At 31.6% G+C, this 114,316-nt stretch overlaps 6 protein-coding genes across 9 annotated transcripts; 2 read left to right on the forward strand and 4 right to left on the reverse strand.

Moving 5' to 3' along the window:
• The first annotated feature begins 12,307 nt into the window (after positions 1–12,307).
• On the forward strand, positions 12,308–14,424 carry LOC113512911 (gastrula zinc finger protein XlCGF57.1-like). Its single transcript, XM_026896871.3, has one exon. It carries the CDS (start codon positions 12,420–12,422, stop codon positions 13,839–13,841), a length of 1,422 nt encoding a protein of 473 aa, XP_026752672.2. The 5' UTR covers positions 12,308–12,419; the 3' UTR covers positions 13,842–14,424.
• Positions 14,425–14,981: 557 nt separating this feature from the next.
• On the reverse strand, positions 14,982–26,025 carry LOC113512838 (protein Smaug). Its single transcript, XM_026896772.3, has 7 exons — positions 25,485–26,025; positions 24,099–24,306; positions 22,934–23,574; positions 22,229–22,444; positions 18,608–18,732; positions 17,932–18,065; positions 14,982–17,154 (listed from the first exon to the last, which is right to left on the reverse strand). Exons 1-7 carry the CDS (start codon positions 25,735–25,737, stop codon positions 16,911–16,913), a joined length of 1,821 nt encoding a protein of 606 aa, XP_026752573.1. The 5' UTR covers positions 25,738–26,025; the 3' UTR covers positions 14,982–16,910.
• A 1,665-nt stretch (positions 26,026–27,690) lies between these two features.
• Positions 27,691–31,093, reverse strand: LOC113512910 (methylenetetrahydrofolate reductase). The gene is made up of 3 exons (XM_026896870.3): positions 30,943–31,093; positions 30,138–30,462; positions 27,691–28,846 (listed from the first exon to the last, which is right to left on the reverse strand). Exons 2-3 carry the CDS (start codon positions 30,451–30,453, stop codon positions 28,353–28,355), a joined length of 810 nt encoding a protein of 269 aa, XP_026752671.1. The 5' UTR covers positions 30,454–30,462; positions 30,943–31,093; the 3' UTR covers positions 27,691–28,352.
• Positions 31,094–32,665: 1,572 nt separating this feature from the next.
• On the reverse strand, positions 32,666–103,269 carry LOC113512877 (serine/threonine-protein kinase SIK2). Of its 3 annotated transcripts, none has more exons than XM_052894729.1 (10): positions 102,540–103,269; positions 80,721–80,837; positions 70,239–70,302; positions 65,859–65,974; positions 64,462–64,632; positions 64,017–64,140; positions 43,174–43,400; positions 42,131–42,327; positions 39,225–41,730; positions 32,666–36,054 (listed from the first exon to the last, which is right to left on the reverse strand). In XM_052894729.1, the coding sequence occupies exons 1-10, from the start codon at positions 102,693–102,695 to the stop codon at positions 35,956–35,958; spliced, it is 3,777 nt and encodes a 1,258-aa protein (XP_052750689.1). In that variant the 5' UTR covers positions 102,696–103,269; the 3' UTR covers positions 32,666–35,955. The 3 variants fall into 3 exon arrangements, with proteins under 3 accessions (XP_052750689.1, XP_052750691.1, XP_052750690.1); XM_052894731.1 differs by lacking the exon at positions 102,540–103,269 and adding an exon at positions 93,382–93,443; XM_052894730.1 differs by lacking the exon at positions 32,666–36,054 and having other exon boundaries at positions 38,310–41,730; positions 102,540–103,268.
• Positions 103,270–107,386: 4,117 nt separating this feature from the next.
• Positions 107,387–111,666, forward strand: LOC113513020 (N-alpha-acetyltransferase 30-like). Of its 2 annotated transcripts, none has more exons than XM_052894762.1 (3): positions 107,387–107,515; positions 107,745–108,651; positions 110,535–111,121. In XM_052894762.1, exons 2-3 carry the CDS (start codon positions 107,905–107,907, stop codon positions 110,697–110,699), a joined length of 912 nt encoding a protein of 303 aa, XP_052750722.1. In that variant the 5' UTR covers positions 107,387–107,515; positions 107,745–107,904; the 3' UTR covers positions 110,700–111,121. The 2 variants fall into 2 exon arrangements, with proteins under 2 accessions (XP_052750722.1, XP_026752807.2); XM_026897006.3 differs by lacking the exon at positions 107,387–107,515 and adding an exon at positions 111,358–111,666 and having other exon boundaries at positions 107,542–108,651; positions 110,535–110,704.
• On the reverse strand, positions 111,570–113,352 carry LOC113520973 (NEDD8-activating enzyme E1 regulatory subunit). Its single transcript, XM_026906404.3, has one exon. The coding sequence runs from the start codon at positions 113,207–113,209 to the stop codon at positions 111,602–111,604; it is 1,608 nt and encodes a 535-aa protein (XP_026762205.2). The 5' UTR covers positions 113,210–113,352; the 3' UTR covers positions 111,570–111,601.
• Positions 113,353–114,316: the final 964 nt, after the last annotated feature.

Raw genomic sequence — 114,316 nt, forward strand, 5'->3', positions numbered from 1 at the left:
CATACACACTAGACAGAAATATTCCACTGATAAAGTTGTGTATTCTACGATATTTTAGTTTTACACAAATATGATTTGTGACATTTCTAAGGACGACCACAATGCTCCCGTAGCTCAACTCTTGCCTATTGTCGTTGTGTGTAAAACTTTTTTTATATTCCTTTGCGTCCTTGAGGACAAAAAAAAATTAAGCTGTATGTCCGTCATTTTACAACAACGTCTACTATTAACGGATTTATAATTTGAAAAAGAGCAGGTAAGTACGGTGTTCTGTCCGTATCGTAAAACATAAGCGATTAAATATGCTCGAATATTTAATAAATATAGTGATTCAAGTGTCATATATTTATCCTAAACTAACATAATTTAATAACTTTTAATCTTATTCACATGAACATATCCGTGATTTACAGCTATTAATCTGTATGAGAAGGAGATTTGTTTCAACAATTGAGATGGATCAATAGCGATATCAAAAAAATATTTATACTTAGGTACATATAACTGTGAAAAGATTGATAGTATTTATTTTCTTAATTACAAACTTGAAACATATTTTAAATTTACATCTATTGTATTGTCTAAATGTTACATTTTATTTACTGTGATACTGTTGTTTTTTATTATTATTTTTATTTAAGTACATGCATATGTATATCTACATCTAGAGTTTTCCGAGCCTGATAAATATAAAAAAAATGTGTATGGTTTTAGATAATTAAAGTGTATACAGAAAACATTTATAGTGTATACAAAAAAGCTTGCACTCCTTACTTGTACCACAGCTGAATATTTGCTTACGTTATGGCAGATGCATGTTTGCCAACGGAACATTACAGCATCGATGGTCACAGATTATGCGAAAGGATAACATTGAGCCGGACAGCAGGCGTTATGAACGTGATATTTTCTAGTATTCAAAGAATTGGAAACCGAATTGTGTTTGTTATTATAAATGTGGCACATAATATGTAAAATATTATAATGAAATGAACACTTGATTTATAGATTTGAAAACTTTATATCGCTACACAAATATTTTTCCCTTAAAATTAATTTGTAATAGATAATAATCATATTTAAGGATCCTGGAATATTCTCACTCCAGAATTGTCTAGTGCCTATCTCCATAATTTGAGTGAAACTTCATTTAAAAGGAAACAGGCCCACCCTGAAAAATAATCTTAAATACTGCTCACCGCTGAACATAGGCCTCCTCTCTACTGGGAGATTTTGCCTGTAGTTACCATGCTTGCGTTAGGATTTAGTGATGTTTTAAAAGAGACGCTACTGTCCATCCCTCGACCATTAAACTTCCGTAGTCGCATTTGACAACACTCACGACAAAAGATGGGTTGGCCCATTCTATGCCGAGACCACACATACATCATCAAAAAATCCCTCAATCACTTCGCAACGGGGAATTGTCAATCACCCATTCATTCCCGTTACATGGCGCAAAGCAAACGCCTCTAGTTACGTGAACCTAATCGCAAGCTCTTCACAATCAATACAATTGACATAATCCCGTACAGCGGGAACACCTAACCATAGAAAAACGAATAGCTGTATTCTTTTAGCCCTTTTGTAAATAATTCGTCCAGCTTCACGGCATATTTTTGCTCCATGTTACATTTTTCTACTCTATTACTAATTCGGTAAGGTATATTCTCATTTGTTTTGATTAGAGCAGTGGTAAATGCGGTGTTTGCTCGAATTTCCTGTAGATAAGCCCGTAAGGTAACAATATTGTACTTACACCTGCTTTATTTTTCAACCACATATTACAGCAATAATGGTATTTTTAATGATTTCCTATATTTATGCCATATATATTACCAGTATATACCCACGACTTCTCCGCGCGACTGAAATATTTTTACTATATGGGATAAAAAGTAGCCTATATCCTTCTCCTTCCCATATACTCATAGTACGTGTAAACCATATTTCATAGTCACTGATTAATCCATTAAGGTGCTATAAGATAATGAACAAAGAAACAAACTCACTTTCACATTTATAATATTAGTGATCTATTATAAAAATTAATAAGTATAAAGTATCTATAAAATACTTATTATAATAAAAATCATTATAATTAACTGGATATGTTTACTATTCAATAATTTAATATAATTATTTGTTTCTAATTATCTCCCGCGACTACGTTCAATTAATATTAAGTATACAAGTTGAGAGAGACCCAAGGAAGTATTTTCTCACATTTTTAATGGTTAAAAACTGATACAATCAGTGTGATTACTTTAAATATTGAACACGATAGAACGGGCATGGCATGGAAAGTAACGTCGCTCGTGATTACCTCGACGCAGTCCTATTGTTGTTTCGACAAATGGGTGGAAGATGAAAAAAAAACCGTTTCTTTTATTACAAATAGAGATAAAATTAATGAAGCGAATGTCCAGACGAGGCTTTCAAAGACGTCAATAACGCAACTGTCGCTAGTCGCCATCAGGGATGACGATTTCATTCCACTCATTGTACGGACCCGAAACTTCCGGATGTCCACAACTCTTTACTTTTTGTAGTAATCATAATGTCACGGTGGTCTACAATGTCTCAAATAAATTATCGTATTTCAATACAATCTGCCTTATTCATATCTCTATCTATTGATAATCGATATTTCGGTCCAACTTATTGATACTCGGAAACGGAAAACATATCAACTCTATCTAATAATGACATAGCACCATGTATAGATACATTTAAGGACAATTATGAGGCGCCAATTATTTCTAAAATTAAAATTTCTATTTGATATCACCGCGAAATCTTTATTCTAAGTACCAATATAAACTAAACTTTTATGATCTAAGCCAAAAATATTATAAATTTAATTTGTGATGGGCTATAAAACAGTAATCTTGCGAAACTACAAAATTAATATATTAATTTAAGAAATAGTTTTAGAGAAATAGCGCCTTCAAAATCGGGTCTTTGTCCTTTGATGTCTTTGATATTTATTCTTTATTATACACAAAAGGTTATTGAAATAGAATAATAAACAATAGTGCACAAAGGCTTAATTGCTAAAAGAGATTTCTTTTAGCAAACCCAATATGAAAAAATTACAGTTTATTAGTAGTTACAATTTATTTAGTTATTATTCTGTTTACAATTATTTTGAATTAGTTGCACCGACAAAGGGAAACTCTTAAATAAAAAGATAAAGAGAAGTATTTTGTGTACCTATACCTACATGTTTTTACAGTAACTCGAAAAACCATAACCATAATGCAAATGCGATGTTTTCAACAACTAGACACCGTTTCTGGGGATTCTTTATACAAATACAATCCCTATGGATTCTACTCCCGTATTAATCACATCACATGCTATTTTGGTTTCAATTAAAATCGATCAATATTAATTTTCGAGCATATTAAATACTTATCCTTTATTATTTAACTAATATGCAGAACTAAACTGATAAATATATAATTTTAAAGAACAACAGTTCAAAATAATAAGTAAAAGTAAGATAAAAACAGCTCAATATTGATCTCGCCATCTAAATTTCTTTCTTATTCAATTTAAATACGGTTAAACATCATAAAAAGACGACCAGAAAAAAAACATTGTCTGTAAGTTGTTCCCTTTTTAATAGATATGTACTCCTATATGTATAATATGCAACGTTTGAACGTCCAATGAAATTGCGTAACTACACAATGGAATATGTAAGGGGATCATGGGACCAATAGCAACATTGCGCAATAAATATCCGTCCATACCCCTCCATACATCCACCAGTCCTTCCAACATAATTTACACAAAGCATTTACAAAGCAATAAAAAATCTTTTTTATCAATAGTCCCATAACTCTGTAAGTAGACTTCAATTGAATATTTAAATTACAAGTACCTAATAAAAAGTGAACTAAAAGTGATATGTGTATTTAAATTTAAACAGTATTAATTTATACATTTAAATTTAATATTTTTATAAAGCCATGCCAAAAGAGGTACTTGTATCTACGTGTTCTTAATATTTATTTCTCTCGATAACAAATACCTTGATGAGAAATTACTGCAGGAAGCGAAACCAAAATTGCAAAGCCCACGCTAGTTGCGCGGGTTGCACCCTTTCTGAATTAAGAGTTAGGGTTAGCTTGGCAATCTAATTGAGTCGACGAAGGGGTTGATCCCCTAAAGTGCATACCTCATAGAATGCTGTTGCCCACATTATGTAATACCGATCCGTTTGCAAATGGAATTAAATCAACGCTATATAAAAGTGTTTGCCACTTTCCAGTAATATCATAGACATTGTATAAATTACTCACAATAATATAATAGCGAAAGACTAACTAACTAGTACAGAATTAACACAATAGTCCCTTGAATTTGATGAATTGATTTCGGCTACAACAAAAAACATCTGATCTATCTACTTATTTACTTATTAAATTTTAACCGCGACTTTGTCCGCGTGTTTAGGATATATTAATTACTCATGGGATACCATGTACTAAATGGAACACATACCTAACTAAATATAAGAACTATTTTCTCATGTAATCAACATACCTCACTGTGACATCTTCATTCCAAATCTATACTAAAGTAGTACCAGAGGGAGACTTTGTACAAAAGTCGATTGCTTGTGTACCTCTGTCCCATTCGTGTTTCAACCGTGAAGCAGCTGTTTGCATGGCTGTGTTTCGGTTTGAAGGGTGGGATATGGCGTGAATTTACTGGGTACAGAGAAATAACACCTGAGTCCTCAGGAATGGCAACGCATGGGGGGTATCATGGGCGAAACAGTATACTCTGTAATGTCCATGATACTGCTCGTGTCTATAGGCGACGGTTACCACTTTCCATCAGGTAGACCGTCAGCTTGTTTGCCATTCTAAGTTGTATATAAAAAAAAAAGTAAATTTTATAATTTATAGTAACACGCTACATATTGTTTGGGAGAATTCTATCTGCCCGTGCGAAGCCTGACCGGATCACTAACACTAAATACCTAATTATAAATATAAAAATTTCATGCCCATCGATTGAACCGTGAAAGTGCTAATAGGTAATAAACAAACTCATTTTTAAATATTAGTAAGGATGTATCTGTGTTGGTAAAACTATAACTCCCAAATTTTATGAATCAATTCGGCAGTCAAGTGATAGGTAACAAAAGAACTAACTTTCAATAATAACACCATTTCCACAATCAAAAGCTTATAACTCTTTGGGCGTCTGTCGGACTAAATCAAATACTTTGTGCAGATGCAATATTGTGCATGGTTATCTGATGGTGGCGATAATATCTTTGAGCGTTTTGTCGAGAGGCTGCGTGTGCGCAGTCACAATAATCCTTTGGCAGCTTAAGGGCTGTCACACACAATAACATTCACTGTTATTTTAAGCGCCGCGTGCCAAATGTTTTTTCAGTAAGATTAGAAACATGAGATACCTTCAAATGATCGCTACATTCATACATAAATATTAAGTAATATTTTTATGTTAGACTATGGTTTATGCGTGGTGTAGTCTTTGACATTGTTTTAACTTGGGTAGACATACATATTAATAAGCAAAGTAAGAATGAATGAAAGAAAGAGTATATAACCAAGGGATAAAAGAGCGCACTTCATACGAGTTACGTAAAACGCCTCGGTCAGGAATATCTCACCAATCTACACAAAAATCCTCTTTTTCTCGTTATGTTAGCCAGCCTGATATTCAAAATGGAAACGAATATGGTTATACTTATACTATAGTTTGATAGTAGAAAGGCGAATCTTATAATAAAAGAAATATATATATTTTATGTTAAATTTCATGTTCCAATAAACATTTTGTTTAGCAAAAATAAAACAAAAGATAACATTCTTACATATATTTATTATTTTATACAATATTACCTTGAGATCTCAATTTCTTTATATTATTGATAGTAAAAATACAAGTTTTCAGCACTTCCCGTAATATCTGGTCAATGTCTAGGGTAGGCCTCAATGATATTTATATAATCACAATTCCCACGTCAAAATAAAAAGAAATATGAATTATAAAGCTAAAACTGTTTCACAATTAGTTAAGATGGAGAGGGAAAGGGATTGTTAACAATGGAGTTCGACATTGCTAGCAATATGCCCTATCAGGTCGACCTCCACGTGGTTCCCCCTGGAAACCGTCGTGAACAATTCTTGTTGAATTCGTCACGATAGGCTAACTGACCTGCTTCATCCTCATCTATCATCCCTCACTGGTGCCCTTCCAGTGTATACCTACCGATAGCGCGGGTGGGGTTACCATTCCATTATCACCCATTAAAAAAAAATTTGTTAAGATGATATCCATTTCACATTTGACAGTATTTTTGTTAGTTACGTTAGCACTATTGTAATTTCCTCATTTAACTAAAGGTTAACATAAAGTTTCCTGGCCATACATTACAGTACTTAATTTTTAGTGCTACATTTATATGCAACTTTATGATTAACGTTTTAATTCAAAAGCAGAGAAAAGCACTTCAGAACATGCAATCGTAAATGAAGTATTTTTCAAATTTTTCTAAAAATTGACAGATAATAACGACGTTGACATATTATTATTTTTTTTTATGGATGATAATAAAATGGTAACCCCACCCGCGCTATCGGTATACACAGGCGGGGCACCAGTGAAGGATGATAGGTGAGGATGAAGTAGGTCAGTTAGCCCATCGTGACGAATTCAACAAGAATTGTTCACGATGATTTCCAGGGGGAACCACGTGGAGGTCGACCTAATAAAGCATATTGCTAGCAATGGGGCTGTCAAACTCTATTGCTAACAATCCCTTTCCCCCCGACATATTATATTATAAACAACCAATTGTCTTAATTTTAACCTCCGGGATAGGAGAAATTATTAGGAATGGGGATTAATAGCTCGATTATTAGAAATAAACCGACATGGATCTGGTTTTTTTTTACGCGACTTAGAATGGCTACCCAGCGACGGCCCACGTGATGAAAAGTGGTAACCATCGCCTATAAACATGAGCAGGTTCCAATTGACCTAGCTTTACTTTCACCTATTATAAGCATGGTATCCCGCCAGCGTATACCGTCAGTGACCACTTTCTTTCAAGGGAAGGGAGAGAAATTGTCAATAGTAGAGTATAACAAAGTTATTGCTAGCACTAACCTCATCAGGAAAGGAAAATATGGACTTTGCTTCTTAAATTAATTATAATGAGCCAACTGAACTGCTTTCGTCATCACCTATAATCTCTGATGCTCCACTAGTATATACCGATAGAGCAGATCTTATAAAACCCTAATGATAAATATAGTGATGACAAATCTTATTCAAATTTTCTTTCATATAGTACCTATACTACCTGTACTTATTACAGTGTGGAAAGTATCTATTTTTGTTTCAAAAATTTGATGGTATCATTTACGGCTTGCATTTAATGGTAATAGGATGATTAAATGATATTTAGTACTATGGTTATACTTATGCTATATATATATATATATATATATATATATAATGATTTATTTTTAAATAACATTTTTTTAAAATGATTTTTGTCGAAGTGATTTTTTTCCTTTTTTGAAATATTAAAAAAAAACTTTGTTGTTACCAGGAATATTAATTAATATTTGTGTATCCACATCTTTCCATTTTTTTTTTTGATAAGACCGGTATAGCATTAGGAAAGTTGACAACTTTCTTTTTTATCTTCTATTTCACTAATGATTTTATGCGCCTTGTGGTCCTGGCATAGAATGGGCTAAACCTTCCTTTCCCGTGGGTGTTGTAAGAGGCGACTAAAAGAACCTAATGGTCAAGGAATGGGCAGCAGCATCCCTTTCAAAACATCTCCAGCAACTCCAAACCTTAACTATGGTCGCCAACCTGCCTGCCAAGGTATTATTACACGTGACAGAAAAAAGAGCAACATTTATTTAACTGTAGGCGCAAGCAAAAGAAGAAAGCAAAAAATATCTAACTCATGCTTACAGTTTATGCTTTGTCAGCTTTATTAATATATATATCTGTGTTTGGGTACTACAACATATACCTATTTTCTTTTTAGAATTAATAATTATGGACTACCTACGTAAATTTTATAGCTTATTTTTATGTTCTATATATTCTTGATTGTTGTTTTTGTTAATTATAAATGTTTTAGACTGATACATTAGACTAAAGTCTATTTTTTATTAAAAAAAAATCAATAAACTGCTTTGTACTCATTACTATGTTTTTTTTTTATGGGTGAAAATGGAATGGTAACCCCGCCCGTACCAACGGGATACGCCAGCGGAGCACCAGTAAAGGATGATTGATGAGAATGAAAACAGGTCAGTTAACCCATCATGACGAATTCATCAGGAATTAGCCATGATAGTTTCCAGAGGGAACCGCGAGGAGGTTGACCTGGTTAGTATATTGCTAGCAATGGAATTCGTAGTCTCCATTACTAATAATCCCTTTCCCTCCTCATTACTATGTTAGGTATATCCATTAGTAAATATTCTTTTAATTTTATTCATAGTGGTGCCACCTATGTAATGAGTTAAGAAACTTTATATATCAACTATAATCGAACAGACTATCTCAAAGTTTAAGTTCATAGATCATAGATGTCGCTAACTCTTATTGATAAACCGAATTTTGATAATATTCATTTTTCATTAATAAATATACTCGTAGTATTGACTATAATATAGTTATATACCAGAAAAAATAAATAAATAAATAACAAAATCGCATATTGGATTATCAAATTTATTTGTTACTGCAATGAGGATCGAACCCGACGCAGTGCAGCCGGGCAGCTTTATAATAATCAATAAGTTATCGGATAGCTAGCTAGGTAAGTATTATAATAGACAATAAATTAAATTGGAAAGATCATATAGATGATTTATGCAAGAAATTGAGTTCTTTGGCTTATGCTTTAAATAAATTTTCTCCTATAATAAATAAATCTGCACTAATTACAGCATATCGTGGTATTTCTGCTTCAAATTTACGGTACGGCATAATATTTTGGGGAAATTCAACGAAGAAAGAATTTGTATTTAAAGCTCAAAGAAGGTACATAGCCAATTTCATTTTTTTTTTTACAACTTAGAATGGCAATCAAGATGACGGCCCACCTGATGGAAAGTGGTAACCGTCATCTATAGACATGAGCAGTACCATGGACATAACAGAGTATACTGTTTCGCCCATGATACCCCCCCCCCCATGCGTTGCCATTCCTGAGGACTAATGTTATTCTTCTGTACCCTGTAAATTCGCGTCATATCCCACCCTTCAAACCGATACACAGCCATGCAAACACAACTGCTTTACGGTTGAAACACGAATGCAACAGAGGTACCCAAGCTAACGAGTTTTGTATATATATTACAAATATGTACAATGAATATATGTAATAAGAATTTATTTCCACGATTTTCAGAAATTGTTAAACGCAATCAACGCGATAATGATAAGTTACATCCAAAAATCTATAATAAAATACCAAAATCTATAAAATATTCACCAACTAATGTATTTCATTTAAGTATAAATTAAAAAAAAAATCTATTTATTTATATTTATTAACAACGTTGTGACATCGTTCTTTTATCCTTTATATTTAACCTGATAATTGTTATTATTATTATTTATTTTTTAACGATTAATTGTGTTTGTAATATGTGCTGGTTCTTAGTATTTAATTATATTATTTATATTATTTATTATATTAGTTGTAAAATAAAATCACCGTCTGTTGACTTGAAGTATATTCTGTATTTTGTTCTATTTCAATTGTTTATCAATTTTCTTTTTTATAAAAATCTACAATTGTCATTGTACGTAAAAAGGTTAATTTTGAACATATTCCACCTAGGAAAAGGTGTGAGAGAATTTAACAAATCATAAAAATACTTAAAATAAATTATTATCTTCTAGTAGAAATAAAAGTAAAGAATAATATTTGTATATATAAAATTAACTTCCATGTGATGATGTCAGGTACATCAGCTTATTGTTTTGTATAATATATGAAGAAGTCGATAGTTGTGACGTCTTCTTAATATGAGAATGAGGCATCGTATTATGTGAATATATATCTTTGAGATTTTCGAACGCAACTGATCTGTAGTTTGTCTGCTTAACGATTTTCAGAACTCTCCATCTTGCGAGTAATTAAATATATCAATATTATCTCAATTGTATCAACTTGCATCGCATTCAATGAATCTACAAATTGTTGTAATTTGTTGAGAAAATCCATGATATTATTTCTCGTAATCGTATTGTACTTTAAAATTTTTTGATTGTGATTGATATTTAACATTTTATTTTCATAACGTTTCTCGAGTGTTATCCAAGCAATTTCATAATTATCTTCCTTGATTGGTAACGATGAAATTAAGCTTGCAGCTTCTCCATTTAGATAAGGTTTCAAATAGTAGAATTTCTCTATTTTTGATACAGTCCTACTCTTGTCAATCACGGAGAGGGATACATTTTTGAAATCATTTTGCTCTTTTACCTCACCACCATAACTTGGGATGATGGGTTTTGGTATGGCTACTTGTTTTACTAGATTTATTGAAGGAATGTCGGGATTCATCCGGCTCGAAGGACCACTTATTATGTTTGTAATATGTGCTGGTTCTTAGTATTTAATTATATTATTTATATTATTTATTATATTAGTTGTAAAATAAAATCACCGTCTGTTGACTTGAAGTATATTCTGTATTTTGTTCTATTTCAATTGTTTATCAATTTTCTTTTTTATAAAAATCTACAATTGTCATTGTACGTAAAAAGGTTAATTTTGAACAAATTGTATAAAATTGACTTGATGTATAATTTTGAACTGGCTGTGTAACTGCATATTTTTGTATGCCATACAGGCTAAACATGTCGAATGAGATTGTATTTTTAACATCTGCATGTATTTATACGCATGTTTTACAAATAATCATAAATCTAGCATACGCTATCGTTATTGCCAGCCACGATAGCTACCACGGCTATTGGTAGCCGATAGCCGCAGTAGCTACCGTGGCTGCTGTAGCAGACGGGTAAAAGTAGTTATTGCTCTAACGGTTAATCGGCTATAACCAATCTAAGAACAAGAAATTACATAGAAGGAAGGATAAAATAAAAACTGTAAATCATATAATTGCCTTCTTTCTTTTTATGCAAATATAATTAGTAAAAAGAGGACGAAAGATACACCATCAGTTGCTATTTTTCTCAATTTATAGCAGGGTAATGTATAGAAAATGTTTAATATGTCAATTATATGTCAATGACAAATTTTACATTACTAGATTATATATTCGACACAGTTTATTCAGATAGTATACAAGCAGGTTGTATCTGAATTTGGTAGGGATATACGGCCTTATAACATTTTCTATATACTAGCCTGCTATGAATTGTCAATTTTATCACTCCTATGTAATTCCTTATTCTTAATAACCAATAGCTGTCTATGTCGACGACAGATAACCCAACCGCGGGGGGAGGAAAGGGATTGTTAGTGATGGAGACTGAGAATCCCATTGCTAGCAATATACCCAACCAGGTCGACCTCCTCGCGGTTCCCCCTGGAAACTATCATGGTTGATTCCTGATGAATTCATCATGATGGGCTAACTGACCTGTTTTCATTCTCATCTATCACCCTTCACTGGTGCTCTGCCAGAGTATCCTGTTAGCGCAGGCGGAGTTACCATTCCATTTTCACCCATAAAAAAAACTCAACCGCAGGGGGGGGGATAAGGGATTATTAGTAATGGAGACTAAAAATCCCATTGCTAGCAATGTACCCAACCAGGTCGACCTCCTCGCGGTTCCCCCTGGAAACTATCATGGTTAATTCCTGATGAATTTATCATGATGGGCTAACTGACCTATTTTCATTCTCATTGATCACCCTTCACTGGTGCTCCGCCAGCGTATTCCGTTAGCGCAGGCGGGCTACCATTCCATTTTCACCCATCAAAAAACCCAGCCGAGGCGGGAGGAAAGGGATTGTTAATAATGGGTCTAACTGACCCATTGTCAGCAATACACCCTATCAGATCGACCTCCACGTGGTTCCCCTGAAAACCATCGTGGTTAATTCTAGTGGAATTCGTCACGATGGACTAACTGATCTTCTTTCATCGTCACCCATCATCCCACTACAGGTACCCCGCCAGCGTATACCGATAGCACAGGAAAGGTTTAATATAACATTATCACCCATTAAAATAAAAAAAAAACCAGTCGCGGCTATTCTTTGCGTTGCTATATAGCTGGGTATTGGTATCGCTACATCCCTAACTACTAGTGTGTCAAATTTTGTTGTGGTTTTTTGAATTGTTGTTTACTATGATAGATAACACTAATATGATAATCTAATAATTTCTTTTTTTATAGAAATAATGGATTTAAAAATATGTAGAATATGTTGCGAGAATAAGGGAAATTCATATATATATGACAAAATTAATGATGAACTTGTTTTAAGTGCCAAAATAATGTATTGCTGTGCTAACATCAGCATCTATGAAGGCGATGGACTTCCAGCGTACATCTGCAACAATTGTGAATTAGAACTGTCCACAGCTTATCATTTTATTAAAAAATGTGAAACCACGGATAAAGCATTACGTTCTCAAGATTTTAGTCAATGTTCTCTAAATATAAACAAACATGATAATGAAGACACTGTTCAGGTAAAAATTGAAGAAAATATTGGTAGCGACCAAGATCTGGTTTATGGTGATATTGATGGTAACTTTGATATCACTTGTGAAGTTCTCAGTCAAGAAAGAGAAATAAAAAATGAATCAAAATGTAAAGAAAGAATAAAAAGAAAAGTGTACAAAAAGAGGACAAAATTCAAGTCACCTGCTTCCAAAAAATGCACTGTTTGCAATCGTAAGTGCCCTAATCCATCCACATTGATGATACATATGAGATCACATTCTGATGAAAAACCTTATCCTTGTTCATCATGTGATAAAAAATATAAAGACTCTGGAACCTTAAAAAGACATGTGGAAAGAAATCATTCAGAAAATAGAGAACGCAATTTTACTTGTGAAAACTGTGGTAAATGTTTTTATTCAAAAAGTGATGTTAAAATACATATGAGAATCCATACAGGTGAAACACCTTATGCATGCTCAGAATGCCCAATGAAATTCACACAGATAAGTGCTTTGCTTCGACACATCAAAAGGCATACAGGAGAAAAGCCCTACATGTGTGCAACTTGCAGTAAAGCATTCTGTTCTAAGGAGGAACTAAAGAATCATCATAAAGTTCATTCAAACAATAAACAATTTTCATGTGCGATTTGTAATGTCATGTTTAAATATAGAAACAATTTAAAAAAGCATTTGAAATTACACTCAGAACCTGACCATTTTATTTGCAGTTACTGTGGGCGTAATTTTAATTTAAAAGGCAATTTAAAGAGTCATATTGAAAGGCAACATTCAGAGAAATCTGGGTACTGTAATATATGTTCTAAGAATGTACCAAATATAGAAGTTCATACATGGAAACACACAGGAGAGAAACCACTAAAGTGTGAACTTTGTACTAGTAGTTTTGGAGAATCTAGAGCTTTAGCTCACCATATGAACTTCCGTCATAAAAAAACAGATAAACATAAATGTTTAGTAGAGGGCTGCTTGATGGCATTTCCATCCAGACCCATGCTCGACTTCCACACAGCCAAACTACATGACACACGGATCCCATTTCCATGTGACCAATGTTCAAGAGGCTTTTATAGAAAAAGTGATCTTGCAAGACACAAAATGGGCACACATAAAGAAAGACTTGTCTCATAAAGATAATATTAATTAGAAAATACTCTTGTAACACTTGTGATCTTGAATCTGTTTCTTGCATAAAATTATAATCACACTAAAGTTGTAAGAAAATAGTGGCTTCAGTGTAAAAATCTACCAATTTATTCACATTTTTAGTATCAATTCTGTTTGATATGAGTGTGCATAGTTGGTATATGTAGAAATAAATTCTACAGGTGCAAAGGTTCCAATTAGTATTAATTTTGAGTTGATTATCTTGATTATACCTTCAGTTGTTCCATATATTATTGAAAGGTGAAGGCCAAATCATTTAAAAAACTATGTACTTACCTAAGCATTTGTTCTTTAGATATACAACAGTCTAACAAAAAATAAATCAAAAGTAGCAAAAGGAGTTTGAATCTAAACATTTGGTATCCCATTCTTTCTGTCTACCCTAATGGAAGACTGGTATGACAGATATGTATTTATTAAATAACATCCTAAGCTAATATAATTGTAGCTGAACTGTGCGACTGTAATTCATCTCTTAGCCAAAGAACTCTGCATACAAGACTTATTGACATGGCAGTCATTACTCTCTTAAGTACTCACTGAATGTTACTCAAGACTACAGTTGAGAAATCCTTACTAATATTATACATGTGAAAGTGAGTTTAATTATAAACTTGGTGCCTTAACAGCTCAGTCACTATGAAATTTGGTATACAGGTACTATATGGAATGGAGGAGAACATAGGTTATTATTCTGGTCAGAGAAAATATCACAGTCATACAAAATCAAATGTAAAAGCTAGTTTTTAATAATTAAAAAACATTTGGTGTTTTCATTTTACTTAAAAGCTGAATAAATTGAAATGAAATTTGGTACATGAAGTAAAATCCTATCCTATTAACACATACTTTTGATAGATAATCACATAAGTAAAACTGAATATTACATCAGATGCCTACAACAATCTTTGCATTTAATTTTATACTTTTCAATTGTTTACTCAAATCTAATTGTAAAGCAAAATGTAAATAACTGTGATATATAAAATGAACAAAATAACCAGTTTATTTTTTTTGTCATAGCTAGTCATGTTGTTTTTGTTGAATTTTAACAATTTGTGATATAATTTAAAAGATTATTTTTAAGGTAATAAAATAAATATCCACATTACAATTTACTTTTATTTTCGTGCTGATAAATATTGTAATAAAAAAATAAACCATATCACAGTCCAGACATGTAAAACAGAAGTGTTAATTAAATACTAGAACAACAAGTTCTAGGCATCAGTTATTTCCTAAAATATTTTGTTAAAAGAATAATAAATATTATTCCAGACAGTATTTTAAAAGTACAATTTTAGAATATATTACATTATATAAATTCATTATATTTCATAAATAAATCAACATACTATTGTGGACTGTGTCATATATTAATTAACCAATTAATAATTAAAACAATTATTTCATATCAATTATTACTTTCATTGCACTAATAAAGTCTGCCGTCAACACAACTTCCAAAGTTTGTACAAAGCCATTATCTTATTGCGTAATATTCAATATTTTAAATACATTGTAACCCAGTCAATTATTTACAAAACTTGATAACATTTATTATAAACATTTATATAATAAATAAAAAAAAATTGCACATCTTACAATCAGATTTTTGATCCAGTCAAAATGGTCAATACAAATAATTAAACTAAATAAATAAACAGCACACAAACATTATAAATAAATCTTCAGTCAACAAGTTACATCTAAATTTATATTATAACATTAATAATTGTTTAAGAACAGACAATAGTGTGCAAGTGTAACAAGTCAACAATAATCACAATTAATACACTGAACAACAACTATATTGTTTACAATTAAGTTGACATTAAGTAGGTACCTGCAGTTTTATTAGGCCGTGCTGTCTGAACTCTGTAGACGCCTACGTGACTGCATGGACGTGCTACTTGCACCACAACCAAGTCCACCTTTCCATTAAATAACTATACATTTTACTGTACCTTCCAATGTTTTACATTATCATAAAATAAATAATTACTAATCCTAATTAAATAACAAACTACACTGGAATTTAAAAGTTGCAAAATTAGCACCAGATAAATTTAGGATAAAGTTTATTTTGTATACATATTACAATTGGACGAACCAAATCAAGTCGATGTCATCGATTACTATATAGGAAATAAATATTTTTTACAGATGCTTTATTTACATTATGCTTCATTGGTGGACAATGATATATCTTATATTAAAAAAATGCAAATATCGAAACCTACAAAAAGCATTGGGACCCATGGCGAGACATTAGAAATGTACCCTAATAATGTTAAACGTCAATATTTGTATTTTCGTTAAATTAAGGCATCATTTCACCAGCTCTTCATTTATTTAATATAAATAAATATTAATTCACTATGCTAGATAAATTTGTGTACTCCTTACCTAAAGCGTGATCAAATTTCTATAATGCATTATGGCTACTAAATAAGTTATATTTAGACTTATAATATCCAGGATTAAATAAACATCAGGGCTTTCATCAATAGAAAAACCTCGTCAAATAAATATAAATACGATTTGTATTATATCATCTCTATTATAAAAGTAGTAAGTTCTTTACATATGTATATATTATATTTCTTAAAAGTACCATGACCTTCCTGCATTATTTAAATTGGGAATCGTTACGTATCCAATTAATTAATATTACGATTTTGCATCAATTAATCAGATAATGTTCTGGAACATTGAGAAATGTCCCAGCAGCAAACAAGACGTTTGTTTTAGCATGGAGTACACTATTCACAAGAGTCAATAGAGCATAATCACAGAGGATACTATCCTATATTACAGAGTGTAAGCTTTCAGTCAGTACTTAAACTTTAAAGTGATAGTTGTTACATAGAAAAATATTTAATATGAGTGGGAGCAACACGAAATAAATGAATGGCATGGTTGTTATGTTTCTATGCGACTACTATCATATTACCATTTTTCATATTAAGCTGTGACTTGCATTTTTTGTAAGTCCTCTGTGACATCACCCGTCAACATGTGGGCGTCTGCTCAGTTGATCGCCTGCTCGGTCATTTGTAGACAGAGCGCATCAAGGCTCGAGTAATCATCTGCAGCGGGAACGGCAGGGGTTGAAGGCGTAGGGGGTAAACGGGGTGCAGCGGCGGGAGGAAAAGGTGGGTACGAGTTCGACTTTCCGCGCGGCAACGGCGGTCCACCCTTAGACTGCGAGTTCGGTGTCCACATGCGCCTATGTAAAGGCTTTTGATACCCGTTTTGCGATCCGAAACGCCATCTGTAACAAGTCAGTACACTCAGAAGAATTTATAGAGGGACTATTAACATTCAAATAGATACTAATAATGCAGATTTACAGTAATAAAATTAAATAAATATCTATGAATTTGGAAAGAATTTTAATAAAACTATATATTTACAAAGAATTTTACATATATAAATAATTTTTAAAATTGCTCTTATATGATAAAAAAGTATTTAAATCTTCAAACGCAAAATACGTAATTACATTTTTGATCATAAATTTATGTGCACTTGGTTTTGTGGTTGTTTTTAGGCCAAAAGAAATACAATAATTATTGAAAAATATTTGATCTCTTTTAAAATGACCCAAAATGCAGACGTCATAACTTTGATGTGTAGACTCTTACATTATTTTGTACTAGCGGCCCGTCCCGGCGTCGCACTGGTGGACATTTTTACATTTTAAAAAGTGACCATTAAGGCTGCACATGCGACGGAAGCTTAAAAATGGAGTAACTTCTCCCGTTTTCCCAACATTTCCCTTCACTGCTCTGCTCCTATTGATGGTAGCGTGATGAAAAATATACTATAACCTGCCCAGGAGTATGAAGAATAATTATACCAAGTTTCATTAAAATCCGTCGAGTAATTTTTGTTTCTATAACGAACATACAGACAGACAAAAATTTTACTGATTGCATTTTTGGCATCAGTATCGATCACTAATCACCCCCTGATAGTTATTTTGGATATATATTTCATGTACAGAATTGACCTCTCTATAGATTTATTATAAGTATAGACAACTTACCGGAGCTTTGGACACCGCCTGTTGAGTGGCATATCGCTTACATGATGGAAGAACTGTCTTGGAGGTAATCTATGCCGTAACCGTTTTAACTCCTCCAATAAGTCCGGCCTATTAAATGCCTCGTGATGAAGTGCCTAAAATGACCATAAACAATACCTTATAGTTCATATCATTATAAATTTTTTCATATCATAGTTGCTTGGGTACCTCTGTCCCACTCGTATTTCTACCGAGAAGCAGTCGTTTGCATGATTGTGTTTCAGGTTAAAGGGTGGAATATGGCAGTTAATTTACAAGGAACAGAGGAATAACACTTTAGTCCTCAGGAATGGCAACGCATGGGGGGTATCATGGACGAAACAGTGTAATCTGTTTATGTCCATGGTACTGCTCATGTCTATAAGTGCCGGTTACCACTTTTCATACTAACGGTTACTACTTTCTATTAGGTGGACCATCAGCTTGTTTGCCATTCTAAGTTACATAAAAAAGAAGTATCAATGGGATGGATAGTAACTATCACTACTTCCTGGTTATCCCCAGAATATCGTAAATGTGATATAATTAAAAGTTGTTAAAAAATGATAATGACAGTCACAAAAAACCCAGCTTTAAAAATTTTATGTGTAGATTATAGTTTGAGCTAAAAACCTCAAATAACAACATATCTCCCTACCTTTTCAACAAGCCAGCAGTGTAAGGATAAAGGGTCGATGGGTAGGTCGTGATCAGTCTCTTCGTGAGAGACATGTTGGGGTACACGCGAACCCGTCCCACAACTATTACATAAAGTAGTAGAAGCTGAAAAATAAAAAAAATATTACATTGTAAATAAAAGTTATGTATACATAATATTAGTAAATGGAACATTTATAGAATTGACATTTAGTTGTTAATTAGATCTTCATTTAAATATGTGGTTTATATTAAAAATTTAGAAGGCAAGCAATAGCAAATCTCAATGAAAAACAATGCAATACGAGACTAAATATTTATTATAAGAAGGTGGTACAATAACGTTTAAAATATCAATGTACCCTCAATATGGAATGGCAAACATTACAACCCACTTAAAGGAAAGTGGTAACCATTTCTTATAGACATGTCGAACATATCATAAGATAAAGCTTGACATACCAATGCACAAATGCCATAGATGCATCATTTATATGACAATTATATATACCGGATTTTTTTAAATTTTTATCACTAGAGAATTTTTATTGAGCCAAGACCATGATAATGCATACACAATTTGATAAACATATACTTTATATTGGCTATGTGGTCCCGGCATAGAATAGGCCACTTTTTCCTTTCCCGTTAGTGTAATGTAATGTAATGTAAGAAAGACTCTGTTTTCCGCACTTAGCCTCCCATTTGGGCCGTTGTGCGTGTGAGTCGTGGCTAGTTATCCGCCCAGAAGCGCAGAAGCTTCCTGGGTTCTTCACAGGCCTCACCGTTCCGAGGATTTCTAAACGTTGATGGGCCACAGCCTCACATTCCAGGATTACGTGAGCAGCCGTTTCTTCAGCGTCGAAACAGCCTCGACATAGAGGGCTGTCTGTGGCTCCTATTGTGTATAAATGTTTGTTTAATGGACAATGACCCGTTATTGTCCCTATCATTATTTTGAGGTTTTTTCTATCTAGATGTAATAAACGTTTTGATAGTCGTTGATTCAACGTAGGTACGGCCAATTTTGATTGTCTGCAATCAGTAGCCTGTATCCATCTTTGGTTTTGTATGTCAGCGGATCTTTGACGGATCCACATTTGAAATTGCGAGAACGGAAGAGGAAGAAGTGGATATACACCCTCGTTCCTGATAGCCAGTTCGTCTATCGTTACCATAAGATCCACTGTGCCCTCTTATCCATTGGAGGATAACTCGGTTATTGGAAGATATCCTATCCAGTGAATGGTGGCATTCAATTATCAATTTGTTGTTTGTCTTGTTGTTTCGTAATGCTTTTAGTACTGCTGCGCTGTCAGATAAGAATCTAATGCTAAAACCATTTATTCCTAGCTTATGTACAGCTGCAGCAGCCTCGGTTATTGCAACACATTCGCATTGGAATATTGAGCTGTGTACGCCAAGCGGTATGTGCACGTTTATATTCAGGTCTAAGGAAAGACTCCGGCTCCTGAACCGTTCTCGGTTTTGGAGCCATCGGTGTATATGCGTAATTCATGTACACCGGATTGGTCCTTTTCCTCTTCTTGAATTTGTATTTGGTATTTTTTGTTAAATATATAATGATTACTGTCACACGGAGCCGCAATCAAAGGTTCAATAAGTTCAGAATAGAAGTGTGGGGATGTAGTGATTTTTACCCCATAGATCAATTAGTCGGAAGCGGCTAACGCTTCCTGCTGTATGTGCAGGTCTAGGGGTGTTATGTTGAGGGCCAACTCTATTGCTGTTGTAGGAGCTGTTTTCATGCAGCCGCTGACAGAAGAGCAAAACAGTCTCTGAAAGCTTTTTAGTTTGGCGGCGGTGGTCGATAGTTTTGTCCTCGGTCACCAAACCAGTGCACCATAGACCAACATTGGCCTGATTACAGCTCTGTACAGCCATAGAGTTATTTTTGGCGAAAGACCCCATTTGTTTCCTAGCATCTTTTTGCACTGGTAGAATGCAATTGTGCTTTTGTTAAGTTTGTAGTCAAGATGTTTATTCCAAAGCAATACTGTCTAGTATTATGCCAAGGTACTTGACTTCTTCCTTAAGTTTCAGTTCCGTATTGAAGAGTTTTGGTAGTCTGTAAGGACATGTAACTCTTCTATTTGTGAACATGATTAATTCTGTTTTTGTAGGATTAATATCATGCTGTGCGCAATTATGCGATCACACAGAGTACCTTCGAAGCTTCCTGTTAAAAGTACAGCTATATCATCTGCTGTTATCGTTAAGCTCTATTATGAGCTCATTTACGACTATATTCCACAATAGTGGTGACAGTACACCGCCTTGTGGACAGCCCCTACCGACGATTCCTCGTGTGGTAGTATTTACAGTAAATTGTATAGCTCGTTGTTTAAGCATGTTATGTATCCATTCTCTAAGTGTTATTTCTACTCCATGTGTAGCTAGTGCCCGACCTATACTGGCAAAGTTTGTTTTGTCGAATGCCCCTTCGATGTCTATAAATGCATCGATTGCAATGCATTGCCTATTTATACGTTATGAAGTGCTGAAGTTGACTTCATATGCACAGGGAGACTTGACATCTAATCTCTTTGTCACATAGTCTCTCCAAAGTTTTCAAAAAGAACGAGGTGAGACTGATTCGAAAGGATTTGGCCACAGTGTAATCTCCTCTACCTGGTTTAGGAATAAATATTACCTCACGCCAATGTAACGGTGAGCTATGCACGCTTAGTCACTATACGCTCCCGCTCCATTTCAGAAGGGCTGGAAATATTCCACAGGCCTGCCGCTTTTTAGAAAGGTACTGATTGCCCATAGTAGTTTTTCTTTATCTATAAACTTTAACTGGTTTCCCTTTCCTTGTATGGTTCCCATGTACTCCGCAGTAGTCTGGAATCCTGGAAAATAGTAGCAATGTGTCGTTCTTTGTATAATTATTATCAGGTTTCTTGAGGCAATATTGTATGATCTTTCTCATTAGAGAGACATGCTTTTACTTTAATCGCCTGGTTATTGTTTTCTATATACAAAAACGCCTCCAGCATTCTTGCTTTCTCTGGCGTATGAGTTTCTTATATTGTTTTTTGGATGTTGTGTATTTATTCCAGTCTTCTTGTGACCGTTTGTTCATGGCTATGTTAAACAATTTCCTTAACTTACGACGGTGTCTTTCCAATTTTGGACACCACCAGTGTTGCCTCCCCCCATACTGTGGTGTGGTTAGGGCACAGGACTGTTCATAAGGTTAAAATGGACGTGATGTAGTTTGCACTATCGTCCAATCTGTTACCGCTAAATCGTCTAGTAGTGGCAGTTGATTGTCAAATTTTTCCCTGACCAGTGTAAGAAATTTATGTTGGTCAGTCCTTCGAGGTATACGTCTAGGCTGTGGTTTGGGTAACTCCATATTAATGGAGAATCGAATCCATCCGTTAGTGTAGTAAGAGGTGACAAAGGAAACTTAATAGTAGATGAATAGGCAGCAGCATCCCTCTTAAATTCTCTCTAAAATCTAACTGCGGTTGCCAATCTGCCTGCAAAGCATGACAACTACTGACATAACTCCCCTTCCCTTATAGGGAATACTTATGTTCAAAAGTTTAAAAGTGGATTGCCCAAGTACAAAGTAAAAATATCTACATACCTAAATTTAAAGCTCGTACAATAGCAACAGGTAAATCAGAAGCAGGTGGCATAGGACTCAGTAGCACGCCGCGCAAACGTTCCAAAGCTCGTGCGGCCGAAGATGGTGATATCATGGATATTTTCAACTCTGCTTCGACACTTTCAATAATAGCTGCTCGTTCATTTAATTTCTTTATAGATAATAATAATTTGTGACGAGCCCCTTTAGTCACACCTGTTAAAAATTTATACATATATGTTACATTTTAAATACAAATTAATTCTGTAAATAATAAAAATAAATAACTCTAAAACAATTTTATATAAAACTTATTACAGATAGTATATTTAAAAAAAAATAGAATTTAAAAATGCCAAGCTTCCCAACAAAATTTTTCATTTCAATGTCTATGGAAGCACCTAATCTATTTAATTATCGATCAAAATTTATAATGACTATATCTATATTAGAAAATTTTCATTTATATAATAATTATAATAAATTGGCAATTGCAAGGCACCATAGTTATAAAAGAATAAGCTAATACAAATCTACTATTTTAATTAAGAAATAAATCTCAAAAAATAAAAGTATTTTAACTATTCATTATATTGTTGTCTGAGCAATATAATAAATACATACATATCTGTCACACCTGTATAATATATATGTATTAACATATGTTATGTAAAAATGTCATGCAGTAGTTTACAATATACTCACCAAGTTTCTCGAGGTATTTATCATCCATAGCCATCATTTGATCATAAGTAACATTAGTGAATAGCCACACGTATTTATGAAGACGTAAGCTCTTTAACCACTGTGTCACTGTTGACATTCCAGGATGTTCAGTAAAATTATTTGATCTTAAATCATCTAGGCGTGTCTCGCTTCCAGTTGTTCCATACATTATACTAATAGGCCTAATCTGAGCTAGGCTATGTTCACTGGAAAGAGAAAAACTGCGTGGCTTCTGTACAAATGGCTCATCACTCAAATTCTCAGCTGATGATGACATGTGTATAAAATTACTTGAAGGTGGAGTCAAACTATTGGACCTCTGTGATTTTGGTTGTGATACTGCTGCATCAAAATTGAGTTTATCCCCGTCTAAGCTGATATCGACATCTCTGCCATTTTTCGAGAATGATTCCTGGAGTAAATCTGGATAACATATGTCTAATGTATCCATGCCCCTGAATTCTACATTTTTGCCAATTGTCCGTCTAAAAGTATTGTTTGTGCTCCAAATGTTAACATCAGGTAACAAGCAATGATCTAGCCTATGCTGCCAAACAGTTTCAGTATTTCTGTTTCCAGACATATGATTTTCTAAATGTCGCAGCCATTGCGTCAGAGTTCTGAAATACACAAAACAATAAATGATAACATTGTTGTTAAATAAAGGAAATATTGTTTTTTGAATATATTTATTCTGGCATATGGATTAGTGTTTGTTTATTAATTAGTTATAACAGTCATCATTATACATCATTATATTGGTGTCAGTATTAAAATAAATCATCATTTTATTTTTCTAAATACACTATGAACATCAGTTCACAGTGTATTTAAAGCTATATAACTATTGGGTAAATTGTTCCTAATATTATAAATATAAAAGTAAGTTTCTTCATTTATTATCTTGTAGCACCTTAACAGCTTAACCAATTACTATGAAATCTTGTGTACACATACTATATGAGATGGAAAAGAATATAGGCTGCTTTTTATCCGAGCCAGTGACACAGATAAAGTTGCCAGTAAAAGATAATATTAAATATTTTCTCTTAAAGAAAATTATCCTCATGATGATACATAATCAATAAAATTTATATCTTTATATAGTTAACTATACAAATATAAAAATAATAACAATATTCACTTTTGATCTGTGTGTGTAAGAGCAGGATGCAGTAGTAAATAGGATAACAATTGTCGACAAAGATCAGATGAAACTGAGGAGCGCCGTGGTGAATCAACACATCGCTGCACAAGTGTCTGTGCTGCAGTCACATAAACATCCTTGGCACGCTCATTATCTGTCCTAAGTAGAGGTAGGAGTGTCAATAATCTTCGAAGTTGTTCCCCTCCTATTAATAATCAAAAATCACATATCATAATCACAACTTATAAATATTTTTTTATAACAAACTAGCGTGGTAAATATAATTTTGCCCCATAACAAATATTAAAGGTTAGAATGACTACTATTCTATCTCTCAAATTGGAGCAAATAATGCATATTTACAAAATTTAAAAGTGTGTAATAAATATTGTAAGATGGGATTAAGCAAAAACTTTAAGTTTTAGTGTACACTAACTAGCAGGCAAAACAAAATATAGGTAGTATTTTTCATTAATCATTATTCTATGAATTTTATAAAATTTCTATGAATTTATAAACAGACACACATTACCTTATTACCCCATTGCTAGCAATGCCCTATTAGGTCAACCTCCACGTAGTTCCCCCCAAAAACCATCATGAACAATTCTTGTTGAATTCGTCACGATTGGCTAACTGGCCTGCTTCATTCTCTCCTATCATCCTTCACTGGTGCCCTGCCGGTGTATACCGATAGTGCGGATTGGGTTACCATTCCATTATCACCCATAAAAAAAAAAACTTTACCTAATGCACAATTCATATTGATATTTTTAGAACTTATTTTACACTTATAATCACTTAATACTGGGCAGAGCTAGGTTGGCTGTACTAGCCATGACTCATACACACAAAGGCCCAAATGAGAGGCTTAGTGCGGAAAATGGAGTACTACTTACATTTACATTACAATCACTTAATACTTATATTAAGATGTAATCATTACAATATTAATATAACGAATAGGAAAATGTAAATACAAGTGTCTTTATTTAAAAAAAATTGATTCCAAATTCCGCCAAGCGTAAACAGCAAAGGACCCCATTAAATTCTTTATCCATTTTAAATACATTTAATCTATATTCCTTGGTGATATTATGATTATTATTTATAATGGATGTCAACCTTTTTAAAAAATCACATTGCTATTTGATCCTTTAAAAATTCTTGCAAATCTCATAGTAATTGCTGTAGAAAGATACTACCCACATTTTACTACACCTAAATGATTTTCAATATTGAACTACTAACAATACATATTACAAATTAAACCAAATTTATTTTTTTGCGTTTAAAATTGATACTGAATTACAATTTACAGTAATTCTTTGATATGATAAAATTTTTTGAGGAGACATATAAAACAGCATAATTCAATCTTACCCTCATTGTCATCATCATCTATCCTAATGTTGAACAGACTGGCAAGCAAAGTCTCGTCATTAGCTTCATGTTCCAATATCTCGTCGTCTACATGGTTTTGTAAGGCAGCCTCCACAGCCCGCTGTACCAGCTTCAGACCCGGCCAAGGCACGCGCCGCGCGAGCGCGCAAGCTACCATCGTACGCTCGCAAGCGCCCCATTGCTCGAAAAGCCCAGTTACGCCTGATAACTGATCATAAAAAGTGCCGTTCATTGCGGCAACAGCATAGCAAACCGATATTTAGGATTTGTTTGTGTTCTACACGTCAAAGGTCCCTGACAGCTGATCGTTGAAACTATCTGTAGCGCAGCAGAACACTTGCAGCGGTGGCGGTCCCGCAGGTAAAATGAACTAAATAAACCGCCTTGCACAAATATCAATTATATTAGAAAATTACATGTAGGTAGAACAAAAAATATTTACGGTTACGACTATTTATAATTTTGTAAGAATCAAATATATATAGGTATCTATACAACGAACGATAATCAAAATCAAAATGGCTAACCACAGATTAAAAAATAAGTTCAGAAATTAGATTAGATATAAATTCTTTGTCTTCGTACATGATCATCAACTTACAATACAATAGAATCTTAAAAATACCTGCATACGTACTCGACTCGAGTTATTAGTTTGCGGATCCCAGAATTTATAGTTACTGGGGTTCATTCTGAGGTGCCATTTCTCTAAACCATTACAAACTAAATTTTTAATAGATTTAAGTCAAAATTATTCTAAGTTTGTAATGATCCACAATACAGTAATTTCGAGAAACTATCAAAATAAAATTATTATTACATTAAAATTATATATTATTAAAAATAAATGTATATATTAATCACGTTAAATAAAAGTTAAATATTTATATTTTAATATTGTTACTATCTTAGGAGATTGGCAATGTACGAGACAGAAAATATAGTAACTTGTATGTTAGAGTGAGAGAGACGAAAGGATAAAAATTTGCACAACATAAGCTCGAAGCTGTTGTGGCGGAAGTATGAACAAATATATATAATAACTTAAAATTATTTTTACGGAATTAAGTGGATTTAGTTTTAAGTGAATGTAATTAGTTATAATTAAGTTTGATTTACTTGGATGTAAAATAAATAACAAAGGAAACAATAAAAATTTCATGTTTTACGTGTATATATGCTTGAAACTTAAAAAAAATCACTTATCTAAATACAATATTTAGAATCATAACAAATATTACTTATACATTTAAACTAATTAATATTCTATAGAATTCAAATTAAAATAATAACAAATACGTGAATACCAATAAAATTTAACTTCAATTCCTGAGAGATTGTCAATAATTTTGAATCCTAGTAATATACAAGGTGTCCGTAAGTAGTGGGCCAACGGGTTATGGAGAGTAGTGAGACCTATTATCTAACAAAAATACTAAAATTTATAGTCCTAGATCTTGTAATTATTAAGTTATGCTTTGTTTTCAAAATGTGGTAAAAATATCATCTATGTAAGCTAAATATTAAATTTTACTATATTTGTTTTTTTTTTTATTTTATTGTTGTTTTATGTTCAAGGTACTTAAGAATAGTACATAAGTCTTCCTAATTAAAATGATATTCAAGCATATTGAACAATAACAAGAAAATTAGAACATAAACTAAATGCAAACTTTACGTTTAAAAGTTTTCTAATTGAAATTTGAACAAACTGGTGTAAAAAAAAATGTATCGTAATGTTTAATACTTTAAATACATCTACATCTCATACTAATTCTAAAAAGATATAATTCTAAGGTATAAAGTAAGATTTTTCTTATTTCATTCAATATCATGGGATATTTTCAGAATAAAATAAAAATACGATTTTTGTAAAACCCCTTTTATTAAACTTTTATGTTACAGTAAATTCTCAAAATGTCTTCCTCTTGCCCTTATGCATAACCAACACCTTCTTATAAAGTTTCTGCGTAAACTTCTACAAGCCCGTTCATTGTTTTTTACTATTTCATCTACATTATTTAATTTTTCTCGTAACTCTCTTTCATTGGAAATATTTTTCTCATAAACTGCTTCTTTGAAGTAACTCCATAAAAATAATCCAAAGATTTCAAATCTGGAGATCGTGGAGGCCATACATACATACAATTTATTATATGTGTGCTGAAGTTAAATGAATAGATAATTATAGACTTTTAAAATTTTTATTTGTTAAATAAAATTGAAAGTTTGGAGTTTCGATTTACAATTGTACACATAATCGATACGATTTACATAACGTGTAACGATAGAATGTGAATGGTGCAATACTGTTCCAAGCCCACATTTACATTTCATGCAAATAAATGTAATTAAATGTTCATCTCGTTTTTGTGATTACATTGCTAGTCTGCTAGTACGTAATACGTTATATTAAGTATACGGTTACTATATATATCATCTTAGGTTTTTTTTTAATAAATCATGGTAAATTTTACGAAAATTTTAAAGGTGACTCCCTCGTCGCTCTATATCCGACTATCGGGGTCTAAAATATACTTTACTAATATTTAAAATCTTAATTCTAATTTTTGAAAGCGCTTTAAAACTGTTTTTTTTATTTATTTTTATGCTGCGTACTCTTTTAGTCATGATCGAAAATATGAGATTTATGCAGAAAATATGAGAAAAACATTTTCCCTCCCCTTCCCCCCTTATCTTCGAAGTTCTAAAGCAATAAATCTTAAATAATTACACTTCATAAAATATATATGTGTTCATAAGATATACATATGTGATCATCAACTTATCCAATAATTTTGTGAATAAATTATACTAAAATACCTACAATATACAGTTGTAGGTATTTTAGTACAGTTTATTTACAAAATCAGAAATAACGCGTAACTTGTTCATAGTGAAAAAATGGACGTGATAAATTTTTTCATCATTTATATCGCGTATTAATTGTTTTATAATATCTCCACCAGTTATTTTATTTGATTGATCATTTTTAACATATTCTAATATATTATCCGACACCTTGATCTGACACATATTTATAAAACCCGATAATTGTGTGTAAGTCTCGAAGTAAAATATACCAGGTATAATTGGTACATTGATGTCAATTTTTTTACATCTGTGCACGAAAGTTTTATAAATATTCGCTTCAAAAAATGCTTGGGTCAAAACGAAATCAGCGCCCAGGTTTATCTTTCGTTTCAGTGCTATGAGCTTGTCGTCGTTACAATCAGGCAGTCCAGCAACTCCTATACAAAAGTAGGGCCCAGAATGATCTCTTATACATTTTATTAATTCTGAACTGTCTTTAAAATCCGACGTCTCTGGATCAAAACCTTCTGTAAGTAAAAAAAATAATCACATTAGTAATAACAAAATAAGATTAAGTGAATACCATAATAATAGCTGATAATGGCTTATTTGATGAAAAGTGCAAACATATTGTGATGTCCATGATTGCCAATACTGATCACTAAGATGTTTTGCTGTACCTTGTAATTTTACTACCATCATAACCCACCACACAGAAGCAGATTGTTAGTAACGGGGTCGACTTGCCCCATTGCTAGCAATACACCCTATTAGGTCGACCTCTACGCGGTTCCCCTTGGAAACCATCGTGGTTAATTCTAGTGGAATTCGTCATGATGGGCTAACTGACCTGCTTTCATCGTCACCTATCATCCCTCACTGGTGCTCCATCAGCGTATACCGATAGCGCGGGCGGGGTCACCATTCCATCATCACCCATTAAAAAGCAGACGATTTTTGTAGTGTACTTAAGTCTATAAATTTCTTCCCACGCGAAGACCGGAATCAGATAGATACGTAATATGTGTCGGTAAAAATTAAAAGGAAAGATTTGATATTTATCGAATATCTACTGTAAGATTAGGAGTAGGTGCCCAAAATCCAAACAAACTTTTCGAAGATAGAGAATATTGTGAATTAATGTTTTATTAACCGACTCCAAAGAAGGAGAGGTTCTCAATTCAATTGTATATTTGTTGTTGGTTTTTTTATCAAAATAACTGATTTTACTACAATTAAAATTGAAAATGTTTTTATAAAGCAAAATCCATTTGGATTTGTTATATTATTATTTAATATTGTATATGATTAGATACAGTTCGACACATGCGAAGTAACAAAATTATCTAATCTATTAATGTCAATTTATTTATGCTTAAATGTTCACATTGAAAATTTTAGTAATCAATCTGAAATAGGTACCTAGATATTAAAATAAGTAAATTTTTGGTAAATACATATGTATTCATGTTTAAACATACTTTTTTATCAACATAAAAAAATATTTAAAGTTGTATAAAATGAATTGGTTAAATAAGTTAGAATTAACTTATCATCATCTAGAATCATTTAACTAATACATGATATATAATACATCCGACCCTAGGGTACCTACGAGACTAAATTAGATGAAGCGTAAAAATATACGAAGAAGTAAACGCATACAGCTTTTGTTTTACCACTTAATAATACCGTTTCATATATATAGACGTAAATTAAAAACATGCTTCAAGATTGTAATTAAGAAAGTAAATACTATCAATCTTTACACAATTATGTGTATAATTTTTAAATAGGGGCATAATTTTTTATACATACCTCCCAGAATAATGAATAAATTACGAATATTTATCTCTTGAAGTAGTAACAATACTCGAAATAAAAAATTCCGTTTCATAAAATCGCAGGATAAATGCAGTAGGACTTCTTTCTCTTTGCTCCTTAAAAACTTAGCTATCTTCAAAGGAGCTATGTCTAAATCTTTGTTTTGATGAGTTTTTGCGTGCCATGTGATCGAAAAGAAAGAAGGATCGACTCTCAAATTATCTATCTCTTCCTCCGATATGTCGGGAGTCACCTCGAAGGAAAACGAAAATTGTTTATTCCTTTTTATAATATCTATTATCTTTGCCATAATCCGAAACTGTAAAAGAAATATTCGTAAGGTTTTTTTATACAACTTAGAATGGCAAACAAGCTGACGGCCCACCTGATGGAAAGTGGTAACCGTCGCCTATAGACATGAGCAATACCATGGACATAACAGAGTATACTGTTTCGCCCATAATACCCCCATGCGTTGCCATACCTGAAGTCTCAGGTATTATTCAAACCGAAACACAGCCATGCAAACACAACTGCTTCACGGTTGAAACACGAATGGAACAGAGGTACCCAAGCAATTGACTTTTGTACAAAGTCTCCTTCTCATAAGTACTTAAATACAGTAATATTTAGTATTACCAAACTTGTAATTACATATATTGTTTCTAATACATTCATGATAAGATAGTTTTACAGTTCTGATAGTAAATTAACGCTTCCAAAATAATTTAAATAAATGAAAACATTCACAATAATTAGGAAAATTAAACACATATAAAATAGAAATTAAAATACATACCTAAATAGATACCTATATAATGAAATATAATTATTTTGTACTTTATATTAGTATAGTCAACTTCTTAAAATATTGGCGTTTTGAATGTCAACACAACAACACTTACGTATGTCCACTTCAGTATGTTCAAGTAATTTTATAAACCAATATAGTATTGACTGATAAGAACTGGTTTGTTGATATACTCATAGACATAGGTACCTAATTTCTTTTGTTCGTTAAATACATTGTGTTTACATTATTAATAACTAAGTGCTAGTATATATTGGTACCAAAAAATTAATTAATTAACTCTTGCCTGCAGTCCAGGGATCGAAAAGTAGAATCCCGGTCTAAACCTAATCTACGTCAGAGTCCTTTGTGTGTAGTAAAGGCGGCCTAGTAACAGATGACACCAGATCACCAACAACAACACCCTTACGTAAACAGTAGTAGGTAGTCTAAACATCTGAATTTTCAAATCTATTTTCGTTGGATTTTAAAGTGATTGTTACTTATATCATCTGAAGAAGATAATACGAAACAACATCTAACTTAATCCTCAAAATTGTCAACTTATCAGCATCAGAAGTATCATGATATCCAATATATTTTGTTACATATACATACATGTTTATATATGTTGTGTATAACATCTAACTGCAACGTAATTCTTACTGATGCAGTTAAATACGATTTAAATTGTTGTTTCTATTTTTTCTTAGTTTTAAATAAATTCTTTAACTATTTTCTTAAAATAATGATACATTTACGATTTATTTACCAGAGGTAGACTTTGTACAAAAGTCGTTTGCTTGGGCACATCTGTCCCATTCGCGTTTCTACCATGAAGCAGTTGTTTGCATGGCTGTGTTTCGGTTTAAAGGGTGGGATATGGCAGTAAATATACAGGGCACAGAGGAATAATACCTCGGGAATGGCAACGCATAGAGGGTATCATGGACAAAACAGTATACTCTGTTATGTCCATGGTACAGCTCATGTCTATAGGCGACGGTTACCTCTTTCCATCAGGTGGACCGTCAGCTTGTTTGCCATTCTAAGTTGCATTAGATCTATATTTAGATTAATATATTTTCTATGTATTTATGTACCTATATTTTTAGTGATGGCCATGGTATTGTGCATACTTTCCTTACCTAGCACCAAATGGTCATAATAATGTTTGACGATAGTTATCTGAGACGTAAAGGATGCCAGTTGTAAGATTGCACGTGCCAATCCGTAGAAAAAGCTTATACTTACTAGGTGACGTAGTCTGCATATATTATAAACTTGTTTGCTGATCCTGGTAGTGAAATTAAAATGTATTTTACAAAAAAAAATCCGACTTCAATTGTGGTATAGCTAGTCATTATGGTTTAAAAACTAAACGGTTCAGTAAAATCGATTTTCATAAAATTACTATACCAATCTATAAGCATATGTTTTTAGATATAACTGTAATTTTCGAAAATATCATAAAATCCGTTTACAACTGACGAAATTATGAGGTAACAAACATAAAAAATACAACCAAATTGAGAACTCCCTTTCTGAAGTCGGTTGAAAAACCCCACCATTTCCGTAAGTCTATATAAAGTGAAGCTACCAATATATGTTTTTGTTATTAAAAGGCTAACTAAGCTCTAATACACTAAAAAGGTAGTAGGTGTACCATAAATAATAGAAATTACTTTTTAAATATAATATTTTGTAATATTTGACTGTTCTATACATTGATTAACAATCAGCCATTATACATATTATCACAACCAAAACTAAATTAAACATAACAAAAAACACTATTATAGTACCACTACTTACACCGTAAAGCTGATTTGAAGCTGTGAAATGTTGAATAGGTACATTCATAATATTGCTCGTCACTACATTATTTATTACTCGTCCCGTTTTATATAAAATTGACTACTTAATTAATTGCATAAGTTAGGTACTGCGATTATCATGAGCTAACATCCCGACAAGGATTATTTTATACAATGACAATTTACTTATAATTGTAAAAGCCTCCAAACACCTATTCTACGATTGTCTAAACTTATATGTATAGTAATAGTAATACGGTCTACTTAATAATATAGATACTTACGTATGTAAGTTATTGTTACAGTTTTGATAAAGCTTTTGCGATCAGCATATTGATCGTTCGTAGATTTAGTTACTAAGTATTCTACTAAACTACATACTTTTGCTTCACAATAATCCAAAACAGCAAAAAATATGAATATGTGTTTAATAAACGAATGTTTTAAATAATAATATAACGACTGTCAATTTCTTAAAAGTAATACATAATGAATTATACAATACCTATGAAAATATTGTAACAATTCGTTTGCTTTATTATATATCGAGTTAGTCATAACATAAATGATGGATATACTTAAATATTAAGACGAAATCCTGTCATAGTATCCATTAAATAAATCAGCTTTACCTAAAGAACATCTTAGTCATAACATAAAAATTTTCCAAATAGGGTAATATATAAAATTAATTAGATAAATACGTTTTAGGTACCAGATCCTATTATATAGGTACTAATAAAACTAAAACATCACAAAAAAATAAAACCTATATTTTTATGCATTTCAAGATTAAACATACACAATTGTAGATACGTGTTCGTAACTGCACGTATGACTTCGTACCTATCACGCCAATTTTAGCGTAGGGCATGGCGTAAAGATGACTTTAAAACTTTGCTCATTTTTTATTTATTTATATACAAGTATAATTGACTAAGGTGGATAAAAAACTGTACTCACGTAACTCGAAATAATTGTCAGAAACAACAAATGCAGAAAATTCATTAAAATTCCATTTATAAATAATATATAAATGAATTTTAAAATAAATGGCCATAAAATGACGCAGGCACATCACATCGCCTATTCATCGACGTCATTAAGAAAGAAAATAATTAACTAAGTCAATACTAAGTAGCTGCAGCAGTTAGATACGGTGGTATCTATGCTTAGTTTTAACCTTAAAACAACTTTTTCTCGTAATTACTTACTCATACACTAAATGAATTAAAATAAAATACAGATATAATAAATTTAGACTTATGATTCCTAACGTATTATTTTTTTAGATAAATACCTTTACAGATACTTATCTACACAGTCATTTTTCACCCATTAATCAGAGGAAATAGGTATTTTTATCCAAATTTATTAAAGCCATAAGTATTTTACCATATGATAAAATTAAATAAATGCGAGTACGCAAATGTTCCATAAAGATATCTAATTGCGTCTTTAACAAATCGCATTTGTTTTAAAAGCCATCAACAAAATTCCTTTAAAAGTAGTATAAGTAATAGTGTCACAATATGTATCCACACACTGATATGTCTAATTAATTCTTACATTAACTTTCTTTTCAACGCAATAAAAGCTATCCCAGTTAACGCCACACATGTCACACTAATTTGTTCATGAAAGAATTTATTCGTTGTAGAGCAACGAAAAGTTTGCTCAAAATGGACTCCGCGGAATATCACCGCGATTGTCGATAAGGTGTTACTATGAGAAACATAGGCGACTACCATTTATAAGCGTGTCTCTTACTCATGTAGTTACTGACATATTCATGGCGCTGTTTACAACATACCGTTTGTCTGAATTGACACCGAATTCAGTCTTCTTTCAAAGATAATTAGAGGTAGTTTATATACAAGGAGCTATCCTAAACCCAATACTAGGTTCTTGATTTTAAAATTAAAAGAATAAACGTGTATAATAAAGTGGAACTCTATATGTAGTTATTGTATTACCATAACGGTACAACAATCTTAATCTTTTACGTCTTATCTAAACAATTAAATACTTATGATCGTATTGTGTACCCTTCCCTTATCCTAAATGACTAAAGTAATTTAACAAAAACAGGCATTACAAGGACAATAAAGAAGTACCTAGACAAGTAATAAAACTTGACATCCTGACTTTGTTCTCTCAAAGAGTCGAAGATAATTAACAAGTACTCTTATATAATTGCAAAATAAAATATTTTACTGATCAGACCTTTTTAAAATAATTCTTTGATAGTATAGATATTTTTTTATTTTTTTAACAAAACATTAAAATGGTTTTACGATAGGTAAATTTTAAATAAAAAATCTAATTGCAAATTGCAACAGCTTATACTAAGTTGATATTGTCACATCGTTTATAGCTAAGTACATACTTATTACTTATTAATACCAAATGCACCTATTAAACCTAAGTATTGACTTATTTGTAGTGTGATAATTTAGATTAATTTGTAACTAGATATATTGGTACATGAAATGATAATATCAGATTGGTGCTAATCTACGTACATGTTTAGAAAACTGTTGTTGCTCAAAATTTTCTACAAATGCCTCTAACAACAATGGACATATTAATAGCCACAAAATGTTACAGCCCACAGTTACAGCACAGCATTATTATTTCTAATAGTAACACTGTGGTTACAGTATGTATTTAAAAAGTAAAAGCATGAAAGATTGCATAAATAAAAATATAAATAAACAATGTAATATTCCAGCACAATTTACATCGAGTACTTAAACTAATGATGTAGTTAGGTACGTACCATATCTATTATGATAGGTACAAATGAGTAATTGAAATATTTCCACTAAAACATGGACTATTTCGATTCTATATTTAGAATCTTGTTCCAATATTCCCAATGTTAAAACACTGATATTGCAGATGTTCATAGGCTACAGTAACTCTTAGCATCTGGCGGGTCGTATGCTTATTTGCTACTTTATTGTTTAATTTTTAGCAATAATTAAAATGTGCTGATTAAAGGCGCTGTCTAATAACGCCAATGTATCAAAAGTGGAATCAATCAGATTTAAAGTTTTACATAAGTGAATTTTAAGAAAAAAAACCGTTTGCAAATAATTTACATCTAAAAACATTTTCTACTAGTAGTTATTGGATAGTATAGATAGGTATTTCATTGAATATACTGCAATTACCAACTTAATATAATACTCTAAATGATTTAAATGGACTCCATCTGCTCAGTCAGCTCCAATATGGGACTTTCACTAAGTGGTAACATCCCAGCGGTAGGAGGCAGGCTGTGCCCTTGCCAGTTCTGCTGTAATAAACAATGTTCTCTTATTAATAACGTCCTAATTAAGTCATAACTTATGGTCGAGAGATAGGCAGCAGCGTCCCTCTTAAAACATTACCAAAGGCCTGACTGCGATTGCCAACCTGCCTGTCAAGGGGAAGGCTTGTTTAGCAGTGGACAGTTAAAATCTAATATGATGATGTTGATCTCATCTATGTATGTACCATAAGAATAAGAAATTTATTCTTTGGCTTGTACCCTACTATTGTTTTAGTATCCCCTAATATAGAAGGCCTATGTTCAGCAATAGACAATTAACGGCTGATATAATAATAATAAAAAATAATTAAGTCATAGTTTCCCTGGATAATATTCCCTAATCAAGACTATTAAAACTTTTATGTGTTGTGTAATCAGGATGCGTATTGAATTCGTAATTACCGATGTATTAATTACACGATTTCTAAAGAAAAACAAAAAAACGAATACGAAAAACGATAGCACCGTTCACAAAAAAGCAACTCGAATCATTACAGTTCGGATGATAGGAGTAAGCTTTTTGACCCACATTGTAGACACTATTGATCGCGTGCATGATCTTTTAATTCAAATTTATTTTATTTCAGACTATAGAATCCATTTTATTTCTAACAAACATAAAATTTGTAATTGTAATAATAAATACCCGAAGGTTTCCAATAGACTATGTACTTGATAGGTGTCCCATCAAGACAACCGAACAAGGCAATTACATATTATTCTTGTGTTTCGGTCATCGTCGCCGCGAATTGTTTCAATACAGGAATTTATACATCTTCAGCTGTCATTTTTAGCTATGTTATTACATACATTTTAGCTCTTTGATCCAAATATAGTAATAATTTCTATGAGGATGGTATATTGTTGGTTGGATATTAATAACTTATCTACCTGATTGACGATCGGCATATTTTGATCAGAATATGTATATAAACATCTGGAATGCGCTGCAACCTACAAATGAATTTCAGATGACTGCAGATTTTTAAATTGAACATCGCACTGCAATTATTTTTTTACCAATAATTATCCAAACTTTCAATGATATTTTATTTTTTTTAATTTTATTACATGACTGATGTTCTTGTTCTGTATAAGCCAACTTTTGAATTTATAAGTGTCATTCAGAAACAATAACAGTATTCCATATTTCTGAATATAAAGTTGCTGAAAATTAACATCCACACATCTTGTTCGGATTGATACGGTCGTCTATTCGCTCTTATAATTTTGCCATAACACGATACGATCGTACGATTTCATCATCATGATATAATAAGAGAGCAAAATATATGCAACTATATACAAACGCTCTAAGATATGCATACATTATCACTTCATCATCGTAAGTTTTACTCTGTTATTAAATCGTGACGGTATAATCGGATAATATCGTAGTAATGGCTGGAATGAAGCCATATAGTATATTTGAAAAAATATTTTTTATACCATTCTTGTATCTCTTGATGTAATGTTTAATAGCTATTATTTTAATATGTAAAGAAATATAAAAAACACTAGTGGAACTATAGAAGTGATATCATTTTGGAGTACGTCGTCTAGGTATTTTACTCTGTTCGTGCCCTGCTGTGGGAAATTATATAAAAAACTTATACCTATTTACCTACTCTTGGGATCCATCCAGTGATTCGACTGATGACATATTCATATACGTATTATTCACTTCACCGAGTGCAGATTCATATAAACTGTTATAATAATATTGTATCTACTACGATATTATTATAGTAGTTTTCTGTATTCAGCAAAGGCCTTTGCTGAATTTTCCGCAACATCTTTTATGATTGAACATAAAACGCTATATGTAATGCATCTACACATCTGATCCTATTTAACTTGAAATCAATTCAGTTACACTATGGCAATATAGAATCTTCTCTGGTTTGTGACTTTTTTAAATATGATTTTTATGTTAGTTACTTACCTAAACCATCTCTTTTACTTCCTCTTTATTAAGGAATAGAAAGTACCGTAGATATCCTATCCTATCTGTATAGCTAACGAAGTATCGGCTCAAAAGCTAATGTTTAGTCACATTTTTATTTGCCCAGAATATTTGAAGAATAAAACAATACAATTAGTTAATTCTGTAGATAATTCGTCTTGTTTTACAGTTATACGCACTAATTATGATCTAGAATACTAGAAGGCATTTATAAACGGCATGCATTCAGTGTAGTCTACATAAATACTCACAGCGAAATCATAAGGTGACGAAATAAAACAAAGTACGATTAAAATTTTTACATTTACTTGTATTTTAAATAAAACTTCTTTCTAAATAAAGCTATCACATCTCACATATATATAACTTTGATAACGTAGCAAATAATAAATCAAATCAATACTATACAGACAGACTTTCAGAAAGAAATCATAACTTATGATAATATTATAAATAAATAGATACCCAACTTAAATAAAATTAATGTTTCATGGATTAGAATAATACAATTACATAGGAACATTATTAAATGATGTCTGCAGTTCATGTAAAATGCATCTTATCAAGTATTATAAAGTTTATATAAATAATACATTGGCAAGTTTAATCTAACAAATGGAATAGTATAATAAAGATGAAGTTTTACTATACGCACTTAATATTAGGAATGAACGTTCTAAAATTATTTTGAGTAATTCATTTGGTATACTTTATTGAGTGCAATTTACTATTAGTATTATTTTACTAAATATTGTTACATTTTAATACAGTATTAACGTATTTTTAATTAGTATATTGTTAAATGACATTTGGAAGTTTTTATTTTTTGCCATTTATAACATGATGATTATGATATTGATATAAATAATAAAATATTTTTGCATTTCTAAATGTGTCGTTGGTACATAATTTGAAAACATTAATTATTGTCATGCACTCTACAAAAATTTGATAATAGCGAAAAGTATGCATCATCTACATATGCTCACATAGTACAATGCCTTACGATTACGAGTACAAAATTTAATGAGACCAATTATTGATGTAGCATATTATGCTTCAGAGGACGTAACGACTAAAACTTTTAAAGCTATGTCACGACCTTACGCTGCGTGCACACAATTGACACTACTACATCTACTGTTCTACGCTCAACGTGTAGATCTACTTAGTTGATCTGTTGGAATACCTGGAAACATGGTTGAGGCTGGAAGAGTCCAGGGTTCCACTGGGCTGGCCAAAGGGGCGCGTCCACGGCCCCATGGCTTGCTGCTTCCGTCTCCCCTTCACGAGCCTCCTTTCCATCCCGGCGTCCTGCTAGCTCGGAAATTTGACAAGCGGTTTGTAGACTGGACGGTAAATTTGACCAATTTTCGTTCCCTAATCTATCTTTATTCATAATGCTTATTTCCATTGAGCCTTGATATGCAAACTTCGAAACTTCTTCTTGGTTTTCTTCTGGTTTTTGCTTGGACACCCGATTTGGTCCTTCAACTATTGCTTGAAATGCAAGTAAATCTCTATTCTCCGTTTCTGTCAGCGGTAATGGAGGTAGAATTTGTTGTTGCTGAGCAATTTTGTAACTCTGTTGTCGAAGCATTTGCCGCCGACTGAGCCCAACTTGTAATGTATGCAATGTACCAATTTCATGAGCAGCCATATTAGGAGGTGTCATTTGCTTCTGCAGCAGTTGCCTTTTTTGTTGAAACAGTCTATGTTGCATTAATTGCTGTTGAAGCGGAGGTTTACTAACTTGTGATGACACGGAAGTGCTGTGTTGTAAATCTGGCGTTTCTTGTAATTGTGCAACCATTTTCGGACTAGCTGGCATCGGTGGCGATGTACTTGAATAATTAAATGATTCTGGAAGACTAATACGTTTAGAGGGAGGGTTTTTAGAATCTAAATAATGTGGAGTAAAACTTGCTGCAAATTGATTATGTTGCAATTGTCTTTGTGTCATTTCTTCAGCAGGAATTGTGGACTGATATTGAGTTTTAAGTTTCTGTGCTTCTTTTTGCACCAAATGTAATTCTAGTACGCCTTTAGCTTTACAATTTTCATTTAATCTCTGACTATTAAAAGCCAGTGTATTCTTTTGGGATTCATTAGATTGTGCCACTTGTTGTGCCACAAGACCGTCACTTGCTCGACGACCTTCCCTAAAGTCCACAGGACTCCTCGTAATGGCTCGAGTACAATTCTTATTTGCTGACTGATAATTAAGAGGATTATGTCGTGCAATAAATCCTGTACCTGAGGTTTTATTATTATATGATGATATATAAACACATGGATGCATTGGACTGGTATTCACTAAAGCACTGTTCTCGTAAGCTAATTTATCGTCATTTGATGTACAACTTGGTAAACTGCTAGCCAACTCACTGGAACAATCCGATAACTGATAATCCAAACTTTCAAATGTTGAGAAATTGCTTTGAGATGAATCACAGCTAAGATTTTGACTGAGACTTTTGTTATTAAAAAAAGTAACGACTCCGCTACTGGAACTCGAGCTCGCATACGAACTTAACCTGTTTTGTACACCACTTGGGACGCTTGCTACGTCTTCCATGTCAGTTTCACAACCTTCATCTGTCGATGATGAATACTGTTGTTGAAATTTTGTCCCTTCAGTAGTAGTACTTTGCAGTCCTTGAGTATAAGTCTGACCGGTAGAATACCTGTTTAATGAAAATTTACTGTCCGGTCTGTACAGCGAATTTTGAAATAAATCACCAGTAGCTGTTGACGTCGAAGAAAGATTTGTTTCAGCTGTATTTGTAATTGGCGGTAAAACTGTATTTTGTAGATAAGAACTAAAAGCTGGAGAATGGTGATTCATGTAGTCTTTGAATGGTGGTGTGCTAGTTTGTAGCCGATTTAAATCTTGCTGTTGTGCCTGAGAGACCAATCTACTAGATTCTAGCGGTTTTGGTTGCTCTAGGACACTACTTAGTTTCGTATCTGTCAATTGCGTTGGTATTGGACTACTACTTAAGTTTACCGTGCCTTTTAAAGGTAAAGGTGATTGTTGCAATGTATTCATGAGTTTTGCTGCTTCAGAACACATTGTGAATGTTGTAGAACTTGGTAATTTTACAGATTCCACATTAAAATTAGTCGCAGATGCAGAATTTTGAAGAAAATTTGCAATAACATTATGATCTGTAGCTGAAGAACTTCTTCCACCATCAATAGCACATTTTGAATCAAAACTAGAGGATGTCAATAGCCTAGTACCATCTCCTGAGCTTTTATTTGTTTCAGGTCCAACGGTTGTTGATTGCTGGAGCAGTCTCCGGCAATCTTCACTGGATTGCTTCAGTATATTTTGTTGTTGTTCATATGTAGAAGTGAGAAGTCGATGAGTTGGGACGGTGTTTTCATTTAACTTTGTGCCTATCCGTTGATTTGATTGTGATACATCAATATTTCTCATAGAAAGTAGTCTAGTTGATTCTGCTTCATGATTTCTACTAGATGAAACGTCAAGGTTTCCGACTAGAAAGCTCCTATGCGTGTCCGAGGGGTCGGAATTTCGCTGGAGCAGTCTTTGCTCAGTCATATTTACGCCGGCAAGGGATAGCAATCGCTGCGTTTCAGCAGACGAGGAGTCGGCTGGTGCAGCGCTGATTGTAGGTGTCGCCCTACTGTAGTCCCTTGATTGAGAATCACCAGAATGAAGTAATCTGAAAAGAAAGAAAGTTACTATTATTATTACTAGCATATTTCTTAATTATCATTTTAATAACTTGAAATTTCACAAGGAGCTTTAGAATGACCACTCTCAGTATACGTAATTAAACATGCTCGGATGAAAAATTATTGTTATAGAAGAGATAATTGAAGTTTTTAATGAAGTGTCCATTTTACGATATATTCATACAATGTACCCTCAAACTTGAAGCAACTGTCAACATCAGAGTTTGTTTCGTCCTCCATTAATTACAACACATTATTTTCACCAATTCTCAACTATTTCTGATGATTCCTTTGATATAATAAATAACACTAGTAGGGTTTATTATCTTGTTCGTTTCATACTAATTTTGTCTTTTTTTAAATCTACTTATATATTTTCGTAATTACCTAGTGTGATGTTCCCGTCTGTTTTCATGCACCTCTCTGGCAAGCGCTTGGTCCGCAACAGACGAGGGACGCCGGGATGGCCGATTTCGCGCTTCTGCGGTACTCACAGTAGCTCCACCTGCTGCTCGCGCCCGAAGACGTTCTAACAGGAGCAAATATATAGCTGCATGATGATCATAACTGTTTGATCTTAGGCTCTGAAATAAAAAAAAAAATAAGAATTTAAAAATACTTATACATGCAGAATCTCAAACCAACAAAGTAAGTGCTGTGTAATTGCAAACTTACTGAAGTATTTTTAGGAATATTTGAGTTAGGAAATGTTATCGATTTTTTATTAGTAGGCACAGTATTATATTATCTGGAGAAGAATTAAGTTAATTACTCTAATATAACTTTCATTTGGAAGAGATCAATTTTACGCAATGAATTGGGATCGAATCATGAAATCACATCGCATAGACTTCTAACATAAAGTAAGACATTTGTCATAGATTAGATGTGATTTCAATTAAGTCCCAATTTAATGATGCAATAGAAATGGAACCATACTGAAAGACACTTCGCTGCTCCTTATTCATAGTACATTCGTTAAAAAAGAAAAGAAAGCATAATTAAATAATAATGTGACAGTCCGTCGTACCATCAATAGTTGATCGCTGCGAGACTGTCACAAAGAATAGTCTTAAGTCTTAAGCATCTGTACTATCTTGGGATACATTTGAGATCTTAGTGGACGATAATGGAATAGTAACCCCACATGCGCTATATATTCGCTGGAGGAACACCAGGGGGGAGGATAGTAGAGGCTGAATGCAGGTTAGTAAGACCATTGTAAAGAATTTAACAAGAATGAATCACAATGGTTTCCAGGAGGAACCGCGTGAAGATCGACCTGAAAGGGTATATTAATAGCAATTGGTATTATAACGTTCTCATTACTAACGACCCCTTTCGCCACACACTTGAGGTCATTATTCCATGTTTAGTACAAATTATCTCTTCTAATACTAGTTAAAAATTAGATAATGAGTCTCACTCACCTCTTTGGTCTTAACTGGATCAATACCCAAACTCTGCATTAGCCTTAACACCTGTTCGTTGGGCTCATTATGTGCCGGCGCATGGGCCGGACTCCGAGCCGGGTCTGTGGTCGCAGATGATACCGCATAAGGCTCTACCGCCATCCACCGGTGCTTCTTAATTTGCTCAATTGTATACCTCTTCATAGGTTCCAAAACTAACATCTTGCGAATTAAAGATTCACAGTCTGGAACAAAAAATACAATTCTAGTAAATTAGAAGTTTTAAAAATGAAAGGAAATTACCTAAAGAACAAATAGTAACAACATATAAACGAATTTAAATTAATATATTATACTGATACATCTGAGATCAACGAAACATCTACAATATTCTTTCTATTAAATCTATTATATTGTTATATGTTTATTCCAGCCTCGTGCAGAAAACTACTGCATCAAATTAGATGGATTTTCATAGTTGTATTCCTAAAGGTAGAATTTAAAATCTGGTGAATATTTTGATACACCGCATCTATAAGTCATTTATTTTATTAGTTTTCCTCGTTTCAACCACGCGTATGAAAATGCGGACAAAAGCTAGGTACTCGTATAAAATAAAAAATATAGATACATTATAAAGGCGCCCAAAAAAGGTACCTTAAGGTTGTTGCGTTATCTTCTTTTAAAAATAATGTCTGAACAAAGAACCACAAAGTGTTATCTATGCGAAGCACGTTTCTTTCTATTCCCAGGTGAATTCCAAAAACAGTTTCTTAGTGTTTATATAGGTATATGTAAAATGAGAAAAGTCAGCTGAAAATTATGAATTGGTAGTACATTGTGGATAGTAGTATTTTATAAAAGCGATAATAGCGATAATAATTCTATTAATTAGTCCGGACTATACGCCAATTGTTTGTTTGATTAAGGATATAGAATTTGGCTTCGCAAAAAAACAGTTACTTCACAAGTTACTCTGTTATAAAAAGAATTATTTGTTGCAAAAAGAGTTAACAAATTAGTTAATACAAAACAAAAATATGTAAACATACACCTCTTTCTAATGCATGTATACCTATACATATTTATACTATCGTCTCATCGATATTTATAAGAATCAATTTCGCATAAAATATTAAATTATTGTTACGTGTATTATTATTATTAAATCACAATATTTTTGTAGGCTCTAGCTCCGGTTACATAATAACTATTATATAATTTGTATAGATAGGTACTTTAGGCATAATGGAACGTCTGCTAATGAAACTTCCTATTACATATGCTGTAAAGGAATTATTCGATTAAGGTAATATTCTTTAAATCTATATACCGTTTTTGTCTGCTCTAGTTTCCAGACTTTATACCTAAAGCAATTTAGTAGAAATCAATTAAGCACGTGACAAGGCAGAATGTTAGTTTTGAATGATTTTATTCATTAATCTCATTGGAAAAGAATGCACCGAATGCGCATTAAATTAATTACACAACATGTTCCATATTGCATTGAGTTATATTTATACGTTTTCCTCAGAAGCTTCTATTATTTAGAATAATAATAATAATTAAATGTAGTTTCTGTCCACTAATTTAACATTAGTTCAGTTAAAATTATAATTATGGTGAAAAATATACGGCAACATTGGAGAATTGCTCTTGATCTTGATGACTAAACCCCATCTTTTGTCGATTATTCTCTGATATTTATATTAGTGTCTTTAATATAGGAGTAGATATCTAAGTATGATTTACAAATTTACAAACTCTATATGTTATTATTAATTTCTGTTTTATCAAAATAGATTTTCGGCCTCCTTAAAAGCTTTTCGTAGACGTAGAAAGGGGTAAAAGGTCAATGCAGAGACGGCTGACGTACATACATGACGCATGACGTCGTTGTATTCTACTGCCGCCCTTGTATGAGGAAATATATAAAACTCTCATATTGTCAATAAAAAACTGTCTGAATTTATAGGGTTCCATGTCTCAGAATGGACAATTATTTTAAACAGATCACTTGTACAGGTCAATTGAAGGTTACCATATAAAATATTCTTATGTAAATATTTATGTTAAAGCCATGAATTTGAAATAAACATTTGATTTTAAACATAGAAATAAATGCAAAATGAAGTAACTAAAACACTTTAGGGTGCTGATTATTTGGTCTAAATAGGGAAGAGCGTCGATACGAACTCCGGTTATATTTCGATTCAAACTTCTCACACGGTATTGACGTCAAAAAAAGTTTTAACGATTGACAAAAATAGGAACCCGTGTGCTATCTTCGTATTGATTTGATTCTGATGGGGTTGGATAATAGTAAATAACTCATATAATATCGCAACAAATAGAATATGGCACACTTAGTATTCAGACGGATATAGATATTTGCGATATCTAATATTTAAAACTCTCTATGAATATACGTAATTGAAATCATTTATAATTTATATATCTCCGGGATATATATATACATATACATAACCTACCCAAAGAACTAGTACATGCGTAGATAGATCAATCAAGGACATTTATTTTTATTACAGACTAGCTATGATGACTAAAGATAGTTATCGACCACTAATTATACGGTTAGGTAACATATAATGATGTTACCATTACTATCACAGAATGTACTTATTTTGTATAAAATACCTACGCAAATAAGAATACGTGGGTAAAGTCACATATTTAGATAGAGAAAGACAACGCTAGTGCTATATATGAATATAAAAATGAATAATCTGATATATGAAAACCAAGCGTTCCATTATTGCTATATTAATTACTTAGGTATTTAAGTTATTTACGGATATAGTAAAGCCACATTTTTTTTTATACAACTTAAAATGGCAAACAAGCTGACGGCCCACTTGATGAAAAGTGGTAACAGTCGCCTATAGACATGAGCAGTACCATGGACATAACAGAGTATACTATTTCGCCCACGATACCCCCCATGCGTTGCCATTCCTGAGGACTCAGGTGTTATTCCTCTGTACCCAGTAAATTCACGCCATATCCCACCCTTTAAGCCGAAACACAGCCATGCAAACACAACGGCTTCACAGTAAAAACACGAATGGGACAGAGGTACCCGAGCAATCGACTTTTGTACAAAGTCTCCCTCTGGTAACATCCGCACCAATCCCTCCCAAAAAATACACCCTCTAATGTTCTTTTTGTTAATCCTATAATTTTGTCAGCTTGTTTGCCATTCTAAGTAGTATAAAAAAAAATTTCATTTTTTTATTAATATATGACATATAGACAGCCATAACCATATACAAGTATATTGAGTTACCTATTTGAAAACAAAAAGTATTATGTAGTACAATACAATACATATACAATTTTTTGCAAATAGTATAGTATGCAAATCAGAACAACAAACTCAGATACCTATTCAACTATTTGTGCTGATTCTTATACATAAAGTAGTAAAATTATTATTATAATAAAACAATATATAATTATATATGAATTGATTTTACAACTTTACAATCATTTCCGGGACGCTTTTATAGTCTCTAAACGAGGACTAATCCGGAGAAGTCAAAATAGATAGCCACCCCACTAGCAGCCGCATTTTAATCCGTTCACGTGAAATTCTTTTATTTTTGTAAATAAAGTTCAATATTTGAGCAATTAAGGCGCATAAAAACATACATTAAAATTTTATTTCAATTTTTCTTACTATTTTACTTAAAATTTTACTTACTTTTTAGTTATTACAGATCACAAACATTAGAATTCTGCATAACTACCGATAGATATATTTTTAAATATATGCCTTAAAAATTAACCATCAATCATATAGCAACATTTATACATTTATGAGGTTATGTATAATTTGCTGAAATTTTGTGTAACTAAACTTACATTACATACGTCTTTTGCAATATTTTAATTAGGTCATCGCATTCGTCATATTTATACAATTTAATTGTTAGGATAATTTTAATATATTTATACAGTTGCGGTTGATACTGTGACGTAAGATTAATTACGCTAAAATTTAAATTAATATATAGGCAAATTTACATAAAATCAATTACAGACGTCAGGAACGTCAGTGGCGACGTCGGAAACTGACTCGTATTGTACTGTTTATATACTCGTATAGACAGGCGTCATGATTATTTCTTCTTGATATTCTGTATACTATGAACCATGACGACTTTAATAATGTGTGTACAGTGTATACCCGTGCACACACGTCATAAAATTTGGTAGAGATAAAAATTTTCAAAAACCTAATAAGTTTTCGCTAATTTATTTGTAGGAAAATTGATGAGATATTTATCATTAAATAATAACATCTGAGTTTGTGATGTGGAATGAAATATATCTCAAAAATAAATAAAATCTTTTATAGATATTTTTCTAACATATCTGTCAACTCCCTGAACAGTAGACAGTGTTTATTTTTTAACAAATAATTCAATCGTATTAAATTCTGCCAACATTCTTTTATCCCCTTTTATCTCTACTGTATTCGCATCATAAAGAAATAGCCACGACGATTGACATTATGTAAATAGTACGGGTCAATTTTCAGCGTCGACTACGACATTTATAATTCATTAAATATAAAAGACAGAGACGTATGTAACTGCTAAAATACTGATTTACTTTTAAACGACTTTTATAACTTAAAAAAGATTATGTAAATAGAAGAACAGTCAAGTCAAGATTAAAAGTTCTTAAGTGTAGCTAGCTCCCTAACATTCCTGGATATTTACCTACTTTTAATCTATAGTATATAATATATTTTATCCTCACTAAAAATAGATTGAAAACTGTTACATAGGATAACACTTCAAAACTAAATATGGAATAATCAATATTCATTAATATGTGGTAGGTACCTACCTAATCGATTACACCTAATTAATTATACTTAATAGATTTGTATGCATTTTATACATACATTAAGTAAAAATAGTTTTATGTTAAATATAAAACTAATCAATAAATCTTTGAGGTCTATTTTATTTTATGAAAAAATATCAGGTCGTGCGTCATTTCATCGAAAATACAAATAAATTGCTTTCACATGCCGATGCTGAAAACGAGTGACGCCCGTCGAATATACCGAAAATAATCTTTTAAGTAAATATCTCATTCGCAACACTGGCTCCTTTACTTGGCTTTAACAAAACATAGCTCCAATTCGAGTGACGAATCCGATTATAAATATTCGTATAACCTCAGTGCGCTCTGAAAATAGACCGCGCGTTTTCAAATCCGTACTTTGCCGCGCAAACAAAACATAAAGCGCATCAACTCAGAGTAATTCTCGCAGAATACTATTTTATTTACCTTCGTTTAGTTCTTTCTAAAATACAGCGGATGAGTATTCCGCCAGGCGGTTCTATTAATAGCTGCTCGAACGCAAATATCGTGTGCTTCGTTTGACCATTGACGCAATCATGTGAAAAATGCGCGGATATTATTATAAAACGTGGAAAGTCGGGTGGGCGCCCCAGTGGCGGTCATACTGAAGCTCCGTGAACTTGATTCAGTTTACGAGCGGCGAACGACGGTCGACGGCGCTCGTCGGCATTGGCCGTCATCTCGCACGTCCCGGCTGCCACCGCCGACGACTAATTACAGCCATAAAACTCATGTAAACACGCTACACACTGGCTGACGCATTTGCGACGTCGTTACATATACTGGCATGAATTTTATTGGAAAAAAGCAATAACAAATCTATCAATCATCCCTACGTTGTATTATTCCATTTTCCGTTGATCTATCATCAAACTCGTCAACTGCATTTTTACTAGTAATATCCATGTATAAACAATAGATTAACTACGTAAAAAATAAAAATTTTATAAAAGTTACTATTTTCCGGTGATGGAACATCATGAAAAAAACAAACTTAAATCGAGAGACAACGTGAGCATAAAATGTATATTCCCCAAATTATCAAATATATTTAAATTGTAATCCTTCTCATATTACTTTAAAATTAATTAAAGTTAAAAGTCATGATAAATAAAAATATCTGCACTTGTTTCATTTTTTGATACAGTAAACATGCCAGATGTTATAAAGCACGGGGCGGATCCACAAATAATGAGACAATTTCCTTGGTTTAGCATTAATATGAAACGCTAATATTTCGAGCGTCGTGATTTGAGAATGCATGACGTCAAAGCCGCCCGAGCGATCGCCTCTGAAAGAAAATACATTTTTCATATTGTCCTTAGTTATATGCGGCCGACGCCAGTTCGTGCGTAATAAATGCCGTGCTGCCTTTTTCGGTAGGTATTTACAGATTTTTTTAAATAAAAAAATAAAAAATAAAAATGTTTATTTGGGATCCTTAGCTTAATTTACAGTTTTTTGTAGGTTCGATAATAACTGCATTAGTCACAAAGAGACTGTGTCGCAGCTATTAACGCCCGCTCCATAACATGCGGTACAAAATTTAAATAACAATAACACAGGAGAAAATTAATAAAATTACTAAAAATAAAACTAATCAATGGATTTTGTACGAGTGTGTGTGTGTGTGTGTGTGTGTGTGTTTGTGCGCGTGCGTGCGTGCGTGCGTGTGCGAGCATGTGTGTGTGTGTGTGTGTGTGTGTGTATGTGCATGTTTAATTTTAATAATTAAACCTTGATCAATGATTCGACATCATCATATTCAAGAGTCATTAGCCAATTAATCAATTTTATTTTGCAATCACGTAAAGAAAGTGGATATATTGTTAATAACATATTTATTTTATTATATAACTTGTTACTCATGTACTTATATTGACGGTTCACTACATCTAAACGACATTTATCAATTTTACAAACTTTATAAGTAATTCTTTTGTCTATAAGTAATAAGGGATCATATGGAAGGGACTTATGTTTACGCAGTATGGACATCAGTAAAAAATAACTTTCTTACACTATTTACTTTCCATAGTGCGAACAGATCTTTTGTTGGATACCTGATGGGTTTAAAAGCCATAACTTTTAATACTGCTCGCTGAGATCTTTCCAATCTTAGCATTTGCGTTTTATTAAAAGCTCCCCATGCAGTTATACAATAACCAATAATGGATTGTGCAAGTGCAAAATAGGCAGTTTTCAAAATTTTGAAATCAGCACCATTTCTCAATTTTTTAAAAACGTAAATTAGCTTTCTAACACGTGTGATTACAGATTCAATATGTCTATTCCAAGACAGCATACTATCTACAATTACACCAAGGTATTTGAAATTGTCTGTTCGTGATATAGAGAGGCAATCACAATCAGAATTACCTATGGTATTACATTTGTGTGCTAGTATTTTAAAAGATGTGTCTGGTTGGGAGATCTTGTTGGGAGAAAATGTTACTAATTTGGTTTTATTTAAGTTTAGCGTTAGAAGGTTTTGTGCCAACCAGTTTGAAACAATAAACAAAGCAGATTCAGCATGAGATCGGGCCTCCGCCCAATCATGCCCATGAATTATCAAAGCTGTGTCATCGGCATATGTTATTATGTTACAATTTGGAAGGGACATTTTGCATAAATCATTGATATATATCAAAAACAAGGTAGGCCCAAGAACACTACCCTGTGGTACGCCGTAACTGACAGATTCCTCATGACTCAGGATATTATCAATAATAACACTTTGATGTCTATCACTAAGGTAACTTTGAAACAATTTTAGGGCTATACCTCGAACACCCAAGTATTGAAGTTTGGAAAGAAGGATAGGGACTGAGACAGTGTCGAATGCTTTAGATAGATCAAGGAAGATACAAAGAGACTTAAGTTTATTGTTAAAATCATCGGCAATTAAACTAGTTAGCTCAAGAACCGCGTCCTCTGTTGATCTTCCAGATCTAAAACCAAACTGATTAGGAGCAAGTATGTTTTTAACATCAAGATATTGAAGCAAACGTTTATTTAGTATCTTTTCAAAGATTTTTGAAAGGGCAGACAAAACTGAAATGGGTCTATAATTATTAATGCTATCTTTATCTCCACCCTTGAAGATTGGGTGTACGATTGCTTTTTTGAAAACTTTTGGGAAGACACCACTAGAAATACATAAATTGAGAACATAATTAAGAACAGGGATTAATACATGCTTAGCAGCTTTTATTAAAGACGAGGGAATATCATCCCAACCTGTAGCAACATTATCTTTTAATCCTATTATTACTCCTTCAATTTCTTCCTTATCAGTATTTAACAAAACCATCGAGTTTGGCTCAGTTAATTCAGGCTTGTGGCTTTGGCACACACTGTTTAAACTATTGTTACATTGTATTTTTGTTGCTAGATTCTCACCAATTTGTACAAAGTATTTATTAACTGAGTTCACAGCATCAATAGGGTCTTTATGAAGCGATAGAAGTTCTTTATGACACGACAAAATTTTATTGTTTATATTAGCAAGTCTTTTAATAAGATTCCAAGTCTCCTTTGGATTCTTTTTATGTTTTTGAAATTCGACTCGTTCGTAACTACGTTTAACCTTTTTTAGCAAAGAGTTACAATATTGTTTATACCGTTTGTATATAACAATTAAAGTTTCATTATTCGGTTGATTTTTAGTTTTACGATACAAGTTATCCCTGTGTCTAATACATCTCAATAAACCTGGAGTAATCCATGGCTTGAGATTCTTGTATTTATTAGAAACTTTTTTGTAGAGAGTATGTTTTTTAACGGCAGAAGATACAATATTGACTAATAAGTTAGATGCAGTCTCAGGATCAGAGCAATATAGTATATTAGAGAAGTCGAAATGTTCTAGTTCATTAACACAAGCCATTATATTAAATTTTCTATCTGTATGAGCATAAGTAACATTCAAAATGTCATGACCTAATTCGCAGCAATAAATTACGGGTGCATGATCAGTAACAAGAGAGTCTAAAACCAGTGTAATTGATTTTTTATTGGATTTAAGTACGACAGGTTCAGATAGCCATATGGCCCGATCCAAGCAGCTTTGGATTCTAGTGGGAAAAAGATGCGCAGGCAACATACCGTGGGATAAAGTTAGATTTTGGTAAATATCTGAATGAGGGTCCAAGTTATTGGGTATAATATTAATGTTTAAATCGCCAATTAGAGCCACCGTAGTATGTGATCGTAGTGACAGTAGCAGTGCATCAAGAGAGTTGATAAAGTTCTCAATTTTTTTATATGCAGGCGATCTGTAAACTGCTAAGATTACTATACTCTTGGGAATTTTAATAACCAAACAATTAGCGTCTATTAAGTTTGGTTTTTCAACTGTAGCTTCAATATTGATCCGTATATACACAACGACGCCATCGTTTTGATTATTACAGTTTGTAGAGAAAGACCTAAATCCTCTCATCTGCGGAATATTAGGACATTTACTTAACCAACACTCAGATAGAATAAGTATGTCAAGATCAAAAGATAGTCTGTGCATTAAAATTGTAAGGTTTTCAAAATTATTAGTATTGCCGATACTCCTTATATTAACATGTAACACTTTTAAGAATCTATTTGCATTAATTAAATATTTTGCACAGTTTTCAGGGGAACAAACATATGCATTAGAAACTGCAATCAATTCTATATCCGAATTTATGCGTGATAGATCATCCATAATTTGAATTTAATATAATTACGATTGTACAAGAAACGAGAGAATTCCACAATTTGATGCAAATTATATATAGAGACCGTCTAACATGATGGGATATATTGTAATTAAATATGAGTACGGGTATTTTTACTATTTGACATAGTGCATCGTTTTTGCAAGTGATTGTTTTTGTAGATGTCTGTATTGATATACGATGGTGTATGTTAGTGTAATGTGTAGTATTATTATAAGTCATACTCCAAGACTTTGGAACAGTGAATGTATGCTTTGTGTGTGAATGTGTAAGTATGGAAGACGTATTATTTGTTGTAAAACTGTGTATTTTCTTAGTATTACAATGAGTGGTTAGGATGATAAACAAACTAAAGATTATATAAAAGAGGAAAAACATAAATGTATGCAACAAATTCCGATAACCATAACAAATTAGTCATTGTTTTTTATCCAACTTTTGTAGATCAACTTCATCATTTATTATGTGAAAAGCAGCCCCATCCGTTTCCCGAATAAATATCTTTCCTTTTGATGACCAACAATATTTGTAACCATTACTACTTGCGAATACACGTGCGAGGTAAAACAATCTTTTTTTCTTGGCTGTAAGATTTTCTGAAATAAAAACAGGCCTTGTGGGACAGCTTAGTCTTAGATTTTCAGTAGTGAGTCTGTTGCGTTCTTTATTAAATTTTTTATACATTACCATGACCTTCTCTTTCATGAGAACGCTAGTTAATTCGACTATAATGGTTTTGTTTTCCAAGTTTTTCTTGCCAATGCGAAAAACATCCTTTACATCTTGGGGTTTTATGTCCACATCTAAGATATTTCCAATATCAGTAAAAATTTTGAGTAAACTCGTCTTTGATTCAGAGTTCGCAACAGGAATATTCCTTATTTCCAGGCAAGTAGAGCGAGAGCCGCTTTCCAATTTCTCTATTTTGTCCTCTAAACTTTTAATATATTTTTGTTTCTCTATATTTTCAGATTTAAGTGTATCTATTTGAGCCAGTAATGAGATATTTTGTTGTGACAAAAACTCTATAGTATTTTGAATTTCACAATTTTGATCTTTAATTTCTTTGATTGCTTCATAAATTCTTTCATATTTTTGTTCTTGTTGTTCACGGAAATCATCAAATATTTTTTTTTTCATGTCTGACATAAAGGTGGATAATTGGGTGTCAACTGTATCAGACCGTTTACGTTTTGGACGTCGCAATGCCATATTATTCGTGTCAGTATTTGTGTCAGAAGACACATGTAAATCATGTTCCGACGAACTACGATGCAATTTTTGCAGAACCTCTAACTGAGGTTGCGATAATGCAGGCGACCGAGACGAGCGTGTAGATGTGGACGGTGGAGGCGAATGTCTTAGTGGCATATTGGTAGTATGGACGCAAACAAGTATTTGGTACAAACTTGCCCTCCCTCAATTATAAGTAGACCCTCAAGTAGCAAACTATAGTTAGAATACACTCACAGTTACTTCAACAGGTGTCATCCATTTATGTATGCGTCATCTCAAATAAGAACAGGCAGTTGTGTCAAGTTTATGCGTTCCTAGTATTTCTTCACAATTATATCTGATTGAATAAACGGTAATCTTATTTGGGTCCAAAGGTCAATTATTTGTTTTTTGATTAATGTGAGGGTATTCGTATTTAAACGGTTTTTGTTTTCAGATATTATAATTTTCCACTATTTCACTGATTAATCACTTATGATGTTTAAATACGAAATTTCGTATATCACTTTTTGCTGTATAATGCTCACTTAGTTGTTGTTTTCAATAATATTCTTATGATGATTCTATAGGGCAATTTAAAATTTCTTGATTTGTTTTTTACTATAAAATCATAACAATAGCAAAAAAATTGTCACAAAAATAATACCACTTATTGAATTCTATGTAATGAAGTTATTGTATACGTTTTTATTTATATGTAATATACTTTTATATTTTTTTTTTTAATAAAATGTACGGAGCTAATGTTTACCGTGACGTGCCCTCTCAAAATAGGAGGTTTTACAATTCTATTTCAGGATTTGCGTGTGGAGCTTGTTAAAGCTTTGACTGTACATAAGCTTTACAAACTTAGTATATTTTCGGAACACTTCCAATTAGTGATAAACGTCAAAAATATATGTATGTTTGTGTATAAAGGGAAATCAATATTAGCCAACATGATATGACATGACAAGGTGATAAGTATTCTCAAATATCCAATTAAAAGGAGTCTCGTATATAGACCTGTAAAATTTTAAAACAACATCCCACTCACTCCAATATTTTTATAATAAGTAGTACATATAAGTATATTCCGTGGGTGTTATACAAAACAAACACATCAATTAATTTTGCAACCCGAACTCAAATGGTCGACGTATGTGAGCACGAATTTAATAAATAAATTATTCGCACCTCAAAATTTCCAGGCGTAAATATAAGCACGTATTCATAATAAAAATAGACGTAATTGGACTTTGGATAGCGTCTTGCGCTAAATAAAGTATCAATTTCTCCTCAACAAATGTAGTAAATTTGAAACGCTAAAATAAGTATAATTAGTATGTAATATGTATAGAAGAGATGGTGTGGTCCCGGTATAGAATAGAGCACCCGTTCCTTTTCTGTAGGCGTCGCGTCGTAACAGTCGAATAGACGAATCTAATGAACGAGGAATAGGCAGCAGCGTCCCTCTTAAAACATTATCAACCCAACTGCGGTAGCCAACCCATCCGCCAAACGTAACAACTATTGGTAAAGGTTCAGTTCAGCAATAGACAGTAAACGGCTGATATGGATAGAAGAGATAACAACTTGTAAATAAATAGTAATTTACAAATGTGTTATTTTGTTTCAGATGAAAAAAAAAAGGTTTCCAGTGGGAACTAAGGGATGGAGGGAGACCTGCTGATAACGAATATTTCTAATAATTTAATCCATTACTAATAATTCCTTTCCCTCTTTATAACACGGGTTAGATTAGGTCAGATTAGCGTGAATATAAGGCAATTAGTGTGAGAATTATTTTTGCCAGCGACTTCGTTTGCATGACTGGTATATATTGATTGACCGCGATATAAAGTAACCTATATCCTTTTCCATCTTAAATATTATGTACGAGTATACATACAAAATTTTATGACGACTGATTGATGGATCAGCAATTAAGGTAAATCAAACACACTTTCACATTTAGAACATTAGTAAAATTAATAATAATTATTATAACTAGTCTGGCCATAAATACTGTTACATAAAATCATTCTCTTTTTCAACTTTTTAATTATTTAGAATTTGGAACACGTCTATTATTTTAAAAACTTCTTTCGATTTCGCGCCATTTCACATATTATTTCGTGTTCATTATCAAATTACAATATGGAATGGGGTGTTAAAGAAAATACGATTGCAGTGATCGCCTTACACAAAGTGGGTATGGAGCCGTCGGTCATATTCCAGACACTTCAAAAGATTGATATTAGCCGTATATTCGTATATCGTACTATCAACAGATACAACAACACTTCCATTGTCGAAGATCAGAAAAAATCGGGGCGGCCGTGTGCTGTTAGAACTACAAAGGCTGTTAATACTGTTAAAGCCAGAATTCGTTGAAACCCCATTAGGAAGCAAAAAACCTTATGACGAGAAATGAAAATTCCCGCTAGGACTCTGTCGCGTATTATAGAATAAGACCCGAAGCTCGATGCTTATCGTCGATATACAGGACATATCCTAAATCAATCTTAACAATTAAAGAGAGTGGATCGATCAAAACACCTTCTATCGCGATACACAGGTGAAAGGCACAAGAATATCCTCTTTACCGATGAAAAATTTTTCACAATTGAAGAACATTACAATAAGCAAAATGATAAAGCTTACGCTCACAGAAGAAGTAGCTCAAGTGATCGGAAAGGTACAAAGCGGTCATTCTCTTGCGTCAGTGGTGGTTCGGTGTGGCGTGTCTTATCAAGCAGTCACAAAACTACATTTTTGTGAAAACAGGAGTGAAATCTTTAGCCAAAGTGTATCAAGATATCGATAAATTTTAGTAATATTACATTACTTAAAAAAAAAATGCATTCTCATTTGTAACAGAACTCATGGCTCAACTAGGTATATTAACGAAATTAGAGGGTACAGAACCATAAGATTGTAGTCCTCAGTAATATACTCTACAGTATACTCTGTTATCTCCATATTTGTAAACAACGGTGACGGTGATAAAAAGCAAAATTGCTTTTCTTAAATTACTCTCAGTCTAGATCAGTGCACTCTATCCCTTTTATTAAGATGAACATATTCGTGTAATTAAAGCAGTTTCGTATCCATTGCGTGTTAGCCGCTTGCGATTAGATATCCGGAATGTGTAGGTATACACGAAGTGTTCATCGTTAATTAACATTTATCTTGTGTAACAAGTAGAAAGTATTTTGTAAACTATAGTCGAGCAAACGATCTGATGGAAATTAGGATCCGTTGCCATAAATATAAATACGATACTGAAGTGAACTTAGCTGATACATTGAGTTTTAACCCAAATTGTTGATTAACGATAACAATCAAAATAGGAATAGTTTATGATAGCGTGAGCTAGAAAAAATATTACCAACCCACTAGCCAAGCAACTTACAAAATTTTAAAGTTTCAATTGACATAAAGCGTTCTAGTAATTTTTTTAGTATTTTAGCCAGAGGATTAAGCTAATAGTATATTTTCTTATTAATATGAAAATTTGTAAATAAAATATTGGATGTTCGATACTCGATGCATATACTAAATGGATCTAAGCAAAATTAATACTATAGTCACAAATAGATCACGACCTATATTTACACAAGATATTTCTATTGTAAAAAAAAAAAAATTATAATTGTTACAAATATTTACTGCAATGGGTTACCATTGTTAATACTATTAGTTAGTTTGGTTAGTTTGCTAATTTTTAAATGGGCTCTAAATACCTGTATATATATATTTTTAATTATTTTAATTATTAATTTCAACATTTAGGATTCGATGCGAACAAAATAAGTTACAACAAAAATGCCACTAATACATCATAGGAAAAAGATTATAATTGACTGAATAATATCATTTTTTTTAGAGATATACAAATACACAGGTGTTTAATTCTTATGAAAGTTGGAGAAAAGTTTGGCGAGAAATTGAGTTACCAAAACTTGTTTGGATTCCAGCTAAGTTCAACGAGGATCCTTTTAAATTGTCGATATCCGTAAACTTGCAAAGACTCGACCGAATTTCCTACGACACGAACTTTCTATTAGGATTTTGAATTATTCATAAATCCCATAGCCAGATACATAAATATAGGTAGGTAAGCTTATTATAGGGTGCCAATGTGTTACGAGATAGAATAAAACTTATAAATTTTGTAGAATGCATTCATACATATAATAAATTAGTTCGAAATACTCATATAATGTACATATTCAAATTTACCATATCTCTGGCGACCTTACCTTACCGTACCTGAGGACCTACCATGAAGTATTTTCCGAAATTTCGGGGACGAATGAAACAGAAATTTGATGTTAAAAATACATAATACATGCTGTTTAAAATTATTAAAAATATTAAAATATCGTTCCTTTGGACTATTAAAATAGGATTTATGATGAACGAAATGTTAAACTCCATTTACTGGGTCGATTTTGATACGAACAAAAACACGAAATTGAGCCCGAAATTTCGGAATTTCATTTCATGGTAGACCACCTGGTTTCAGATTCAGAGCAAGTACCAGTAATTCCTCGTTGTTAGATTTCAAATAAAAAGAAAATATAAACATTGTACTCGTTAATATTAGTATAAAAGTAACCTCTGTAATAATCTAAGTAGGATATGGTCGATGTATGTACTAAAAATTAAATTCAAGTGTGATTAAGTAACGTCTAAATATAAAAAAAAAATACTGACTTTTACATTATAGTAATTCTTACTAGAAATATTGGTGGTAGGATAGTGATTAAAACAAACGATTATAGTTGAACGTTATCGTGAGTTAGATCCCAATTAACATGAATATAAAAGAAAAACACTGTCGGAGTCAAGTCGACAATGAAATTGAAATTTGAATCTTATGAAATTTAAAGAATACTGAATTGTTTACACGGTTGTTATATTTAAAAAACAAAAGTGTAAATTATTTCCTTTGTAAATGCAGCAATATTTATATATATCTTAATTATAACCCGTAATCCAAGTGGTTTATACTAAATCTATTGTAAGCAAACTAATTACAATAACACCAATATTCACAACAGACCGTGTACTCTTTTAGAGGAATATTATTTTATAATATCAGAAAAAATTACAGATAGTTTAAAGAGTGCATTGAGTACAGTAAGATAATTGAGGCCCAATTACAAGATTTCATAAATAGCTTTCATAATTAGCAAGGTATTCTTTACAAGATAACTACGGTACTTTATACCATAATATAAGAAATAATATTATTTGCTAAGCCTATTCGGTTATATCTAATATATTACTAAAAATATAGATAATATTTTTATATTTATTTTAGTACATCTTAAATGTTTTTATTTACTCTGTGCTATTATTAAGTTTCTTAATTTGTAGAATCAACTTAAAAAATCTCATTTGTATATTATTTATAGCTATTTAGACTAAATAAGTAGGTCACAGAATAAACGCAATTTTTTACCCCGTTTTGCTTGTTTGAAAGGAGAAGTATTATACAATGCATTCCTAGGCCCACATAGTTAACTAAAAAAGTAGTGTCATTTCAACAAGACCATAATAACAACCCCTTCCCATGGGTTACCAAGAGATGACTAAGGGAGCTTGCGTCTGTCTCTCTTGAAACATCACCAATGCCTAAGGTTGCCAACCCGTCTGCCAAGCATGGCAAGTACTAGTTAAGACCCCATCATACATTTTTCAAATTGCCAACCGGTGCAACACCTGAGCCCAAAAGTTCTTTTTGCATTTTTTAGAATAAAAACCTCCGTCCTCAAAATGCAAAAGGATCGTTACGGTAAAAACTAAAAGAAATTTCTATATACAACTGACTCACAGGCTAATGAACGTAAAGCCGCAATTAGTCTAGTAACATGAAATTTTACACAAAGGGTTCTTTCTAATTATACCTGTCGTAAGTGAGCAGTTGTGCACCTAGGGATTTTAGAAACTCTCGCGGGATTAAAACATGCAGAGTTTGTCCGGGAAGAGCTACCAAACTAATAGTAGGATTAAAATATTCAAAAACATAATGAAATGCAAGTATATAATATAATATTTTTTTGTATAAGAAAAAAACTGGTAACTTTTAATATTTACACATGAATTATTTCACTTACAAAATATCTGTCATTTTCATTACTTGAACGAAATAATCGACCCAACAAATTCTTTGAGGCTATATATTATATTTTAATTGCTTTAACATTTAGACCACGCTACTGTCTATACACAATGATATTTTATGTTGTACGTCCGCACATTTTAGTTAATTCAATAAGCACCTTGATGGTATGACGGTAGAGCCAGAAATAGGTATCCATTGACGCCCGCTAAGTGTTAAACTAACGTCGATACATTTCTTGTCGAAGCTTTGACGTAAGCAATATTAATGAGTACTACTCTACGTACTATAACAGTTTTAAAGTATCTATATTTGATGTTATTATTTATATAATACAATAAAAATATAGTATATACATATATGCTCACGAGTATAATCCATGAACTCTCGACATGCCTTTTCGCCGAGCAGATTAGAATAGTTATATTATTATTTAAATTTATTTAAAATAATAATATGTATACGTCGTATATGTCAATAATACTACAAATTTAATATTTTTGTATCTAAGGAAACTACGAAAATTTAAAATTCCTTTTTTAAATATTTACGGCTAAATGAGATGTTAACGTATTCAGTACAAAGTCTATCAAAAATTAGCTAGACACATATACAGTTCAGTAAATAAATTAAAAGGGATTTTCTACTATTGTCTGAGAGCGACTACGTGTTTGAACCAAACTACGTAAACAGTTCATGATATCATATCATAGTAGATCTTTTTAATCCCTTAATCACAATCTTACCTACCTATTTGCGTCAATGATACGCGTAATAATGTATTTAGAATAAAAAATAAACATTGTTATCAAGATTAAGCAATTAATTTTATAATTAGTAAGTTACACTCTTTAAATACACACGTAAATATTTCCTTAGTAATATAAAAGTGTACTTTTTTCATCGTTTCCACGATATTACTGTGGTAATACCGTAAGAAAAAATGTTCTTTTAATATTTGGCAATTCATATAAAACAATAAAACTGAAATATGAAGCTAACAAATGCAAAAAAATATATAATCATTATAATCATTAAAATTGATTAAGAAATGACGAAGGTATTACATAATATATAAATGTGTATTTCTATAAAAAGGTGTTGTAAACAACTTGTAAAAATATCAATCTTCCAGATCAATGGTTAAGCTATGTTTTCTACTATTCACTACTATTCATTTCAGTTTCTACTATTATGTTACTATATTGGTTTAAACACAATATAAACACTATATCATCTATACTCATATAATAAAGAGAAACGACTTGTTTGTTTTTTGTAATGAATAAAAAGTTTACAGCCGATTTTAAAAAATCTTTCACCTTTAGAAAGCTATTTTTTCTTAACATAAACAATAAAAAAGGGTCTATAGGTACTATTTACCTGCAATATTATATTGCGTTAAGTCACGATAGTGTATTTAATAGTAACATACACTATATATAATTTTCGAAAATTCTATCTACTCACGCGAAGCCGGGTCGAATCACTAGTAACTAAATATAGCTAGTAAGCTATTGAAAATAGCTGGGGTACTAGCTATATCGTTTCTACTCTACGGACAGAAGAATGCATGATTAAACATATGGGTGACGCAAGTGGCCGCCGCTTATCGATTTCATTATTTTTTTATCTTCCGCGTTCGCGCTTTCTAGCCTAGTTAAAGTAATTAATTATTAGCTATCTATTCAGTTCATTGACTATAATACGTACTAATAACATTTCCATGTTACAAACAAAAATGTTTTATAGTAAGTACTTGCCTACATTACTGTTGAAGCCGATAATAAAATACTTAAGCGACAACCGCGTAACATTGGAAAACGACACGAAACCGAGTTCTTCGCGAGTGTTTTTATTGAAACGAGTTAGTAATATTCAGGCAAAGACTTATATAATATGTACTTTTCTTTAATTTACCAAGAAACAACTATTTAAAAAATATAAATGTTTAAATCTATCAAAAAAGTAGGGTGACAGAGCCTATTTTTTTTTCTTTCTTTGCAACTTTTGAAAACAAATGTACCTTGCGCGTTTAAAAATACTAATAAGTGGATATATATTATGTACATGTATATGTAATTAAAAATTTGATAAGAAAAAAAACAGCGACGTGGACCGTAACAGAATTTATACAGGACAATTCGAACGTACAAAAAATCACAATTAGTTCAGAATTGGCATAAATGTCGTGTAACATACATACAAATCAATAAATATACGTACATATAACTATACCGGCGAATTAAGATCCGTCTCCTCTATGGAAAATAGTAAAAACACATATTTATTAAATAGTATTACTTATTTAAAAACCTAAACAAAACTCTCCATCAATTTTTTTATGTCTGTCATGATGAAAATTACTAGTATGTTTTCGTTAAAGTCGAAAGAGCCGATTGACGATCTTTTTGCATGAAACAATTTCCGTATAAATTAGTGAAAAATAGAGTGTATAAGTCCTAAAACAAGAATTCTTAATATGTGTGGCTAAATTATTACATGCGGATAGTGTTAGCCATAAATACAATATAAATACTTATTTATTATAATGCAAATTTCTATTCATTATTAAATAAAATTAACTGCGAATGTCGCCACATTTTAATAAATAAACAAGCTAAAATATATTTAACATTTTAAGGCTACTACATCGGACCCCAACCATAATCAATTTACGAGTAATATGGGTTAAAATAACACCCTAAAGGGCAACTACGATGGTAAACTAATTACTTCCATATATGCATATCGCCGTATTATATATTAATATATATTTCTTCTATATTTGTTAGTATTGCTTCGCATTAAATGTGTAAGTTATATTAGATTTAATAACATTATTTTTTAGGAAATTTAACGTACAGAACAAGAACAATATAGTTTAAATGCTTGAACTACGTTTTATTACATTTAAAAATGTTTAATTAGTACAGATTGATTACTCATATCTAAATTTCTTCTAACTATTGTAGTAAAAAGGAAATCTGCCTAATAGAGTGCAAATCTCGTTTGCCAAAAAAATCTTAAATGTGTAAAAAGAAATATAATATCAAACGAAGCATTCTACTCAGTACAATATTTTGTATTATGTAATGGAACCTAGAACCTATATACTACGTATCCAACACGTATTAGGTTTGCTTTTTATAACTTAATGTACACACGTTGTTATAAATATTTATGAATAAAATTTCCCAGCTACCTAATTTCGTTAATATAAAGTAATGTACGAACTTTTCTTTTGAACTCGTAAAAGAAAAATATTATATGCTACATAAACTCTAGGTGTCAGTAATATTAAATGAAGTTATAAAACATTCAGCGAAGGAAGTCCGTATCCTCCTGCACTCTAAGAAATTAAAGGATCCGACCAATCTCCGACGAATCTTAATTAGAAGGGAAATTGGTGAAGTTGAAAGAATCGTGTCGTGAACTCGACCTTCTAATAATCCCTGGCATTTAGGAAACTCTCGTAATAATGTTCCTACTTTTACTACATACATACAATTTGCAAATATATCCAACAATAATCCTGAAAGCATATTTAATTAATATGTTACAATCGATAATCGATCATGTATGTATAATTCTCACTTATTATAATTAATATACTATTTTAACAATATAATAAATAGAAAACTATAAATCTACAATAGATCATGGACACTAGATATTTAGTTGTCTGGAGTCAATATTACAGACACCGATTTCTAACTTCTAGGAAAATTCTGCTATTATATAAACTTGGCACTACACCAAGTATTTCTAAGCTTACATAATTGCATAATTATTTTCAATGAATGAAAACTATTGTATCAATGGCGCTTTTGAGTGAATTGCTTATTCTATGTACGAGTATTAATGTGGCATTAGAAATTTTCTGTACTTACCTTCACTCATAAAGTAAGGTATCCTAAATCTTCCTGATAATACTCGATCCCTTAACGACTGGAGAGTAGAACCGTCAAAGGGTAATGCACCACACACCAGCACGTATAATACCACACCGAGGCTCTGTAATAAGAAAATATAATTAATTATACGCTTAATTTATTATGGCATTCATCTTATTTTACTATTATATAAATGCAACGCAAAGTAGGTAAACGATTTCTATTTAAGGAAATTAAATTTGTCTTCATACTTTCCATTTAATTACATACTAAGTTACTTTAAAAAACATTTCCAACCTATTACATCATATGAATAATATGTAAACGATTAATGTAAATCATGCATCAAAGTATATTTTTATTAGCTTACATAAAGTACAGCTATTTAATATCTGTCTAATAACATTGGAACTGGATGGTATACAAAAGTTTAATATCGTACCCATATGTCAATTTCAGGACCGGTATATCGTTTGCCTTCGAAGACCTCAGGGGCGGCGTAGGGTGGGGAACCGCACCAGGTCGCTAGGAGTTCCCCCGTCGCATAGTAGTTACTGAAGCCGAAGTCTGCGATCTTGATGTTCATATTCGCGTCCAATAACAAGTTCTCCGCCTAAATAGCAAAAGTTTTCTTATACAAAAAGTCGACAAGTTGTGAAAGAGGGTCCAATGTTTCGAGATGGACTTACAAAAACTTGTTTTTGTATATAAACCATATTATAAAAGTGTAAAGGGCGAAACTCAGTAATCCTATTATATGTATGTCTGCAGTATAAAAATAAACAAATATAAGCGACAGAAATATAATTTCATAGTAAGAGTTTCACAGTTTACTATTACTATAATTAAAGCACTTTTATTACGTTAGAATTATGATTGTGTTCTCTGGCAAAAACCCCTCTTATGGAAGAGGCCTATATTAAGCAGTGGACAGGTAACGACTGATATAAATGAAAAAAATGGTATTTTTTATACAACCTAGAATGGCAAACAAGCTGACGGCCCACCTGATGGAAATTGGTTACCGTCGTCTATAGACATGAGCAGTACCATGGACATAACAGAGTATACTGTTTCGACCATGATATCCCCCATGCGTTGCCATTCCTGAGGACTCAGACGTTATTCCTCCGTACCCAGTAAATTCACGCCATACCCACCCTTTAAACCGAAACACAGCCATACAAACACAACTGCTTCACGGTTGAAACACGAATGGGACAGAGGTACCCAAGCAATCGACTTTTGTACAAAGTCTCCCTTTGGTGGTCTTGTGTTGCAGTCGTCTAACTACGTACGCCTAGCTTTTACTAATTTGTCTTTTTCTGATGTGAAGCGTCAATGCACGTGTTATTATGTTTGAGCCAATGAAATCTCTGACATACATAATTCCATTTACCTTAGTACATTCATTGTACTGTATATTGTTCATATCAGTTTGCAAACAATATGAATAAAGTTTAGGATTTAACAATATTGAAATAAAAAGTTTGCAATGAAATAACTAAATAAATTTAATTTGGTGCTTAGATAATTTGTATGGGCTCATTTAGAGAACATTTAGGGCACATAAAGAAATTAATTCTCGTAGACACGTTAGAATACAAAATTTTAAATTAAAAGTAACTAACGAAAATGTAGAATATGCTAACTATGCTAACCTTATTTATAAAATGGAATATAATATGAATTACATGTAAACTTAAAAAAATCATATTAGTACCATAGAATGCTGGATATAGTGACTGTATTTAAAAAGTTTATCTCGTTTTCCGAATGGTAACCATTATTTTAAAATATTGTAATGTAAAATTAAGAAAAGATGGTGGTGGATCAAACCTTGAGATCTCGGTGCACAATTCGCCTTTCGTGACAGTATTCAACTGCAGAGAGAATTTGCCAGAACTTTCTTCGAGCTGCCTGCTCCGCCATCCGGCCGTACCTCGCTATATAATCTGCAGGAAAAGATTAATTATGTATTAAATTAAGAAAGTGCCCTAAGTTCAGTTATATAATTTAGTTTGTTAATTCATTTAAAATTATAATGAACAATTTAACTAGTCGTACTCCAATAATATAGTCAATAATATAATAAATCCAATGAAACAAACCGATCATATTTAATATATCATTCCATGCCTTCCGTAGTAGCTAATAAAATTCGTAATAACAATTACTTTAAGTAAAAAAAAAAAGATAATAACTACATCAAATATCAATATAAAGGGTAATTAATAAATATCGACACAAAATATAAGTTTACCTAAATTACTCCACTGGTATTGATAACTAATAATGTTTAAAAAAAACACTTCCTTTTCGTTATCAGTTGTTTTCATTACAATAAAGCATATCTATTATAATTGTCATCGAGATTCGAGAAATTACTGGGTAACTATTATTCCAAAGCGATAGCACGCGATATTACATTTTGACAGTTCAGAAGTAGCAAACAGTCCTTTGATAAAATCGCATAACCCGTCGTGATAAAACGGCCAAGTTCACTACTAACACTCAATGCCCAATTCAAGGGCATCGGCAAATTTATTTATCCACACACAATTCCGCATTTACATCGTGAATACGGAACGAAAATTTAATGATTGGATGGCCTTAGTTGGCATAGTGTTAATTGCAACGTAGCGCGGTTATTTACGTAAGCAGACGCTCTTGACAATTCTGTGACTCAATATTTTTTAACATATTTGTAACATGTTGGTCCATTACTACATTAATATAGCTTAATACAAATTAAGTATAGCTTAATATAAATTAAACTATACCAATGATAATAATTGATATTATATAAAAGTATAAAATTTTGTTCCACAAAAAAAAACTGACTAATTGTGACAAAACCAGTTATTTTGATTTAAAAACTAAACTGCTGGATCGATTTCGATAAAATTTCATTGGGTCAAATCTGAAATTATATCTATTCAGATAAAAAAGAATTTTCCAACCCGATTTATAAACGACGGAGTTATGAGACAACAGACCTGTTTTTTGAAGTCGACTGATATAACACACTTTCAGTTCGATTAACATTTGCTCCTTTTCAGTTTTGCAACAATCAAACAGTTGCGAAATAACGAGATTTAAGATAAAATATCAATTTGGATGTTAATCAAATAGATACCTGCACAGCTACCGTAAAAGAGTCATTTAAAATCAATTGGGTGTTATCAGGTAATCTTTAAAGAGTATAATCATATTAAATGATAAGGCTCGAGTCTTTTTTATACTATTCAGAAGACTCTATATCTCTAAAATATTAGTAATTTTTTTTTATATTTATTTTAGCGAATGTTAACAACTTAGAAAGTTTTAACAACTTAGAAACATTCTTCGGAATAACGTGCATGATCAACTACGCTACACATAACAACTACAATAGATAATAATTAATAATTACACAGTATAAGGAGCAAAACTCTTTTCAAAAGTAAAAAAAAAAACAAACTATGATAATGTGACTCACATACGGTACCCTTCATGAAAAACACTGTCTTTTGTTTAAACTTCAAAAAGGAGGTTGTCAATTTGCCTGTATTTTAGTCTTTTGTGCGATATTTTCGTGAATTGTTAACCGATTCTAAAATTATTTTTGCAATCTCTTATATTATTTTGCCTCATTTCTTTTTTGTGAATTAAAATGTTTATTACTCTTAAAAGGGAAACAACAATACATACTCAATGTATTTGCATTTTTTATATCAGAACTCAGAAATAAATAAACAGTTCACTCTTAGATTATATAAAGTGTCTCCATACAAATTCTTCGAGAAAAGAGGATTAACTTTTTCATACAATTTTGCGTGATAAATAGTTATGAGTGTTTTCTTTATATCTTCTTTATTTATTTTTGTTCTATAATTTTTGCATATTTGCATGCATAAAAACTCATTTTATTTATTAAATAATTAAATATAAATACATCATTATGTGCATAAGTAAAATACTGATAAAAAAACGAGTCAGCTAATTTGACAAAAAGATGGCCCGTTTTTAGTCTTGATGCTCTATCTACATAAGAGTTCAACATACAAATCAAGTCGCTTCTCAATTCATGTCACGATATTTTAAAACACAAAAATCGATAAACGAAATGTTTTGTTCTTTTGTGGAATACCATAATTTGTCATATAAGTGAAAATCCAGCATTATCAGCTGCTAAATACAGATAATTAAATAACGCGGTAGATATTCACAAAAAATATCAACTTTCGGGGCGCACGAAGTCAGCTGCGCGCAAAATTGCTTTTCCCTGTCCCCCACTCAGTCCTTGCAACCCCTACAATACCCTTACTAGTGACGTCACTGCCAGCGTGCTTACGTCATAGACAAAGCGACCACGAACTTAGCGCCCTTAATCGATTTCGAGGTTACATTTATGCGCTTTTTTGTGGCGTCAATGTATAAGTACACCTGTATATTTAAAGCACGATTTAATATGTAGGTATGTCTGTATAGAAACATATAATAATAAAAGAAATGGCAAAATTATATGGGACTAACAAGAAAGTACATTTTATCAATCGTAAAAAAGTCATGTTCATTTCATTTTTAATGTAGTTCATTTTTTTAATGTAGCTTAAAACATGTTATTATTTTCCTATGGTAGACGCCCGTGGACTAAGAACTAAAATATAATTATTATTTTTTTTGGCTACTTTACAAAAATATACATTTACACAATTATACAAAATATAAGAATATCTTAATAAACCTGTTGTTATGTAATAAAAACTTTCGTCATCATCACTATCCTATTTTTTTTTTTAACAAATAAAAACATATGTATCATAATTTCTAATCTCAGATTCACCAAAAATTATTTAAAGGAAATATAAATAAATTTTATAACTAAATATAAGGTCTCGGTTTTATTTAATAAAATACAGCTTGTGTCATTTCTTGATAATGTTAACTAGTCTCCGATTGGGGATGACAAAACTTAGTCCAGTTTAACCCCGCTAAGACACAAGCTTGCAACGGATTGTGCTCAGAGGAATTGTTCAATATGATGCCCACATTCTACCATCGTACGGCTCGCCATCGACAGGGAGTTCATCCTCATGTCCTACAGCCTCAATGGTCGCGTACTGCGCGGTTTCAGAGATGTTTCCTCCCACTCAGGTTGTGGAATGATCTCCTTGCCGAGGTTTTTCCAAGAGCCTACAGCATGGGGTTCTTCAAAAGGGGGGTAAAGAGGTTTCTTCAGGGTCGGCAACGCACGTGTAATACCTCTGGTATTGCAGGTGTTCATAGGCTACGGTAATCACTTACCACCAGGTGGGCCATATGCTTGTTTGCCACCTCAGTGGTATAAAAAATATGTATCTTTCTACAGGTGAAAGAAGTTTTTAATTTTTTTAATTATTATTTGAGTTCATCCATTACAAACAAAAAATCTTTTCTCTTTATAATATAATATTATAGTTTACATTAAAATTAGAATCAGGTGACATTTTAATCCGAGGTAAAATTAAATACAATAAAGATGCATGATAAAATCTGACCTAAAATCAGGTGTTTAAATATATTCCACTCGCCATTTTTACCACTTGCTTCGGTACAAGGGTGCCTTGGCTTGGAACGGACGGCAAATTAATCATTGCTTTCATTTCAACCTTTTATAACCGTGATAGATCGCGTGCGCCCATAAAACATTATAAATCAATAAAAAAGGTAACATACAGGTTTTAATAGTACTTTACCTACATTTCTAATAAGTTAGTCGATGTAAGCATTTGCCGAGAATGACGTAGGTACATAATTATTATTTTTATATTATATTTCAATTTATTGTCAAGACTGAATTAATTTGACAAAATTAAAGTAATATGAGATTTATTATACTATGTTTTCTACAAATCTCTATCAGCCTCATACTTAGGCTCATCCTGCTTTATACATATTTCCTCCTTTTCAATCATTTCTTCCACAGTTCATCCACCTTTTCTTCGATCGTACCTTTCCTTTACATGTATCCCTTTATTAGCCTATATCCTTCTCCATCACTTATAGTATGCATATACCAAAATTTAGTAATTAGTTAGGCCGTTAAGGCGTTATACGCTAATAAACAAACAAACACACTCACTTTCACATTTATAATACATTTTTTTTATACGATTTATCAACATCTTGATCTCATATTCGGTAAATTTGTCATACGAAAAAAATATCATAAACATTATTAACCCAATTGCTTACCGAAAATTTCTCCTTTACTTGCATATTCTGATACGATGTAGATCATGTTTTTCGTCTCCATGACCTGAAACAAGAAATATTTTATGTAGAAATTCATTTATTGATTCAAAAATAGGTATGAGTTGCGGACATGTGCTTTCTTTGTACTTTGTAATAATACCAGAAGACTAGGGCTTTGTAAAAATATCAACGAAATAAAATAAAACTCCATTTACCCGATCTATACATGAAATATTATTACAAATATTAACTTTAGCATAACCTGATTATTTCTGTACCTATTGTAATTACAAATTAACACTGAAGTATAAATATTACATTGTCGCCTATCCGTAATAAGGACTTACATCATTGTTATTACATTAAGTCATTGATACCTAATTAGTAAATACTCCAATAAACTTATTTTCCATTTAACCGAACAATAAATTTCCCGTATTTCAGACATTATCAAGTATCTATAAATAATAATAATACAGTGCATAAATGGAGAGATCCAAACACCGGGAAACCTAGACTATTGTCAGATAATCCATGAATCAGATAATCAACAGAATAGGCCACCCCGTTCTTTCCCGTGGGTGTCGTAACAGGCGACTAGGAGCGAGGAATAGATGGCAGCGTCCCTGTTAAAATACTATCAAAGCGTAACTAAGTTTCCCAAGCCGCTTGCTAAGTGTGACGACTACTGGCAAACCCTAAAAGAGGCCTATGTTCAGCAGCAGATAGTTAACGGCTGATATGATGATAACGATGACTATATAGGATGTAGAAAGACATAGGCCACTATTTATTTCGGCCAATGAACGTATTCTGGCAATAATAATTTTGTCAAAAGGCTGTCTTTTTATTTATTTTTCGTAAAAGTTTAATGTTTGCGACTAATATTTTATTTTTCGAAGAAGGCGATAACATCAGTGAAAGTACAAATAGATATCTTTAAATATAAAATAGAATGTAAAATGTACTTGAGCAAATTTATATTATTATAAAAACAATTATATGTAATAAAAATTATAGGACCGGTATCGGATCATCCAATGTTAACTTCCGCAAAATCATGTTTACGATTTTAATTCCTACATAACCAAATGAAACTTATTATTATGCGGAAGTAATAAACTTATACTACTTGTAACTTATTTGTCTTGATCCTCAATCATATACCTATTTACTTAGCAACTTGACCGAAGGTCATGATTTACTACTTTTGGTCATGATATTTTAAAATAGATTGTTTATATACGAGTCTAAATTACACCTACTTATTATTATTATTATTTTAAAAGTAACAGTTACTTTTAAATTAATGGGAAAATTGAGAATTATTAACGCAAAAAAGAAAAATTAAAACTCTTCAGAATAACAATATAACAATAATGAAGCTGATATTCTTTCGGGAAATAATTTTAAAAGATACTTCTTTATTTCTTGGAAATTCTATCTCAAAAATTAGGAGTTGTGAGTAGTGACTCGTATTAAAAAAAAAGTCATATTAAAAACATAACGTATTTGAAATTCCAACCAGTATTAAAAAGAAACAAGACCGTATTTCCGTTGTAAATGTATCAATTACGCGATAACTTCGTCAATTCTGAACTACTCTTTTTATAACTTCCATATCTCTTCCACATTAATTTTAGCACAACTAAAAACAAATTTTAATGAAACATAATCTTCATTTGAATTAAAGTAAAAGAATGATTATGACATACACAAGAACATGCCTAATTTATTTTTAATATTTTTCAAGTTGACAGGTGGAAAAACACTCCTCATGAAGTCAAAAATGGATATCTGGAGATACCTATCAAAACCATCGATTTCTGTCCTAATCTTCTAACCTTGTTAATTCTAGAAAATTGCGCTATTTAAAAAAAAAATCCTATGTAAAATCAGTAAGTATTTGCATTTTTTATTTCCCCCATCTTTTTTTCTAAACTATAAATGTTTATATACGTTCCTAATAAAAATTTTATTGGTGTTATCGAGTAAGATTATGGAAGTTCACTGCATGTAAAGTTTTTGTTTAAATTCTGATATACATAATTATTTCTTATATCTAACGTTTTGTACCTACTCAGTCGTATTCATATTATGATGCTTCTTTGATAACATTATCTTATAAAATACTTGTTTGCTAAATAATTAAAAAAAGTCTCTACAATACTCTAACCTATGTAAAATAGCAAATGATATCACTGAACCTTTGGAACTTGGTTTTAAAAAGAAATTAAGCTGAAACTTTGAAACATGGTGGTAAAATAATCGTTTCAGTTTAAACCGCTGAAAACTTTAAAAGTTTTTAGCAATACAATTATTTATCTAATAGATTTATAACGATTAGATTATACTATAATATACCAGTTTAATTACAATTTAGACATAAGTACTTAAAATCTTTTCAATATTTAAAAGATAGACACACAATAATAAGTCTGATGTGAAATCTGATAAATTGATATTGTTACTATGAATTCTTACATTATATAGGCTATAAATATTGTAACTTAATTAATTCAATAAAATAAAATTTTTCAGATGAAAAGCGTAATGCGCATTGCCAGAGATGTGTGCGGTGGCGAAAAACGCTCGGCGGCGTGCCCGTGAACCGACCTCGGTCGTGGTAAAAATGTAAACCATCACTATAAATAAATATCTTTCAAATATGACTCATATCTGTCTGTCTGTCTGGAATTATAACAGCATCAAAACATACCGGGTTGCGGAAGAAAATAACAGATTTTTTTGCTCAGTCTTTGTTGTTTTATGTTATGGGCATGTAAAGTGAGAGCAGATATTTTGTATGTACTCGTACAACGGTATTATTACGATACGATAGCATTTTGTATGTTTTAATTGCACACACATTATATATACATACAAACGTATATAACGTATGACGTAGTTACTACAAGACAAAGTTTTGCTATTTGTCTTAATTTTATATGGAAGGAACGTTTTACGAGTTACAAGGAATATTAAATATCTATTTATAGCCAAAATATTACGAATACGCAATTAGGTTCGTATTAATTAGGAATGTAGTTTCAAACAACGGATATGAGCGTTATAATGTACAGAATGGACGGAAACGTCCTTCCCGTGGTATAAGGACAAACAGTAACCAGTCTCCATTCAAGACGAGAGAAAATGTTTGTATACAACTGGGTTGGCCTCCCATTGATCGAACAGAACTATAATATTGTCCGATGCATTGATACGATGTATACTGTTTACTGGACTTTACACAATACAAGTCCCATTGTTTCAATAACCATTGTAGTAGACATGGATAATATAGGTACCATTTGTATTGGTTTCTTCTGGACATTAATGCCAGAGAAAAGGTCATCACCCATTTCGATATTACCCATACCAGTCAGATATCTCTCTATCAGATTTATTTCGATTGGGTTCTTTGATATTATTTATTGAATAATAGATATTTAATATATCTGTCGTTGGGCCAATATATAGATATTGTACGTAAAATATATAGATATTGCTATTTATTACACATTGTAATAACGATTGAATTGTTTATTCACACATTTACATTTTGTATACATTTTTTCCAATTTATGAAAATAACTATCTAATAAACTTTTTTTATACGATTAATTATCAAAATGTTCTTTACTCATTATAATGGCAGGACCATAACGTAATAAGAACTGCACGAAGTAAAGTTCTTATTACGTTATGTTGCGATAAAGGCATAAAAAAGGAAAATAAACGATGTGTGTATGCGCGTCTAATTAACTTTTATTCTTCTTATTATTCGTGTAAAAAAAATTCACAAAAGTAAATTAGTATATTAAATTTTTCCGACCTATCCTCCTATTGTATTATAAGTATATTTTTATTGTTTTTTTTTTTTTGCTTTTTTTATATTCGAATGCTCTATACTTTTAGTATTATTTTTAATTTTATTTAATCTCATAGAGATTATTTATATAATACGAGTATCAGCATTATATTATAAAAGTAATAAATAGTACTTTTCACGTTTCCCCCTATATCCTACACACCTACTAGCAAATCCAACGTCTTAAAATTAGTGTAGTGTACTTGGATTTATTTAAACAAGCTTCACGAATGTAAAATTTATTTCGAGTATTTGCCAAGTATTCAGAGCAATTTTACTGTGTTAAATAAGATTCTCTGCTGATTAGTTATAACGCTGTCTGCTCTCTGGCTGACAATAAATAACAAATACTAAATCAAGTAAACATAAAACGTATGACTCAATCAAAACAACGCACATAATAATGTGACATGTGTATGCACGTAAGAAAATTTCCTGTTATAATTCTATTATACATATGTATTTATTAATTTTAATTGAACAACTAATTAAAAAGATTTAGATACCACTTATATAATTATTATTAGTATTAGATGTAATAAAATCAACAAGTAAATATAAGTGATTCTTCTTCACCCCATATATCACGTTCACACCAAATTTCATAGTGATTGGCTATAAGTTTTGGTAACAAACAAACTCAATTTTATATATTTATCTCTAATTATATATCTAGGTTATTTATAAATCAATGTAATTAACACGTATCAAAATTGTTATAATATATATTTGGTTAATTTTATATTTATCATATTAGTGAAGATTGTGCTTCGGTATAACGATTAAATTAATAAAGTACCTGGTTTGATCCTAAAATGTGTAACTTTAACATAACCGTATTGAAAATTACGCTATCAACAATGATTAAGTACTTAATATGATTAATTATTGAGATATAGAGATATAACAGTTTAATAGTAAATGTAATTAATTAAAACTATCTGAGATATAATATACATAATTAACGGGTTATTACTACGATTGTTTATTATTGATTATTTAATACATAAATAATCGTAGTAAGAACCCGTTCCTTATTTAGATACATTTATTTATTTATATATACATTTTTTGATGAGCTTTACAGATTTACCAATGCACTCACCAGAAACTAAAAAATCAAACATTATAATGATACTATAATGGAAAAATAATTAAATAATTTAGTGTAAACTTCTATATTCAGATCATTTCTTTGCAAGTTAATTAATAAATAATTCGTAAGGCAATTAATCTACACTAATAGTATAAAAAGGAAAGATTTTTTCGCATGTTTATTTATAATGGATAAACTCAAAAATCACTCGACCGATTTTAAAAATTCTGTCACTTATACAAAGTTACATTATCAGCTAATTATTTTTAGTAGATAAGTAATATAGAGCACATATTACTTTTAAAATAATTAAAATCCCTACGAAAATTAGAATAATATATCCTAAACTATAAAATTTTTGCCTATTGTAGTTAATATGAAATAGGAATTTTATTTATCTTTCTATTGGTTCGGGCAAAGTCTGGGCGGATTGCTAGTGTAGAATATAATATTATATAAATAATCATAAATGGACTCATAAATGAACATTTCCTTGTCCAAACGTCCATATATTGTACTGATAAACGGACAGAAATAGGTTAATAGACTATTATTCTGTTGTAAATAAATACTACTGAAATGTAGGTGAGGTGTGTACCGCATCGGAACAGAGGACTGTGACATCGGACCAAATTCAATTTCCGCAGATGTCGGATGTTTAATGTGAAAATAGGAAAATCACCTTAACAATTTGTCAAAGTGAGATACAAACATACATTGTGAGCACAGATTCGACTTATGTAGTAAATAATTTCCTGTTTATCTAGCTAGAACTTCATTTTGTATGGCAAACGGTATTCTTATATTATTCTATAGTGTTAATATACTCTTTCAAATATCATTTTGTCGCTCGTAGAAAAAGCAGATATTACTAGGTTTGGGTTGTTTCAACAGGACTTAATGAAAAAAGTAAACAAGTTTTATTAAAATTACCACAAAAACACTCTTTAAATGCAATAACTAATAAATAAATCAATTCATTTTTCGACTTTGATTTATACTATTATTGGACTTCGGCAAAGTATCTATTTTTAAGTAAAATTATTAGCTTGTTTACATCTTTATTATGTCTTTTTTTATGCAACTTAGAATGGCAAACAAGCTGACGGCCCACCTGATAGATAGTGGTAACCGTCATCTATAGATATTAACAGTAGTACAATGGACATCACAGAGTATGCTATGTCGCCCATTATACCGTGTATGCGTTGCCATACTTGAAAGGATTAGGTATTATGCCCCTGTATCCTGTAATTTCATTGCCATATCCCACCCTCCAAACCGAAACACAGCCGTTTCAATCAAATACATTCAAATACAACTGCTTCACGACATATAAATGTACTTTTGTACAGTTTCCCTCTGGTTAGAAGTTGTATTGGAATACAATATGCCTAATTATATTATTTCCCACTATTAGTTATAAAAATATTATATGTACATATAAATTACTATTACTACCATTGTAAATAATAATTATTTTAGTCACTAAACTAATTGCATTTTGTAAGTAGTAACTACTCTCCGTCGTCTGTCAGATGAAACGTAGTTAAAATAACTAGGTGCACTCAATTAACATAGTTCAGTTGATTGATGTTGTATATGTGCTATATTTATTTATATGAAATGTATAATATTATAAAATATTTGGAAAGTGGTGTTTATTATATAAGTGTTTATTAATGCAATAATATTCAGTGACATCTAATCTTTGACTAACAATATGAGCCAAAGTTAAATCTATCTTCACAGTAAGTCTTTTCTCAAATATTATTTAGACATAGGAATAAAGATTTTAAACTAGTTAAATATTATATGGAAAATGGTAATTTAAAAATATAAATATTCTTAATACATAATGATAAAGCAAAGTTTTAAACAATTATAAATAGGCACTTTCTCTGTAAGTGAGGCGTTATTCGCTCGGCAGTTTATAGAACTTGAATGGTAATCTAGTTATTATTATTGCTCGAAGTAAATAATTGTGGTTTAAAGAAAGTCGTTGGGTAGTAACTAACTGACTTTTTTGTACTAGTGGAAATAGTAAACAAGCTGTCGATCCGCTTGATAGAAAATGGTAGATAAATATCTTCTATAAACATGAACAAAGCCTTTGTTCTTAAGAGTGGAACGCATAAAATCTGCCATGAAAATCATCATCCATTGCTTGTTTTAATATACACTAAATTGTTATAACTATAAATTATCATCAACATTGAATTCCATAAAAACAATGCAACCACAGAATTAAGCCCATTTATTATTTACAATGATTGATTACACAAAGAAGTCATTACATAAAAATACCAGTCCTTCAATTATTGAGTAACTCAGTAAATTCTAGTTTACAATTTTATTTTACGAAACCGGGCGAACTGTAATAAATTTGCTTTGAATTTGAATTTGCTTTGCTTAATTACAATGTACATATAACACTTTACGTACACGTTATTGTACAGGAATGTACTAATTGTTTTAAAAACAAAAGACTAGTTGATATTGCTTTTCACAGAATGTGCCCTACTAACGTAACGATAATATAACGTGAATTTGAATAAATAATATAGAAGATACGTTTCCCAAGTAACACAATGATATTTGCAACTCTAATAACGTCATTCCTTAGTCAATTAATTGTCATGATGATGTCTCTACCGAGAGATCATTATGTTAAATAGGTATCCTATGTATAAAAGGAGACTTATGCCCAGTAGTGGAACAGGGACGATAATTGGCTGTGATATTATTGATCACATCTTTGCTAATAATCTGTAGCTTCTATAGATACCACGTCTTTGCTAATATTTTTTATTGAATTTGTCTCTAATTTTAAATATAGTAAACTTTCGATATCCCAAATCATTCTATGAGCAAGTTGACATTTAATAAAAATATAAATTAATTGAAAGTCACTTAATGGTTATCATTATAAGGACAAAGGTACTGCATAAACTATAAAAATATGATACTTATTATTTCTTTTACGACATAAAAACCATAATACTTCAACATCATTATGAAACCTATCTAAGTGACCAAATAATGTTGTGTCGACTACGTGTCCTATGGGACACATTACGACGTATAAACACGCGAATTGTATAGTTACAAAAAAGTGTTATCATAAGTAACCCTTATATCATAATAATGTATTGTAGACTACATTTTATTTATGTATGTATAATAAAAAATGTATTTATATTATATAAATAAAACATTATCTTAATGAACTAAAAAATATGGCACAAAATGCGATCTTGATAGAAGTATCATTTTCTACCAGTCACTTTTTGAAATGTCCAAAAATTTTCGAATATGCTTACGAATATATTCATTTGATATCTATATTCTTATTTGTATTTCAGAATTATGCAATGAAATAGACCACTTCTAGATGAGATATCAAGATAAAACATATTATACCAGATTTTAGGTTAAACATTCAGAAGCACAATCAATCAAAAACAAAATCAAAAGAAACACAATCTTTTTTGTGTGATGTCAAAACAAACATCCAAATAATCAGCCAAAATTTCTAAAAATTTTTGTTTTGCCATCTATTAATCGTATTAGGACTCTTATTATTATAACTAGACACTGTCTGTAGCCTATGTACATTTTTTTGTATAAAATGTACATAGGCTACAGACAGTGTCTAGTTTCAATATTATTTTATTTTTTATGTTTATAACATTAGCAAACATAGCGAGTATACAGTGACGTACTACTATGATAAAATGTAAATATTTAAATAATTCGTACAAAACATTATGATAGGTATAATAACTACACGAGATATTTTCAGGTATTCTATGGTCATTATTTCCCAATTTATGTCTGTACCTTATTATGGGTAAGTAGGTATAACTTAAATATGACATACATGACCACCCATACACATTATACGGGAAAGTACGGGTATATTGTACGCCAACGGTAAGTAACGACGTAGGATCGGGTATTACACTACGTTTGGGGTAACGAGGTAACATTACTGTATCATTATTGGGAGCAAGGCATGTGCACTCAGTAATACGCGTACACTGTACATACACTCCATTAACTGTACAACAATAACTGGGTGTACGTACGTAATTCGCACGAATTTGTTCCGCTAATAGTATAACTACTGTTGTTTCATTACGATTGCTCTTGACCTCTTAGTACTGTTGACTGATATAATGACTAGGTATACTCTTATACATGACAAAAAAAGTTACCTAGTTACCATCACCATTTTAAGCCTTCATCAACTAATTCTTTTATGGGCGAAGACGTTAAACGCCATATATGAATCGCATAAGCGCCGTAGTTTCTATCCTTTCCCATCTTGTCACTCCTACACACAAAAATTTTTAAAACATAATACGCTCTACTATTCAATATAAAAAAGAAAAATCTGAATCTATCTAAATTTTAATCGATTAATCTATCATCAACGGAGGTAAATAATAATAAATTCTTATCAAGGCACATTTGATGAACCATTTCATTCATTTCAACGCATATGCTGATGCACTAAAAACTGACACATATTGTCACAAGTTAGTTTTTGTTTAAAAAAACCTACAATCAATAACTAAATTAGTATATGATCAACACAAGATTAAACCTTATCAACTGCAAAAGGAATCTTCAAAATCGATTCAGAACTAGCGAAAGCCGAGTTAACAAAAAAAACACCGTTAAATTGAAAAATCGCTTAAAAAATAAAATAACAAAGAATAAATAATTGAAATCGCTTAAAAAAATAATAAACACGCAATTACAATTGAATAAACAAATGTTATTTCAAGAAATTACGTAGGTAGACACTGTTTTGATTTTTAGTGGCCTTCGTTAGTATAATCTAGTGCTCAGATACGACAAGTAGTAAAAATACCAATGACGTATATTCATTCCAATTGTAGTGCTAGACGGCGTTTGATGTCGGTACTGATTTTTTATAATTAAATAATATTATCTCCCTACTCCAAATGTAATTTACATAATTATCTATCTGTCAATGTTAAATATCTGCATGGTGATAGGTTGAGAACGTCACAATCAATGTTAATTTCCAGGATAAAGCACCGTAGACTGGTGCATAATATGATATTATATATTAAATCTTTTAATATGTCCAATATAAATTGTATACAATAAAGATAATAACAATGATTTTGGTGTAACTTCTGCGCAGATTTACGTATACTTTGTTGTGAATGTAGTTTTCATATAACAAGTTCAATATATTAAAAATTGATTGGTAGAATACAGACTACAGCCTAATTTCTAAAATTACACTTTGGCTATTTAAAGATCAAAACCAGAGGAAAAATAACAGAATGGTATAAATTAATTATTATTATAATAATAAATAAATATAATAAAATTATAATAATATACTGGTTTATGTATAGAAACCGAATATTTAAATACGCAAATGTGAAACAATGGCTCAACAGAAATGTAACTGAGCTGTGTATACCTAATTAATTAAACATTATATTCTCCGAAGAATAAATAAACTTACCTGGTATAGCTTAATAATATGAGGATGGTCCAGTCTCTTCATAATGTCCACTTCTCTGTAAACCTTCTGAAGATTACTGGCATCTAATTGCGATTTATCTATTATCTTAATTGCTACCTGCAACAATAAAACAAAAAAGAAAGTGAGCTTGTATAATTTTGTTCTCTAAAAAAAAAACAGTCTTGACAATATTATATAGTACGGAAATAGAATGTAGTAGTAATAGTACTGAGCGTGTTTGACCACAACTTAACCTAATGTAAGTGAGAATGAGGTCAAAGATCTGAGTAAATATGATGAAATTATTCTTAGTTTTACTATTACTTATACCATGATTCTACAAAGCTTTATTTTGCATAGTAAACTACTAGAGCTAGGCTGCGTTGCTCTCGTCTATACAATCCTGCCCTTTTTTTTTATCTCTGTCGTTCATAGACATACAAGCATTCATTAAGAAATGGAATACTACATACATATTCACGGCAACAATTTAGTTAGTAGGTATATTTTTTCAGCACTCATAACGGACAATGCCGTTAGTTTTCCAGCCAGACAAAGAGGGTATGACGTCAAGACGAGCGTCATTTCTGAACGATTGAGCCAATTGACGTGATTGGAACGACCGCTCGCTGACGGCCCGACTCTAACGAAAGGTCTTTAGAGGAAAGAAAATTAAATGTTGAAATGCACAAGTGACTCTATAAATAGCTTTATGTGAATATAAATACCACGGAAGCCAATAAAATTTTCTATAATTAGGTAAAGAGTAATAAAAATTTTGTTTTACAAAAAGAACTAAATATAAAATGCCTTGTTTCTTCCAGCTCCAAATTTAGTTAAGTGATACTTAGATGAAAAATTACATATCTAAAAATATATGCTGACCATAATCTTGTTCAAAATAATATTATCATATTTCTCGACTGACGTTAAAAAATAATTTCACAAAACAAATGCATTTTTTGTGTATGTCACGCAATATCTTCACCAATTTTTAAATAACAATTTTATTTTAAAGGACAATGTTTACATGGTGATCATATACAAATTTTAACTAAACTTTGTTCCACAAATAGGATACGTATTCTGAATGTTTTTTTTGTTTTGAAATAAATCTCATGATTATATTATTAGTGATAACAAAGCCGGAAAACTAAAACAAAAATACACATTGTTCACAATTTAAGAAACATTAGACATCAGTGTGTTCTATTTAACAATAAATGGTGTATTTGAAAACAATAGATACGTCCCTTGGTAACTAATAAGAAGTTATTAATACCTTTTGTTTTCGCAACACTCTAATGACAGTTACTGATCTTACGACATTCTGTAAATGAAAAGGATTGGTGGCAAGTGTACTCGTGCTCTAAGTATTTTTTTTTATGTCACTTAGAATGGCAAACAAACTGACGGCCCACCTGATGGACAGTAGTAACCGTCGCCTATAGACATGAGCAGTACCATGGACATAACAGAGTATACTGTTTCGCCCATGATACCTCCCATGCGTTGCCATTCCAGAGGACTCAGGTATTATTCCTTTATACCCTGTAAATTCACTATTATATCCCACCCTTCAAACTGAAACACAGCCATGCAAACACAACTGCTTCACGGTAGAAACATGAATGGGTCAAAGGTACCCAAACAAACGACTTTTGTACAAAGTCTCTCTCTGGTAAAGTTATTGATTTTATTTAGCATTATTAACATATTTAACATAAAATATAGATCTTAGATTTGTCATTTAATAGTCCATATAATGTACCTACATTTAATATTTAATAAAACATTTTAAATTAATTTCTTACTAATATTATAAATGTGACAATGAGTTTGTATTCTCTTAGGATCTTAACGGTTAAAGTAATCACTATGCAATTTGGTATACACTATATTGCATCCATCCCAGGACATAAGTTTTTTATCCCCGTCACGCGGACGAAATCACAGGTAAAAGCTAGTAAGTACAATATAACATTAAGTATCGTCTTATTGACCTACTACCATTATCTAAAGCGGCGAATTCAATGGTGACTCCAGTACCTATTACTTATCACATACATACCTAGTAAATATTGTGATAGCAATGTATATATTATCGCACTAGCGACCCGCCCCGGCTTCGCACGGGTGCACAATACATCACATCACATTAGAAACCTTTAAAATTTTCAGAGTTTCTATCTACTATAAAAATCCGCTTCAAAATCCGTTGTGTAGTTTTAAAGATTTAAGCATACATAGGGACGGACAGGCAGCGACAGCGAGTTTGTTTTTATACTCGTACTATACTTGTTTATTGTTAAATAACATTTATTCTTATGATAAAATTCTAAACTAACTCGAGTACCAAGTCAAACTCACAAGTTGCCTTTTTCTTGTCCAATATTGTTCTACCTAAATGAAACAGAAATAATTAAAACCTGAATGTACATTTAGTTGGTAAATGGGATTCAGGTATTTCGTAATTTTAGTCATAATATATGCTAATATTGTACCACATAATAACATAATTATATTTTATTTGTATTACCATATGTGATCGTGGCCATATGGTCCTAGTATAGAATAGGCTAGCCCTTCCTTTCTTGCAGATATCGTAAAAGAAGACTAAGGGAATTTAATAATCAAAGGATAAGTCCTGTTAAAACATGCTAAAGCCTAACTGCGGTACTTAACCCGTCTGCCAAGCGTGGCAACTAGTGGAAAACCCCCCAAGGGAAAGATCTATGCTCAGCAGTGGACAGACGGCTAATATGATAAAATGACTAAGTATAAAGATTGAAGATTGTCCCTTACTTATTTTTTGTGGCATTTTCATAAGTACTTAATTCTTAATAACAAAATATTAAACAATCGAGTTTGAAGTCCCTAGAATAATTGATTTAAATATAGAAAATTTAAACATTAGTATTTAGAGCTCATAATTCAAATCACTATTTATAGAGGGTTGTAGAACAGTATCAGTACAATTTACGTATCATGAACACGTAAATAAAATAAAACATTAATTTGGATTAAACTTGATTGTTTTTTGTTATTTATAAACATGTAGATATGTTTATAAAAAAATATCCATTATTTCTATATCTATAATAAGCTTAAGAAATAATAAAAGTTTTAGTTTCTGTTCGCTATACTAGCTTCCAAAACCCGGACGTAAACCCGGGCTTTAACATTATTAACATTACAAGCACATAAAATCTAAGCAATTACAGTTACGTCTCAAGTAGTTCACTTGAAAACAAAAGGTCAGTGCTCAAAATTGTTTTTGTTTTGATATATACCAGGATACTGATAATAGTACAATAACGGAGCAATGCAATAGATTTAAATACCGGTCATACGCCCCGACATTGACCCGTTTGTTGATAATAGACGCATTACGTATACATTTATTTTTACGTCACTCTTGCGTGCTCGGACCTCTCCAAGACCTCACAAAATTATTAAACAATCATATATTATTTACATATAACTTTCGAACATTGTTGCTGATCGAAATTAATATCGAGTTGTCTCATATAATACAATGACTAGTGGCTGGTAACTTGAGGATGTTGACGAATGTCCAACATATGGACGTTTTGTGTAAGCCGTGTACTAGTATAGCATGTTAGAGAATGTAATTTTAGATATATTATGACTAAACTAAAATTACGCTAACAATTATTTTCTCGTTGAACTTTTTAAGTTCAACCTAATAATAATAATAAGCTCGCAAATATGAGGAAAACATAAACGTATATTGATTTCCGCGTACAAAATATACTCCATCTGTGCAGATCATACCTTTGAAAAGGTACCAATGAAATTGAACTAAAATTGTGAATATTTAAAGCTTCAGGGATATAACACCTTACATCTTTCCGCACTATGACTAAATAGATATCGCAGTTTAGTTGTATTATCACTTCAGCATTTCGATGTAGCGATAAATAAATCCGCTGAAGGAACTGCAACACTGCTCATCTGCCCACCTATTTTGAATCAGATGCCTTTTCACAATTGGCTTAATCCACGATTATCAAAAACATAGAAAATTAATGCAAAACGAGTAATAAAGACTCGCTGTGTTTTTAATCACGAAGCTATAGCTAACCATGTGATTGCAACGGAATCACAATTGCTGCTAGGATACTTGCGACAGAAATTTAAATTCGAAGTAGGTAACTAACACGATGTTTTGTTGCAAATGCAATAAAAGCAACACAGCTTTTATTGCATGTGTGTCCTGAAAACGACTATCTAGTATGATCTCTGACATAAAAATACCAAAATTTTTAATGACTTTCATTACCACAAAAGTTGAGGTACGAATATAACTTTATACATTATAAGATTCAACGGAAAGTCATAACTGGCATCTAATGAAAAACATGAATTAACTAAAACACATGGATCTAAACTCAAGCTTTTATCAAATAACAATAGATTACAAAATTAAAAGACAAGTTTCATATCGGTTTTGTTACGATTTCACATGAATTTTGTTACGATAGAAGTCATTGATTTTCTATGTGGAGCAAAATTTCAATGTATCATCTTCCTTATCTTCAATAATACAAATAAGAAACAAAGCCACATATGTACCAAGTGTCAGGTAATTTATATGAACAATGCAACAGAAGCAATGAAGTGAAATTACGATTTTCACACTTTTTATACGCTTACACGACACGGTATCTGCAGAACAACAAGCTAAGTAATTCTGTTTGATTTCTACATACTTTCCTAACGGCTTAAAACCAGTTTAAGAGACACATACCGCGTCTAATATTGTTTAACACAATAACGTGTTGAGACAATAGATAATAATATTAGGTTTACATATTATCAAACAACACTACATTCAGGTAGTAAATTATGATAATAATTTTGAAAACGTTTTCTGTTGCCATAAAATTAGTGTGGTACTTTTTACTTAATTCTCTATAACCTCTTTTTTTAATAAACTGATTTCTTGTTTTAAAATATTTATTATTTTATATTTACACTTAGAAATATATATATATATATATATATATATATATATATATATATATATATATATATATATATATATATATATATATATATATATATATATATATATATATATATATATAATATATATATATATATATATATATATATATATATACCTACATATGTGTACGAAATATTCAAGGAAAAACGTAATGCCATATGCACAAAGACCGGAAGGAACGGCCTGTTAAACAGGTGATGAAAAACCGCCTTGTTATTCGAATTTGGTTTCACTGCTACCGTTTGTAATCAAAGGTCAGGCACATTATGTAGACATAAATATAAATTTATGCAAACCGGAGCTTGCACTCATAAGTATTTATATAGAAAATAAAAACATGACAAAATTTTTTTTTTTGTAACGATATGGTTCCATGCATTTATTATTGTGCAATTAATTTTTAGTTAGTGGTCGTGGGGTCCCAGTATAGAATAGGCCACCCCTTCCTTTCCTGTGGGTGTCGTAGGTCGCGACTAAAGGAATTTAATAGTAAAGAGATGGATAGCCCTTAAAATATCTTTAAAAGCCTAACTACGGTTGCCAACCCACCTACCAAGCTAGCTAACTACTGAAATATCTCTTATAACTAATTCCTCTTATGGATAGAAGGCTTACGTTCAGCAGTAAACAGTTACCAGCTAAAATATAGTGTACAAACTTAAAAATTATATAATTGTGTCTTGTATATAAAAGAATAGAATAGCTTCTTCTATCTTATTCCAATATATACAAGAGTTTGGTGACTCAGTAACAGATATACCAACTCGAAATTCCGGAACCATAAATTCATAAAACTAAACAATATCGATAATCTGTAACATTCAGGTACTAAATGATTACGGTACCGAGTAATACGAAAAGTTAAAAAAAAATATTTCATTTTATGAAACTTTTTTATCCAACTCGTAATAGCAAACAAGCTGAGATGACAGCCCCTCTGATACTCTTTTTATTCAAATTGGAATTTTGTCCTTCTGTTCATATCCTTCTAAATAATATTAAGTAAACTTTTTTACTTTCGCTTATTTATTCAGTTTGGTGAAAAGTATTAAATTGTATAGTATTTATTTTTATTTTTACCAAATTAATTTATAGAATAGATTGTGAGTGTTTTGACAAAAATAAAAGTTCATGATTCCTTCGTACAAAAATTATTATTTATGGTAAATAGTTAAATGAGCGCTATTTATGTATATGTAACATATACCAACATATCAATCAGGTTCATTAACCTAATGTTACTGAACCTTATGTATAATAATATGTCTGGTACACAAACACCTACATCCAATATTTGACTACCTCCGTGGTGTACAGTTATATATATAGTAATAATCAGAAGGTAAGTATTACATCATCTGTATCTAAGGTTCAATTCTCAGTTGGGCTAATTCAGAGTCAGTAATAGGGAATGTTTTAAATCTGATTATTAATATCTCTATTGTCTATTTCTCATAACATAGAAGAACAGGTAATTGTGTATTAGATACTTTTTAGAATAAGACGTTCTGTCTATTTTGTTTGTTTGTTTTGAGTAACTTTAAAATCGCAGTCATAGCTTCAGCTGTTAGAAGCACAAGCATACGAGATGTAAAATCAGTAGAAAATAAAGTTTAAATTAATCATACATAATTAGATATGGTCCAATATTTTACAGAAAACAACAGTCAGATTCAAATAAACAAAATCAAAAATTAATTAATTAAAAATAATGGATGATGAAATGTCAAGAAGATAAATGAAACTGGGTCACATTTGTGAAGTGACAATCTCGGTGCAACAGTTTTTAAAAAATGAGGTCACATAATATATCAGTATAATCAGTCGATGTTTACGTTCGTTTATCAGTCGTCACTGTGATGTTAATTTACCAATTTGAATGTCTTGATTGATCATTAAAGACAAAGTTTTAGAAATTTTAAAGGAGATATTTCTTATAAGCCAAAACAATTGTATACCAATCCAAAAACTAATATAATAATTAATAAAACTAATGTAATAAATTATAAAATAATTGTAAAAAAAAATAATTGTTGTCATTAATTATTTAATGATATAAAAATATTTTAATAAGATATTTTCTTTTGCAACCGACGTCATATGACATACTGTAATCTTTGTTCTATATAATGAGTAAATAATTGCTACTAAGTATATTTATAAGAAATTAGTAGCCAATATCGTTTTTGTATAACATTCCATTTTTATTAAACAAATTGTATAATATGAACGTAAAAAAAATATATTTAATCCTTATTATTGTAAAGATAAGTATTAAATCACATTATCTTCTTTACCGCAAAAAGAACACCTACCTAGAATTATTCTGTGTCTATCACGGTGATTGACGTCATTCTTATCGTACACGCACGACGTCAGGAAACAGAAAAAGCAGTTTGTGTATGTTTGAGTTTCAATATTTTAGAATTCCGTTGTCTAATGAGGAAAACCGAAACCGTATATATTGCCATGTCTATCTCTAAGTCTGTCTATCCGTAAATAGTTAACAAACATACCTAGTCTGTCAACATTATGATATATCTATACATATATCGAATATAATATAACTTATCATTTTACATTCGACATATATACATATATAACTCGACAAAATGTACAAATAACGATAGTAAGCGAGGTTATAACATATGATGATTAGTTAACACCTAATTGTGTTATTGTATTAAGATATGATTATGATGACTCCAAATAGAAAACAAGAAAATTCAAAAACTAATACAAATTAAAAAATCCGGATCTTGACCCAAACATTTCTTATTGTACAATAGTAAAATAACATAAAGCAGATTATAAAACTTTAAATTGCGAATTGTATATACGGAAACTCCTTCTGAAATGAAGACAAAAGCAGGAAAAGTCAGACTAATGGCAACCCTGCTCGCAAAGGTACTTATTACATATTTTAATATTTTTTTTAAATAACTGTAAAAACTACTACCACTACTATAGTAAATTACTTGTAATATTTTTTTTTCTTGACGGACATATATTTTTTGTAAAAACTACTGATTATAAACCTCCATCAAGTGTCATCAATCAACACCTTCAATACAATAAATAAGTTTACTTGTAATAAAAGTACAAAGGTACAAAATTTTGTATTTTCGTACTTTATTTCCTTTGTACTTTATAAAAGATACCTAATAATAAAAAATACGTACTTTAGATACTATAATTTTTCTAATGACATGAAGTCATTTGTAATCATGATAAAATATTTTACAATTTTACTAATCTCCGCTAGGTTCTCTATATTTATTTAATTAATTTTTACTTGCTGATTTTTTTTTTTTTTTATATATCTATCAAACATTTTTCATTCCTTTTCATATCTATGTACACCGAAGATATTTATTTCTGCTTTACTACTTCATATTTGTCGACTTAATAGATAATTCCAGCGAAATCAAAATATTTATTTTAACTAACTGTAGTTAATAACTAAATAATCTGTAATTTACCTTGATCAAAGTTCCCCCATACCATTACTATGATGTGTATAAAATGTTTTCATTATATTCACATACACATACCTGTCAATGTTTATCTGGCCCGATAAAATGTTCGAGACTACCTGATGTATTTGACCAGTGCAGATAAAAAAAAGTCAGATCAGCTTATCTTATCACGGACCTAACTGTATGATTTTATAAGTACGTCAATAACATTTGCAGTCGCTTACCCAATGATCTTACGTCAAAATAAATTAATTTAGATAGGTAGGTAATAAATACTGTACAAAATTCCACGTTTTTATCATGAATACAACATATATGCCAATCTATTTGACAAACTACACGCCCATTATTTAAAATTAATATTGCTAATTTAATTGACCAAATACATACAATAATTAGTAATTGTATAGATACATAACTACCTTTATGAAATATGAAAATAATACTTATATTATCAATGTAAATGTGAGTTTATTTATTACATCATGACGTCAATATGATTATATTTAGTAACACGCGTAATACACATTTGTGTCAAAGAAGGATATAAGCAACTTTTTATCCCGATGGATCAATATATCTCGGTCACCCATACCACAGGGAATATAATTCTGTACTTGTCCCATACGAAGTCGCTGGTAAAAGGTAATCCTGTTACTATTATAAATCCGGAAGTTTGTAAGGATGGATGACATTTGTTGCTCTTTCGCGCAGAAATTGCTGATTGATGAACGGATTTGAATGATTTCATCATTCAAATCCGTTCATCAATTTCTAATTTGAAACATAAGATAATTTATATAATGATTCACGAGATAAATATGCTATGACATATATAATTATAAAAATTATATATGACAAATAAATATGCTTACAAGTAATTTTATGGAGCTAACTTTATTATTTTGTTAATTTATTAGCGTTGTTGTGAACGCTACCACAGATTACTTAATAGTTTACTGGCCCATATTTTTATTGAATCTAACATAACAACCCTACCCTAATTTAGTAAGTGGTATTTTTCTTATCTACAATAGACCAACAGACATTATCGATTTTACTATAAACACAATAACGCTTCTCATGTTAATCTATATATTATAAGGGCAATGGCCTGACTATAGGTAATGTACAATACATAATTTTATAAATACATAGATTTCATTCTCAGTTTATTAGGAAAATTGATTTTTTTTAATGCTCAAGGTAATAGTAATACTAGGTCTGAATTTCCTTATTAAAAAAAACGACTGAAAACAGAATTTAGAATGATAATTTAAAGACAACATGATATATAGATTAAATGCAATGGAATATTGCAATAAATAAGAATATATCAATAATTTAAACACTGATAAACAATAAATGGAACAAGGTAGTTGAATATTATTGTAATCATAAAAGATTACATAGAATTTGAAGTATGTCAAACAAGCAGACTGTCCACTTGATGAAAAGTGGTAATCATCTCATATAAACATGCATGCATCACAGTCGTGAGTTTAGATCTTACGTTATACGGCTGGTCATAATAAGTTTTATGTTTAGACCATAACAATGGATAAAAGAATAACTTAAATCAACAATTACTTTTAAGTGCATTTTAAGCGATATTTTTTTTTATTGATCTCCCTAGCAATCGACAAGACGGTCCACTTGGTGGGAAGCGACTATCTTCGCCCGTGAACACTTGTAACACGAAGGGAGTTGCTCATGTGTTGCCGGCCTTTTAAATGGTTGCATTATAAGGGAAAATCTGCAGAAGTGAGCCCATTCTGCAACCCAGATGTACGAAGTAGAAATGAACAGGATGCACGGACAGTGGTAATTGTGCCACGCACCTAAAAAATGTTGATAAACTTCAGCTCTATAGCGAGAGATACAATGGTAAAGGGCTGATAAAAGCACCAGATCGTTTAATTTCTTGGAACACTCCCCATTGTACAAATTTCCTCGTTAATTCTAAACTTTTATGATATATTTTTTTTGTAGTTAATAGGGATTGTTACCATGTTAATTCTATATTAATTTCGTCCGATTGCAATTAATGTTTTATTTGTGGAACTAATTTAAATTATTCTATTATCTGTATTGTAACACCCAAAGATAGTGTCTTTTTGTGCTGCTACCCCTCAGAACTAACTTGATATAACATCTTGAAATCTTGCATAGATTTTAAACCTTTACCTGTTCCATACTGAAACAAATACTTTTAAAACTCAAGCCAATAACCACAAGGTTGTTATCAACAAAGGCAGATAAGCCACAAAAAACTACTGCCCACCAGTAAATAATGATGCTAATATCTATAATTTAATTAACATATTACGTAAATATAATATTGCATGAAGATATAACTCAAACTTTCTAACTATATTAGCACCTCCTCGTCAACTCACTAACAACTTCAATGTCAACCACATAGAACGCCTAAACGAAAAAATAAAAGCCCTACTGATTTTCATACTAATAATATTCTCAGATGACGTTATTATTTAATATTTTAGTGATATTATTTATTTAACAATTATATTTTTTTGCTACTTTATCCATCGAAGCCTTGGCGCAGAAGAGGAGATTTAAACGTCCTGATACATGAAATATTTTTGGACAAACCAACAAAATTATGCACTTTTTAGAAATCTGATTTGTTGATGCACCACCAAGCAGAAAATACCATAAGCCGCCACATAATTACATACTCATGATCGAATAATTCTTTTTTAATGTTATTGAATTTTTAATTCCTAAAGGCTATGAAACCTTTTAGGATTGAAAATTGTTTTATTTCCCAAAATAAAAATCCCGAACAGTAGCATCATAAAGAATTTATTCTAGGAAATTGAATTGCTATCACAGAATACTCACGAAACGATGGGTAATTATAAACCCACGCGAGAATAAACGTTATCTGCTAAGAAATAATAGCTTGATTCTTAAAATACCTTTACACTCATCTTTAACACGTATTCACGTATCACATACGTAGAAGTAAACAGATACCTATAAAACTATTGACACACTATTGGAATACGCTTATTTACGTCAACGTTTATCTTATAATAAATTATGATTATGTATCTACGAATAATTAATTTATTATACACACCTTGCTGTAATTTATAATGAAATTAAATGGATTACGCAATGCACATGCTTGTATAGATGTAGAGTCGAATTACCATTTGATTAAAATATTTAATAATTTACTGGTACATACCTATTTATGACACTGACGATTAAACGACTAGAATGATTTATATGAAACCAATAATTGATTAAAAAAATAAATTCAAAAATTAATTAAAATAAATACTACCCACATGAAATGGGGGGTAGGAAGTAATCTGTATATAATAAAAATAAAATAAAAATATCAGGATTATTAATTCCAAATTGTTGTCATTGAGGAAATATAATAATTAAATCAAGATTTCTATCCCGCCTCCGCAACTTAGTTACACTAACGGTTGATACACATGCATTAAACCAAGAAGCTGTTGATTAGTTTGAAAACTGTGATTATCCACTAAGGATCATCATCATAATCATTTATAAAAATGCCTCATTGTCAGTATTCTTTGTTACTCATTACGGAGTAACTCTTTCTAACTTTAGAACAGTCCCACCGATTTCCGAAGAGTTTATGATGATACTATACGACGCAACTTTATTTATTTTTTTCTTAACTTGTATTGTTCTTCTGATTATGTCGTAAACATTATTCACAAATAAAATTTATTTAAAATTTAAAAAGATTTTATTCCTCCTAAGTAAACATTTCCAACTGTTATTATTATATTAATCTGTAAAGCTCTAAATATTTTACCATTTTACAACGTAATACGTTCATAAACTTATAACATCTCATAAAAAGGATCCTAATAATTTCTATTTCGTCAACATAGCCAACGGTTATCACTTTCCGCCATACTATCACCTTATTTGCCATTCCAAATAATATAACAAATTATTTCAGACAGTAAAGTGTGTTCAAGTAAGAAATATTCAAATATCTAAACATCTTTACAAACTCACATTTATAATAATACTAGTAGGATAACGTTTAATCCTAAAGACAATGGTCTTTAATAATTCTAAGTGCTTTTATTGGGACGTCGCGTAAAAACACAACTAAACTAATTACCGATATGAATATTTGAAATCCAGGTCCTTTAACAGCAATGAAATTTTCTGAGTGCAGGTGCCAGGCGTCCAACACTCAACAGAATTCAGGGATATAAAGGCTTCAGGCGACGATCAACAAGTCTAGACGACGATCAATATAGTAGGCAAAGCGAGACGGGGTAAGTACGACAAAGACAGATATACACTCATTTTCCTCCCCTGCAACAGTTACAATGTCTGCCGTTAACCGATTGAGGAGAATTGGACGTTTCTTAAATAGTTATCAGAGGGTCTGTTATAAATAAATTAAATCTGTGCAAGCGATTTAGTTTTGTATTTAGATCGATAACGTTACTTGTTGTCTTTATCTATACAAAGACCATATCACCATTGTAATTAATTAGGTAATAATTTCCATCTTTTAGTTATAAGTAATAAAAAATAATTATGTATGTTATAAGATGGATCGTCTACTTGTTTGCCTGCCTAACAAAAAAAAATGTTTTGAAGAAACATAAACCTGTTCATAGTCGTCATTCGTAGTAAATAACTGAATCTGTTTTCTTATATATGTATTTTACAATTGTAAGTATTCAATATCTAACTATTTATACTTACATTTCTTTATATTTCAAATTAATTTGGTCGCTCCTCTAGCTCCACCCCTTTGTAAGGAAATTAAAGAAATATTTTTATACTTCGACCTATGTTCGTTCGATAGAGATGTACAGTTTATGAATACTATCACTTGATTTTGACTTCATATACACATTTCGTTACCTCATGTTTCTTATATTCAGTAATAAAAATGCGTAGGCGAAAAGTCTGTATCTAAATTTAAGTAGGTAATACAAAAACAGGGTAAAACCGTAGTAGAGTAACACTGAAGTGCCGCCTCCCTCCATCACAACTCACCCGGAGGCCCGGAGCTCTTTTAAATGTATTACGAGAATGAAAATTGAATAAAAGTAGAAAATATCACGCACGCTATGCAATTTAATGCATTGTATAGCATTTGACATATAATTTGCATGACACGTACATTGTACATTTTATTGCAAGTCATTTATACCAAAATAAAATTATAATAGTGAATTAAATAAATTTAGATTCTGAGTATCGCATACTAAATCCTAAGTCGATACAATTCATTCATTGATCCGTTCAAACTTTTGGTAACCTAAGGAAACAATACAAACAATAAAGAAATAAATATTTCACAATGGTCGATGACCTACAGAATAAGATAAGTAAGTAACTGCACGATGTTTTTATGTATATAAGTATGTAAATCTAAAAAAACCTAACTTTTCGTAGATATGAATCATCTGCATTCCTCATCTAAACTGTTGGGATTTTTTTTTACTTGTAAGTGTATAAGTACGCTACTAGGTCACTAACTTCATATAAATCTATTATATAAAATTGACAATTAAATTAGTCGTTTAATAATTAATTTAATAAATTATTAAATGCAATAAAACATTAGAGGAATAGCATGGGCGCGCCACATTCATTATTTTCATGTACAAACCACAAATGTACATACCTACCGGAAGTTATGATAAATAGGAGCAGTCGCAATTATTATTTTATTAATATCCTACATTTAACATAACATAGATATACGGACATTTTAACATTCGTTTCTTACATTACTATACGATGGTATTTTGGTTTCACTCTTTCCATAATAACCCTGGATTCACATATGAATCCTGATTATGGATTCAAATGAACAGAGACTGATTAATTATATAAATTATCAATAACGAGCAGAAGTACGATTTAAAACGTGACAAAATTAACATGGAACCAGTGAGTACATATTGCAAAAAAACAAAAAATTTATTCAGAATTGGCAAAGACGTCAAGTAACACATATACTAAAAATAATACAGACAAATTGAGAACCACCCTATTTAAAGTCATTTAGGACAACGAACTTTCAGAAGCCAACGACAACGAACCGAACACTAGAATCAAATTATTTTCCTAATTCAGCCCCATATCCATATTTGGCACGAAGTGAATAACCTCTAACATTGGGTATGTATCGTATACTACACTACTAATACTATAAATATGGACCTTTCCATGACATTGGGTGATAGAATTTTTTCAATACTCTCAAAATAAAAATCTAAAATGCTGCTTCCACACAGACTAAACATGAACCTTTTATTGAAAAATATTGAAATCGAGCCAAACAAATACATATTGTTGTTTGTAGTTGTCATTTATTATTAATCTAATTATTACATCTATTATACGTCATCGAGATTAGTTACTAATCTCGATAATAATAATTATTTAACCTGAGCCGAAAAACAACACTAGGTATCTATATGTAAAATGCAGTAGGGTAAGACCTTGTAAAAAGAGAAGACTGCGCTGCGATTTGTTCTCGAATGTTCGAAGTAATCAAGCATTCCGCTGATTGAGAAGTTGCTTTAGCATCAGATGCAAAGATGACATGATATGCAAAAGTCCAAACAGGACCAGAGATGAGGGTGACCGCCAGACTGCAAAGCGCAGATAACAGGCAGTCTCTGACGCAGAGTTCCAAAATAGATAACGCATTTGCGTCAAGATGGCGTCAAACATACAGTTTTTCAAGCAAGCAGTGTAAACGGAACGCGCGCCATACGAAAAATTTCCTGGCAATATACCTAGGTGGTATTTGCTCGACATTACATCTAAAGAACGATCACGCATCCCGAGTCTGCTGGTTTGCTAATGCGATCACGATCACATAATTATGTAGGTGTACATACCTACCGGCATTTGGTATGTCATAAAGTAGATCATCAGCTCCTTATGAAGGTGCCTCGAGTTGAATGAAATTCTATTTATAGTCAGGTATTCTATTCTATGAAACGTCGCCTTCAGTAATTGCCTTAGTAACAATTGTGAGAGACAAACACAAAAATATATTATTATTGCAAAAAGAGTACAGAAAAGTGACTGGTCATCACCTTGATGAAAGCAGTTGGCGGGAAAAACACAAAATAATAAAAACAAAATGCGTGCATCCGGAGACAAGGTCGATGTTGTGGTATTTCTGTACGCGGCAGCGCGCCGCCGCCGAATGACCGACTCTTCATTTGACCTCACCACGCAGGCATGTCGAATTGCTTGCTAGATGCTAGTTGCACATATCTTGTAGCTATGTGTAGTGTAGTGTACTTACCTATTTATTATTTACTTTTTCTATATAATGTTATTCAAACTCGCTTAACAAAATAAAACCACGTGTACATCATCTAACATACAGTACACTAATTGAACTAACTTATTTGGATAATGTTGATAGATGCAGTTCTTTGCTTTTTGCCACAATGAACATTCTTTTTTTTTTTATTATAAGAGGCTTTTTTTTATATATATTTAGCCTAATAATTATTAACATTAATAAATCAGTTGATTTGTCTTAAAATTCAGTAGGTATTTCAGAAAAAAATACATAATGTCCTTAAAATTAAACGCTTTCCTGATAACTTCTTCCGACTTATCTTCTACTATAGAGAAGTGGTATGCTCGTTGGCATAATAAATAACATTTTGCAAATATAATCTGAATGCTAATATTTACAAAATACTTATATAAATAAAACTACCTAGTCAATAATTGATTAATAATCTACAATTTAGATAACGCAATTCGCCTTATTCAAAATCTAAACACCAGTTGAAGACTATATACAAAAGTCGTTTGCTTGGGCACCTGTGTCCCATTCGTGTTTCTACTGTGAAGCAATTGTGTTTGCATGGCTGTGTTTCGGTTTGAAGGGTGGGATATGGCAGTGAATTTACAGGGTACAAAGGAATAATACCCGAGTCCTCAGGAATGGCAACGCATGATACCCCATCATTGGCGAAACAGTATACTCTGTTATGTCCATAATACTGCTCATGTTTATAGGAGACAGTTACCATTTTCCATCAGGTGGACCGTTAGCCTGTTTGTCATTTGAAGTTGCATAATTTTTTTTAAATCTACTAAAATATGTAATTATTCTATATTTCATTCCACGGGCATACTGCACTTAAATATGTTGAAGACAAAGAAGAACGAAGAGGAACATAACATTGTTCATTTCGTGCATTCATTCAACAATGGTTCTGCACCATAGAGTGCTCATAAATACTATAACGCGATCTAAGTACCTATCTTCACCGTCGAGATATACAACTTTCTAATAAGTTCTCTAATCAAATGATGATCCTAAATCAATACAGAATAAGTATTTAGAAAGTCGTTCATACAAATGCAATCAGTGAGTCATTCACAGCGACGACGCCACAGTATTCGGCCAATGACCCACTTCGGTGCCGTGGACTCACGAGTAGGTTAGTCTGGTACTTTACTGTTGTAATTATTCTGTTATTTATTAACTACCAAATGGTTAACAACAAACAAAAGCTACATGACCATTGCTGAATATAGAAACGTTTTCTCATGATGGTAACAATTTGTAGAGACCTTGATTTCACAAATTATTATCATATGTATTTCTATCATGCGCGTGCACAGTGATACTAATGATGTAACTCGACTAGCTACTAATGACTCTAATAGGTACCTCGGTCGTTGGGGTGCCTATTAGTGTCATCGGTGCCTACCTATCTACAATACCTTCTATTATATTTTACAAATAAGTGATTTACGGAGATGAAAGAAACTACTTAGTAACAAGGACTAACAGCTCATTTGTTAGTAATATGTTTTGTCAAATCGACCTATATTCGGCCCCCGAACTGAAAACCATCGTAGTTAAATTCATGTCTTATTTATCACGATGGGCCTAATCTATATATAGATAAATTGACTTCATCGCCACCTATCAGCCCTCACTGGTACCCCACTAACATAAACCGACAACGTACTACTCCCATTTAATTTATTAAAAAATCATACAACTGATCTTAACATTCTTATTCATAATCTAAGCTTTCATCATTGACAATTCGTTAGTTACCTATTTTAACCATATAACTCCGTACTTAACCTCGTGGGTAAGTCATTATGCGTGGGAATGTGGTTAGTTCTGTATTATATTATCTATGACTCAGCCAACCTAGACTTCTAAAAGGTCAGCAACGGTTTACGTCACAAGCTTCCTAAAGAAATCCTAAATTACTTAGAATACTCTCACCCGACTTCCAGCTCGTTCCTAAATTTCAACACCACGATTACATAAGCACATGATTTTTTAGCCCCATACAACAGGCAGCATGACAACGATGAATATACGTGCATTTTACAGTAACTACTAATACTATGAACATGGAAAGGGATTTGTTTGTTTCGTTTTAGGGTTTTGGCACCTTAACGACTCAACAATATGAGTAAATACAATCCAGTAAAGCTAGTATTGCCTCTCGTGCAACAAACAATCGTATTAAAAACACAATTATGGTTTTAATACGATTGTTTGTCAAATTGATCATCAACTTCCATAACAGCCCATCAATGTTTCAATGCTTGTCTCTCCCCATAAAAGGAGGATATTAACCTACTATTACCACTATAGCCGAATATAAACGAATTAGTGTTGCGCTTTCATTTCGATTATTTCTTTTCTTGCACTGGTTCTTCTTTTAGCTATATTTCCTTAGTCACCTCTGACGACATCTCGAGAAGCAATTATAACATATAGCACACACTGTATGTGTTCCTATTTCAGGCAATCATTTAAGGGTCATCCTAAATAATGATGACGTAAAGAAGAATAGATATTCAAATTGTACACTCCAATTATGAATAGTGACAAGTTATGACGATTCATCTCGTATCGTATTTTTTGGATATACTTATTCGTGTCTAATCTTTCATAATTCATGTGCGTGTACCTTAATAAGTAAATAAATTATAACATGAAGAACCATTGTGAGAATGAAGCTTTAATTACACTGTAATAAAGAAATAAAAATTGCTAAATAATATTGTTATATTGTATTTAGGGTTATTAAATTCATATTAAAGGTTTATATTTACCAATTTCTATCATAATAGACATTCATCCAGCCAATAAATTACAGATATTTGCAATATTATTCATAATATATACACATATTTTTTTATACTAGGAGTTGGTACCTAAATATAAATTGTCAACAAACAATTTAAATTTCGTAAATTTCGTTTCTTAGATTACGTATTAGGCTGTTAGAGTAGTTTTAAACAAAACAACTAATTTAAATAGGTGCGCTTATTGCCTTAATCTTTTCCTTGTTTACTATTATGTAACTTTTATTTATTATAAATTATAATTAAACAATGGTTTGAGACCATTTTGGAAGTTCATTAAAAAAATAATCATGTGAATCCGGCCAGTCTATACATGTCGGAGAAATGTCGGTGTACGTCATCGGTGTACATCCAAAAAAAAATTGGCACTGAATATAAAAACCCCTTCTTTTTCTGTGTCGATTAATTTAAAATTTATTGGCATAAATTTTACAATCGCAGACTTGTAATTTCTATTCATAAATGGAGATGTCTATATCAGTAGCAAATATTATTTTATTGCGAAACGAATAAAGGTCTTGACTGATTAATTCAATACACGTTCGTAAACATTGCTATAAAGTAAAGCTTTCTATAATATAAAATATTCAATTAAAATTCAAATTTATCCTTTTTAAAACACCTGAGTATATCGTATACTTAAGTAAATATAAAGATGTTAGGTACCTAAATAGTTACGTAATGTATTTATGAGTTGTCACTAATAACACTGTAATGATAAAGTATTAAAATTACTTAATATATCTTATATATATTTATATAAATATAGATGTAGATACATAGATAGATGTATATCCTATTAGTAGTATTCGTAGGGTAAACACGCCTTATCATCGGCCACTATCAATTTTCAGACGTTTGAATAAGTATTGTTTAAATAGATTAAAACTACTCCCAAAAGAAAATATGAAACCAAATACTGTGGAGTAAACTCTATCAATTGCAAAAAATATAATTAAAATGTGTTTAGAACTGTCGAAGATATTACTTAATATAAAAAAAAGTTATTTTTGAAGTCCTTTGAGCAGGTGCGAGCAGAATAATCTCTGTATATAGTTTCGAAATCACACTATTACTAGCTTTACGATTTTAAATTATCTGTTACTGCAAGTTTGTTACTCGATTATTGAAATAACATTTATTTCGTTTATTATCATCATGTCAGCCGTTAACTGTCTACTGAATATATTGGGGCGGTTTTGCCGATATTTGCCATGCTTAGTAGGCGGGTTTTTTTTTTGTTGGATGAAAATGGAATGGTAACCCCGCCTGCGCTAACGGGATACGCTGGCGGAGCACCAGTGAAGGGTGATCGATGAGAATGAAAACAGGCCAGTTAGCCCATCATGGTTAATTCATCTGGAATTAATCATGATAGTTTCCAGGGGGAACCACGAGGAGGTCGACCTAGTTATATTGCTTGGAATGGGATTCTTAGTCTCCATTACTAACAATCCCTTTCCTCCCGGTTGGTTATATTGCTAGCAATGGGATTTTTAGTCTCCATTACTTACAATCCCTTTCCCCCAATAGTAGGCGGGTTGACAACCGCAGTTAGGCTTTAGTGATATTTTAAGAGGGACGCTGCTGCCCGTCCCTCAACCATTAAGTTTCTTAGTCGCCTCTTAGGCACTCAAGGGATAGGAATTTATTATTCTCTCTCTTTTATTATATTATGTATCGTTTTTTATAACTTTTACGTACGTCATCTTGCTAAAAATGTCAGATTATTGTCTTTTTACAGGTTTCCCTATAACACCTTTTTTTTTAATGGATGATAACAGAATGGTAACCCCGCCTGGGGTAACGGTATACGCTCACGGGGCACCAGTGAAGGATGATAGATGAGAATGAAAAGGAAGGTCAGTTAGCCCATCTTGATGCATACACAAATATTTTAACGCGGTAGTTTCCAGGTGGGGGTCATGTGGAGGTCGACCTGACTGGATATATTGCTAGCAAATACGATCGATTATAAAATGGGCCTGGTAGTGCGTATCACTAACAATCCTTAAATGATACCATTGTCACATAAAAGGCTTCATATAAAAGTCTAATACACCATGTTAAAAAAAATACGAGTCAGGGAGATTTCTTCTATAACATCTTCACATGTATTTTGTTAAAAATTAAACATGCCCTACAATTTCTCGTTTGATAGAGACGGTTACTTACCTATTACTTCACAAAATTTTATTTTTATAAATTAAATTATATTTCGAGTAATGTATAATACAATATAAGTTGTTTTTACAATTGACAAGATTGATTGCATGTAATGTAATCATAGATCCACTTCTAGTGTTTTAAATATTATTTTCTATTTCAGAACGCTTTTCAATTTAGCAGACCCACGACAATTCACACTCACTTGTAAAATTCGTCTTTAAGTAGTTACATATTAGTGTACCTACCGATTGGTACCGGAAAAAAATTAAAATGTTTTAACCGATGTAATAGTACAGGTGTACATTTTTCACAATAAACGAGTTCGAAACACTTCTAAAAATATTTTTTTTTAAATTTTATACTACCATTTAAGACACAGACACAGCGATAACGACAACGTATAGACGACGATTACCACTTTCCATCAGGTGGGCCGTCAGCTTGTTTGCCATTCTAAGTCGCATAAAAAAATATTTATACAAAACGGTTTCGTCCTTCCTGTCTGTATTTTTCGCTATTTGTAAATTTCGGATTTTGCCAACCGTGCATGCTTAAAAAATTCATTCTGTACTTTTTTTTTATGGGTGAAAATGGTATGGTAACCCCGCCTGCGCTAACGGGATACGCTGGCGAAGGACCAGTTAACGGTGAATAGATGAAAATGAAAATAGGTCAGTTAACCCATCATGATGAATTCATCAGGAATTAACCATGATAGTTTCCAGGAAGAACCGCGAGGAGGACGCTCTGGTTGGGTATTTTGCTAGCAATGGGATTCTCAGTCTCCATTACTAACAATCCCTTCCCCCCCCCCCCTAATTCTGTACTGTATATACCTTACTAAGTATAATAGGTAAATAGCTGAAAGGAGTTTCCCTTGGGGATTCGGTTTGAATAGGCTGAAGCAAATCTATAATAAAACACATTTAAATCAGATCATTTAACCTATATATTAGGCATATTTCTATCTCTTACCTCAGTCTTCGTAATTCGATGTCGTGCTAACTTAACGACGGCAAAATTCCCTTTGCCAATGGTCCTCTCAATGTCGTAAAATCCCACCCTAATGGGGTTTTTTGCAGGACGTTCACGATCCGCCATTGTAGACTTGTTAATCACCAGACTTGACATAGTTGACCAGAGAAATCTGGTGATTTAAAAACTAAGTAAACATTAAATAGTTGGGTACTAAATGAATCACTTCTGTTTATCCATTTGCGATTGTCAGTTGTTTTCACCAACGCCGACAAATAAGAATTAACATCTAAACACTATTATAAATAGGTGTTGGATCGGTTTATACCTATATAGGTAGGTTTAACTTATTTTAAAGTTCACAAGTTCACTAAGCTGCGTGCATACACATTTATTCATTCATAACTGTTTTATTACTCGATATTTAATATAAGGGGTCCAATACTATACAGTGTAGACAGATATCAAACGTAGATGTTCCGTCATAATAGCACAATTTGAACCTAATTCGATTAGGATGAGGTACGATTCCAAAACGCACGGTAATTTAAGACTTATGACAAAAAGCGTGTATACAAAAAATATTTACATTATATTAGAAAAATCGCGCAGAGGCGGCGTGCGCGTAATATAAGCTAGGGATTCGCGTGACGCCGCCGCCTCACCGGCTGTCAACCGGGTACTGAACTCCAGCCAGTCGATCGTCGATCGAGTTGAGTACTCGTGGAACAAGCAAACCTGCTGGCTAGGCTACTCAGCGACACGCGCGCGCTTTCAGCGACCCGCCATGTTTCTTCTCATGACGTCAGAGGCTGATAAATCTATCTACAATCGACATAACCATTATTAACGACACATACTTTAATCCATCCACCATTTAATAATGACTAAATTATTATACACTAAATGTTAACCAGTAAATAATATATACAATTATGTAGATATTTCATTCGTACTTAAGTGTAACAAATAATTAAAACTGTGTTCCACTACAAAAAATTGTGACAAAACTAGATAAATACTTATTTCGTTTTAAAAATTACACTACTGAACCGATTTTTATAAAATTTCTATGATATCAATCTGTAAATGTAAAAAAATAATTTTCCAAATTGGTTTACAACTGACTAAGTTATGAGGTAACAAACATAAAAAAAATTACAACCGTATTGAAAATTTCCTCCCTTTTAAAGTCGGTTAAATAAATAATCTGCCAACGGGCAAAATAATATTCTGACAATCGATTTATCAAAAAAATTGTTTTATGGGAATCGAATTAACATTTATTACATATGACCATAAATCTTACAAAAGCATCCTATAAGACTATTTGGGCTGCACGTAGATATATACCTACCAACCATTGAGTATAAATACGAAATCCCGTAAAAAAATTATGAATGTACATTTGAGTAATTACCACGAAACAACCGTAAAAATCTGAAAGTTTTATAAACATCTTAGGTACTTATTACACCATATGTGTAGTCTCATAAGTAGATGTTGTGAAACTAATTATCACAGCCTTGGGCATCTTGCACACCGCCATCTAGTCTCAAACTAAGCGGAATTTGTATTCAGCTACAAATAGACAAGTTTTGTACAAATAATATACCTACTAGGTAAAATCGCAATCACTAGGATTCTTTTAAATGAATATAAAATTCTGTACTGCACTAAAACATACGTAATAAGAATATTTGGAAGTAAAGGCGGTCTTATGTCTAAAAGATATCTGTTCCAGTCAACTTAACACAGTTCTACCGGAAAGAAGGGATTGTTAGTAATATAGACTTGGTAGTCTAGGAATGGGACTGGTGTCCCATTTCTAGCAATATATCCTATCAGATCGACCTTTACGTGGGCCCCCTTGGAAACTATCGTGCTGAATTCCTGGTGAGTTTATCACGATGGGCTAACTAACCTGCCTTTTTATTTCCACCTATCATTCCTCACCAATTTTCCCCCAGCGTATACTGATAGCCTAGGCGGAGTTACCAATCCATTTTCAGCCGTTAAAAAAAACAGTTCTATCTTTAAGTATGTTATACTGAGTCTATGGTTCAGTAAGTGTAACTGATTTTCTTTTTTATAAAAAGAAAAACAGATTGAAAAACAAATCTATAAAAACTTGATAGTTAAACGCGCCGTGTTGATAATATAGGTCCTATATTACAGGAGACTTGAATTTTTTTATTTTTTTATTCATTCTCTTTTAAGAACAATGTTCAGTTTCACTGGTGGATTATTTCTGTAAGGGGATGGTAATGATTACGCTGTACTCATCATATTATCATACTATATAATGTATTAAATACTAGCTGTATCCCGCGGCTCCCTCCGCGTGAATCAATATATAAAGTATTGTATGTGCTAAATTAGAATATAACCTAGCCGTGTACCAAATTTCATTGAAATCTGTTCATTACATTTTATGTGAAAGAGCAATTAATAATATCTATCCATCCATCCGTCCGTCCCTCCGTCCGTCCGTTCATTCATCCATCGTACAAACTTTACATTTATTATAATAATAGGATTATTATTAGTTTAATTATTGACTCCTTCCCCGCCCCGTTGAATTTTTTTTAATTAATGACAATGGAATGATCACCCCCGCCTGCGCTAACAGTATACGCTGGCGGAGCATCAATGAGGGATAATAGGTGGAATGAAAAGGGAGGTCAGATAGCCCATCGTGATGAATACACCTAGAATTCAGCACGATATTTTACAGGTAGGAACACTTGGAGGTCGAACTGACAGGGAATATTGTTAACAATGGGGCTGGTAGTCCGCATTACAACAATCTCTCCCAGCCCCCCCCCCCGCCCTTCGCCTCATTGGATTCAAATATTCTTGGTAAAGTGTTGGTTTGTCAGATTCACTACAACAGAAATTAATATAAATTGGGGAAAATGATTGTAACAGGAATAATTGATAGTAACAAGAATAAAGGTTCAATTTTTGATAGCAACGGTAACACCAAACGATCTTTAGGAATGGAAGCGCATGCGTATTACCATAGACGTCAGACAAAGTATCCACAGATACCTGTCTGTGGTGTTTTTCATGGATTACCTCTTTGCATCAGGAAATCTTATTTGCCTATATAAGCTGAATAAAAAAGCATTACTTGTCTAATTTGCATTCACAGAATTCTGTTAAGAAATTATCTAGCTAGGAAATATATTTGATTTGATTACCCCATCAGTGATAATAGTATTTTTTCTTTATTTACGAGTACATTAAAGAACACTCATAAAACAAATAATACAACCAGAAAAATGAAGCAGTATATAATAAGTATACCTACTTTAATAATCGCAACAACACAAGCAGGACAGGCCACATGGAAATCTATTTGCCCGACGGTATATTACTAGCAATGGGACTGTTAGTTCGCATTACTTGCAATATCCCCAATGCCATTAGATGTCACATTGATTCTCTGACTCTTACGAATAATATAATACTTTCCCAGAAACCATTATTATTAAACTTTTGGTCAGATTTGGTCGGTCAACGGATTTATCATAATAGATTATTAAAGATTGTTTCTAAAAAAAAAATGTAATTTTATGTTCACAAAATTTGTATGCGGGTAAAAAAATACGGAAGTGATTATTTCGAATGAAAAACAATCATCGTGGGCCCACCCCTAATACGTAACATGATAAAAGCAAGGCAATGATCATTTAATTCTTTTACCACAACAGCACAGAGCAAATAATCACTACCCATAACAGTCTTAAAATTATTAATTAACTCGTAAAAAAAACACTTTAATTATTAAATAGGTACATAATCAACCCCATGTACACCCTTTCTGTTAAAAATATATATGGCCGAATATAGCCAATCCCAAAAAAGACAAATGGAAAATTTTTTAAGTTTTGAAATTTAAAATCGTTAAAAATAAAATGAGCTTTTCCAGCCCTTTCATGGTTTACTACTCAACCCTATTGTTTTGTAATAAATTTATAACAATTATGATATTTGAAAATAATTCGCTCCTTCATTCAAAATTTGGTATGATAGGATTCAAACTCCACAACTTGTTTGGTACTATATTTTTATATTCAAGATCGAACCACATTCCAGTGCTGCAACTATAAAGTTCCATTGAAACTACTTGTTCCGTAAGCTAATTTAACTTATAATTAACATTTACACTTACAATAAATAGTTTTCAATCGCTTCGTAATGTTTTTTTCCACCTGATGGTATTATCCTGAGGTTATCGTAGCCTATAAACACCTGCAATACCAGGGGTATTACGCGCGCGTTACCGACACTGAAAAAAGCTCTTTACTCCTCTTTTGAGGAACCCCATCCTGTAGTCTCTTGGGAAAACATTGGTAGGGAGCTCATTTCATAACCTGTGTTTGTTGGAGTAAACATATCTTAAACCGCGTTGTAGGCGACCATTTAGGCTGTAGGGTATGAGGATGAACTCTGATGGAATGACGGATGAAAACTGTCGATGGCGAGCTGTACGATGGTAGAAAGTAGACATTACATTGAACAATTCCTCTAAGCATAATCCGTTGTACAAGTGGTAGAACACGCAAAGTGAGGCAAAATCTCTCCTACCGCTTGTATGTATCGTTACCTATTTGTCGAAAAAAAAAATTATGTAGTATTATCCAAATCACACAGATACGTTGTATTGTTATTTTATATTATCGTTGTATTCAAATTTTTTTTTAAAAATTAGTTCTCATCACCGATTAAGTGCTAATAGATAGAACTAATTTATCATAGATAAAGGATGCTATCTTGTATTCTCAGTCTATGTAATTCAAAAATTGATTATAGTTCCTATATTACTCTGCAGAGGCGTAGTAACAGCTCCGCAGAATTTATTATGATTTGCTAATCGTTTGCAACTACCTAATATACTAATACAAAATATATCAAAATTTAAGATTAAAAGCAAAGATCGTGCAAATGTAAATTATTTGCTTCACCCAGTAAGTACCATTGTAAGATATAAAAACTAAGTATCCTTTGCCGTAAAACCATTAAAAAAACTATTTTATTATTTTTTGCATTTGCAATGTGTGTGAAAAGTGAATTGTACAAGACTATGTAGATTTACAATTACGGACTTGTCATATATTCTAATATTTCCAAGAAGTAATTTCATATTTCTTAATTAAATTTTGTTATTTTCTTTTTAAATACCTTTTACAAACCAAGAACGCACATTACTCCAGTCAAATCACATTTTGAATAAAGAAGCAAAAATTTTATACTTGGCAAGATGTCGGTGATACTCTTCCACAATTTTGACAAGGAAAAAATGCGTGTATCGTCCTAAAAGCTTTTGAAACATTTACATGAGCTTAAAACAGTGTGTATGTGTATATACAATAGATTGTACGCCATTATGAATAAAGTAGTAGAGGACAATGTACAGATTAATTGCAATCAGATGAATACTAATATGAAAAACAAAAGCAAAAAGGCCAAAGATCCTTCGGAAACATCCGATGATATAAGTATATTGGATGAAAAGTTGAGCGAAGCGTTAGTTAACACACTTCATATTAACAACATAATTAGTAACCTAACTAATGGGACAACTGACCATTCAAAAGAGGAAAGTTCCATTGATACTAATGATATAACTGAAGCACAAGGTGATGTCAGTGAAGGTGCAATAAATGTAAATAGTGTACAGTTTAGTGACAACAATAGTCATCAGGACAACACGGAGACAAACTTGTCTTCTGGTCTGGTCAGATGTAATGATGAAGGCAAATTAGAAGTAATAAATAGCAGTCACAGTTTTCAAGAAGAGTCAAAACAAGATGAGATTGGTATTATTTCATATGAATCTGAATTGCAGATGCCTGAAATCATGAGACTTATACAAAAGGATCTATCTGAACCATACTCAATCTATACATATAGATATTTTATACATAACTGGCCTAAACTCTGCTTTTTAGCAATCCATGAAGGAACATGTATTGGTGCCATTGTATGTAAGTTAGATATGCACCGCAATGTTGTTAAAAGAGGGTATATTGCTATGTTAGCTGTGGATAAAAAGTATAGGAAGAGAGGGATCGGCTCTAGATTGGTGAGAAAGGCAATACAGGTAGGAGTTTAATAATTTTCTTTACTCATTAATCTTAAAATTATTTAAAAATACAAAATAAGTGATATAGCAATTTGTCTATTTAATATTGTATATATATACTGTGAACAATCTGAGCTTTACTTTTCCGTTTGGTGTTGGTGAGTTCCCTATTTTCTGTTCTATGCCTACAATCACTCATCAGTAATTTTAATAAATTGTGATAAATGTTATTTTATCTACTTTCATATATATTTGTCTTGTAAGACTATTTTTTTTTAATATAATCCTTTGTCTTCTTTAATTATGGTATTCACTTCGCAAACTATTTTTGCAGTTTATTATTTCCCAATGTTGCAAAATCTTACCCAATATAATAATATAATCCCCCAATAACTAAAACATTAAAGGCCACAACATACATAAATAAATATGTTTGACAGGTTAGAAACAAATGATTCAAATTGTTCATTATAGCATAATACATTTGCAATTTGCTTAATTTTTTTATGAGTTTCACTGTTTTGCTTTATGGATGTCTCTCATAAGGAATATATTTACCAATAGGTATTGGTCAGATATTATGTAATCTGGACATAGTATTAATTTTTTGCATTTAAAATATATACATAAATTAAAAAAAAAAACCTGTTTAATACATTATCATTTAAAAAACTAAATTATATTAATATAATTACCTAGATAAAAATAATATAGAAATGCATTGACAATGATTCAAAAACATGTTCATAAAATGATAGCAAATTGTAAAATATTTATATTATTATATATTATTATTACTGTTACTGGATTGCTTTAAATGAATACTAGTCTTATATTGTACAGTAGTAATAACTTTAATATTTAACACTCACTTTTTGCCTACTACTTCTTTTAAAAGTAGATTTTCAGCTTTTAATAGTAGTGAAACTAATAAAATAGGTCACTTCTAGATAGTATAGTACTATGATAAAACATACACCACACCAGTTTTTAGGTTAGACCTTCAGGAATACAACTTGATGCAGTAGTTTTTGCATGATAATGGAACAAACACACAGACTAAACTTCTAAAAATTATTATTTTGATATCTATTGGTCATGTATTAAGACCCTTCATATATATTTCTCTTAAATATTTTCCATGTACAGACATCATTTAATTACAATGTTAGTAAGATGAAAGTAAATAGATAAGCCAAAAAAAAACTTATCTAGTAGTTATGATTTTTCATATTCTTCGCAAAACAATATTTGAAGATGAAATATTGTAGACTGTAAATATTTTCTCATTAGATTCTTATTAGATAATTTCAGTACAATATATTTGATAAAGTGTCACTATGTTCATTTATAATATAGAACAGGAGAAGAAGATCAAAATATTATAATTGAAAAATAATCAAATATATTTTTTTTTTGTGTCTTATAAAAATATGTGCATGTTATTTAACATTATTCCACTACTATAATTACTACTACTGCTTATGTAATAAAACTGATGAGGAAGAAAGGTTCTTGAGAGGGGCCAGCTATGGGCAAATACAGTGTGTGTAGCCCCCCCCCCCCCCCCCCCCCCTATGATGATGAAGTGACGATTTCAAATGTATTGCAGAAAGATCCTTATGGCATGCATATATGCAGTCTATGGGTGAAGCCTATGTTCAGCAGTGGACAGATAATAGCTGATATGATGATGATACTATTATGATTATGCCACAACAGTTGTATACAGCAATAAAACATATATATATATATATATATATATATATATATATATATATTGTTAAAATAGATTTAATAATGTTTTTTCATTCCTTACAGAGTAATTATTCTTTGAGGGAAAACATAATTCATTTATTCAAGTTTCCTAATATATGACATTTATATTTAATTTGTTGCAGGCAATGATTAATGACAATGCGGATGAAGTGGTACTAGAAACTGAAATCACAAACAAACCAGCCTTGAAGCTGTATGAAAATTTGGGCTTTGTTCGTGACAAACGCTTATTTCGATATTATCTTAATGGTGTAGATGCATTGCGATTGAAGTTGTGGCTAAGGTGAAATAAGTAGGTAACTAATGGGAAATTCTCAATGTTGTGTTATACACTTCTGGAGGCTATGCACTCTCAGCATTCTTTATATATACCTAAATGAACCCTGTTAAAATGGTGTAACCTACTATTGCCATGTGGAATTTAGCCAAATGTATAGTTTCAATATTTTATAGTCATGTGATATGTTTTATTTTATCTAATTTATGTGTTAAAAATTGTTAATTAAAATATATTCTGCAATTTCCTTTACATCACAATTTTTAATGTAAATGGTTAATACCCATACAAGAATACACAACTTTGATGAATTGAAATGTAGTCAGTGTTTATTTATATTTAACCCATTAAGGTTTGTCAAAAAGTGAATTGTTGGAGTTCATTGACTGAAGTTTACTAATTTGTTAATAAAGGTTTTACTTACTTAAAAAATATATATATTAATATGTATCAACAATAAAATCAGAAGAGAGTGAAATGATAGTAAATGAGTGTTTAAGAACTGCATATTAATAATTGTCTTATTTTTTATTTTATAAATTATTGACTCCTATTGTTTTATTAAATCATAATAATGATAGGTGATATCAAAGTTTAATGACACTCATCTATAAATTTGATTACTTCTAGCATGGTCTGTCAATTTTGCATTGTATTTGTGTGTGCAGAGTGAAAACCCCAGTGCAATCTACAAACATGAGTAATGACCATACATAGTCTTCAGGAATGGTGATGCAGGAAGAGTTCCAGTATTCTGTGATATGCATGTCTGTAGACTATGACTACTACTTTCAATCAGTTGAACTCCTTGCACATTTGTCATTGTCTTATGGGTAATGTGACAATTTAATAGCATTAAATGAACAAAAATAAAATACAGTTACAATTTATTGATTTTATTACACAAAGATATTAAAATGTAAAAGTTGCAGTATTTGTAGAAGCTCCATCATATATAAATGTATTATTAACAGGTTTATATTGTTTTGTTACTAATTTAATTGCCTCATGAGCCACACAACCACCTAAGAATGCAGATACCGTATGAATCTCAGCACCTCCATATCTACACATTTCATGGATATGGTCATCTTTAGGGAAAGGGGAACATGATATGTCACTGAGCAGTTTTGAAACACATGACTTCAATTTAGTAATATCCGCTTCTGGCTCCCAATCCCCTGGAGCTCTGCAATGCTCAGATCGGAACATCTCAGCCGCTCTTAACATTATATAATGTACCATCATAACATCTGGTTCTTCTAGATGTCTTGCTATATATGAAGCTACAGGGGTACCCAGTTGATATTCTGTAACTATATTGGAACCTTTTAGTAAGTATAAATCATGAGCATGTCTACAAAATAATTTTACCTCATTTTCACTTATAGTATCACAGTGCAGTTGAGAAACAATTTCTTGCACCTTTCTGTAAACAATTTCTGCATCCATGGCAGCTTGTGTTCTGTAAATATTTTGAAGTGTAACATAGTGTTCTGTTGATGCAGTCATATCAGGCAACACCCCACGAACAGGTAATTTTCCTTTGCCTTCAGCTTCCACAAAACTCCTTAGTGCTGAACACATTATCCAGAATGAAGGACTTTCTTTTGTTAAATTTGTTGCTGCACTACTATATAAAAATTCTTGAATCTTGACTGGTAAAAATGTTGGTACTAATGATGTGTTGACTGCTCTAATGGCTTCTTCAAAATTTTCTTCATTGATAGGTATCCCATTTTCATCCTTTCTTATAAATTCTTGGATCAAATTTTTTATTTCATTTTTCTCTTTCCTACTCATTGGCCAACTATTTGGGTTATTAATTTGCCATTTTTGGACTGCTTTATAAAGTATTACTATCCAAGGTATATGTCCATGATCTTTCAAATCCATATCATCAATATTGAAACTATTTAAATAATCTGACAATGCTTGAAATGGAACATCCAAGCGCAGATCAGGTTGTTCATTATCAGGATGGGTTTCAATAATGGTATGTTCCTTTATTTGAATTCTAAAGGATCCTAAAAAACCTACTGATCGGCATAAAATAAATGGGACATTGATATCCCATAAATGTTGTGCTAATTCTTGAATAGTTTTTTCACTAAGTACAGTAGCTATAACTACACTGAATGATTTGAAGAAATCTGGATTTTGCTCCAATATTTGATCAGGTGGTTCTTGAACAGCATGACCTTGGACAGCAGGATTTAGTTCTAATATTAATCGCAACGCTTCTGACCCTCTATTTAGACCTTTACTTGAGCATTCGAGAAAAAAGTTACATCCTACATCTTCATCACTTACAATATTATCGTCAACAATTGTAATGGAACCGACTCCAGGCAAAACTATGGATTTGAGTACCTCAGTGCCTAATGCTGTCGCATTTATTAAGCAAATATGCCCACTTTCAAGTGCCGCTTGTCCGTGATCACCCCATAGACGTAGTTGTCGATCATATTGCTTATTTTTTTCACTTTGCTCTGGAGACTTCGGAGATGGAGATGCCATTATGAATTATACTTCAATGTAGATGAATTATTATAATAAATACCTAGTTTAAAATTCAAAAAATAACTCTACACAGCAAAAAGCAAATTGGCTTGGCTATTTTATTTGAAAATTTATGACACTGACAAAATTGACACTTCATTTTGACATTGACTGTCATCCTTCGATCACAGAAATCTAAATAGAGGCTATAGAATTTTTTCAAAAATGTGCAAATCTTATCATTTTTCAATTTTTATTACCAAATTTCAAAATAAAAATAAGTGTTCCAAAAATATATTAGCATATATTGTACAAATTAAATAATGTGCCATTTATCTCTTTAATAAGAACAGCTGTTTACAACAAAATTGTATTATATACGTATGCATGTATAAAATTCAGTTTTGTCTCTATTCACCACTTTTATGGTATCGTGACAAAATAAAAAAACTTGCATTAGCCAGCTGTCTGCTGTATCATATATTGTACGGCCAATGTTGCCAGATAAAACGATTTTTGCTTTTTAGGTTATCTCAAAGAATATTACGCGATCGATAGCCAAAAATATAAATTTTCTTATAATACGATGAAGTAATAATAATCGGGTAATTTTTCAGACATAATAAAAACAACAGCAAATTTTGAAATGTAACTGTACTTCAAGACTTGTCACTGTTCCTTTTTCCTCAGCATTGATACCTTATAGGGGCTAATCTATCCAAAAATATTGATTGATTGTAAAATCTTAATTTATGACAGCTATTAAGGTTTATTCTAAGGCACCATTTTACTAAACCTAATATTTTAATACGATAGTTTCGGAAAATCATTATGGCTTCTTTTTCTTTTTTGTGAATATCATAAAAGCGACTAGGAAAACTTTATGGTCGTGGGATAGACAGTAGTGTCTTTCTTAAAATATCATCAAAATCTAAATGCAATTACTTACTTGCTTCTTAAGCATGACGACTACTCTCAAAACCCCCCAAAGTAGAAGATCAGCGGTTGCTTCTTTCAAATATAAGTATAAAATATAGTTTAAGTTGTTGATATACTTATGTATAACTTGAGTTTTTAGTCAAATTATATTTGGAAAAAGTAACAGCTAAGTTACTTACGCATTCT

The sequence above is a fragment of the Galleria mellonella genome, unplaced genomic scaffold (assembly GCF_026898425.1).
Source record: "Galleria mellonella isolate WM207_F2 unplaced genomic scaffold, CSIRO_AGI_GalMel_v1 utg23, whole genome shotgun sequence".
Lineage (NCBI taxonomy): Eukaryota > Metazoa > Arthropoda > Insecta > Lepidoptera > Pyralidae > Galleria > Galleria mellonella.

Bases quoted from the DNA above. Each gene is read 5' to 3' on its own strand.
- LOC113512911 (XM_026896871.3), top strand. From the start codon at position 12,420: ATGGATTTAAAAATATGTAGAATATGTTGCGAGAATAAGGGAAATTCA.
- LOC113512838 (XM_026896772.3), bottom strand. From the start codon at position 25,737: ATGAACGGCACTTTTTATGATCAGTTATCAGGCGTAACTGGGCTTTTC. The intron at 18,733-22,228 runs GTATGTAGATAT...TTTATTTTTCAG, and splicing joins TGTACGAGCTTTAAATTTAG to CTTCTACTACTTTATGTAAT. The intron at 18,066-18,607 runs GTAGGGAGATAT...TGGTCATTTTAG, and splicing joins ACTGCTGGCTTGTTGAAAAG to GCACTTCATCACGAGGCATT.
- LOC113512910 (XM_026896870.3), bottom strand. From the start codon at position 30,453: ATGGCAAAGATAATAGATATTATAAAAAGGAATAAACAATTTTCGTTT. The intron at 28,847-30,137 runs GTATGTATAAAA...TTTTACTTACAG, and splicing joins TTTATTCATTATTCTGGGAG to AAGGTTTTGATCCAGAGACG.
- LOC113512877 (XM_052894729.1), bottom strand. From the start codon at position 102,695: ATGTCAAGTCTGGTGATTAACAAGTCTACAATGGCGGATCGTGAACGT. The intron at 65,975-70,238 runs GTAAGCAATTGG...CTTTTCCTGCAG, and splicing joins AAGTAAAGGAGAAATTTTCG to ATTATATAGCGAGGTACGGC. The intron at 64,141-64,461 runs GTACGATATTAA...TTCTTATTACAG, and splicing joins GTCCTGAAATTGACATATGG to AGCCTCGGTGTGGTATTATA.
- LOC113513020 (XM_052894762.1), top strand. From the start codon at position 107,905: ATGTGTATATACAATAGATTGTACGCCATTATGAATAAAGTAGTAGAG. The intron at 108,652-110,534 runs GTAGGAGTTTAA...AATTTGTTGCAG, and splicing joins TGGTGAGAAAGGCAATACAG to GCAATGATTAATGACAATGC.
- LOC113520973 (XM_026906404.3), bottom strand. From the start codon at position 113,209: ATGGCATCTCCATCTCCGAAGTCTCCAGAGCAAAGTGAAAAAAATAAG.